Source organism: Mauremys reevesii, linkage group 4, assembly GCF_016161935.1.
Source record: "Mauremys reevesii isolate NIE-2019 linkage group 4, ASM1616193v1, whole genome shotgun sequence".
Classification (NCBI taxonomy): domain Eukaryota; kingdom Metazoa; phylum Chordata; order Testudines; family Geoemydidae; genus Mauremys; species Mauremys reevesii.
In genome coordinates, this window is record NC_052626.1 from 75,759,661 (window position 1) to 75,903,839 (window position 144,179).

The window sequence follows — 144,179 nt, forward strand, 5'->3', positions numbered from 1 at the left end:
ACAGAGTGAGGCAAGCAGCAGCTAGGGTACTGGTCGTGGAAGTCATGTTCCCACTTCAATCTATTACATTTCAAAAAGATTTGATAAAATCTTGTGCTGTGGGCTATGATGGGAGCAACAAAGTTCCCCCTCCCCTTCCACTATAGCATTCATGAAATCCTGATCAGCAGAACTATTCTGATTTTGCTGACTCAGAACTGCCTTTTGTTGGAGAAAGGATCAAATGTTTCTTGCCGTAAATTTTCCCATTGGATTAAATCACTCTGATTTGGACTCACTTGGAACCTCAGTGGTGGCAGAGCACTTTTGCAATTTCTTCTCCATTTTCAGCTGATCTAGTTTCCAGAGTTCCTGGATGTGCTCTGGGAATTTTGGCTACCATCTGTGATTAAGACATATCCTTCTTGGCTGATACTATCTAGTAGGGTGGTACTGGGTCCACTATTGATGAAGATTGCCTCCACTTCCCTTCTCCTTATGAGGGCAGCGTGCAGGCATCTCTCATGTTGTTAGTCTGTGGATTAAGTCGTGATCTTAACATGGACAATCATTTCCCAATTATCACCCCCTGTCCTAAATTTCCCTTTTTGGAAGATTATTGGTGGCACAAGGCATCTATGGCATTACCTGAAGATGACAGAGCTATCTGGGGAAGGGGAGAGCCCATCCACCTTGTGTCAATAACGTACACAACTGGACCACTGGCTATTGCTAGATGTCCACATGGCAGCAGTGATCAAGAGGGTCTTTTGAGGGGGCTAGGTGATTGTTACATTTGCTATCAGCTGTGAGAACTTGCATCAACTATTCAGGTCTGTGTCACTCTTGGACTAGATTACTATAGTGATAGCCAGTTCATTCTGCATAGTGTATTTTACTTAAAGACTTTACACGGAGCATGTCACTTTCTGCTCCATAAAATGCCCTTGACTTCCAATTCAGGGTGCTAGTTTTAATTTACAAAGCCAATTTTTTTTAAAAAAGTTCTGCTGTGGTCTGGGTCCAGCATACCTTACCTCCTCATGTTTTAACCTGATATTTGAGAACAGCTGGGATACTCAAGTTGTCAATCCCTATTGAGGCACAGAGTTTGGAATGAAGGACATTCTCTTTGCTTTCACCTCCTGATCAGACACACCCCAACTCTATTGGTTCAGGGCATATTACAAAGACTACATGCACTCAGACGTTTTCTTAGGGAATGGTTTCGTGGAAAAGGTCTTAGGCTATGTCTACACTAGCACTTTCTTTGGTAAAACTTTTGTCGGTCCTGGGGTGTGAAAAAAGAAACAAACCACACCCTGGCCGACATAAGTTTCACCGACAGAAGCACTGGTGTGGACAGTGCTATGTCGGCAGGAGATGCTCTGCCACCAACATAGCTACTACTGCTGGCTGGGGATGGTTTAATTATGGCCGGCAGGAGAGTTCTCTCCTGTCGGCATAGAGCAGCTATATGGGAGACCTTACAGCAGTGCAGCTGCAGTGGCACGAGTGTGCTGCTGTAAGGTCTATAGCATAGACATAGCTTTAGTTTGGGTACAAAAGGAGGGTTTCAGAATTACTGACAACTCAGGTCTGTTTTGTAATGTTTTTAAATAGTTACTGTGAATGTGCCCAAAGTTATAGGACAGGTGGATTGTACAAATTAAACAAAAAATAAGCAATGAACAGTTGTAAATAGAAATTCTTTGGTGGGAAGGCAGAGGAAGCTTCCTTGCGGTACTTAGCCAAGATGCAGACAGATTTCAAAGAACAGTCTTTCCCTTAATGGACGAATTATTTATTACGTATTTGTCTGAAGAAGTTGATGAGAACTCTGGAAAGTAATCAGATTAAAAAGGCGTGTAGCGCTGAGTTCTGAGATCTTCTTGCTTATGGTACCAGTTTGTGGATATTGTCATACACACATTCTCAGTTACTGATCAACAGTGTGTGTTCCATCCTGTTGTATGCTATCTGCATGGCTATTTCTAAGAGAAAAGTATACAGCAGTCCTCATGGTATTTTACATCTGGTCTACTATGGTATTGTTAAACATTTTCATCTCTGCTGTATTTGAGCATAATTTCTAGTGGTCCTTAAAGATTTATTGAATCATTTGTCAAGGCCAACGATTGTTTTCTACCTTCCTCCCACTGCTGCTCTAGGTTCTCATGGCCTTGGCATCCATATGAACAACTGGCACCAGCCAGAAAGAGACAGCAGCAGTGCAGAGAATCTAGAGTGCGACAATCTCTTGATACTGACCAGAAGATATAGGGCAGCAAGAGGAAGGAACCTCCTTAGTCTAGAGCCAGAACAGGAGACGTACTTTTCCTTTTAAGATTTGTGGATGAAGCAGCAAGGGAGGGTTTGTACCACCAACTAGGTGGCTCCCAACATCTATTATCAGCTCTAATTGCAAACAAAGGCTGAGTTAAGCAGCAGACTGAAAAGCCACTTTGTAAATAGATTTTTTTCCAGCTCGGTTGTTGCTTCAGTTCAACTATAAGCAAGTCTTTTACTATAATTATTCCTGGCACAAGCAGACAACTGATGAGATTTCTTTCAATTTATCTGCACCCTACCTCTTGGCTACAGAAACCAAGCTAGACTACCATACAAGCAGCCTCTTCAGAGTTCAGATCCAATAGCTGTATTTTACCAGATCTTCTAGGAAAAGATTTTGAATTTATCTTACTGAAATTACCATTTCTATATTTTTGCCTATATACACACCCCTCCTCCTCAGTAACCTTTAGCTTTCAGTAAACTTCTAGTGTGGGGAATAACAACTTTTGTGACACCCTGGGCTTTGTTGGCAACCAGAGGACATCGCTTAACTCAGACATATTCACTTATTTTTATAAAAATGAAGCTGCACAACTGTAGTACTTGGTCAGACCTACATCATCTTCTCTAGATAAGCAGAAATTTGGAATAAATAATTCTCAGCACTTCTCATCTTCAGAGTGCATTAAAGAACCCGTATATCTTCATTACAGGGGTATTTTATGAGCTGGTCAAAAATGGCTTCTGTCCAAAACCAGACATTTTGTAAAAAAAATTATCCAAATTTTCCTATTTTTTGAATAAAAGCCACAAAAATGTTGATTTCTCTCCCTCTACCCCTTTTTCAATGGCAAAACAAAAACAGGTAAAATGGTCCGAGAGGAACGGAAGAGGGAAAAAAGTGAATGACGTTTGAAAAGAACCGAGTTCTAAAATGTTTAAAAACCTCAAAACAAAAAACGTTGACTTTGTGATTTTCCCGCCCCCTCATTTTTCAACAAGCTGTATCTGTGCTATTATCCCTAGATCTGATTGGAGGACGACAGTTCTGCTTCAAAAACACTTTTGAGGTTCCAAAATTTATTTTTGTTCTGCACTGTGACGAAAACCCTTTCAAATGCTTTTGCACAAATTAAATTGTCTCAAAATGTCTGGTTTTGGATCAAAACCTGAGCTTTTGTGTTTGGGAAGGGGTGAGTGTGCATATTTAAGGCTTGCCTTGGGATATGGGAGACTCAGGTTCATGTCCCTACTCTGCCTGATTCAGAGCAGAGTTCTTTGCTCCAGAGATCTCCTACATCCCAACGTTCATGCCCTAACTATCCACTACACAGTGTGAGAGTCTGTCTCTCTCTCTCAAAACAACCCTACTGACAAAAACTGCTAAGTCTTTGCTAAATGTTTCAGCTTCAATGAAACAAATTTTGATGAATTTAATCTAGTCGAAAGTATTCCGACCAGCTCAAACTATCATCTCCCATTTTTCTCCCAGAAGGGGAATCTGAGGCACAGAAAAATTAAACCACAGGCCAGGGTTTTGTTCATAAACATAATTTTATTTTGTTCCAAGTATGTGCCCTTGTTGATTCAACAATATCGTTGGGAGCTTCAGGTTCTCTACCGACCAAAGAAGATTGATATGGAAACACTCCACCTGACTTGTTTGCTCACAATTTCTGTTCTCTCTCCCCTTCTCAGCAGTTGAAAGTCTCTAAGGCTCAGAGAGATAGACTGCAACACTTGCACCTTATTCCAAGATGGATAAAAATACAGCGAACAAAGAATTAGTAAAACAAAGACTCAGGGCTGCAGAGGGCTTCGAATATACAGACAGATATAAAACCACTTATTTGGATTTTAACTGATTGGCTTCTTTTTGTCTTGTAACCAAAATGTAAACCATTTAGACTGTGGTCTCCTGCTGTTCTTATCCTCCTACTCATCCCCATCCACCAACAGAAATAACAGTGTAAAAAAGGCTTGATGTTCCTAAAACACTTTGTTTTTTTAACTAAGATTTTGTATTAAATCATGTTCCCTTCTTCCCCACAAACTAACTTGAAGCTGGTAACACAGCAATATGGACTGGACGAGACTGGGTAAAGCAAGAATTTCTGATGGGTGAAGAGCTGATTATAACTTTTTGCTATTTGGTGCAGGGATGTGCTTTGCATTTCCATTGACTTAAATGCTACAAAATGAAGCAAGTTATTGTTGGTGCTGGCGCCAATTTGAGCATTAAGAAAAACCTAATGATCCTGGAGTAGTTCGTGGACACTTGGAAAGTTTCTTGGCTCAGTATTTACACAGATGTTTTAAATCATGGTTTGTGAAATGTATTTCCCAAAGATAATCTCCCGCCTGAAAAAACAAACTAAAAATCCCTTGATCTAAACCCCATTTCTTTCCAAGAGTTTTGTTAGAAACCTTGATTCCCCAATTTATCTTAGCACCCCTCATTAAAAGCAGAATAGTGAACAATGATTTTGTTTTCTTAAGAAAAAAGAAGCAGCTGCTGATCTTTATGGAGACCGTCGCTCTTTTTTCATGAGTAAATGACACTGGATGGTGCGGATTCGACTCTTTGCTGGTGCAAACTCAGGCTGGAGTTTCAATGTTGATTCATACCATCTCATGGCCTTTTCAAACTCCTCCTGTAAGGAAAGAAGATTGAAAATGTCAGCTTTCAAAACAGCAAATGCCACAACATATTCTATTCACTTCCTGTCCTAAATGATTGTGCACTGCTACGGTGCGTCATTAAATGTGTGGTGTTCTACCCCAGATATAGTTGAAGTGATCTCTATGTTTTCCTTGCCTACCTCTCAGGGATGTTGTGTGGTTTATAGCCCAATCCCACAGAGTGATGAGTGACAATTAAGTCAATGAGAGTTGAGCATGCTCAGCACGTCCCAGGATATGACCTCTGGGGTACATCTACACTAGAATAAAAGGCCATGGCTAGGCTGGGTCAGCTGACTTGGGCTTGCAGGGCATTGACTGCAGGGCTAAATATTGCTGTGTAGACATTCAGGCTCAGGCTTGAGCCTGGGCTCTTGGACCTTCCTCCTTCATGAGGGTCCCCGAGCTCAGGCTCCACCCGGAGCTCAAATATCTATAGAGCAATTTTAAAGTCCTGCAGCCTGAGCAGCTGACCTGGGCCAGCCGTGGGCATTTAATTGCCGTGCCGACTTGATCAATAAGTATTTGTAAAGCACTTCGAGATCCTTGGATGAAAGGAGATATAATGCCTAGCACCGTAGCCTATTTTTCAAGATTTTTTTCTATCTGTTTTTTTTTTTTTTAAAAACAAAAACAAAACAAAAGTTGTATCGTTCATTGAAATGCAGTGTGGGTTAGTGCTTAGAGCAGAAGACTCAGAGTTAAGACTCCTGGGTCTTGCTCTGCCGTTGACTCAACAAGTGGTCTTGCTTAAGTCATACCCGTTCCATATCTCAGTGTTTCCGTTTATACAATGGGGACAATACTCACCGCCCCGTGAGGTTAGGAAGCTTAATTAAATCAGTGTTTGTGAGGCTCTCTGACATTTTTGGATAAAAGATGCCAAGTGTTATTTATAATAGTTACACAGACCAATCAACAAAGTATAGTTTTTCTATGATTCACACAAGAAGGGGCATTTGTTGTGGAATTACACGTAAACAGCCCCAAACTAGTTTCTTATTGGAAAAGTGAGAAATTAACGAGCAGCATCTGATATGAAGAACCAGAGACTTTTCCATTTTCAGCTATTATTATTTACAGTTCTGTTAGTAACACACGTAAGGATACTTTTATAGTGATTTGGTTTTACCCTGATGTCCCTTGAGTTTTATTTTCCACACAATTCTACAGTTCTGTGCAAGACTCAGTAGAATCTCCCAGAATTTCCTCCACTTGCCAGATGGCTAACCTTTCCAAATTATAAGGAAATTTGCTGGTTAAATCTAGTGTCTGCCAATATTTTTAATGCTGTATTAGTAGCTAATATGACATTTTAGATACTTAGCTTACTGGGACAGATTCTGCTCCCAGAAACAGTGAAGTAATCCCATTCACTTTGCTGGAGCTACTCTTTTTGATATATGTGTAACTTGAATTTGTCTCCATGCTGCAGGCCCTATGTACTGCCTGAACTGTTGCAAAAAAGGCCCCCCACAGGGAACATCCCAAGGCCAGGAAGCCCTCTCCACTTGGTAAAGAACCAATTCTGCCAGCTCTGTCGTGCCCCATCCCTGCCAAGAACCCCTAGGTCCAGGGGGCATTTTGGAGGCAGGGAAAGAGTGTGCTGAGGATGGGAAAAGGCCTGGGGGTATGTATTTTCAGAAGGTTAACTTTAAAGGGACACCAGCAACTCAATTTCACTTCTGTCTGACATGTTTTGCATAGTATTATCTCAAGAGATCACTCAGATTACTACAATATAAAGGGACAGAGGAAAAATAGTATTTTTGGTTTGTTTCCACTGTGCATTTGGCAGCACTGTGTGCAATTAGTGCCACAATATATCTAATTATTTATATGTTCCACCCCCACCACAGTAGTACCTGACCACCAAGTCAGTTTCCTCTGTTATTTGTGTGGGCCTTTCAAACAGCAACAATGGAGAGTCAAAACATTTAAAAAAATTTGGCAGGGGCAATCAGAGGCACCTGTAGTACCTGAAAATACTTCAGACTCATTCGTTGATACTAACTAGATTTCAAGTTGACGGTACCCCTTTTACCATCCTGATTTCTTGGCACCAGCCCCGCTAGTTGATCAGAATCAAGTATACAACATAGGTCCAATGAGAAGTGGATAATCTAGGAGCATGAGAGACACTTGCTCCTTTTAATCAACAGGGTGAAAGATGTTGAAAGAAATATGTTTACAATGTGAGGGAGTTCAAACTTTCTCTACCCACTAGTGATCTTTGTGGGTTGATAATCTAGATTTTGAAATTATGCCTCACTGGCGTTATCCAGTTATTTTGTATTGTATTGTACCACTTGGGCCTATAGACTGCAAACTATTCAAGACAGGGACTCTTCTTTCTTTGTCTCCAATTTTCCAGTGCCATGTAAACTTTTAGGACATTATTTAGAGGGGGGATTAAGCAGAATGATCTGCAGTTTGCTACTGTCATTACTAGGCCTTGTAGCCATAGCATTGTGACACCAGACTATAAATACAGTAGCCATCCCAGTATTAAAAGATCTGTGTAGATGTTGGAATAATTCCAAGAACATATTTGAAAGAATATTCCTCCTTTCTGATCTTGCTCATCTCCACTTCCAGCCTCCTGCACCTCTAGCCTTGAAATTCTAAGCTTGCTCCTGGGCTCAAAGCTGCTTTATGCTGTATCTGGAGATGGGAGAAAATCTAGCAGCTGCTACTCACCATTGCAACATAGACATTAGCCAGTGTGAAATGATTAACCACAAAGTGCGGGGCTATTTCTACTGCCATGGTAGCCACGATGATGGCATCATTCCAAAGTTTTGCATTGTGGAAGATGTTCGCTAGGCTTATTAGTGGCACATCCTGAAAAGAGAAGAGCCAGAAGTATAAAGAGAGTGGGCAGTACAAGCTGCATTCTCTTGACCCTGAATCATGGAGTTGGCAGGGACTCTACCATCTCTTCCTTCCCACTGGGTTATTTCTTGGAGATGGATGGGTGGCTCCTATTTTATTTCTCATGGGTTTAGACTTCAGAAGTACAAATCCAGACATCTGTAATATTTATAAGTAATTACACACAAAAATCTACATTAACAGAACATTCATTATGGTTGCAAAGCTGAACACTCAAAAGTTAAGAAATGCCAGTTTTAAGGTTGTCTGTGCAATTCTAATTTGGGCCCCTTGAGCATATGCATGATATAATCTTTAATTACATGAGACCATATTATTTTCCCCCCACAGGACTCCTCTGGGGATAACTCAGTGTTGTGTAGTGAAGGAGGCTGTAGGACCCCTGCCTTCTATGTTGCAGAAGTTAGAAGGTGTGTAGTGATGAGGCAGGGGATTTGGGGAAGAGAAAGGATGGTCTTATCGTTAACGCAGCTGAAGGCCACCCTGGAGAACTGCCTTTGTCACAGAGTTCCTATGTGATGCTGTGAAAATTGGGTTTATGCGACTTGCCCAGGTGGCCACTAATTGTTTATTCCTCATTTTCTGGGCACCTGATGGGGGTCTGATTTGCAGAAGAGCTGAGCACTCTCAGTTGCAAATTAAATCAATGAGAGCTATGCTTTGAACACATAAATTGCTTCATAATGCTAAGTACTCTGAAAAATCAGGCCTTAGACATCTCATATTGGGCACCCAAAACTAATGGACACTTTTGACATTAGTCTCCCTGTGTTTCCATTCCCGGTCGTTAAAATGGGGCGAGTACCACCTCAACTCACAGGGTGTTGTAAAAGTTAATTAATTCATGTTTGTGAAGCACTCAGATACTATAGTGAAGAGTGCCACAGAAAAACCTACAAGGAAATTCTATAGTCAGAAAAGGATTTGAATAATGTGCCGTAAATAAGGCATGGAGACACACACGAGGATAAAACAAAATATTGAATAGCTGCTCATTCAGTGCCAAGCCGCACAGAGTTTTCAAGCTGTTGGATTTCAACAAACCAAGCCCACATGTTTTCTGGAGACAGCTGCTCCTTCAAATAGGAAGACAAGTCCTGAGGTTGGAAAGCATTCTAGTGTTGAGCAATGACTTGAAATTGCTGGAGATTGGTCAGCACTGCAGGGCTGTGTTCTTGCCAAGTTGGCAGTGTGCTAACAACTGCCAATCATGTTACTCCAATCCCTTCCACAAAACACATTGCTAAGGGAACCAATTCTGAAGAGCCTTAAACAGTTCAAAAAAAAAAAAAAAAGAAAGCAGTAGGGAGATAAATAAAAAGAGTTGATGGTGCTTAACCTGCATAATCTCCTAGTTCCAGTCTTCCTTTAGGAGATGCAGGGCAAAGCAAGACTGAATTACAGAAGTGAAACAGATGCAGTAGAACTGAAATAGAATCATAGATTATTAGGGTTGGAAGGGACCTCAGGAGATCATCTAGTCCAACCCCCTGCTCAAAGCAGGACCAATCCCCAAATCCCTAAATGGCCTCCTCAAGGATTGAACTCACAACCCTGGGTAGATACAGTGCTGTCAGGTGGAGTGCACTTGGGACAGGGAAGCCAGGCATAAACTAAATTATCTCTTTCCACCCATGTGGATGCCATCACCACAGTATCTGACCGCTGCACAAAAACATGTACATCCTCCCAATACCCTTGAGGTAGGGAAACCCTCTAATTGTCATTTTACAGATGGGGAAGATGAGGCACACAGAGATTAAGTGACTGGCCCAGGAAATTTGTGGCAGAGCCGGCAAAACACTCCAGATCTCCCAAAATGCAACCCAATTCCTTAATGACAAAACCATTCTTCCTTCTTTTCTCTTCAGTTCTAATCCCAGCTCTGCCATGGACTCACTGTGTAGCCTTGGCAAAGTCCCTTCTCCACTGTATGTCTCAGTTTCCATAGTTGTAAAAAGAGGCTAATGACTATGAACAACCTCCCCAACAGAGGTAAAACTCTTTGTAGATGGAAAGTGCTATATAAGCATTAAGCACTCCTAGAACATATTAACTAATCCCTGGGAGGCAGAAACAACCAATTCCTGTTCCAGCATGCCCACATACATTTAGCAACTAAGGCAACTCCATATGATCAAGGGATTCATGTATGTATTGATAGCCTGCCTGCCATTTATTACCGAGCATGTCAGTCTTGAAGAACATTCACCTGCCCTTCCAGGCTCAGGGGAGACTTATAACTATGTCTTCTGCAGGTGTGTAAAAATACATCCTACATTAAAGAGGTGATGAAAGCCTCAAGGACCTTTACTAGGACTGGCTAATATCCTAGGTCAATGCGTTGGCCAGGTGAGAGTGCATCTGACATTTACACTAGCTGGGGGGCGCTGATGAGAGCCAACTGATGAGAACTCCTTATCTGGCTACAGATGAGCCACAAGTTGGGAAGAGCTGCCAGTATTTCATTTCAGTGGTGAGCAGTGTTGTACGTACCTTCATGTGATGCGGCGCATAGTGCAAGGCCTGCCGCAGACAGTCTATTGCTTTCTTCCCTTGACCTTTCACCCTCCAGTAGAGAGCCGCCATGCTGGAGAGGACCCAGGAAGTCTGATTCTGAAAAACAAACAAACAATGCAGCAAGGGGAAAAGAATTACAGAAACCTGTACAAAATATTATCCCAGCCCCACCTCCTCCTTCTACACTCCATAACCAATGTTTTCCATTTAAAAATTAAATAATATAACTTTAGAAAAGGCAGCAAAAAAGCGTTTGTTACCCAATAATGAGATATACAAAACAGCTAAATTATTTAGATTGCAAAGTCAAATGCCTGAAAATTAGGAAATGCCAAATTTATGGTTGCTTCTGCAACTTTCATTGTGACCTGTTGTGCATCCATCTTATGCACTCTTGAACATGAGTCCTATGGAAAAATAGTATGTAATTAAGGACTGTAACAATGTATCTGCACCAACAGGCCAAATCAATGTTGCATGGACAATTTGAATTCTGGCATTTCATAATTTCTGAGTGCTTGACTCTGCAACCTGAAGAAAGAAGAGTTACTTACTCTAGAGTAACTATGGTCCTTTCAGATGTGTTGTCCACATGGATTCTACTCTTGGCATGCCTACGATTCATGCACGTAAGATTGAATTCTCCTAGCCAGCAGTGTTTGTTGGGACTACACCTGCACCCTACTTGTCATTATGCCTCCCCACCCCTCCAGCTGAAGGCAAAAAGGAAAGAACAGGCCCAACTGTCCACTGGTTCCTTCACCAATACAGGATCTCAAAGGAGTAGGACTCCATAGTTGTGGGGAAGGAGGTTGGTCATGGAATCCATATGTATTACACCTTAAAGAACCACAGTTACTGTAGGGCAGATAACTGAGTGACTGTGCACATAGATTTCACTCTTGGTAACTAACAAGCAGCTATCTGGCTGCTTGGAGATGGCTAGTCAGAGTCCTACTTAAACAAAGATGTCAGGACAGCCCTACCAAAGTGGGCATCTGATCTAGAAGCCTCTACCAAAGAGTAGTGGACCATTATGGGACTAACCAAGTCTAGGTTGTTTCAAAGCTAGTAGATAGTCCAGTATTGCTGAAATGAGTGATGTCAAGACAGACCATTGATGCAGAGATGCCCAAATAGGAAACCTCTTCCATTAACTTTATAAATCAGCCTGATTTATGGTTTCCCGCTTTGGAGCAGAATGTTCTGAACTTCACCTGATCAACTTCTTTTGATGGATGTCAGTGAGACAGCAGATGTAATAAAACTGGGTCCAGGTATAAAATCTGACCATTGTTTTATGAGAGAGAGACGCACACGCGCGCGCGCACACACACTTAACTCAATAGCAGTCTTGCAGGGTTTGAATAAGTTATTTGGCTAAGGAAGAAAACTAGCTGATGGACAATCTGTGTTCTATGCTTAACCCAGCCATAGTCTTAGTGAGAGGCCTGTGGGAGATCACAGGCCAAATTCCTGGTTCACTTATTTGGGTGAAGCTCACTGGATTCAGTGGGAGTTGTAGGTGTGTAAGAGAGGAGAATCTGGACATTAATCTCTCTATATTTTAGTTTCATCAGCTTTAAAACAGACATAACAGTACTATCCCTATTTGGCAGGTGTGCTATAAGGCTACATTTATTAATGTTTTCAAAGTACTTCAAGATCCTCAGATGGAAGCCAGTGAAGAAGAATGAAGTATCACAATTAATGCTGCCCAGCACAGGGATGATGTCATATTGGTGGGATACCAATGAATTTTAAAAATTTTATTTTATTATTAAATCGATACACACAGAGATCTGACGGATTCACCTCACGTTGTATAAGCACAGAATGTTGGTCAGAAAAAGGCTTACAAGCAATTGCAGATACTGCATAGAGCTAGAACTCTCTTTAAACTATCATCCAATATCAGCATGGTCCTGGACTGAGTTTCTTGACAGATAGCCCTGAGGCTGAATTGTCAGGCAAGTAAAGTACAGGACACTATAAGACCCTGCTGCAATTTTGTTTGTCACACACACACACACACCTACCTTTTCCAAAACTTTGGCTATTCGAGTTCCGACTTGTTCTAATGACTGTGGTGAATACTGGTCTTTGCCAAGATTCTGTAATACCTGGGGAGGAGGAAAAGGCAGGTGATTGAGGAGGAAATTGACAAGATGAAATCAAGGAAACACAGGTAAATGGCTTCTTCAAATCTCATGCTGTCTCCCTGCAAAGACTGGATCCTTCCCCTAAGAATGACTCTGTTGCCTGCATATCTGGGGGCTTTTGTGTACAATACAAATGCACTAGCTGGCAGTGAGAACACGGCCCCTGAAGTGCAATACTGAAATGTGGAAAACATGACAAGAGATGGATTCAGCATTTTGTGATCTGCTCAACATATATGGTAAAAATTTTCTTTACATAACTTTATTATTGGCAAAAGGTCCCAGATTGACAACTCTAGTGACTGTTTAGCTACAGAATAGGTACAGCCTTGGTGGTAGTTGCTAGACAAATTTCCTCTCCACTGTGTGTTAGAGGGATCACTTCTAGGAGTGAGGAGGCAGTTCAGTGTCCAGGGACCATTTGATTCTCGTCTCTTTTGTTTAGAAAGCCAACAGGGGAATTAATAATATGGTCTCTGATCTACTAAAAAATGAAGTGAGATCATCATAGGCTGCTGAATACCCATTATTTGGTAGTAAGTTTGGTCATTCATTAGTACCCATGAGCAGTGAATCAGTGAGGAAAGGTTTGTTAGCCTATTAGAAATCCTCGGAACCATCCCATCCTTGACATAAACCTCATTGTCTCTTGATCCTTAAAATCTCGGATAGCCTCCAAACAGCAATGTGAAGACAGAGGTGTACCTCCTTCAGCTGACTCTCTCCAGTGTAATGCAGGCTAGCCCGATTGGAGACCCCTTGCAGATGGTCCAAGGTGTGCATACTGGCAGGTAGATTGGGGCTGCAAAGGGGCTCCATGGCTGGTTCTTGCAGCTGTGTGGCAAAATCAATGTGCTCTGTAATGCTAGAAAGGAAGAAAACCAAGTTCTAAGTCATACACAGACCCTTCTGGTCAGAAGAGGGAGAGGGAGGAGTCAATTAACAAAAATAGCTTATGTAGCAGGTAAGTTTTGTTTGGATGCTGGCAGAGCCTCATTTGGAGAACAGGAGGAATTTGACCTTCGCTTTGTAGACAAAATTCTAAAACAGCAGCCTTCTTTGCTAACCCATTCTAGCTGATGTTTGTCTGTCTTATTAGACTGCATAACTGAGTGGTAGAGAAACAAGGTAGGTGAGATAATATCTTTTATTGAACCATCTTCTGTTGGCGAGACAGAAAGTTTTTGAGCTTACACAGAGCTCTTTGTCAGGAGTGGCCGTTAACCACAAGCTAGTTTCCTTACAGCCTCAGAGTTGATATAGGTCACCAAGGATAGAGGCATATTGGTAGTTTTTCCATTAGCACTTCATACATGTATGATTATACAGATCATGCAACCCACCCACTCACCCCCAACCTGGCTCAGTGTTTACATTAGTTAGAGCAGGTTTCCAAATCCAAGACCGCTCACCCTCCTCTGTCTGCCTAACCAATATTCTCTTCTGCGAAGGATGCAAATATGAAGGGGACTTGCAATATTACAGCATGGGCTAGAAAGTGATGAGAAAAGGGGAAGGGAGACAGTCTATTTATTTTGACTTAAATAACAGTCCTTACAAGGAAAAACCACCCAACAGAACACAACAAAAATTTAAGTATCAGAGGGGTAGCCGTGTTAGTCTGGATCTGTAAAAGCAGCAAAGAGTCCTGTGGCACCTGCATCCGACGAAGTGGGTATTCACCCACGAAAGCTCATGCTCCAAAACTTCTGTTAGTCTATAAGGTGCCACAGGACTCTCTGCTGCTTTAACAAACAATATGTAAATCAAAAAAACAAAAGATACCCATGCAAACCCACAACCCTTCCCCAAAGCCCTAGCAAATAGATGGCTTTTGCAGCAATCCCTGAACGTCAGATTCAGACCAAGGTGGGTATCAAGTTCCAGAGTCGAAAGGCCCTGCTGGAGAATGACCTGCTGACAGCTTCCCCTCTATTATTTCATTGGGATCTAACTCAGCACCTCCATTGACTGCAACTACAACACTATCACTCACAGGCAGCACTCTCTCAGTCCTTAAACAGCATCTGGAAACCAGCAGGCAAAAAAAAAAAAAGGGTAATAATTGGAGATATACCAATCTCCTAGAACTGGAAGGGACCTCGAAAGGTCATCGAGTCCAGCCCCCTGCCTTCACTAGCAGGACCAATTTTTGCCCCAGATCCCTAAGTGGCCTCCTCAAGGATTGAACTCACAATCCTGGGTTTAGCAGGCCAATGCTCAAACCACTGAGCTATCCCTCCCCACCAGCCGAAGTAAACCTGAGAGCATTGGTGTCATGCTCACAAGATACTGTGCATAAGAAATAGGCTGCAGGATTCCGCACAAGAATGGATTTATGGAGGAGCCCCATGTATACTGAGATGACAGTCAGTGACAACAGTAACATGGTTTGTATTTGAGGGAAAAGGTCCTTGCCAAACACAGATAGAAAATAGCCACCCTGTTCATTGCTGCTATAGGACCGTCTGAAACAACTGAGCATATACCACTATCCCTAAACTGCAAATGTGGGTGGCCCATGGGGACAGACACCCTCAAATCAAAGAACAAAGGGGCTGTCACAGTCCCCAGCCCTGCTGTTGGCTCCATGTTAAAGACTCACCTCCCTGGGTGGAGTACCATATAGGTGGTATCAAGATTGGCTGAAGCCATAGTAGAGTTGCCCTTTGCTTTAGCAGGCAACTAAGATGTTTGGCATATGTACATAATAAGACCATACAGCCACCCTACCCCGATTACTTGATTAAGTTCACATGCATGATACTCACTCAATATTTTTAGCAGAAACAGCTAGCCATGTGCTGGCTACAGTAGTGAACTCCACCCTGCGGAGTTTCAAACACTCATCAGGACTTGGCCAGCCCAGGCTGCGATAGTCACGCTTTTTCCCTAGAAAGAAGCAGGCAATACAAGGAATTATCTTTAAAAAAAAACACCAAAACAAGCTACAAAGATTTGTAAAGATTTATAAAGCATCAGATTTACACAGCATTTTACAAATGCAGAGGCATGTGAGGTATTCCCTGCCTCAAAGAGCTAAGGCCCCAATCCTGCAACTGGATCACTGTGGAAAGAGCCCCACACCTGTGTGGGGCCCAGAGGTCTGCCTATGGTGATCTGATTGAAGGATCCGAGACTAAATAGGACATGACAGGCTGCAATGTGTATGTTTAAAAACCTTTTTATTAATACCTTTCCACATCTGTAGTTTAAGAATAATTATTCTCTGGGTTACACACAAAAAAGCAATGTGTTACCTGCATTTCTGCACTTGGAGTTTCTTGAGGTAAATTATTAAATTACCAAGGAGGTGCTGAGCTTTCCTTGTCAGTTCTGCAACTACTTCCAGAACCAATACAAATATTTTTTTGATTATTATAGCCTCTGTTCTTTTTGTTTCAGGGTGAGATGGAATAATGTCAATATTTTTCAGGGAATAACACTATTATTGATCATGATGGATGAGAACTTTTACAGAGTCTTGCTTGAGGATCTAGGAGTACTTTAGAAACCATTAAGAAATTAAATCTCAGAACTGCCCATTAGGTAAATATTATTCTTCCCATTTTACAGATGAGTAAATGGAGGCAGGGAGATACTTTGTCCATGGTTATGCAGAAGATCAGTGAAAAAGTAAGGAATAAGACAAATGGGCCAAACCCCACTGAAGTCTTTCCACTGACTTCAGTGCATTTTGGATCACGCTCTAAGATTTCAGAATTCCTGTTTAACCACCAGTCAATACGGTCTCTCACATGGCAGTTTCAAAACAAGTGGAGTGTATAAGCAGAAAAATATTTTAGCAGCTCAGCAAGAGGCTAACTATGCTGGCCCTATATGGTTCTAACTATTAGTGCTTAATAACATCAACAATACTACGTCGAAAAAAAAAGCAAGCAAAGAGCTAAATACATTGCCTAGGCGGCATTTCAAGATCTATTTCTACAATAACTCCTCACTTAACGTTGTAGTTATGTTCCTGAAAAATGTGACTTTAAGTGAAATGATGTTAAGCAAATTCAATTTCCCAGTAAGAATTAATGTAATTTTTTTCACCAGACAAAAAACTATATATTATATAGATATACACACAGTATACGTTTTAAACAAACAATTTAATACTGTATACAGCTATGATGATTGTGAAGCTTGGTTGAGGTGGTGAAGTTAGAGGGTAGAAGAGGGTGGGATATTTCCCAGGGAATGCCTTGCTGCTAAATCAGTGGTTCTCAAACTTTTGTAAAGGCAACTCCTTTCACATAGCAAGCCTCTGAGTGTGACCCCTATAAATTAAAAATAGTTTTTTATATATTTAACACCATTATAAATGCTGGAGGCAAAGCAGGGTTTGAGGTGGAGGCTGACAGCTCGTGACCCCCAGTAATAACCTCGTGACCCCCTGAGGGGTCCCGACCCCCAGTTTGAGAGCCCTTGTGCTAAATGATGAACTAGCACTTGGCTGAGCCCTCAAGGGTTAATACATTGTTGTTAATGTAGCCTTTCACTCTACAAGGCAGCAGGAATGGAGGGGAGGGGAGATAGCATAGCAGACAGAGACAGACATACACCTTGTGTGTGGGAGAGAGAGAGAGAAATGCACACTGCCCCTTTAAGTAAGCTGACCCACTCTTAAATGCCTTGTCTTTTTAAGTGGATCAGGAAGTTGAGACAGCAGCTGCTGCCCCAGGCTCTCTGTCTCCCCACTCTGCTCTATATGGAGAAGAAGGGGTAAGCGGGGTGTAGGAGCAGGGGTGAGGGGGATACCGTGACATTAGCCTCCCCCTCCCCCCACCCTTGCTGCACAGCAAGCAGGAGGCTCGGGAAGCACCCCAAGGCAGAGGGCAGGAGCAGCACATGGCAGTGGGGGGAGGGATAGCTGCAACTGCTAACCTGCTGAGTGGCTGCAGCACAGGGAACTTAGGGGAGCGGGGAGCTGATAGGGGGGCTGCCAGTCCACCCTGGTTCCAAGCCCCCACCAGCTAGCTGCAACAGGCTGCTCTTCCTGCAAGCAGTGGACAAAGCAGGCGGCTGCCAAAGGACGTTAGACGGGAGCATTGCACAACTTTAAACTAGCATGTTCCCTAATTGATCAACAACATAACGAAACAACGTTAACCAGGACGACTTTAAGTGAGGAGTTACTGTACTTACTTGATTTTCTTTCGTCATTTGGATCCAAATCTTACCGCCTACCCCTGCATGAAAGTGCTTTCCCTTTATTTTTGCAAAATTAAAATAAATCTATTACATCAACTCATAGAAAACACTTTGATTAGAAGCCCGTTAAAGGAAGTTGTACTCAAGTGCGTCACTGGGAAAATTCATGCCAGGGTAATAGTTTCTCAGCATGTCAGTACTGTGGAATGCATTTCACTCTTAAGTATTCAGTAATTCACATGGGCATTTCTGAGCCCCCCTGCTGGTGGTGGTGGTGGTGATCATCTCACTGAGGAATGATAATATATAACAAGAGAAAGGATGGTCTACTCGTACATGGGACATCTGAGCTTATTTCCCTGATCTAGCACAAATTCCTTCGTGACCTTGGGCATGTCACTTTGCCTCACTGTGCTTCAGCTCTCCATCTGTAAAATGGGGATAAATAGTACTTCCTACCTCACAGGCATATTGAGAGGATAAATACATTAAAGAATATGAGATGCTCAGATACTACTGTAATGGACACCATACAAATACCTAAGACCGAGATAGCCAGATAGTATTTGTGAGCTCAGCATTATGGGAGAGTGTAAGGTCACAGGTACGATCCAATTTCCAACCTGCTTAGCCTCAAGTAATCTCTACTGTTTGAATATTAAACAAATTCAAGTCTTCCAACTGCTAAAATGGGAGCTTACTAAAAGGTGCATATTAGAACCTTCAAAGTGGCCTCCTAAGTCACAAGGTCAAATCCACCCCAACTCGTCAAAGTCAAAAAGTTTCCCTGAGCCAATGGCTCATTGACACGACATGGTCCAGGCATGTTGATTTCATAGCAAGCAGTACACTATGGAGTGATGTGGCCAGCATCATGTCCAACTGCTTGGACTGTCCTAGTCCAATGGATCAGGTACCCATTTTGCAGCTGGGTGAACTGGAGGTGGCCTTTAAGTCTGAGATTGAATTAGACTCAAACTCACAACTGTAGCTGTGCCCCTTACTCTGCCATCCCACCTTTTAACTGGTCACTGACTAAAATTTGTTGCAATAAGACAGCCCTTTGCTTGAAAAAACCAATGTGTCTAGCATCAACTCGGCAACATTACTCAAGTACAACACTCTCTAGACTACAGGTCTGCTGAAATCCTCCCCATACCTACACTTCATCTCATCTTGACTATTTGAACTCTCTCTTCTATGGCATCCCCAAACTCCAGGCGCTTCGGATTCCAGCATGTGCAGAGTACCACTGATGCCTCCTGTGGTGGATGCACATCTTCACACTTGGGTCAAGCCTATCTTACAGATCTTGCTTCTTTCTATTTTCCTCCTGCATTCTCTCTCTGCTCCCTAGCACAACCTTGATTTCTCTCTTCACTTTACTTCACCTCAGTTGGCGCAAGAGTCTTCTCTTCTGCAATTCCTGCCATTTGGAACAGATGTCTAATCATTGTTTCAGGCCATCACCAAAGAAAACATAGTAAAAATAAAAACTCGGCACTACTCTGTGACTGGGACCACATTTGATTTTTGTCTCAGAGTGAAAAGTCCTTGGGGCAGGGATCGTTCATTATATAAAATGTATCTCATACTGTGTCTGAACATACAAAAATGCTGTGCACTTCAATGACACCAGGTAAATACTACTACTATTACTACCACAACCACCTTTTCCACCTCATATCTCTGGCTTCATTCAAATATTGCCCCAAAACATCTTTCCTCCCTTGCTTTTTCTCCTCTCAGTTTTTCTCTCTCATATTTTTCATTTAACCCCCAAAAGCATTTTAGGAAACAGCTGAGGTGAAAGATGCTATATAAAACACAACTGTACTCTAGAAATAGGGGCTCCTAGGAGAATTTTTATAGAATAGAATTCTAATTGTGCCACTTATTCATATAGACCAAAATATACCTCTAGAATCTCACTATTATCCATTTGATGTATTAATACAATAGGATGTGAGGCACTGAGGGATTTGCATTCCCTGACAACAGTAATTTACCTGCTGGTCCAGGGGAGGGTATCTTTGGGCCACTGATCTCCAGTGCCATTTGGTAAAGGTTTTCATCTTCTACATTAACCCCTTCCTCTCCATTTCTCCCAGGGGGCTCCTGAAGATCCAAGCTTTCTGCTTTTGGTTTCTTTAAACGTTTGACCTGGAATGTGATCTGTAAAAGAACAACATTGGTAGGGGTAACTGTGACAAATAATACCATACTGCACACATGAATCCTCTAATGTATTTCATTTGTGGATGTGAGAGAGAAAGTCCATTTAATTGCTACAGAACTGGAACACTTTACTTTTTGTTCTGTTTCTAGCACCATCAAAATGGACATCAGGTATCTTCACACTAACTAGACCTTTCAGTTAATATTGTACCCATCCTTTTATACTAATTTGCCATTGGGGGTAAAAGTCCAAGGCCAGTTAAAGCAGAATACCATTTTGTTTTTTAGTTTTTTGAATGCATCAAGGTAGATTTTATTATTTTTTTTAAAAAGACAATTGTTTATTAATGTTTTTCATGCTGTTGTCATGGTCCCATGGTATGTGAGAGACAGGGGGTGAAAATATTTTATTGGACCAACTTCTGTTTACGAAAGAGACAAGCTTTAACATTCCACAGAGCTCTTCTTGAGGTCAGAAAAATACCTAAAGAAGAGTTTTGTGGAGCTCAAAAGCTGCTCTCTCATCACAGTAGTAGCTCTAATAAAAGTTACTTCAGCTGCCTTGTCTCTCTAAATTTATGAATGTATTTATCAAAATGAATTCAGTTCTGGTAAGTGCCAGATCTGAGAGCACAGGAGAACGAAATCCTCTACCTACACAATGCAGTGCAAATTTCATTCCCATTCACCAGCAGTGAGACTCAACCCTCGCCTAGGAGGGCCTGGACTGCCCCAAAGATAAGAGGTGTACTCAGGCTCCATGGTTCATTCAATACTTGGCCTCTTGGCTACCAATAAAGATATACATTAGTAACAATGCTGGTGGTAGTCTGTTAGGAGGTGGACTGAAACTACCAATTTATTTCTCACAGGCCATCAACCAGCTCTCAGGTGGTCATGTCTTTTGGTCATTTACAACCCAGGAAAGACTGGTGACCTAGAGTTTAAAGACTCTGTATTCCAGGCTGAACTGGTCAGCCTCCCTTCAAACCATCATTGTTACAGTCATGGTAAATTAGGATATGACTTATGAATGCTACTGAACTATATCTTGCAAATGAGTGCTCTTACCCATTCAGCTTCATCATCATCTCCACAATCTCCAAAACAGGAGCTAGCCAGTCCATCCTGAGAACCCGTCTTTAGAACTCGGATTCCCTGCAAGTCCATCCGACGACCTTTCACCTCCAGTGCCCCCTCGAAGGCTTCGAGAGACCAGGAATTTTCAAACTCGTCCACCAAGGCCAACATTTCTTCAGACATCTGAGCATCCCCCAAAGTCTCCATCCCTTCTGAGTCATTGCTTTCTGCAACAACTGTGTCTGAAATGAAATGTCAATAAGTGTCACCAAAATGATGTGTGTTACAATAGTACCCAAAGGCAGTACAAAGGGATATTACTATTCTATGCCTCAAGTCTTCTACCTGTGCAAATATGATGCAGACCATCTAAGACCTTAAATTCAAAAAAGTAAACACCATGGATGATTCAAGCGAGGCACTTCCTACAATTTTTTAAAATCACCATTTCCACTTGTTGAGAGCCGGAAAACTCATTTTCTTCAAACACCCTGGCTTGTTAAAGTTCTTAAAAACTGTTGAGTTGCTGGGTTGATTTGTTATTATAGGGCTACTCATGAAAGCTGGATTGACGACAATATTTTGTTTTAACAAACAGAACTGAAATATTTCATTTGACTAAATCCCCTTCCTCGCCATGAACACATGCATTCACACAAAGGACTCTGCAAAGTGACATAAGCAAACAAGGCTTAGGTGAAATGTAGACCTTGCTATGACCAGGACAGTTGTGCTCTCAGTACCAACTTCTCATTTATTTTTTCAAAATCAGAAGTATAGAATAGGAAGATCACTGCTCGCTCACTGGACAGAAGCTATTGGAAAGTCTATGAAAATATAGGTCTTCCCATAATGATGCTTCATCAATTGCTGATTCAAAAGTGGGCAACTCTAGATCAATTCGCATTCTTCTTCTCTCTGTCCATGACAATTCTCTTTGTTTCAGTGGGAAGATAGACAGCTGCTTCTCTGTAGCTTTCTGAGCTTGAGCACTGACATGGAGTAAACCTCTCCATGTCCTGATCTTACCAACTCTGTTTTCCTCTCTTCACTTTTATCTAGTACAGTTGATTCAGGAATTATCAAGGTGTGAATGAGATGGGTATACAAATCAACAGTGTCTTCTAGGAAATAGTATCCTTAAATCTGGACCATACCCTACGCTCTGGGCTTTTACTTGTAACCTAATGCTTTTTGCTGTTAGGCTTGAGGAAGAAGAGTGGGGAACAAAATATGATCAATTTTAAAGGTTACTTGTTTCTCTTCTCTCTCTCTCCCTGTAAAACAGGAATAAGGTGACGAAATAAGAAGTTTTCAAGTGCCACACAGTGAAACGTTATCTATTTCAGCATGTAGTGGGGCGACTACCCCACTCGCTGAATGTGGGGGCTGCAGCAGGCCAGGGGGCCTGTGCGACAGGGAGCCAATTAAAGAAGGGCTTATTGTGAGCCAATCAGGGCCCAGTTTGGAGACAGCCAATCAGGGCCAGGCTCAGCCCTATAAGAAGGCTGCCCAGTAAGGGAGCAGTCAGTCTGTCCCAGGCCTTTGAGAGGGGAAGGTCAGTCTCCAAAGGTGGGAGACTAGCCCCGCGGACAGCACAGTGCTGGCCAGGCTTGGGGAGCAAAAGGGAGCTCTAACCCGTAGCCTGCCAGGCTGCTGGCCCTGAAGGGAAGGGCCTAGCGGGTGCAAGGTGCCGTAGGGGAAGTGGCCCAGGGAAGCAGACAGACGAAGAAAGAGAAGGAGGACAGCAAGGCTGCTGCCAGAGGGTCCCTGGGCCGGGACCCAGAGTAGAGGGCGGGCCTGGGTCCCTCCTTCCCCCTTGCAGTACACCCAACCATCGGCTGCAGGGAGCAGCCATCATAGACTATGCTGGATCCCTGACGAGGGATTAGACTTTGGGATGTGTGGTTGGACATGGTGGCTGGGCCATAGAGAGACTGCTGATCAACCACCCCCTGCCCCTCCACCCTGGAAGAGGGTGTGGATGGACTAAGGGGCACTGCCGGAGGGCAGTGGTCCTGAAGAGGACGCTGCCAAGCAGGGAGCAATGCGGGTCCAGAAACGCCAACTGAGGGCAAGACGACGGACAGGACACCACCAGGAGGGAGCGCTCCACTGGACAGAGTTAATTCCCGGAGTCACTAGCGGGAAGCGCCAGGTGGTGAGTCCCAACCCTGTTACACAGGGGTTTACCTCATTATTACTGTTTCATTAGGGAAAGTAAACGGGGGGGAAAACTCACCAGGATTGCTGTCCGAGGTGCTCAAAATCTGAAGGGTGTTAAATATTAAATGTACACAATTCTCTAACTTGTGTGTCATGCAGGGGATTGCTTTAAGGCCTTATACAGTATACCCCTAGTAAAACTCGCATTAAAGAGGCAGAAATGTATCAACGATGCTTCACACACTATTTTAAAAACTTTATAACTTCTTAAAGGTTTCATTATTATTTCACTTTGGGAGGAGCAGCAGTTTGAGAAACAAGTCATGTTTCAGTAAGTGAGAGTATTGTATACAGGCTCTGTTTTTGCCCACACAAAACTAAAAGAAATGGGGCACTTGAGAGGTAAAAAACTCAGTCATAGCCTTGGTCTGCAGCACCTTTGTCTGCTATTTGCGACGGACTCGAAAGATCAAATAAGAAATCAACTGAATTAAGAAATAGCCTTTCTTCTGTCTTGTCATAGGTGTTTCATCCTTGAGGCGAGCAAAACTGGAGAGCACATCTATAGGAAGCAAAACAGCTCTTTTAAAAAGGAAGCCAGGCTCGAAGTGTAGAAAGTGGCTCATTGTCTAAACATGCACCGAAATTCCAAGGCTGACTTACTTTCCAGTCTCAGGGAGGAAGGGTCGCCTGTTGAACTCTGAACAAAGGCTTCTGGATCTTCTTCTATATCTCCCTCAGAGTTTTCTTCCTCAGCTGTTATTACAGACTCTTGGGGGTCACCAAAGTACTTCTGCTTGTCATGGCTGTCATCAGGGTTTCTCTCATGACAGTGGCCTGTAAAAAAACAGAAAGATACACACACATTATAAAACAGCTTCCTCTGGACACATCATCTAATACAAACCCTGAATTATTAAGGTGCAGAAGCAACAATCCAGAGATGACATTCCACCCCTTTCCTTCTCCTACATAGAGACAAATAAGCCTATCTTACAAGGTACCTCAGCTCAATGAGAATTTAGTGGGAGTGCAGAGTGCTAAGCACTTTGCTAGTTCAGGCCACTAAAAGTTACGGAATACAAGAATCTCAGATGCTTAATCTACTCTGATTTTCTCTTTCATTAGTAGCCCAGTTTCTTCTCCTGGAAGATTACTGGAGCAACTAGTACCTGGGGGGAAAAAACACTGGGTGCTAACTTGGATGTATATTTCTGAAGCACGATTTAGTCACATTATTACTATTAACATAAGCCAAAATCATAAATTCATTAAGTTGAGAATTTAACTCAAAATTCAGAACTCCTTGGTGTTGGCCTACAGATTTGGAAGCACAGAACTCATTGAAGACATAAAAGGACTACACAAAATGTCTGGGAGAAATTTCACAAAAATCAGACCCAGAAGGAAAGACAGTAATGAGCATAGACAGAGCAATGTATCCATTTATCCCGCACTATGACTACACTGCTCTCTTGACACCCTTAGGTAAAACCTCAGGGTAAACAAATGATGGGATTAAATCTTGAGAGTCTGAAAAATAGCCTGAAATAAAGAGTAGCCACTTAAGACTCTAACCACAAACTTGTAATAGCATTTTCAATGTCTAAAGTACATTTCACCTGCAGATCTCAAATGCTTTACCAATGTTAATTAACAGTAAATCTCAACCTTTCTACCTTATGCACTTATCTGACCCTCATTACAGTAGTATCTGAGCACTTAGTATATTTAACCTATCAATGTAAGGAATCAAATGCCCACCCTTCACAAAACCCCTGTGAGGGAGCCAAGTGCTATTATTACCATTTTACCATGGCTGGGGAACTGAGGCACAGAGAGACTAAATGATAAAGGAAATCTGCATTGGAATAGGGAACTGAGCCCAGGTTTTCTAAGTTTCAGACTAGTGTCCAGGGGCGGCTCTAGAAATTTTGCCGCCCCAACCACAGCAGGCAGGCTGCCTTCGGCGGCTTGCCTGTGGAGGGTCCGCTGGTCCCGCAGCTTCAGCGGACCTCTCGCAGGTCCTCCGAAGTCGCGGGACCAGTGGACCCTCCATAGGCACGCCTGTGGGAGGTCCGCCGAAGCCACGGGACCAGCAGACCCTCCTCAGGCAAGCCGCTGAAGGCAGCCTGCCTGTGGCGCTCGCGGCGCCGGCAGAGTGCCGCCCGCGGCTTGCTGCCCCAAGCATGCGCTTGGCGTGCTGGGGCCTGGAGCCACCCCTGCTAGTGTCCTAACCACTGGACCTTCCTTCTTGTCTCCTGTGAGTGAGGTAAGAATTATTGCATTCTGTTTACAGATGAATATACTTAGAGATGAAGTAGTGAATCAGTGGCAGAGTTGGAAATAAAAATGCAGGAGTCCTGAGGCTCAGTCCCCAACGATGCTAGTCACATTGCTTAATGCATTATGGAAAGTGCACTGATTCCACAGTGATGGGTGTGGTAATAAGCTCCTGAATAGATCAGTGGTTTTCAACCTTTTGCATACAGTTTTAGGATCTCCTTCCAACAAAGACAGACACACAGAAAGGGAGGATGGTTGTGACTTCCAGACTGAAAAAACATGGAACAGATCATGCTGTTTCAAAGCTTATTCTTTGATACTGGAACCTTAGAATTTCTCTATGTAGAAAAAAATCCAATAATTTGATTTTCAGAGGTACTGAATACTCTCAGGTCCCACTGAAACAGTGGGAATTGTGGGTGATCAGAACCTCTGAAAATCAGCTCACACATTTTTACTGGGAAGATGCACGAGCGTGTGCGCACACACACACACCCCCACACACGATCTGTAAGCCTCCTAGTGACAGTAAATATTTACTGCTCTTTAGCTTTTCAGCTGTATACTGAGATGTTGGCTAAACTAATCATTCACCCATTTCATAAAATAATCTAAACAAAATGGTAAGACTAAACTTTATAAACTGCTTTAACATCTGCCATACAATTAAATTCTTTCTGGTTTTCACATTTTACTTCTTCCACCAGTCATTGTATCTCTGCCTTTTTCCCCTTCTACTCCCCCCGTCAATGAAAATTTAATTGGTTTCATCTTTTTAAATCTCTGCAATAAGCAGAGAGCTTCATGTGTAATTTATAAGAAATGGTGAGCACAGGATCCCAAAGCTGAAATTAGTCCTTCCGGCTGACATCAAAACCAGACTGACTTTGATGCAAGTCAGGTGCATTCTAAGAATATGATGCCCTTCAGCAGAGGGAACCTTGGTCAACTTAGCATTCTGATGAAGAAGAAAGCAGAAGAGACTGAGGTACAGACAGGGTGTTTTTTTAAACTACTATTTTAAAATAAAAAAGCTGGGAACAGCTAGGGAAAAATACTAAGACACATTTCAAAGAATTACTTAAGACTAGCATCGTTAATATTAATTTACAAACACTGACAGCTAAAAACAGACTGCATGAGAGTGCTCATTTCTTGGGATCAGAAGTGCTGCTATATATAGAAAGCCAAGTGGCCTAATTTTTTTTATTACTGCTTCCAGTTGCCTGGCATCACTGGAGAACAGAAGCTGGTTGAAACCAAAGATCTTTGCAGATTGGATCAAGTTACTGATGCTGGTGAAAAGTCTCAAGTTAGAACTTTAAATCCTCTGCCCCCAATGATGGTTGCCAGAAGAATAAACTGGAGAACATGGGGTTAGAAGAATGGACTAACATAGCCCAGAAGTATGTGATCATTCATGGGCTGTAGACTTTTATTATTAATTATTTAGATTACTATAAGATCTAGAAGCCCCAGTCACAGATCAGAACTCCATCGCATCAGACACTGTACAGACAGATTAAAAAGACAGTTCCTGACCAAAACCCAGGTGCACATTTCCAACCTTTCCCCGATTCTAGTTTCCCAGGGGTGTCTATCTGAATTTTGAGTGATGGGTTTTGCTATTTCTTTACAGATCTTCACAAGGCTGATATTATATGAAAACTAGTGACCTGGAGATGTGCAATAAAGTTTTTTTTTTTTTTTTAAACTAGTTACTCTGAAAAGTGACTATAAAAATGTTACTTTCTTACTCAGCAGACCTGTTCTGTGTGTGGAGCTGCTGCTGATAAAGCTAAGGCAGAACACACTGGATTCTATTCTACCGTGTGTAATACCGACAGAATTGTTTACTAAGTTCCAGTCAGTTACATGTGTGTTACACTGACGATAAAGAGGTTGAATAGGTGACATGAGGTCATAATTTGGCCTGCCAGGCCTTTATTATAGGTTTTGATGTAAGAGAAGGGGAAAAAAAGCCCAACTTGATTCTTCAAGTCAAGCTAACTTTGCAGAACTAGAAAGTGGAGGGTTAGGGGGAAGCTCTTTACCTATAAAGTGAGTCAATTTAATGGGAAAATCAGGGACACATTAAGTATGGGAATCCTCAATGATTTGATTGGAAAGTCACTTGTGAGTAGGAGTGTGTATCAGTTGCATTGATGTTCTGTTAGTTGCCACATCTGTGTTTATTTTCCTTCCATCCCCATAATTAATTGATAGGCCGTGGGCATCCAATGATGAACATTAGGCTAGCAATAATTATGGCTGTTGCTTATACCAGTTCCCTGATAAGTGTGGGAAGAGTTTCCCTCCTCATTCCCCACGGTACAAAATTCATGTTTAGGGCATAGTTTTTCCAGATGAAAATCTCAACCCACCAGATAAAGGGTGCTAGCAACAACCATGTGTAATCATGGTTGACACTAGCATGATTTCAAATGCTAAACAGAAGAGGCACATTTCATTTGAATTAATAGAACTGCAGTATGCAAATACTCTGAAGAGAGAAGGTATCTAACTAGGAACTTACATGCCCCCATTACCATAGTATGAGTTCCTGATTGACTGGGATACCCTGAAATCAGGGCCATCACTCAATGAGCCAAACTGTTTGTAGGGCAGCAGTGGAGAATGCATACAGGAGTACCACGAAGAAAGGGAAGGGATCAGAGATGTTAGACTGTCCTCTGTTAATTGATCTGTAAGGCCCTCTCCTCCATCTAATCCCTCCTAAACATTTCCTGTCATGCCAAAAGGGGATAGGTGGCACTTAGTAACAAATATATAAAGTATCAAAACAATGAAACACTCCCGATATCATTTTACATTGCAATTACTTTGGAGACAACTGTGCTTGTGTTTGTAGAGTACCTACTACAATGCAGTCCTGATCCTGATTGGGGCCTCTCGGTATTACTGTAATAAAAATTTTAAACAATAGGGAGAAGACCTGTTAGATCCTCCATTCTACTTAGCACAAGGAGATAAACAGCACTGAAAAGACAGGGAAGGAAGGAAAAGAGTAGTACAGCAACAAAAAGGAAAACGGGGAAGGATGATTTCAGCCTCTAGCAGCGATTGGAATGTACATTTGTGCATGTGTGGTGATAGAAAAAGGGTAGTGAGCAGGAGAAGGGGAGGAGTTTCTGAGAGGTCAAGCACTGATCATCCCATCCTGGGAAGAGCTAAGAGAGTTGTATGTGTATTATAAACTGCAACTCAAGTAACCAGGCTTCGCTAGAAGATAAAAATCATATTTGGGGCAAAATATCCATCTCTTATTTGTTAAGTCAAAAACTTTTTTTGTGAACAGTTTAGAATCAAACACAAAGACAGTCCCTGCCCCAAAGTACTCATATGCATAAAAGACTGGATGACTTGGAAAATACAGAGGTTTTCATTAATGATTACTGTTGGCTTATGCCTTGTGGGACTCATGGAAGTGTTCAGAAGGGACTCAACCATGGAGTCAAACTTTTAATACTAACAGTAATGAAGTGATTCAAACTCAGATATCATAAAATCTAAATTAGTCACCAGTAATGCTGTTTGCTTACATCTTGCATTACACTCGCCATGGACAGCAATGGCACATTGCTTATTTTCACAGCCTGATTCCCATATAGCATCCCCCAGCCTTGGGCTAGTAACAATGTAAGTGAATCAAAGTGAAAACATACTCAGGTTTTCATTTTTAAAGCATGTCGTTAATTATAGGAATGGAATCTATGTTATGTTTTTATTCTTGGCTTTTTGGTTCACAGATTACAATGTTGCCAGGCTTCAATATTTTATCACGAGTCTCATGACATGTAGTGTTTTTCTTAAGTCCCAGCTCCTGGCTTCATGTGATTACATAAGAATCTCAGCTTTCATTAAAAAATACAATTAAAGTTTCTAGTACTCATGGCTGCAAAGAAATGCTTGCAAACATGAACTATAAAGGTTCTACCATCACCACTAGTCAAACAACAAGGACCCAACCTGCATTAATTTTTAAAACCAAGATTTTGGGGGGCCCGACTTATTACTTTACCTAGCTAAGGTGTCTGAGAACAAGGATTTTCTTGTTAAATAAAACCACTGCAGTGTAACCAGACAACCCCAGCACAGCGGCAAGTCAATCTAGTGAGTGTGTGTCAGGGTACAGAACAAACTGATGCAAGTGCTAATAAAAGAAAATTAATTCCATACTTGTGCACTTGGATTTACTTCCACAATATAGTACCTTGCAGTGAATTTAGTATAGTTCTACTGCATAACTCAAGTGTTTCTTTCACTGTCAGAGCAGCACACCCCTATGCTTCCCAGAGATGGAGATGCTACTCGGTAGATAGGCAAGTCCAACTGTAAGTATTTGAGGAATGTTACACTATAAACTGCATCCCGTTTAACCTCACTACCAATTGCCTATATAGAACCACACGGTTACATAGTGTATTGCCAGCTAACAGTAAGAGAGAGAACATGTACATTACTCAGTCTCACACGAAAACTAGTGAAAATTCATGGATCTCAGGAAGGTTTAAGGAGACACTCACTACTAGGGTGTCTACAAATTAAAATTTAAAACTGAAGATTTTAGATATAGCCACCATACAACTGAAATTTCAACACAATATATCATTTATCGTGTTTACAGGCCCAGAAGCGTGTTTGGTGCTTTACAGAACAAGCCGGATGGAAGACATGGTTCATGCCTCAAAGAGCTTATAATGTAATTTAGTACTAGTGAGCCTACCATCAACAATACCATCTTGGGTGGTGATCCTGGCAGTCTCAAATTATCCAGGTTTTGGATCCAGCAAGCACTTGGAGAGGCGATCTCCATGGATGGTGCAGTAAGTGGTATGCGTGATTCAGTTGGTGGCACTCGTCTATCTACATCAATACTGAACCAACGTCCCAGCATGATGTTAGGAGCAGTTGTGCTGCTACAGGTGACATCTTTCAGGTGAGAGATAAAATTAAGGCCTTGACCTCTTACAGTAATTAAGATTCCCACAGCACCTCCTATAAGAGTTGCAGTGCTAAATCCAGTGGTTATGATTCAGGTGATTACATTCTACATCTCTGAATACTTCCTGCAGTTTCAGGTGGATATGATATTCAGTTTCTTAAAATTTTGTGCACTATTAAACAGCTGCTACTTTTCAACCTACTTTTCAGTTATGGGTGATTTACTTTTGTACGTCATTTTGGTTACAAAACACGTTGAGACCCTTTGGAGTGAAAAGCAGTAGAGTCCTGTGGCACCTTATAGACCAGTGGTCCCCAACCGGACCGTGGCAGCGGTCGAGCATCTGCTGAAATGCCGCCAAAATTTGGCGGTGACGCCTCTTGTTGACGCCGCTTGTCGGTGGCATGCGGCATCATCCAGAGGCGTCACTGCCAAAATGCTGCCGAATTCTCGACCACCAGCCAGGATGCAGGCGCATTTAGATGCGGCCGCGGGCACTGCGTTGGGGACCCCTGTTATAGACTAACAGATGTATTGGAGCATAAGCTTTAGGGGTGAATACTCACTTCGTCAGATGCATGTCTGAGTATTCACCCACGAAAACATATGCTCCAATATGTCTGTTAGTCTATAAGTTGCCACAGGACTCTTTGCCACTTTTTACAGATCCAGACTAACACAGCTACCCCTCTGACACTTGACATCTTTGGAGTGAAGACACTCTAGTAGTATAAGATAGCATTAATTATTAATTAAATTAACTGAATAGTGTGCAATCTTAGTTAAAAACAAATAGTCTTTGCAGAAACTAGAGAATAAGGACCAGAGCCTCAGATGGCATAAAACAGCATAGCTCCAGTGACTTCAGTGCAGCCACACTCATTTAACATTAGCTGGGATTTGGCTCTAAACACCTAGCAGCATCCACACCATCCCATTTGGCACTGCGTTGCCTAGTGTTTCTTTATAGAGCAATACATATTTACAATATTAAAAAACTCACCATTCTGAGTTCTGTTAGCACAGAGCACAAAGAAAGACACACTTACTGAGCAAGTTGGGACTACAGCGTCACCAGGGATTCTTTCTGATGGCATGACCTAGCCTTCCTGAAATGGTCACAGAGAATCCTGCTCCAGGACTGACATTGAGGTGGTTATAGTTTGCTATTTTACAGCATCCAAAGATGTGCAAGACAAGGCCCCTGCCCTAGAGAGCTCGCAATCTAGTCTTGAGATGAGCTACAATGAATAAAGGAAACAAGCAGCAGGGAAGGGATGGGATAAGAAAAGATGCTATGATCATGGGGCTTCCCAACATTGGGTGTGTCTTAGTGGGTCAGTTAAAAAAATTAAAATAAGTAAATGAAGATAAAGCAGTAACAGACTCCACTGTTGTACTGACTCACTCAGTGAGATTACAGCGCTATGGTAAAATATGGAACAAACAAAACAAAAACAAACTGCAGTAGGACATGCATCATAATAAATAACAATTCTCTTCCCATTCGTCAAACTCTGAACTGGCTTTTTGCCACCACAATGCATGATTCTGCTCCCACTGAAGCCAATGGAAATTTTGCCATTGACTTCAATAAGGGCAAGATAGGGCTCCACAATGCTTATACATAATGCAAACATACTTAAAGTTCCGAAGCATCAAGTAGTCAGTAAAAATCATAGGCAGTGCTGCCAAGGACTACAATGGGCATCCAGAATTCTCAGGTAGCGAAGGACATAAGGTTTCCTTCTCCAGTGGAATACTGCAAAGTCAGCTCAGTAGCAAAGGTTTAACTGAAGAGCTCTCCTTTCCTCTGCTGCCTGGTCACTGCTTTGGACCTAACTTGTTGGATGTGCACTGGACTCCTGAAAGCATCGGCTATGATTTCTAATGGCTGCTTAAGTTGTAGAACTCTCAAATATTATTAAAGAGCTAACATCAATGAAGAACTCAACATTCAGATTAGTTGAATCTTAACTCTTTTCATTATTTCATACAGAAAGGTTGTTCATATTTACAGGGTGTTTTTTTTTTTAAATGTGAACACTCCCCTGCAAAGTTGGAAGCTTTCAGTCAATAGTATTTGCAACGGTACCTATGAGTCAGAAGTAGAGCTAACTAGAAACTGAGTGAAATGCAAAAGCTAAACAACCCTCCTGAGTGGTGAAAAGTGAAAGGTAATTTTTTTTTAAATTGTCAAGTATAATTTAAGCTGTTAGTAGTAAACTCCTTCTTTAGGTTACCTGACAGTGGTCCTTAGTCATGTGGGAGGGGCTTTGCAAAAGCACTCCGTGCTGGCCTAACTCTGCTCCCATGGAAGTTAAGAGTTTCAGGTTAGCAAAGTTAGGCCAACACAGTGTGATTCTGAACATCCCACCCACATACCCCAGTGCAGACTGCATCACAACATGTTGTGCCTTATGCAAAGGGAACAAACCACCTCATTCTAATTTTACAATGAAGTATGTAAACTTCATTCTTTTTATTACATTATCCCAGTAACAGGTTTTCAATTAAGAGGATTATTATTATTTAAACAGAGATGCTGTCTGATATAACCAGATTTCTTGTTCATGTTAAGAGATGGCAATACCTTACCATTGCATAATGGACCTATCCCTGATGAGCACAGCACCACAAATTGCCCTTATGAAATATAAACCAACAATAAATAAAACATGAAAAGAAAAATTGAAGAGGAAGATCTGCCTGTTTAAATTTGTATGCTGTGTGGTTTGAAAGGGACACACACCAAAACAACATACCCTCAGAGAATCCACTGGGCTGCTTTACAAACAGTGTAGCGAACTCTTTAAAAAAAAAATCCTCTTCAATAATTAAGGGGGGGGGGGGAAATGAAGGGCAAGAGGGGACCTAGCTATATTAAATCACCGCACACCCTCCCTTTTTTCTCCTTGCTCGTCACTGGCTACAACAGAAGCTTGTTCTTTATGACGTGGGTATAGAAGCCACAGTGTGCTCTCAGAGCTGTCTGGGAACGGGGCCCAAACATGGAAGAAGGTATCTAAATTTAACTCTCCATTCCCGTCAGCAGATAAGAGAGACTAGAAAATGAGATTAGCAATGCCTCTCAGGCTGCTCCAGTGCTACATATAGAGCAGCAGGTTAAGCAGCATTATGGCCTGAATTTCAATTAGTGCCTCAAAAATTACTCGATTTCCTTTGGAGAAACGGAGAGAGAGAGACACACACATACACAAGTTCAGAATGCTGATGGCTCATCTTCAGTGAGTTCTCCTATGTACTTGGCACTGCATTTGCTAAATAAAAAATATTTAAATTTAAAAACATTATTATTTTTCTCTCCACATGGCGCTATCAGTTCATAATCACAGAACAAACCATTCAGCTCACTTGTGAGACAGACCCCACCATTGGCTGCAAGCAGTGAACTTCCTGAAGGGGGTCTGATGTCAACTTTTGATCAGGGGCTGATTCTCCTGTCATTACTACAAATCATGGCAAAAGACATCCACTAAGTTCAAATTAAAAAGAAGTCTACCTAGAATTACTTGCCCTCACTTTGTATAGAAGAGATTTTGTATGTGTGTAACTATTTTGGACAATGGTGTGATTTTAAAAAAATTTTTTTTTTTAAAACAACGAAATAGTTGTACTAGCATAAAAGTGCACTTATACTGGTATAGCTTATTCTCCTTCCTGTACATGAGTAAGTTATACAGGTATAAGCACCTTTTTACCCCCAGTGACCTGTGGTGTCTGGGGCAGCCCTCACTGGAAATGGTAAGGTCAGGGCAGGCTGCAAAAGGGAGAGCAGATACTTCCAAGCCTGATGGGTAACACTGAAGTTATTGCCCTCTACCAGTCACAAACTGTGCTTCTGATCCCCCACACTGGTTATCAAGAAGCAAAAAATGAACCCAACAGCCCCCTTTATTGCATTCCAGTTTTCTGGCTCCCAATCAGCACTTAGGTCCAGTACAGTGAGAAGTTATTTTAAAAACTCTGCTCACATAAACAAAATGTTCCTCTGACCCCAAAGGGTCAGTCACACCCAGGTCAGTATAGGTTTGGCTCTTACCCAAAATATCACACTGCCAGCCAATCCTTTAGAGTCTAAAACTAAAGGTTTATTATAAAGAAAAAGGAAACAACAAGAAGAGAGATGTTAAATTGTAAAACAGTCACATACGTACAAAGACTTCAAAGTCCATATATCAGCTTTCTAGCAGTATTGGTGAGTTTGCTAGCTTGAAAGTCCCTCTGGAATACATCATGGGTCATTCAGTCCTTTGTTCAAAGCTTCAGCTTGTAGCGAAGTTCCTTCAGAGGTAAGAAGCAGGACTGAAGACAAAATGGAGAAGATGCAGCTGCCTTTTATTATAGTCTTTTGCGATGCGGCCTGTGCTTCCTTTGTTTCCAACACAAGCTGCCCAGCACATGGCTTGAAAGCCTTTTCTGTACATAGACATGTCCATGCGTGCCTTGCTGAGTCATAATGTGTATCCTCCGTTTTCTCTCAATGGGCCATCAAGCAGGCTAGGCAGTGCTGATGCCAAACTGTCCAGGGGTGTCACCAGCAGCATAGCACAAGTTTTGAAACACAGACAGACATATCTATAACCCATAATGCAAAGGTGATACAAACATATAAACATAATCATATTTGGCAAATTATAACATTTTCACAGATATCTCACACGGCATATCCAGCATAACTCACTGCAATTTTACAACATTGGTATTCATAATCTCCCAAAGTGTCCCCCAGATTCCATAGAGCGTCCCACACAAAATTGATGCAGAAAGGGGTGTCCCTAGACACGGCTGAATGCATCACAAAAATTTTCCATTCTAGGTCCTATATTATAACACTTTCAGTTTACATCATAAGTATTAGGGTACAACAGAAATAGTTTATCAAAATTCTGTTTGACTAAATCAGGCTCTTTATATACAGCTTCTTTCTTCTTTGAAAGTATCCTCTCTCTGATGTTATTCTAATATAGACATTAATGCTTTCAAGGGTGGAATTCCCTTGGCATTTAGTTATGAACACCATCATGTGGTGTGCCTCAATTTCCCTTTCTATACAGCAGACTGGCTTTGTTAAGGTTTTTCTGCTGTGCCAAGTTTCAAGAATGCTTACATGTACCAGTCATACCATTTTACTATTACCAGGGCTTTTTAGCATACACTGTGTTTCCAGGTATCATCCCCAATATGTTTACAGGCTTTTTATCAAAGTCATACACACGGCACCCTTTTTTTTTTTTTTTTTTACACCAGGGTTGACATCAAAATCAAATACATCAGAAGGCTTAACTTTAACAGTAACACCAAATTTGTTACAAGTCAGTGTTTATAAATAACTTGGTCATATCATGCCTCGTGTCTCACTGAATCCCATGGCTGGCCAGGTGTGTCCTTGTGCTACCAACTATGGGGCAAATCTTCCCCTTCTCTTGTCAGCCAGGTAGATTGTATCAACCCAGACACTAGCTTTCAAATTCTCATTTGCTACTAATTTCAAGGCTGGATACTCATTCTTCCCCTCAGCAGAATTGGGTCCTTCCTCCTCCTCCCTCCCACCTTTTTCCTAGAAGGTTGAAAACTGAACCTCCCTGCTTATAGGAATCCCTTTGCTGGCTAAGTGTGTTCACCAACTGCAGCCCCTCTGTGCTATGAACATCTACACAGACACTCTCCTGCATGCTTGCTTGTGGATCCAGCACCGCCACCGGCTTAAAGACTGGACTCTGTTTTAAAGAGATACCAAACAAATCCAAAGTGTCTAAGGGTGAGAGTTTGCCTGCTCTCCCCTGCATCCTTGTGGGTTCAGTCATAAGGCTGTTCTGCTCTGAAAAACCAGTAACCCAATCTTTCCTCAAACCCTGAGGTACAGACTGCTTACTCAAAGAATCAGCATGGAGAACATGCTGGGCAAGCCCAGCCACTTGGCCACAGGGCTGTTCAATTTAGCCATTTTCCTTCTGAAACCTTCTCTAGGCTATCCACACTGGATCTTTCCAAAGCAAGGTCAGTGGATCTATACACCTCAGAAAGACTCTGGCCGTTAGGAACTGAAACAAGTCTCAGCAACAGTTTGTTGGGTTCTTCATACAGTGATTCACCCTGAGTTAACTCAATCAACTCACTTCCACACCCATCAGTTGCAGCAAACTGCTTGCAAAGACTACTCTGAAGATTTCTCTCTTTAGGAATCTTTCTAAGCAACTGTCCATCTTTTTTCTGTTCTACAGAAGCACTGCTCTGTGGTGCCACAACAAACTCCCTCTGTGTTTCACTTACACCCAGAATCACCTCTGGAACATTAAAAGGATTTTCACATAACCCCCCTTCAGGCAATCAGCTAAACTCCATGGTTAAAGGGTTGTTAGAGGCTCATTCTTTCCCTCTGCAGCTTTCCTCACTGGCACCATGCAGGTTACCAAACACAAGCTTAGGAACACTTCCTTCTTGTGTATCAGTTAAGTCCAGAACCACCTCTGTGATAACTGAAATATCCTCAACCATAGGCTGAGAGGCACCATCTGTCTGCTCCACAGACAAAGGACTGGAGGTACATTCTCCTTCATTAGGCACATTGCTATTTTTAACAGGCAAACAACTGGAAAAAGTTTACCCTTCAACAGATAAACTGTTGCTTTCCACAAACAGTGGCTCATCACACTGAGCTACTTTAAGCACATCACTTTTACCTGGGTCAGCAATCCATTACCCACCTGAAATCTTTCCTTCCTCAGTTACGGCTTCAAACTGACCATCAACTCTGATTTGCGCTAAAGAAATGTTTCCCTGAGATTCTTTCTGCTCTTCATCTAATTCCAGATTCACTTCTGAGATATCAGACAGACATTCAGAAACTTCTTCACCATATAAACTGCATTTCTGATTGGACAAATGGCTTCCACAATCCCAAGACTAGAAACTCTCTTCCTTGTTACAGCATACCTGGTTAAACACATGCCACTGCTTAGAGACTCAACTCCCCTGCCCTCAAAAAAAAAAATCTCCGTCTGTCTGTTACAGAGGATTCACATTCATACTTTTTCTGGGACTGGGTTATGACATTACCTGATTAAACAGTTACCACATCATTATTAAACATACCAACACTCGTATAAACTGAACAGCCTATCTCCATCATTGCTGTAGAGAGGAGCTGAGCTTCCAGGATAGCACAGTTCCTGCTGTTCTTTCATTATTTTGATTTGGAGTTTAAGTCTCGCAACTTCGGTCTCAGCTTGCAGCAGCTCCATTCTCCTCCTGTGAGATTCTCTGTCTCTCTCTCCAGCTTGCATGGTTCTTTCCTCAGCTTCTTTTTCCAGCTGGGCCAAGGCTTGCTTCTCTTGCATCCGAAGTTCTGCCATTTCTCTCTCATGCTGAAGATGCTGGCTCTCTCTCAGGGCTTGCCATTTTGACTGTGGATCACTCATTGGGATTAACTTTAACTTTTGACACTCTTAGTTTTAAATTTCAAATTTGGGATAGCGTGGGGTTCTGATCCAAAACCAAATGACCTGGTTCTGTGGATTCTGCCGACTACACCAATGTGATCCAAGGTGCTTGGGGCAAGCCTCACTGGAAATGCCAATGTCAGGGCAGGCTGCAAAAGGGAGAGCAGATATTCCCAAGTCTGGTGGGTAACACTGAAGTTATTCTCCTCAACCAGTCACAAACTGTGCTTCTGATCCCCCACACTGGTTACCAAGAAGCAAAAAAGAACAGCCCCCTTTATTGCATTCCAGTTTTCTGGCTACCAATCAGCACCTAGGTCCAGTACAGTGAGAAGTTATTTTAAACTCTGCTCACATATACAAAAATGTTCTTCTGACCCCAAAGGGTTGGCCACATCACCAGGTCAGTATAGGTTTGGATCTTACCCAAAATATCACACTGCCAGCCAATCCTTTAGTGTCTAAAACTAAAGGTTTATTATAAAGAAAAAGGAAAGAATAGGAAGAGAGATGTTAAATGGTAAAACAGTCACATACATACAAAGACTTCAAAGTCCATATATCGGGTTCCTAGCAGTATTGGTGAGTTTGCTGACTTGAAAGTCCCTCTGGAATACATCCACAACTTGGATGGGTCATTCAGTCCTTTGCTCAGAGCTTCTGCTTGTAGCAAAGATCCTCCAGAGGAAAGAAACAGGATTCAAGACAAAATGGAGAAGATGCAGCTTCCTTTTATTATAGTCTTTTGCCATGTGGGCTGTGCTTCCTTTGTTTCCAACACAAGCTGTCCAGCACATGGCTTGGAAGCCATGCACATGAATCAGCAAGGCATGCATTGATAAGATGTATCCTCTGCCTTCTCACAATGGGTCAGTTGTATAGTTGATGGCTCTCGATGGGCCATCAAGCAGGCTAGGCAGTGCTGATGCCAAACTGTCTGGGGGTGTCACTCAGAAGCATAGCACAAGTTTTGAAACACAGACATACATATCTATAACCCATAATGCAAAGGTGATACAAACATATAAACATCATCATATTTGGCAAATTATAACATTTTCACAGATATCTCACACGGCATATCCAGCATAACCCATTGCAATTTTACAACATTGGTATTCATAATCTCCTAAAGTGTCCCCCAGATTCCATAGAGCATCACACCCCCATAGGGGTTGTGCCGCTTTAATTATGCTGGTATAGTTAAAGTGGTACTGTAGTGAGGTGGTTACCCACTCCAGCCCTGACAGAGGGCTGGAGGGCTGGGAGAACAGCCCAGGCTTAGTGGGAAGCAGGCTCAGCTGGGGCCATGCCCCATTTAGGGCCCAGCTGGCCCTATAAAGGCTTGAGCCAGGAGCTGAAGCAAACTGTCGCTCTCTGGCTGTAAAGGGAGATGGGTCTGGCTGTAGGGAGCTAGACAGAGGGTACCTGAGTGGAGCAGGGCTAGGGAAAGGCAGAGGAGATGGGGAGCTCCAGCCTGGAAAGCCCCAGGCTGCAGCCTAACATTGGGCTAACAGGTACTGGAGGTTGCAGAAGGCAGCCCAGGGGTAGGCAAAGGCAGCAGGTCCAAACCCAACCTTGCCAGTGATGAGTAGGCTGATACTGCAGTCTGCCCCAGGGCGTGGGGCTAGACAATGACTGGCAGTAGCTGTATACTGAAGCAAGGTGGGGATAGTGGGTGGGGGTTCCCCGGGGAGGAGAGACCCTAAGACTGAGGGGTTACTGCCAGGGGGAAGCACCCCAGATAACAGGGCACCTGGTCCGGGAGGGACATGAGGGCCAAGTGGCAGCAGGACACGGGCCTGCAGAAGGTGCTCCAGAGGGTTGGTGAGCTAATTCCTGAGGACGACTAGCAGGGGGGCCACCGGGTGAGACTGCATCCTTACAGGTACCGTTTATGTTTAGACAAGCCCTGAGCCTAACATCACAATTGACCAGCCCACACCCAACCCTCTTTGAAACCCCACCTCCTTAGCACAAATTCCCCCCTACCTCACCCTACTGGGCCATTGTTCTAGGTTTTTTTGTCTAGTGCTACTTAGATAAGATTACAGGACAGGGAATATGTCTATCTGTTGGGTCAGATCCTATGATCCTTACCTGCTTGAACAGGACTATGCATATGAGTTAAAGACTACTCACATGTAAGGGCACTGAAGGATCAAGCACTATGTTTGATAATCATCAGTTCAACTGATGGTGCTAAAAAAGAGTCCCTTATGTAACAATAAGAAATAATATTGGTAGCGTTACTTATACCACATGTTGTGGTAAGATCCACATTGCAAAGTCATGCAACAAACTGCATTAACTTTGACTGTCTCATGCGCACTCTGCCCAAGAATTCTTTCTGGCAAGTGCTTCTAACACTCCCACTATCCCCAAATTTCAGACACCTAATATTTAATAATCTGCCACAAATGTTTCCTTATGTTTCTCTACACGTGGTACTACTTATCCTTTACCAAACGACATTAATTTTTATTGGATGAGCAATATTCAGGCCCAAAACAATGACAGATTTAATTAACTTATATGGGATGAGCACCTGCATAATGCACTCATGGCTTGTCACTCATGAGTAATGCAGACATCCAAAACTCATGTTAATTAAACTTACACCACACCATGTATTCCTTACACAGTAAATTTAATCCCACAGCCTAATTGCTTGTAAAGGACTATGCAGCCCTATGGCATTATAAATTTGAAGAAAAGTAAGTCCATTTCTAAACTGAGATTAATTTACCTCAACATAAAAAGGCAACACTTCTGGGCTGGACTGCAACAGCTGTTTAACAATACTTAGCAATGGCACACAACAGTTTTAGCCCAGGAAACAAAGAATACTGTATCTAGCTAAAATTGCTAGGGGAATTTAGGGCAAAAAATTAAGCTAGAATTTGGCCAGAACTACAGTTAATTTCACTATTCTTGCAAAAAGCATGATGGAATCTTTACTGGACACTTCTGTCAAGATCTTGGTTTTAAGTCTCTGTTAGAGGACAAAAGTGTTTAGCAGCACAGTACTGGAGCACTGGGCTATTTGCTGATGCAGAGAGGGGAGTGGCACCTACTCAAGCATCAGTAGCACGTCTCAACGAACACATGCTGTCTGTCCTAGCCCACCACTCCTTTGCTTGCAGGATCTAAAAGGAGCCCAGAACATCTTTTCTCTATAATAATTATTCTCTTCTTACTCATTTGACACACATTTATTAGAAATGTAGGAATAATCATTCTGGATCAGACCAGAGGTCTATCTAAGTCTCATATCAGGTCTCTCACAGTAGCCAGTACCAAATGCTGCAGAGGAAGATGCAAGAACACCTAATGGGCAATTATGGAATAACCTACCCGTAATGGAAATTTCTTGCTAATTCTAGGCAATTAGCAGTTGGCTTATGGCCTAAAGGACAAGAATTTATATCCCATTTCCCCCCCCCCCCAGCCATATCTAATGTAACTGTGGACTTTCTCATTGTCTATATAACTGTTTAAACCAGTTTCCAATCCCAGTGAGCTCTTAGCTTCAAAGATGTATTGGGCCATCAAGATGCACACTGCATTATTAATTTATGTAAAAAAGTGTTTTCTTTTATCCTTTTTACATTTGTTGCCTCAGTTTCATTGGATGCTCCCTGTTTTGTTCCTAAATGAGCCAAAATTACCATTTTTGGTTTACACAGTATCACTGGTGATGAACAACTTGAGAACACTGCTTGCTAGCTGGCAGCAAGGACTAAGGAGTTCACATTTTGTTTTTGCAGAGACCAATAATAAAACAAACAACCTGCACTAATTTGTCTTCAAGTTTCTAAATCACTATATGGTGAAAAATGGTGAGTCAATGGAACATTTCCTACCAGGTTACAATTTTTAAATATAGGCCACATTTGGAACAAAACTATGAATGTCTTTAAGTTTATATGATACAACCAATTTTATATCACAGTGGTTACTTAAAAAAAAGGGAGAAATTCAGGCTTTTGTAAAATTACTGAAGCAGCTATGGAAGATTTCTTCTCTCATTTGCTTTTCATTCTACAAATTAGGTCTTGCCTTCAATATTTTGTCCCTAGATTTAGCAATTTAGCCCATGTTTACTCACTGTCAATGTGGTTCTAGCTGTTAAATAAGCAAGAATCCTTGGCCAGAGGAAGAATTTAAGAGGGGCAGCCCAGAAAAGCAATACAGTGAGGGACATCACCCACTATGCAGAAGACCAAAAATAAAATGTCTACCTCTTGGCTATAGACCACAAGGTTCAGTAAGTAGGATTAGCTTCCTCAAAAGCCCAGATAAGGAATCCCTGCAGAAAGTGAAGGCTGACAAGAATAGCATGTGAAAGCAAAATACGGCTGATGTACTGCCAGTGACACACTATTTTAGGCTCCAATATTGAGGATTTCTTCCCCATTGTTAAATCAGTACCAAACTCCCTCCTACAGCTAGGATAGGGTTTTTGTAGTGGGATGTTTGGAAAGACCACGCCACCCCCATGTAAATATTGGCTCAAGGAACATCCGTTTCCTTCTGTAGGGTAGCTTTCAATTGTCCTAGTTCCACAGTCACTGGTAGCTATACTAGGTTATAGTTTTAGAGCTTTTGAGGGCACTCAAAACAGTGCAAGACAGACAATACAAGAATCTGGATCAGGCAAAAGAAAAACAAGGCAATAAAATAGATAAGCCACGGGTAACCAAAGTCTATCTCATGGGCCAAAAATGGCTGTGGAGTTAGACAAGGCCTGGGCTCAACTTCTCCTTGAGTAGGGTTATATAGCCCAGTGATACTAGGTACTACAGGTGCCACTGCCAGCATGCATTCCATCATCTCAGTACAATTACTCAAAGCACGGCATGCTGATCCGATATAACCTGAATATAAAGCATTGCATGGCAGGCCCTTCAATCTCCACAGGCTATGCTCTGAGGTTAAAAAGGTATCTCCAGCTTAAGCAAAATGGGTACAACCCTGAGGATCCTGGCAAGTTGCTAATGAGGACATGTTTGGGCCCCTAATGTAAGATAGAAGCAGGCATCCCTACTCCAATTGTACTCCAGACAACTCACATCTGCTCTGGACTACCCTGAGGTGGATTCAATCTTTTCCAGCCTTTTCTTTACTCTGAACAGCATTGTCTAATGTGGTCTAAAAGAATCAAACTCAAAGAGATGAATTGCTCCCAAAGAGACGATAGTAATTTGGAAATGACCCACAACCACTTCATTAAACCTCCTTGCAGAACCTTGCTGCACGACTCAGGTTGCTAAGATCTCAGTGTTGTGCCCAGCACTACATGAGAGGATTTTAAAATGTGGTGTATACAAGGAGAGGGAAATTTTAAAAAAAAATGTTTTTTGGGGGGGTGAGGAGGAACACAGTTACAGGGAATTATTGTGAAGAATCTTAGTATCTCATTTCATTTTCCATGGCAGCAAGCTAGTTTGGAAACTACTGTAATCTTGGCTTACATCTATTGCACAAAAGAGCCACTAGACAAGTAAAGTCTGCTGGGAAGGACTTCATTCAAGCAGCCATCCTTGGCACAAATTTGTCCTGCGAGTACCAGAAAGTCTACATTAAGGCAACAAAGGCAGGAATCTTGTTTGCCAGAGTAATTCTTTGACAAAAAACTGTCTCCTAGTTATACATGGTGAAAACGCATCCAATGGATTAGCTACTTAGAGTGTGTAACTAAACCAAAGCAGATTTTGGTTTTTAAGTGCTCAATTCTTGGTTTGAATGATTATTGAAAGCTGCTGCAAGGGAGGAGGGAGCTGTTGCCTCCCTCCTTGGGACTGGTGAGACTGTAGCTTGGAACTGGAGGATCAGCGAGAGACCAGAAGACCAATTAAAAGACTTCTATAGGCCCTACCAGAATGAGTTCCCTTGGATTTGCAAAACTTTAGATATCCATCACTGCTGGGTCTACCTCTAAAGAGAAAACAACTGAAGTAAGTACTACTCTTATTCAACAGATGTGTGTGGAATCAGGCACATCTGTTCACTTTACTAGAGTAAGTTTGAACCACTTTGAACCACTCTTGTTGGCATTGCAGAGCCAATGCAGTTTAGAGAAGGTGACCTGATTCTATCTGCAAAGCAACAGATCCGTTAACTGAAATGCAACTGCAGGGTCTCCGTTGCTGACAATGCTTGGGGCAGAAAGAATCCAGCTTGACTTTTAGATCCCATGGTTAACAGTAAGGAAAAAAGTTCAATCCACAGGGAGAATATTGCCAGTATTTAGTTGTTTGCCAACAGAATAAGTATATACTTGTCAAAGCCTTTGAAGCACAAAGGGTAACCATCAGTAGATATTTAGAGTTTCTTAATTATGTTATAAACAAAATTTCCAAAACAAATCCTAATGTAATTCCCTCTCCCTAACTATTCTTGCTTCAGAGAGTTTATTTTGCTATAGAAGTAACTGAGGGTTTGTCTACACGAAGTTCCAGAGCAAATCCATGTGGAAACATTTTTATACCAGAACAAAAAAGTGGGTTAAATGAAAAGAAAGAAGGCACTCTTTTTCCAGAATGAGAATGTCAAGACATGGAGTTGATAAGGAACAGCTACTGTGCTTTAAATTCACACCCTACCTTAATCCACACTAACTTTCAAGGGCAGACAAGACCTGACTGATGTTAAACTTAATAGGACAGTAGGGGGCAAGAAATGAATTTAACAGGCTAACTCACTCCCTCTAATGCATGCAGAATTCAAGGGACATACTAACAATGACCTCTAAATAATGAAAACTCAGGAGAGGTCAAGCATCCTCCATTCAGCGGATAAGGGAGGGAGTCATTAAGAAATGAGATAAGCTTTATTTGAATGAAAATACTCACTTGAGAATCTAACCCAGTCAATGTGTGTTTCACTTGCAGGTTTAATCTAGTGTAAATGGTGGGTTCTCTGTAACTTGAAGTCTTTAAATCATAATCTGAGGGCTTCAGTAACTCGGTCAGAGGTTATAGCTCTATTACAGGAGTGCATGGGTGAGAGTCTGTGGCCTGCAATGTGCTGGAGGTCAGATTAGATGATCATGATGGCCCATTCTGGCCTTAAACTTTGTGTGTTTCTAGTTGGAGCAAACAACTCTACAACAAAATTAGATTCTGAGCTTGCCTTAAAAAAAAATAAATCAAAACCAGACACCTCTAGACAGAGATGAGAATGTCTTGAAGAAAAAGAAAGTTAAAGCAGCTTGAGCAAGGGAAACCTCAATTGATGCCAATACAATAAGCACAGATGTCTACGGACTATATCAGAGACAAACTTTGTGGAAAGGATACCTTTGGCAGCTTTCCATTTGGAACTGCAAGGCTAGCCATGCTCTACAGACTATCCTAGGGTCTAATCCTAGGTATGTAAAGGACAGAGGTGTTTCCACATGTTTATTAATTTATTTCATATGAAATATTTCCATAGGTGATAACATTTTACTCTACAGAACTAGGAGTACAGTCTAGTGGTTGCAGCCTGCTGCTGGGGAGTTGGACTCCTGGGTTCCACTCATGAGTCTGCTACTAACTTGTGATGTTAATTTAGGCAAGTCATTTAACCCCTCAGTTCTTTATCCTATCTCCCCAACCAAATGGGCATCTGCTGCTTGAATAGTACCTATCTAAAAGTTCTGTTGAGACTCAAGCACATAGTTTCTCCTTTGAAGCTAGTGTCACTTGGTTTATGGTCTAAGCACCCTAAATGTGTAAACTTTGAAAAGGCAAAGAACAAGGGAAAATGCATTTTTTTTAAAAAGGGAGCAGATACTTTCCCCCATGCTTTATTTTAAAAGAAGGCGAATGAAGGAATCTAAACTTTTGATTTCCTATGGTGTAGGATATTCAGACCACAAGAGGGCACCAAAACCAAAGCATCTTAAAAATAGTGTACAACTGCTGTTAAATATATAACCTGTGTTGCAAAATATACACATCATAACATCAAACAGAATGTGATGAAATGCATATTACCTAGGAAAACAGGCACCCATACGCAAAAATATTTGCGTTCATGGTACATGATGGTATGAACCTAGTATATGCTGAAAAGCTTACAGCAAACATCACCTGTACTTTGTAACCAATAAAAAGGCACAAGAACTAGAATATTTAATAATAGCACACTCACCTGGTGTATAAAAGTCAGAGACAATCTGAGACTGAAGAAACACTGGAATGTCTAAAACACATTAGGATTTCAAAATGGAAGAAAATGTATTCGGTCTATATATTACTAGGGGGTTGTTTAAATCTTTTGTTTAAAAAAGTTTGCTTTTTAAAAATGACAACACAACTTGAGGCCCGGAGATCATACAAATGCAAACAATTAGAAAGAGGGGTACAATTATTCATATAGGCAAAATAATATTTTGTTTAAATATAAAGGGGGTTTTGCCTGCCTATAGTTTAGCATTATATGCAACAGAGCAGCTTTTTTGAACACAGGGCATGGGAAGCCTCTATACTACAGAAGCTGCTTCTTTTTTCCAGCAGTCACCTGAGAAATGATCCAACTTTAATCTCCAGTGGAGTTCAAAATTACTCTATGCTATGGCAAGCAGCACTTCCCAACATCTGAGTGTTCAGATTATGGCATTATGCAGTGGAAGGACAACTGCTTTCCAAAGGGTTAAAGAATTTTCAAAGAGGAAGCTTCTTATGTTAATGAGGTTTTTAACCTCTCCCAGCTGTTCAAGGATAAAAAAATGTGCAACAACATCCATGACAGGAGTTCTTTTTCATTATCAGACTGTGAGAACATCTGCAGCTTGCTGCACTGGCAGTACCAGCAGAATATAGTTGACAGGAATGGCTAACTCCTGAAAGTAGCTTTTGGGATGCTATGGAGTTGACCAATGTTTCCTGTTTGCATTTTAACTCCTTTATGTCAATTTCTTTGATCCTGTTACTTGCACACCCTTTAAGACTACTTTAAACAGCTGTCATGCTGCTTGTCCTTCCAATTATGTTTAATATGTATATGAAATACTTGACTTGTCCGTCTTCTAATAACTCATCTCCAAGTAATTAAACATCTTCTGAGCTCCCACATCACTTTCCGTTAAGGGCCAGCATAGGTAGGACCCTTGGCAGTTAGTCTCTTGGTTGGTATTCCCCCCCATTCCAAGGAAATTGGGGAAGTGTTTCTGTTGGTCAAAATTATGTAAAGTGAACACAGATGCTAGAACGATAGTGCCTAAAGACTCTAATCATCATCATCAAGAGTCCATAATTTTCACCTGTTGACAAACACATTTCCTGCAGTGACATTGCCTGTCTAGAAACCTGAAAGTAAGAGTTTAATATCATACTGTGGGTATTTATAGGGACACGGAAGGTTAGGTTTTTAATCAACCATTTTTGACAAAAACAATGAAAACTCTTTTGTGGATTTACTCATTCCCCTGCAGTGTTAAAAACCCAAGCTCAACAGTACTGGGTTAGTGCCCTAGATCTGGAAGGTGAAAACTAAATATAAAAATGAGAGAGTGGGACTGTTAAGTTTAACCTGCTTCAGACACTAAATGCCCTGATTCCAATATGTTAGTCAGCTCCCAGCAAAACAAAGATGTCAAGAAAATAAAGCCTGCTACTCAGATGGTGGTTGTTTTCAGGCGGGGTGGGTAATCTAGCAGTCATAAGCATCCAATGCAAATTTAGCATTCCTATAGCACACCTTCGAAAGTTCTAGATAAACATTAATCCAGTGTCACAACATTCCTAAGAGGTAGGGATGAGTTACCCTCATTTTACAGATGGAATCAAAACCAAAACAGAAAAAAGATACATGAACCTCACAAACAGTCTATGCAAGAGCCATGCCTACAGTTCAGCAATGTGTACTTCCTAATCCCATGCTCACACCATTAGACCATGCTGCTTCACAAATTTCTCCCTGAGCCCATTTGCTCCTTTCTTGTAAGCAGGCACAGAATCAAAGCAAACAGGAATTCAATATTTTGTGTGTCTTGCAATCTGTCCCAATTCACACTACCGTAGCAGACAGGCGGAGCACAGGGATAATACAACATGCACACATGCCTGTAAATTGAAGCACAGGCAACCTTGCTAGTGTTCTTTTAAAGAATGCAAGACAAATACTTATCAAAGGCCAGGGATTATACAAAAGTTTAATTCACAGGTTCTGAGTTTTAAGCATAGCACATGCTGCAAGAGTGCTTATATCTGGCAACACATGTGAAGGGCTTAAAAATTAAGGAGTGGTTGGTGTGTGTGAGTGTGTATGTGTGAGAGAGAAAAGAACTATGCTGGCTGACCCACCAGGTGTATATATAGAAAAAATAGGACAAAGCTGAAAAGGGGGAAAACAAATCATGAGCATCAGGAGACTATTTTTAGCAATAATTCATTTAGGCTCTGGAAGAGTGCCCCAAGGCAAACAACAGAATCCCCACTGCTGAAATTATTCAAACATATGCTTGACAATGTGCTGCACTGGCAGTGGAAGGACTGGTCTTTTTCCATTTCTAAAATGTATGATTCAGTAAGCAGCATATACGTACGCAGTATGCATCTTATCACCGAAAGTGTTTCAATTTACTATGAAGCCAGCAGTAGCAAGTACATCTCATAGTAAATTACTCAAGTACTTCTTAGTAAGTTACTTATGTACTTCTCATATGTTTCTAGAAATACCTTAAGACAGAACAGATTTCAGATGAGAACACTGTGGGTTGTTTTACATATTTGCAATGCGGTGTTCATCCTTTTGGTTATACAGTTTATGGCTTACTGCAGGGGTCGGCAACCTTTCAGAAGTGGTGTGCTGAGTCTTCATTTATTCACTCTAATTTAAGGTTTCGCATGCCAGTAATACATTTTAACGTTTTTAGAAGCTCTATTTCTATGTCTATAATATATAACTAAACTATTGTTGTATGTAAAGTAAATAAGGTTTTTAAAATGTTTAAGACACTTCATTTAAAATTAAATTAAAATGCAGAGAGCCCCGGACCAGTGGCCAGGACCCGGACAGTGTGAGTGCCACTGAAAATCAGCTCGTGTGCCGCCTTCGGCATGCGTGCCATAGGTTGCCTACCCTTGGCTTACTGTATTTCATAAGATGGTATACTACTAAACAGCAATTAAATCATAGAATATATGTGCCTGTCCCACACTAATTATGTTCTTAACTAAACCTCACAATAAACCTGTCTTATCGAAAAGCTAGAATTGAAATTAAAATCCTACCACTAAAAATGGTGATTTCTTCAAAGTTGTGCAAACACTTGTGTGCAGGCCTGAGACAGGCAGGGACAACCCAAAATACATGTGCACACATGTAGGTATCTGTGTGCAAACCCAAATTTGTCTGTGCACTCTCAGTATGTGTACACTGAAGATGGTCTCAGACACTTTTGAAGTCTTGGCCCTCCCTTTCCAACAACCTATATATATTTTCCTTTTCAATCCATCTGAGGCTACAACTATACCATGGTATATGGGTGCAATTTCCAGCTTGCATACATACTCAATGAGAGCTAGCATGAGTTATAAACAGCGTAGCCATGGAAGCATGGGCAGCAGTAGCACAGCTTAGACATGCTGAGTACAAACCCATGTGTACCTACTCAGCATGGATGCTGCCTGTACTTGTGAGGCTACAGTCTATTTATAATCATGCTAGCTCTTCCCAAGCTAGCATGAGTATATGTGTACATGAGCTGGAAATCACACCCCCAGCTAGTAGCCTAAATGTGCAATGAATAAAAATTCCCAAACCATTCTCAGCATCCTGGAACTGTCTTTCTTCTCCCCCTGTAAAAGACAGACAAACAAGTCTGCTTCTCCATTTTTGCATTCTTAAGATTTTAGATTTTGGTTTAAACCCATGTTTTAAACCAGAAAACTCATCAATATCAAGGTTGAATACACTGGTAAGTTTATTTAAAAAAACCATTTCAATAAAACAAAGACATTTACACCATGTGTCAATTTCATATTTCTAACTGTTCTGCATTGGCCAGTGATTCATAAGATAACCTAGATGGTCTCTCCCATCTCTAATGGGAGCAGCATGACATGATGAAGCACAAAAAAAATGGGGGGGGAACAGTACAAATGTATGGCAAGACACCTCGAAATTTGATTTCTGGCATTAATGAAGTTAATATACCTGTTAAATGTTCAGCTTCCCTTTTGATTATAAGCCTTACAGGTTCTCTAAAGGACCTCACCAGTTAAACATTCCTGCTCTGTTAACACATGCTCACATTAGCAAAGCCATACTGCTTGCATAGTTTTCATAAGCAGTGTGGGCAGAGGTTCCCTCCCCCAAAAGAACCATACAAGTCTTCTAAAATGGTCTACAACCCTGTGTTATAACATGAACAGAAAATAAAAGCCCTGGTTAGGGAAACCACGCTAACAGCAGCAATTAACACTTGTTGAAGTACACTTTCAAATGTGGTGATGATGAGATCAAGAAGGTGCACATAACAAGGAACTGCGAGACTGAAAAACTTGTAGATGCACAGGTAGTTTCAGACAGCCACTGTTCATGAGACTCTCGGGTCACATTTATTAGAGTAATTTAAAAAGGTGTCTTTTCTTTCTGCTTCTATTTCAAAATAGAATTGGCTTTTGTTCAGGTTTCAGTCCAGCAAGGTTCTAGGGATTCAGGTAAGCACCCAACCCCACTAAAATTATTTAAAAAAGACAGAGGAAGATTTTTATAAGCCACAGAAAAGGCTGCAATACAGTTCCATCCTGCTGGGAAAACTGCAAGGGAAAACATTTTGAATTGACACACCATTTGGGAAATGACTTCTTTAACGGATTTTAGGGATGGTAGCCCAGAATGAAGAGCCCCTTCCAAGTCAGCTTCAGGAAAGAGGGTTTTGGAATGGAGGTAAACAAGAAGCCTAACACTTGAGCAGCAACACCACCTACTAAAATATATTTATAAAGGCCAAACAAAGGTTTTTTGTTTTGCACACCAAATAACAAAATGAAAATCTCTAAATGCATCAGGAAATAATATTACTCTGGTGGCATAGTCTTGGAAGATCACCTCTGTTGTATTGCATTCACATTGATCAATGACCAACGTATTTCTTGGTATATATTTAAAGTATTCAATTCCAGACGCTAAATCAGAGAAGAGATTTGTTCCCATACATGTTTAGGAACTCAGGAAATCCTTGGGGAAAAGTATTAATATTAAAATAAAACACATTTCTCATCATGTGACGCTTTCATTTAAATACTGAGTAAAATCATCCAAAAGTGTCCCTTGGTGATGGTTTCACAGAAAAGGGACTGCCAAATACATTCAGAAATGGTCTTCAGGATAGCTTGGGAGCAGCACATGCACCACTAGCAAGTACATAAAAGACATCTGAAATATTCAGTGAGAGGAAGGTTCACTCAGTTTCACTTGGCTCCACAAGGCTGTACTTTGGATCTCAGAGTAGCCATTAATGGCAACAAAGCATCACATCTCCAGACATAATTTTAAAAGAACATCTTTTTCATCCCCCATGTCACTAGATTTTTTTTTTTTTTAAAACAACTAGAAATCCAGGAACACTTACTGTAGGTCCTGCATAAACAAAGAAATGACCATCTAGTGTAGTAAGAGTGCATTATGGAGCATTTCTAAAAAGGAAATGCCATTTAAAATCTTTTATTCAAGCCTGGAAGTACTGGATTAAAAAATAAACTATAATAGACCATATTCTCTACCAGAACCTATAGTTTTAAAAGAAAGATCTCACAATACTTGTCTGAAGAACTTAAATGGGCATACAAGGGGGCTAAGAGTAACACACCAGTTGTAGCTGTTCAATGACATGGATTCAACCCTCATTACCTAGAAAACGAGGAGTTAGGTTGCCGTGAAGGCAGCGTGTGCTCTGTACTGAACAGTAGCACCTCTAGTAACATAAGTTGCCCTGAATTAGCTCTGTAGGGAGTACTATCCTCTCTCCCAGAGGAGATGTGCCTCAACGTTAGTCCTTGCTGGCAGAGAGGAGTGTAAACAGAGGGAAATGGGATGATTCTTGGGAAAGAATACAGTGGTCTTGAGCTCCAGTAGATAGAGTGCACTCTGACTGTAAGGCTATGTCACTTTTTGGCCATTTTTCAGCAGCTGCTTACCACTGCATACAGAAGAGGTGATGTTGTACACAAAAGGAAAAAATTGCAGACAGCGGATCAACTTCAGGCTGCTCTCACACTCCTGACACTTTGTAGTTAAATCCAGCGCATGCCTGAAGGCTTGCAAGGCTCTGCTGATATTCTTCAGAGCCAGATAGGCATTTCCTAGGCTCAAGAAAGTCAGGGGCTGCAAAGAGAAAAATCAACCTTGTATCAGCACCACAAATGTGTTCTGAGTTAAAAACTGAGGGTAGCTATTGCAATAGACCAAGTCTCATGCCCTCCACACTCCCAAATCAGCTAGAAGGGTCCTAGGGATGAGGGACTGCTTATTCCTAGAATGCAGAATAATCAACTTAAATTATTGGTTTTAAAACCAATAATTAGTTGGACATACTGGCTGTGCTTAGGATGTCAGGTTTTTGAAATGATACATAAACCTGTGATATACCCACAAGTGTAACAAACCACTTACTTATGGCCCATCTTAAATGTCGCACATTCTACATATGGCAGCAAAGAATGTGAAGGGAAATGTTTTAGGGAAGTTTTTAGTAAGGAGCCAAGAAGTCTAAAGCAAAAGGTACCAGGTAAAATGAGATCTAATATGGGATGGAAGTGCCGATTAGTCTTTTGCCAATCCAAGCTTATTGTTCTCCGGAAAATAATTAAATTACTCAGAGCTCCAATTTCACACTAACTTGGCCGAAAGACACAAATCCCCATTGTTCAACACTAAGCCAACACTCTTATTCATAACTTTGACTAGCCAAGAGCAATCTCTTGAAGCAGAGACAAAAGACATTGTAATAATTCTTCAAAATTAACTTTGACATGCATTTTTAGATATCATCCAGTGATTTAAGTCCTGGCACACAATGAAGCATTACACTTTGTTTTCAAAAGCATCTTTATGGTTTATGTAGAGAAATTAAGTGCTGCATTTAACCCTGTGACCAGAATAATGACCATGCTGATGCAACAGAGCAGCCAATTTCCTCCACTAAATGATACTTTTTGTCATGGAACTTTTAAGACTAGTCATGGCTTTCAAAAATTTTGCTTGTAGTATTAGAAACATGCTTCAGAAGAGTGTGCGCTTTTAACCATCTGATGATGCTATTAAGTCACAAGATACTAACTAATGTCCATAGAGTTAATTCAAATTTGAGTTCAGTCTGATGCTCCAGCCAACCGTAGTCAGCCAGTTTAACTGATTCTTCTTCTTATGACCTCCCATCACATGTTTGCTATCTTCATTTGGTGGTACTACTTCTTGGATGCCTTTGGTAATTCATTGCACCTCATTCATTCATACAAGCCCCAAATCATCCTGCCCTATTGTTAATCATACCTTCTTGTTCACATTATCTTTCCCTTACACACCAGAGAATCCCCTTTAAATGCTAACTCTAATCTATCCACAGTCTGGTTAGCATTGTTAACATCAGGTAAGTTAACTGACATCACTATAGCACGACACACTCACGTTTGATTGCAATACTCTTGAGTCTTGCTGTAGAGTTTTGCCAAAGGTAATGGAAGAACCTTTGAAAGAACTATTGGAAGAAACTCCTGCTAGTGCAACCTGTTTCTAAATACCATGGGTATTGTCATACCCTCCCTCCCTCCAATTTCCTAATTCAAACATTTCACCATTCATCCCTTGCTTTCTTATGATCCTCCTTTTTCATATACTTATCTGCAATCTAAACTGGTTAGATTCCTTTTCAAACTGTTGCAAAATTGCTGCTAGCTCTTGTATTAAAAATACCCCAATGCTACACAGCTGATTCTATTTTTCCCTCCCCACTTATTTTAAAGTGAATTTAGTGCTGGAGGGGCTGACAACCCTGGAGACTCAAGTCCTTTGTCCAAATAAGAGGGACAGCATAGGGAGAAGCAACCAAATCTAACTGTGCAACCATCAGCTTCCCATATTACTGCTGAAGTGCCTCAACTCTAGGCCCCAAATATGATGGGGGAAAGGAGGAGTTGTGATTTGGACTCTTGTCTCCTGGGAACTGGAGTGAGACAAACTCATTTCACTTAGGGTTGTTTTCCCTTTTGTTTTTGTTTAAGACTTACACAACTTTTTCTGGCCAATCCAGTAGTTATATACATCTCTTATTACAAGGAGGAAAGTTGCAACATGGTCTAATTATATTTAAAGAGAACTGAATATCAATGTTCTCTCTGAGAAAGTTTTCTTCAAATCATTTGCAGGCTACAAAGTACTTACTCTACAAAATGTAGAAATACACCATAACTTTATACCAGGCACATTTAGAGTTAATGAGAAATAAAGTTAATCAAAATATTTGCAAAGATGCAACAACTTTTGCAATGGTCTATTCCCACAAGATATCACAAGCAGCATTAAAAAAAATGGAAAGAATGGAATGTAAAATGCATGAGATTAATCAAGAAAACAAAGGAATCATCCAGGCAGCAGAGATGGGCGTGTGTTATGAAGGGATATCTAGATAGCCAAGAGACTATTTTTGCACACTACTTCTTTTGGAACACCTTTTGATCAGCAGCATTTTCTTTGATAATGCAACAGTCTTGTTCTGACAATTGGAACTCATTTTGAATTCTTTTAATGAAGAGCTCATTGTTAAACTTGAAATGAAGAGAAGACATTATTTCCCAAGTACTTACAACACTACAAGAAAAAAAAAAGTTCCACAGTACTGGCTAGTGTTTCAGTAATCCAGCTGTGCACTGTCTTCCCACATTTCTGAAAGGCATGTTATTTATCTTTATATCTACCCACCCATTATGTGTGAGGCAGCAGATTCCAAATTAACTCTTCTGCACATCTAAGTGATGACTAATATTGAAGGCATGGCTATGGCAAGCTGGGGTGTAGTGCCGTGCACTAACTGTCTGCATGGACCCTGCTGTTCACTAAAAGCTTTCTAGTGTGCATTGATTTACTGTTTGAATGCGCAGTAGGGAACTTCTGGCGCACAGTACCTGAGTCCATGCAGTTAATATATGGCATGCTGGAGCGCTGTAGATTTACACTCCAGCTTGTTGTGCAGTAAGTGTTTATGTAGACGTACATGTAGATTTCTAAATCTAATTGCGCAACAATCAGTTTCCAAAAGAAGAGGGTACAGTCATATACTTTTCATTTCTCTTGCATCTTCCATCAGAAAACTTCAAAGCATTTACAAACATGAATTAGTTAATCCTCACAACAGCACTATGAAATAGGGAAGACGTATTAGCCCCATTTTACAGATGGGGAAATTGAGCCAGAGTAGGTAAATTACTTGCGTAATATTACATGATGAGTCAGTGGCAGGGCTAGGACAGTACTTTGATCTCCTGACTCCCAGTCCTGTGCTTTCGCCACAAGACCATACTTAACCTCATGTACAACCAGTCTTAGTGAAACTGCTGGGTAGAAGCAACTTTTCAAGAATAGCTTACCTCCTTTCAAACCTGATCTAAAAAACACATTTTATTTAATGGTTTCTCTTTTCTCCAACACACAAGGATTAAATGTTAACATAGCATCAAGAATCTCCATTTTAGATACCAGTGATGCCAGGAATTTAATCCAAAAAACCAGCCAGCTGGTTGGAATTCTGTTGTCCAGAAGCAACCTAACGTGTTGCCCATATTTAAAGCTATTTATTCTTCCAAACATTTATACTCTCAGTATCCAGTGTTATCTGGCACTTTAATTTCCTGATCTTATCAAAGATGAAGCAGCAACTTAAATGAACATGTTCCAAATGAGATGCCTGAAGAATTACATATATGAGGAGAATAAAATTTGGGATTGGGAATTAATGAAGCAATCTTCCAGGAAGAGTTTTGTTGTTTATTACTAAATTAATACAAAAGCAACCCTTACCTCAGAATTATTGATGGCTACAGCTTTTAGCAGGAGCCTGCTGGCATCCAGATGAAGACCATAATGAATCAAAAGGTTAGCTAGATTGACTAAAGGGATATCCTGATACCCATGTGGGGCTAAGTTCAATGCTTTTCGCAAGCACGTGACAGCAAAGGTGCTATTTCCAACCGCACGCCAGTAGAGTCCAGCCTCATTAAGCATAAGCCATAAAGGATCCCTTGGCTGGGAAAAAAAAAGTCATAACATTTCAGGAATATACAATCGCTTACCATAAACTCTCTCCAACATAAACAATTCAGTGTATTGCTTTATGAACTGGATACAATTTATTCTACCCTCTACCTTGGCTGAAGGTAGTTAGCTTACCATTTGAACTTCACAGGTGCAGGATAGATGAACTAATGTTAATTTAGTAGCACCTGTTGCTCAGCAAGAGCATTCAGCTAGCAACCTTGATTCATGTGATTGCCCCAAATGATTTCCACAAAGTCCTTTAATGCTGCCTGACCACAGGAATCAATGATTCTTAGCCCTTTACCATTCCAGAGTGTAGGACCCACATTGCCACATGTGGCAACCATCAATTTGAGAAGTAGTCAGTTTCAAAAAGCCAATTTGAGGTTTTAGCAGGGGCGGCTCTAGCCATTTTGCCGCCCCAAGCACGGTGCCGGTCCCGCGGCTCCGGTGGACCTCCGAAGCCGCGGGACCAGTGGACCCTCCACAAGCACGCTTGCAGGAGGTCCACCGGAGCTGCCTGCCGCCCTCCTGGCGACCGGCAGAGCACCCCCCGCAGCGTGCCGCGGCCTGGAGCCGCCCCTGGATTTTGGAATCCCATTTTCCTATTTTAAATAATTATTTATCCATTCACAATGTGCTTGGCAACTGTCTAAACATATAGCAAGATAGTCCCTGACCCCAAATGCTCACAACTTAAAGTGGTAAACACGGTCGGGCAGAGGGATAAAACGTACAATCAGATTTCTAATTATTCTTAGCTGGCCCTTGACCTATAGTTACATAAACAGACTAATTCATTCTTTAGAGAAAGAACAATGAAACTATGTAGAGTTGTGTCAAATGCACAACAAAATATGTAAAACAAGTACTCTCTCTCTTTCAGTTGTAGAAATCTTAAGTGTTTCTTATAACCACAGTGGGTAAAAGTTTTCAGAGAGAAGTAAATTTTGTAGATAATGGTATTTCTTCCGTATTTTTGAATTAACAGCCTTATACTAAAAAGTTTTATTTGCATTACTGGATATAATGGATATTTTAATATGCTGTCAAATCTCCTTTCCAATATTTCTTGGTTAATATGTAATTGTAGGACAAATCTAATGCTTCAATCCTGCAACAATTTACACATGTGTAATGTCACTTGTGTGAGTAAGTCTTAATGATGAGACCAGTCACTGAATAAATGTCACACATGCATGCAGATCTGCCAGTGGCGCATTCTAAGGCCATATACTTAAACACAAAAAAATAAATATAGTGCTAAATGCAATGGTCCATATGCAGGACTTGGAGTAATTGTTTTTAGTCCTAAACATAACTGTAATAATAGCTATTGTTGTCTAGAACTTTTTTTTTCCCCCTAGAAAGACTTTTGTATTTCAGGTTTTTGTTTTGTTTTTCTTGGGAGAGGGGGTGGGGAAGACTGATTTTTTGTATTTCTAGCTGTAAATTCTGGTTCCTCCTCCCAGCACTTTGTAGGAGAAGAGGTTATTTTCAGATTTACTACTGCTTTCTTAGCTGATTTTACTAACTGCAAAAGACACCCTAATTAAAATAAAATCATTTTCAATGAAACAGTTGCAGGGTTCTGTGCACAATTCCTTTACCCTCCCTTCACATTGTCAGCAACATGCTGCCTATCATTCTGACCAATATCGTCTGTTTCCATGTAATCCCCACACTGGCCTGTCTGTATGCATCAAAGTACTATATACTTCATTTGTAAGCTCTTTGGGGGCAGTGACTGTCTTTTTTGTTCTGTTTGTATAGCACCTAATACAAATGGGGTCCTGGTCCATAACTAAGACTTCTAGGTGCTACAGTAATAATTAATAAATGCTGTGCAGAGTTAGCAATGGCACTGCTTATAAGGGTACTGCCAAGGCTTTCATCCTACTTTTTCAACATAATGCTGTCATTAAATTAAACATTCAAACCTGTTTGCAGACACATTTTGTCTTTCCCCAGGAAGACCATGATGCTTACTGCTGAACTTCTGCTCTGAAAATGCCTCCTGCCCTCTGCAATTTGTGCACACAAGCATGACAAGAACATACTTATGACGTGCTCTAACTGGTTAAGAAGTTGTTTATTGGAGAAGCTTTTTCAGCACTAAAGCTATGAAATAACTGAGTATTACCAAGAAAAAAACCTATGCATTCAGATGGCCACTTAAGAAAACTCAGAAGGTAAGACATTAGGCCTGCAAAGGACTGTTATGTGCACAAGAATATGAATGCCACTCAGATGCATTCTCCTTCTTATGGGCAATGAAAAGATGCACAAACACTCCACATATTGTATTTAGGCTTTGACAATGTGATGTACACACAGAAAGGCAGCATGTCAACAGAGTTAATTTGACATCTAGATCGAATATGATTTCTCCAAGTCTTCCAACATCCTGATATTTACTATTATTATTTGTATTGTGGTAGCACTCAAAGGCCCTACTCATGATCAGGGTCCCATTGTGCTAAGTGCTGTGCAAACACTTAAGATCGTCTCTGCCCTGAAGAGCTACCGGTCTAAACAAGACAAGCCAGACAAAGGGTGGAGGAAAGGAATATAACATAAGCAATACAAGGTCTACTGGTTGGCCAACATCATGTTAGTTCCAGGGGTGGTATTTGTTTGATTCAGGAAATGGCACTGTATTCCCTCACACAATATCTTGCAAATTTTCACAGGAATGAAATTCACTCACTCCACCAGTGTTCTTACGTAGGAAGGAAGCTATAATAGGGTCCACTGAGTAAGCTGAGTGAAAGGGATGCTTCTCTGAACATTTGTGGTTCTTTGTGGAACCTAGATCGAAAGAAGTTACAAATTTCAGCTCTGCTATACTCCCCAGGCAAGGCAAATTGTAAATAGTGTGCCACTGAACAACGTGAATCTAGTCATCACACTCATAGATAAACAAGAATTCTCAAATTTACTTCAAACTACAATTCTTGACTTACCTTTTTTATAGCATGATAGATGAATGCCCCTATTTGCTCCTCTGTAACAGATTGATTGTTGATACGCGAATGCAAGATCTGAACAACATGAAAAAGCATTTAACAAAAAAATAGGATGGAAGATTTAAAAGTGACCTCTCAAGCAGTTTTTACAGGATATAGCTATCTGGGTTGCTCAAGTCTCATGACCCTAAAAATTTCCTAAGCCCCATTTTTGTACTGTAGCTGAAAAGTTACCCCCTACAGATGCACTGATGGTGGTCTGGGGGAGGGGAGAGACTAGACCCATTAAAGCAACCAAGGGACAGTAAGCAGTAAGGAAAGACAGCTATAAGCAGGTGTGTCTCTCCTGTGCCAACAAGGAGGTGATAAAGCCAATGAACAGTTTTCATGTGGTCTTCAGAGGTTTTAGTTAATCTAGAAAGTACTGTTTTCTTCTATCATTTTTTGTCTCATACACTTTTGATAGGTGTTTAAAGAGGCCATGTCATAGGACCTCATGTCAGATATTAAGAACTTACATTTCCCAGCAAGGGGAAGCCTATGAAAGTACCGAGTACCTTGCAAAATCAGGCCCATCTTTTTGTTGCCAGAATCTGTCAAATCTTGAAGACCTTAGCTCTAAGGCCATAAAAGGCAGACACTCAAAATGAAAAGGTTACCTATGAAAACAGTGCCTCTTACTTGTCTTGCATGATCATCTGGCATTTGAAATTTCAGCTCCAGATGACCATCTAGTTCTTTGACCAACGTGTACAGAGTTTCATTGTTACGGACATCAATAATAGACAAACAATCTGGCAGCTGGGCCTCTCCATGCACATGGGCCTCTCCGGGGCTACTCAGGATCGAATGGACTCTGGCAGTGAAAAGAACCGAGAAGACATGAGTTCATGTTTCAAATGGTGGGATGTAAGCTCACAAATAGCTGAGTGGCACATGGTTGGTCCTGTCCATACTACATTCTAACCATCTTAAATCCAGGTAAGGGGATAGTAATTTTGGAACTGGTTTCCTGACTTGGTTATATGTGGACAGAGCATTAGATGGCTGTGACTCCTCTTGTGGAGTGGGAAGAGGGAGAGCCTCCAGAAGAACACAAATGCTGCCTGTTATTATCAGACAGATTGACTCCATCTTCTCCAACCAGAGGGAGACCCAGCCACCTTAAAAGAATAATACACTAGTTGGTCAGTGACCCCAGATTCTCATAATGTGGCCACATTACTACAACCAGATTAAACAATATAATGGGAAATTTACTTTATGATTAATCAACACTTGCCTGAATCCTCTGTTTTCTGGAGGCAGAAAATAGGTTGGCAGTTCCTCTGGGTTCGGGATTGTTGGAAAGGATTTTACACAGTCTGATCTTTTAGGCCAAAGAATATGCTGTTTATCCTAATTGCAAAGGAAAAAAAAATCTTAAACTGTTGAGAAATAATTCATCAATCTTAACCTTCACATTACCTATTTGATAAGAATGCCTCAGGAATACACTAGGATGACAAAAAAGAAAAAAAACAAACTCTTCCCTTAAGATTATGGTTTCCTGCCTTTTCTGGAAATTATCCCAATTTATCAAGCCAAGATTTCGGTTGCATCAGCACAGTGTTTTCTATTTTTAGCGAATTGTGCTGCTCTACCATGAACCGAGGTTTGGGCTCTAAATTCCAATTTTGCAGTCATGAGAGCAACCCAAATTCACATTGTGTGGTAGAGTTCACACAAATGAATGGGAGACAGGCAGAAGTAGTAGTCCACTAGTGCTCAACAGAGCAGCTTACCTGAGACAATGAAGGAGAACTCAGGAGTACCAAGCACATAAGTCCTGCTACACATGAGTGGTTGGACACTGCTGCTTTAGAATACATTTTTACTAAAGGAGAACACAATCTTTCATGATAGCCCTGTATAAAAGAGCGAGCTCATACGCTTTGCTCACCCTGTAGGCATCTGATTCCAGGCCCCACAGTGAAACAATAGAACGGGCAACAGGAGAAGACTGCAAAGAGTGGCTGAGATCGCTGTGGTTTGCATGGAGATCCAAATTCACGGATGTCATACTTGATTTTGATGAGTCTTCTCCAAACTGTCAAAGAAGAAAATGACAGGGACATTATCACTATTTTTAAGACAGTATTTCCTTTCAAGGTAGTGAACTACTAACACTGAATTTTGTAAGTTTGATTTGCTTTTCATCACTTATGCAGGTTGTTTACTTCTTGCAATTCCCTCAGCTTTGGCAGCAAAACTACACTGGTCAATTTATGAGTCATTTCTGGTCCTCTTGCACTAGCACAATATTAGGGTTTCAAATATGTAAAGAGAAAATGCAGCTCAAAACAAAATACTATTTTATTGTTTTTTAAAGAAATATTGTGAAACCCTTTCTATTAATACCAGGCTTTGCAAAACTTTTCACAAATAGAATATCTACTTTTGCAGATTGTTTCAACCTTTCTTCTGGCACTATCAAACCCAAAGCATAAAAGCTGATATTTTAAGCTACTAGAACAGCAGCAGCACCTCTATTAGTATTGAGAGTCATTGTTAGATGGGCAGAACTCACATTACCACTCACACTCTTAGCAGCATAAAATATTAGGAAGTATATAATGCTGATTCCCTCCTCTTTAAATCTCATTATGTTACAAAAAGTTTTTAGAAAGATATTCATCAAGATGAACTGACTGAAAATGTCTAGAAAGAGGGAAGTATCGCTATCCATCTTAAATAATTTTTAAAGGCGTATATAAAGTAAAAACCAACAATTATTTATATAGACACTTTTTCAGCTGTCATAGTGGGGTACCTTATTCTATGGGAAGTACTATATGTGGATCCAAAGGGAAAACTGATACATGCTTTTAAGGAATCTCTTTATGTACATCAGTTACCTAGTGTACGTTTGCTGTGTCCTTCAAGGAAACTAGATTTGGAAATGGATGCTTCACATCTCTAGAGTCATACTCCTAGCTACATGACATTTAGCATATTCATGTAAGACAACTACACTCCTTCTCAAATCATCTGATGCCTGTACTTAGTAGAAAGAGGGCACTCTATACAGAGGAAAAAAAAATAGGGATGGAAACTCCAGGGCAACGTTGGGGTTTCACAAAACACTCTAGAACATTTTCCTCCCAAAAAGATAGTTGAGAAGAGCCCTCATTTTGCCCCCTCCCTACATAACAAAACAAAAATCTTTAAACAGGAGGTACTGGGCTGCCAAAATCCACAGTTATTTCCGGTTCTCCCATTAGCAGCAAAAGGGTCACAGGAAAATTACACTAGCAAAATGTGCCTTTTACTCTTTTAGCAGGACTATACAGTTCCTAAAGTTATATTTTGATCTATTAAAAAAAAAAAAGTATTGTTGGGGTAGCAATTATGGACATCTTATGTCAGCCTCAAGGACTTGTGCTGCTTGAGTGGCTAGTAGTGGTGCTAATTCATAGTAGACAAACCTGAACATATTCCACATTTTCAAAAATGTCCCCACGGTGATAGCGAACAGGCTGGTCCCACTGGCAGTGCAAGCTGTGCTGTTGGTTGCCAAGCCGACATATCTGATGGTTCCCTATGGAACACAAACATTAACAAAAGTTCATTGCTGTAAAAGAGCAGAGAGTTTCTCAGCTGACCAAAAACATTATCAGAGTCTAGTTGCAAGCTCTCTCGTTGACTGGTATTAAAAGAGAACTCCATCTTTGAAAGAAGATTAAACAAATATTTGTTTAGCTAAAGGACTACATGACATGTAACTACACTTCCTGCAATACAGTTTGCATAGAGCTTGGGATCTGAAATACCCAATTCTGCATTTCCTACTCATTTTCCTACAGTCCTTTTGCACTTCATTTAGCCTTTTTGGCAGTCAGTCTTTTCCAAATAGATAGACACAAGAGTGCTGCTGAGAAAACTGAAGGGTTGCTCAGATACTGGAGATGTAGAATAGATTTAATCCTTTAACTACAAATGTCACAGAAGAAAGGACATTACATTCCAAATGTTTGTTCTTATAGCGCACTGAGTGTCCTGGATTTACTCAGAATTCACTGAAGTCTAGAACCTATAGCTTAAGGCTTGTCTACCCAGCAAGTTAGTGCCAGGTATGGACACAGATTGCCTTGCTACGAACACCCTACGACATGTTCACTAAAGGTTCTGTAGTTGAAACTGGAGAACATCAAAATGCATTACAGAACTTTTAGTGCACTGTAGCAAAGTCCACATGGCGAGTTGGCGCGTGGCAAGCTAGTGCACTGAAGATTCACACCCAGCACTAACTTGCTATGTAGATAAGTCCTTAGAATAACTTACCTAACAAAATTCAAATATAGTTTAGTATTAAGTAGGGGGGATGATCTTTTCGTCAGATGTTTTCCTGCACAATTACCCAGCCTCCATTATTCAAAGGCCTAAAAATTTTCACCATTTCCATTTCTAGCTATGATGGACTACAGATCCTCATTAAGCCAATCAACATGAGCTATACTAGCTGAGGGCCCCCAAGAACAACAGAACATGCTCCCTCTTCCTGAAACTAAGCATGCTGTTTTATATATTTTTGCCTTTGCCAGACAAGGACCCATGGACTGATCTGAGAACATTTCACACACAACTTTTTGAAAATCAAAATGAAATGGCCACTTAAGAGCATCATAACCAAATATGAGAGTGAACTGTTTCACTATATTAAGCTGTGACTGAAAGTGACTAACTCTTACTTGTTACACTCAGTGCTCATTACAAAATCTGTACCTAGTTGTGCCTCTTTTGCCATCTGCGTCTCATGGATGATGTTCCTCAGGATTTGCTCCTCTTGGATCAGCTTGTGCTTCTCTAAGGTCTCCTGTTGCCTCAGGTAATGGTCATGCTGTTTTTGATACTCCTTCAACTCATTTAACGTTCGCTGAAGTGATCTTAAAATTTGACACCAGGAAAGTTTATGTTGAATTGTTTTAAACATTAGCCATCACTGTCATTTCACATTCATATGAAACTTTTGGTTGCTTAAAATATTTGTATTATTTATGATTATGCAATAGTTGTAAGCTGTAGTAAGTTAAAAACATATCACTGTTTTACCACAATGGTGAGCAATAATCACAGGAACAGAACATTGAGAATGAGACCACTTGCATATGAATTTTTGTTAGGCTTTTCAGAGGACGCATGTCTCAGTTACCTATGCTGAGCTTCCAGTTTCTGCTCAAGTTTTTGCTGACATAGGACAGCGTGCTTCCTTTTTACAGCTTGTTCAAACCCTGGTTTGGCCTGTAAAGCATGATCATAACACAGGACTGAGTGGTTGTACTCCCCAAGCATCTGAAGAATGATTGAAAGAGAGAGAAAGTTAGCCACTGTTCAGCAATATTTAATGAAACGCTTCCAGCGATTAATAAAGATCAGTTTTTTTACTTCAATTTATATTGATTTCTGTTTTAATCAGCAGCCAATCTCCTCTGAAATTAGAACCATGTTGTTGGGTAAATCAGCTAGAAGACTGGTCTTGCTCTAAGATGTTTTCAACAGCAGACATAAGCTTTTCTTTGTTAGTTGAAAGAGATTAATTTCTCTGCAAAGAGGTCTGAATCCAACCAATTTAAATATCAAGCTTGAACAATGTGTGAAATTTATTGCAGGATCATTTAATCATTGCGCCGTATTTTAAAAGTGCTGCCACTACAGACAAAGATTAAATTACAGTATCTGGTATTCTGCAGTTCTTGGAAAATAAAAATCTTATTTACTGCGTATATATTTCCCAAAGTGTAATAGCTGGTAAAGAAGTCGCTGTAATCCAGAGCTGCATGGACCACGATGGCTGCATCTGCTGAGAAATGAGCCCTGTGTAGAACATTTGCCAAGTTTACCAGTGCAATATCTTTACTGTGCCTAGAGAAAGGGAAAAAAAAAATACAGATAAAAAAAAGATGTCTGATAATGAGTTTCTTTACGCATGTTTCTCATGCGCTGTCCAGGCACATATTACAAGGACTTTCCAAAACTAAGAGCAGCTAGTAAATGTTGCAAGTATGCAATGCTGACTTCATGCCTTAATCGCATGATCTAGCCCAGTGGCTCTCCACCTTTCCAGACTACCATACCCTTTTCAGGAGTCTGATGTCTTGCATACCCACAAGTTTCACCTCACTTAAAAACTACTTGCTTACAAAATCGGAAATAAAAGTACAAAAAAAAGTGTCACAGCACACTATTACTGAAAAATTGCTTACTTCCTCATTTTTACCATATAATTATAAAATAAATCAATTGGAATATAAATATTGTACTTACATTTCAGTGTACAGTATATGGAGAAGTATTGTCTGTTGAAACTTTAGTTTGTAATGACTTCCCTAGTGCATTTTATGTAGCCTATTGTAAAAGTAGGCAAATATCTAGATGAGTTGATGTACTCCCTAGAAGATCTCTACATACCCCCAGGGTACGTGTGCCCTTGTTTGAGAACCACTGATCTAGCCAAAATATATTCTAAAAGTATGTTCACCCAAACAGGCTTCTAGATTGACTGAGTAATGAGTAGTTTTTTCACAGACAGGGAAACCAACTTTTAATATTGGATTGTTCCAGCCAAGGTGTCATTTGGATGGACGGTATTATGTTTATGAAAATGTTGTACTGTTTTTCTTTTTTATACTCCATTTGTGTACTTTAAAATAAAATGTACATGCAACCTTTATTTCTCATACAGGGTGTATAGACTAAAACTACTCAAGCTTCATTTAGCAGCCCAGAATCATAAATCAGAATCATAGAGCAACACACATTTAAAATAAAACTAGCTACATTACTGAATCTCTTCACAATAGTATTTGTACATATCCTAAAATATTTATGGATTTATCATTTATAACATCCCTGAGAGATATTATCCGCATTGTGCTGATGAGTAACTGACAAGGAAGGCATTAAATGACTTGCATCAAGATCACGATTTCATAGCAGAGCGAGAAACTGAACCTAGATCTTTTACATCCCAGACCAGTGTCTTAACTATTAGACCATCCTCCTCCTCCATCATTCCAAAAGTCACATCATAAGCCAGAGTGATCAAGCAGGATTTGCCTCATTAAGGTATTTATAGAATTTACTGAAGTGCCATCTTGCAAGTTTCAGAAAATTAGAATGTACTGTTTACTAGAATATACTAAGATAGCAGTTCAAAGCCGTGCTTCAGCCACCTACAGCCAACCTCAAGTTGTGGTTTTGAGAATGAAATCAAAAGTGGGTTTATAACCTCTAAAGAAAGCCACCACTATTCAGCTACACAGCCTCCCCAATAGCACAGCAGAGGTTTCTCTTCAGTGCCAACGATGTAGGATAAGAAGTGATAAGAGCACTGAGCTTAATTACAAATACCATACACTGCAACTTCTGAGTCATCAGTTTTCAGTTTTAATTAATGCACCTTATAGGTAGTGTCTACCCTCTCTTGTACTGCTGTCCCAGGTTAACCTTTTCTAAATGGTGTTTTCCTGGAAAGCCACCGGATTTTGAAAATTGATGTTTGAAGAGTGGCTTTAAATGGATATTAATATTGTTGGTGGCACTTTCCTGATACAGTAGAACGCTATGCATTCATCTAGGGGGACGATCACAGATTTAGTAGCCAGAGAATAACCCTTCCCACCAGACTAGAGAATTTCCAGAGATACTACTGGAGCCCTAAAATTGCAACAGCCACCGTTGTTCCTGTGTTCCCAGTCTGACAAGACTCCATTACAAGATGTGCCTCGACACAAATAGCTTAGTGTTGATTATGTTCACATCTCCTTGTACCAACTGTTCTGCAGCACATTTCATACCTTCTCTACAGAATTTGGACAATAAATTTCTACTAAAAAGCAGCAAGACTGTCATTCTTTTGGTATTGTCAGGTTTGTAGATTACTGAAGTGAAAGACTGCACAAGTCTAACGTAAATTGAATAAAATTTTCAGTCTTTACCTCCTGACTATTTCACGCTCTTAAGAACTATTTAAAAATATAGTTGCTTAATAGTGGAACTCTGGCAGTCTCTATTCAGTAGATTCTATCACCTATTTCTTAGGATACAATTTTCAGTAACTAAAAAACCGTGCATTGTTTATCCTAAACAGAAAGCAGACTGGAAAAGGAAACTGTATCAGCTGCTCTCACCTTGAGGAGAAGTGGAGAGCCCGCATGGCACACTCAACTATCTGATATGGCTCATTCTTTATTCGCCAATAAAACGAGGCCATATTATACAGCACCCAGGAAGAAGAGTTCTGTAAGAAAACACATGACTGTAACAACTGTAACAATCCAAGAGCCAAGGTATAAACCAATAGGCTGACTAGATTTTCTAATTGGTATGGGAGGCAAAATTAAACTCTGAACATGCCTTCAGTTATGCCTCTCCTTCTGCAACAATGTCCTCCAATAGGAGCTGGGAGCATTTAAAGGGAGAATGAATTGGCATATAAATACATCAAGGACATATGAATCCCAACATTAACTTTCACAAGGATGCCTGAAGTAATCATTTAAGCACCAACAGTTTTATTTTAAGCTGAATAAGGAATGTGCACAGCAGTACAGTGCAGAAAAATCTTTGCGAAAATGGCCATTCAATTCCATCATTTTGTCTTTTTGATGCCTTTGCTCTTTAATTACTTGGGTTCTATTTCAAATGTTCAGGCTGTTAAGTGATGGCTGTGTATTTTCTGTGGTTTGATGAGCTACATCTCACCAGTTACTAAAGCTGAACTTTAAATCATGTCCATTTACTTCTCTGGCTGCTGATCCTCACTGCAGTCAAAGACATGGCATCCTGTGATGTGTTGACTTTCCAGTGGAAAACACTGAAGTGCTGCCCCATGTACCAGGGATTTCAACATTTGTTGGCACTTGCACATAATGAATAGTATGTGGACAGACAGTCCCTATAATGTTGTACTCCACAAATACCCTGTATATTCAGCAGCACAAGAGCTTCTTGAGGCTGTTATTGTGCATGCCACCACTATGGGGGTCCCTACTGTCATACCTTCATTAGACCTTCATAAATACGATGGCCTATGTCCTCTATACTTCTTCCTAAACGTCGGGATAAGTAAACGGAGATAGGATCTTCTTTAGGTAACAAGGGTGCGGAAAGATTAACTCTCTCTTGAACACCCTAGATTGAGGGAAGAGAACACAAAACTTTCAGTAGACATTTATTATTGAGGCTACAAGAGTATAATACAGAAGATTTCAGGAAAATTTACAAAATAATACTTTATGCTCCTGTAACATCTTCCATCCAAGTATCTCAAAGTTTGTCAAGTTTCTTAAGCTTCATCCTTGAGACACAAGCATTATACTCAATCTTTTACAGATGGGAAAACATCAGAATGATATTAATGCAAACACATCCAAAAGCAGCATCTCATCCTGGATTCTACACTAGAAACTTTTGTCACTACGGTAATGTTGCTTAGAGGTCTGATTTTTATACAACTTTTCTATACCAGCACAAGCACTCTTGTGCTGGTACAGGCGGCATTTAGATTTGGAAGGTTTCCCAAAAGCTATAACAGCAAACCTCTTCAAACCATCAGGCAACAGGAGGAGAAACACCTTGCAATTACCTACTTACCCGTAAGTGCTGAAAAGCATGAATGCTGTATGGAAGATCTAGAATTTTTGTACAGTCTGGTTGTTCTAGGTCTGGAGGTACAGGAGACTTTGTATCTATATAGTCTTCAGGGCTAAAACCAGAAAGCAACATATCAAACTCAGTGCTTACAAGTGGCTTTAATCCATAAAGTTCACAAGAGGCTTTAGTGAAATAGAGTTAGTTAAAAGTGCCAACATTTTGTGCTAAACTGACCACTACTTTAAAAAAAACTGGCATCTGTGTTTGAGCTAGTTAGCACCCCTGAAGCGCACTCTCAGATTTATGAGTCAGTACAAGGGATAACAGTACTTCACTTTCAGAGCAAAGCCCAAAATCAGTGAATTGTTAGCTGCCTTAGAAGAGACAGATTGATAGTTAGAAAGATACTAGTTGGGAGATGTTGGTAATACATGCTGAGGAACATCTGTCCACCCAGTGTGTTTCTGTTGTAATTATTCTTCCCTCTACAAGGCAGATAGCAATACATTCTGACCGGAGAAGTCTCTTAGACTGTGATATACAAATATTATGAACAGTGAAGAGAAACCTGTAGAATCTGGAAACGGGGCTAGACATCTCAGATCTAAGGAGAGAAAGTTTTAAATAAAGTAACCCTTCTTGACCCCTCATGTACACAAATGGCAAGACAGGAAGATCAGCCCTGAAGATCACCTCAGCCAAAAAAGTTGAGCTTCACATGGACTATTCATATTCCTTTGATCTTCTAAGCATTGCGGTTAAGTAGCATTTGATTCATTAGCTTTCTACTTCTGGAGATGCAACTTCAAATCTGTCTTGAGTTAAAAATGAACCAGGTGGTTTCAGTCTGCTCCACACTAGAGGAAGTTTATCCATTAAAAAAAAAACCTCACCACCCTGAAGCTTGATTCACATGACTGACAGTCACTGCTCAGGAGAAATCCTGGTTAGGAACATTAGTGTCTTTATAGATCATCATAGACAAAAGCCCCGAAATGCAACACTACAGGTCAGGACTGAAGTACATTAGTGTGGGGAGGAAAGCAGTACTCCTCCACATACAGTGAAAACCCCTCCAACGTTAACACACAATAAAAATAGTTGCCATCCAAGGGAACTATCATCTGATAATTTCTTAAAAATTCTCTATATTAGCTTTTTTTGATCTCACGCTCAGGTATTAATTTTCATTTTGTAAAACCTTATTAAAGTACATGAGTTTCATCTCATTACCTGATATCTTTGCTCTCTAAGGTGATGTATGTGCCATCATACAGATCCAGGTCCCCCAAGGGCACCTTTGCTTTAATGCAGTCTGGATCCTCTTTATTATGCCTTTGTTCCAGCCCTGTGTCTCTGTCTTCATTCTCCTCTATATGAATCTTTTGAGCAACTAACTGTTTCTGTAGGAATAAGAGAAAGAGTTTATTTCCTCAATATATACATGTTTCTATATCCCTACTGACAAGACACTTGCCGAAGCCAAGTTTCTTTCTTACCAAAGCAGCCCATCTAAACAACCAACAGCACCACCACTTAAACAGGTCTCCCTTCAGAAATCAGAGATCTCTTCCTTCATTTCAGAGTGTCTTTTACAGATATTTTGATTTCTACTTACAGAAAAAAAAAAGTATAAACTGACCAGATCCTCCTTTATTTCTCCCATAGTCCCTAAAGAATAACCAAATACCACTCAAAAGTCACTGTAGATAAATTTACAAACAGAAAGAGGAAACACTACAATACAAAGTGTAGACTCCTTGTGACAGGGTATATCAGGTCTTTGCAATTCCATGCAGGAGGGCCCAGTGCTCTGCTGCACCCTGCTCCAGGAAACAGTCGAGAGGAAAAGAGCAGCCATTTTCAAAACCAGTGAGATCTGATCCTCCAGCAGTCATAAGGGCGTGGGACTAGCAACAGCCAATCAATGGCCAGCAGGCAAAAATAAAAGGCTCTGCCTGCAGCCAGCAAGTCAGTTCCCAGGCTGCAGCCAGAGGAGCCAGGCCTGGCCTCATTACTACACACAATCAGTGGCAGATGAAACCCTGTTGATTCAATTCCAGAGAGGAAATTTAACCCAGAAAGGGCCAGAATTTATTTTGCTTATAAATTGGCCCAGAAGGGCATGGAACAGTTTCTATTTTTGAGTTCATTATGCCATGGAACGGGTTTTGAACTATGTGACCTGGCCAGAGGGCTGAGTCAGGGAAGACTCACAGAGGCAAGCTGACAGTCTGCAGCTAAGCCAATTTAGAACTCCAAGCAATGCTTCTCTATAGCAGCCTGTGGAATTCATTACACCAGGCAGCAGAATCAAATAATTTAGCAGGAATATTTTTTAAAAAGCGAATGTAGGTTTTATGGATAATGTTATGAATATTAATATATTTAGCAATGCAGCCCAGGACAATACCACCAGATTTATCAGACTTCCAGCAGAAAAAGCCTATACAGGCCTCTCGCTACTTACGCGCATTTAACATGCGCGATTTCAACTATACACGTAGGGCCGGAGTGGGAGGGCGTGGCGTGGCCTCAAGTGGGGGGGTGGGGGTGGCCTCAAGATTTAAAGGTCCTGGGGCACCGGCTGTGGCTGGGAGTCCCAGGGCCTTTAAATCACCCAGGGGGCTCCCAGCTGCAGAGGTGGCTGGTAGCCCCTGTGGTGAACTAAAGGGCCCGAGGCTCCAGCCACCATGGAGCTCCGGGCCCTTTAAATGCCAGCCCCAGCCTGGCTGCCAAAGCTGCGGGCGGGATTTAAAGGGCTCCTCCAGGCTCCCCACTGTGGCGGGAAGCCCGGCGGAGCCTTTTAAATCCCACCCACAGCTCCAGCGGCGGGGCCGGGGGGGGGGGGGCATTTAAAGGGCTCCACCGGGCTCCCCGCCACGGCGGAACCCTTTAAATCCCGCCCGCAGCTCCAGCGGCGGGGCCGGGGCCATCATTTAAAGGGCTCTACCAGGCTCCCCACTGCAGCGGGGAGCCCGGCGGAGCCCTTTAAATCCCGTCAGCAGCTCCGGCGGCGGGGCTGGGAGGGGGGGCATTTAAAGGCCTCCACCGGGCTCCCCGCCGCAGCGGGAAGCCCGGTGAAGCCCTTTAAATGCCCCCCCAGCCCAGCTGCAGGAGCTGCGGGTGGGGTTTAAAGGGCTTGGGGATATAATTTTGGCTATACGCGGTTTTCACTTTACGCGATAACCGCGGAACCGAACCCCCACCTAAGATGAGACTTGCCTGCAAAGGCAGGGAAGAATTCCTTTTTCTTCCACTGAAACAGCACTGCACACTCAGACATGTGAATTACGTTCCCTGCTCACACCTCTATCCCTAGTTGGCATTTACAAACAGTAATGTATTAATCCTCACAACACTGCATTACCTCCAGCTCTTTGAGGTAGTTTACCGTTGTTTCTTGTCTCATTAGTATCACCAAATCATGAGGATGTTTTAAGTTCATTGGCGAATCCACCTGCAAGACAGTTGAAAATGTAATTGTTTTAATCTGGAGAATGTTACAGCTTTGACAAATAGAGTTTTAAAAATCAAAATTAATATTTAACAAAGGCTCAAACCAGTTTTATGGAGCTGTTGAACTAATTTCAGAAGTTTTTATCTTCAGACATTGACAGTCTAAAGGGGCTCTGAGTTTACAGTTCAGTTGAGGATTTATTTTCAACCCTGTTCAAATATCTTCAGGTGTACAGCTTCCACTAATGATAATGGCAAATGGATGATTAAACCCCTTATTTTATATGAATTTCTAAAACATCCATTACTGCAGTACCAAGGACCTTAAATAGAGATGGCAGTGATCAGTTTTAAAACATTTCCATCATAAAGTCCCTCTAAGTATACAACACAAAAGTAATGTAAGCTATCACCCTAATGAACCCACCTACTTTCAACCCTTTTCAAGAATTTACTTACTCAGAAGACTGGAAATAGATGAGCATAACACTGCACCATGAAGTGTCAGACCAAGAGCAAAGCACACTCCAGAAGTTAAGGTTTTCAACCAAAAACATCCTGCTTCTGTCTCAATAGTTTGAATGCAGAGCCTGGTAGCTCAATATGTAAGGCTACACTGTGGGTAAGTCAAGTCACAGTCCATGACAGTGATGTGCAGTAGGAGGCACTCAGCTAGCTGTAGAACTACATACCAGAGTTGGAATGGTGTGATCCTTTCCTGATGCCAGTTTAGCTCTGCCACCTGGTGTGGAAGTGGCAGGGCCACAGCACCCCTCAGCTCCTTTGGAAAAGTGTCTCTCACTGCTCCTGGATCCAGACCCTCTCAGACTTTGCACTCAAGAAGTATAAGAACTGGGATTGGAGCTAGCCACAGCATGGGGAGCTCCTTGTGTTCTCCCCTAGCTCTACTTCACACACCACAGGGGCCAGCCTATCTGTAATTACTTACACATGCATGGGATTATCAAGACATCCTTTTCTATACAAAGGTCCACAGACGATATTGGCCTACTGTGACACTACACCCCATATTCATCATAGTGATATGATTATGGCATAATTATGATGCATTTTGTATAAGATAGGTCAAGTCAGATGTCATTGGAAAAGTTAAGATAGTGATATTCAGTAAATCATTTGTGTGAATGTATCATTTTTGTACCTAAAGTTATGAATATTGACTATGTATCTGTATTTCAACTGTACTTACTCTGAGTAGCATGCACAGCTAGCCTTTCAGATACAACAATGTAGAGGCTAGACAGTGCTGATGGCCCACTAGCAAAGACAACGGGCTATGGAAGAGTTTAGCCTTCTCGTAAATGTTTCAGCTGGCCTGTAAGTAATATGTGACCAGACCACATGATACTGAACTCCATTTTGGGTACTTGTGTTTTTCCACAAACTGGGCTGGGAACTGTTTTTGGAATGAATGGTTCCCGCCATATGTTAAAGCTAGATAAAGGGGTTTGTGTGTGTGAGACATCATCTAGGAGCCTCACTCCCCACACAAGAGAACTCCTGGGAACATCTGAGAAACAAATACTAAATTGGGGGAAGTGCTGGTCCCAGGCTAAAAGGATTTCTAGCCTATGTATAGAAACCTGATGGACTGCTTGTATCATCACTAAGGCTACGTTTTAGTCATGGATATTTTTAGTAAAAGTCATGGACGGGTCATGGGCAGTAAACAAAAATTCACGGGCCAGAGACCTGTCCATGACTTTTACTAAAAACACCCCTGACTAAAACTGGAGCCGCAGGTGCTGAGGATGGGGGGTGCTGGGGGGAGGGGGGAGTTGGTGGGGCTGGGGCAGGCTCCTTACCCAGCTCCTGGGAAGCGGGGCCCCAGCTCCCTAGAGCTCCATATGCTGCCTCTGCTCCATCCCAAGCCCCGGTTCTGCAACTCCCACAGGCTTGTTGCATATCTTCCCCACATCGAGGGGAGAGTGAACTATTTATGAGCTTACATGGTACAGATCCCTGTGCAGTGCAAGATGGTATAATTCTGGGTTTATCTTCCAGCAGGGGGTGCATACCTGGAGAGCTGGGAAATTTTCTGGTGTCTGCTGTTTGCACTCAGGTAGCTCAGTTTGGGTGAGTGGCGCCACCTGCTGTCGTGTTGGATGATAACAGGGCCTGGTGAAGCTGGCTGTAAATGTCCCACAAAGCAGTGTGAGCTGGGCCAGCCCAGCTGGGTCGTTAGAGGGTTACAACAGTTCTCACAGCTCCCAGACTGCATCCCGGGGTGACAACCCATCACACCTATTACCAATGCCAGCTAGCAGCTGCTCCTTTAGCACAAATGAATAAAGTCTGCACTGTGGATTTGAAGGTTCCAGGTTTAAACCTTGATGATTATCCATGGGGGGTGGATGGGAGGGGGAGTACAAGAGAGGGTCCATTATAGAATAGAAAAGGCCTAGAAAATTCCATACCAAGAAACGTTAAGAATATTGTTAGTATTACAACATCAAGTTCAACTGTGACAATCTTTAGTTACATGATCACATATTGATTCTCCCCCACAGAGCCCTCCTCATTCAACGCACAAGCCAGTATTACATAGTGAATGAGGTGGCAGTCCTTAGGACCTTTACGTCATTTGCAGACATTTGAATGTGAGCAAATGAATGAGTGCCATACTGGTTGCAATCTATTTTAAAGTTTATTCTAGTGCCCAGCATAGTATCCAAGCCTTGTAATATTTTACTGTATTATTCCTTTAAAATGAAAAGAGATTGTTGCTCAGAAGAACTTTAATAAACCCCCCCCCCCCCCCCGAAAAAAAAATATAACCAAGAAGTAACATCCTTGAGTTTACTCAAGCCATCTCCATCTGCCAGGAAACTACATCAAGGTTTGGTAATGTCACATTTCCCACTCTCTGGCATTTTCACCTTAAGTATCGGAGTCTGTAGTTTACATACAGAGGTAGAGCTTCATGTTCTGCTGACAATCATTACAAATATTCTGCCTCAGTATAAATAATGAGGAATATGATCAAATATGTTTGCTGACCTTTTTTTAAAGAATGCTGTAGAGCAGGGGTAGGCAACCTATGGCACGTATGCCGAAGGCGGCACACGAGCTGATTTTCAGTGGCACTCACACTGCCCGGGTCCTGGCCACCGGTCTGGGGGGCTCTGCATTTTAATTTATTTTAAATGAAGCTTCTTAAACATTTTACAAATCTTATTTTACATACAACAATAGTTTAATTATATATTATAGACTTATAGAAAGAGACCTTCTAAAAAAGTTAAAATGTATTATTGGCACGCAAAACCTTAAATTAGAGTGAATAAATGAAGACTCGGCACACCACTTCTGAAAGGTTGCCGACCCCTGCTGTAGAGCCTGAATTGAGCAAACCATGAAACGGAACATTTATTTCTGAGTAAGACTTTGACTTTCTCCTCTTAAATTTGACACCTTAGGTTCCATATTCAATTGTTTCATATGTTCAAAGCTTCCAGTTTCACAGGAGTCAGAGACGGCATTTACCCTAGCACGATCTGACAAACGAAGCGGTCTCCATGTTATAATACAACTGCTACGAAGGACTGATGTCTACTGAAGAATCTGAATGCAGATCTCTATGAAGTATAGGTTTGTGATGAAACTCTGGATCCAACACACTCAAAGTGTTCCTCTTTTGCAGCCTATAAAAGTTCTTTGAATATGGCATATGAATCTCTCTCTACTTCATTTTACCTAATCGCAAAATGGAGATATACCAGGACTTCCCCATCCTTTGCAAAGAGCACTGAGATCCACGGAAGAAGTGTGCCATATCACATTAAACAAAGCAGCATTCTTAACTGAATTACCAACCAGATGTTTTATGGCATTCCACACCCCAACATTTATGAAGACATGATTACAAGTTAGAAAATCATACTACCAACTTATCTTTGGAGACTATATCCTATATTTGGGGGGAGGAAGGGAAGGTGATGTGAAGTCTTTTCCAAATCTATCTTCCATGACATTTTGCACTTAAACAGCTGCAATCTTGCTCCTCAAATCATTCAAAAAGCTACCAAAATAGTCTTCCTGGCTCATGACCCTCTCCTTTCACTGTTTTCTCTACTCTCACACCACACCCACAACCCTTTTTCCAGTGTAAACACAAGTTGATCATTTACACCTCTAAGGTCTTCTACAACTTAGCCCTGCCCTTACTAGCTGATCTAAACTAACCTCTAGGAATGCTGAGTCTATTGCCCACATTAAAAGTCATATACCTAATTCATGATAAACTGTAATAGAGCTAAAGCAATGGATTCTAAGATAGGGCTGTCTAGGTCATCCTCTCACCCATCAGCTTTGTGTCTGCCAGCAGTAATCAGTAATCAGTCTATGGGCAGGCCTCTATTTGTCTTATGGGGGTAAATTCCAAGGATCTTGTAACAATCCCATAGCTTATGAAATAAGCCAAGATGTTTCTATGAGATTCTTGGCAGTAAAGAGCAGTGGCCTCTTGTATGCTGCGGTGGTTGTCCCAACACAGTTTCTGAAGCAAATCTTCCCCTTGATAATGGTTCTCTTCTTTCCCATTAGCTAATATATTTCCTTACCCAAAGCAGCATGTGCGGCACTAGAAATATTCTGAGGAAGAGATCCATTTTCTCCATGTAGGCCTCGTTCCCACAATCACATACCATTCACACTCCAAGTGCTGTGTGTTTATGCAGTACCAGCCTATGCCTTTCCTTGTAAACCAAAATAATTCACACAAAGGTATCTGCAAAACTGAGTGTTGAAAATCTAGAGCTGCATGACTGAAGAGCTCATTTAGGTCCTGCCCACATGGGACAAGCAATGTTCAAACATGGTTGTTGTAGCACAATTTTTCTGCCACAATTCTGCTAAAGAGTGTGAGCAGGGTTTGTTTTGAGAACTGTGCAAGACAAGTTGTGCTGTAGGCTACAGTCGTAGACTGAGTTTTTATAGCACAATTTTCAGGAAAAGAATCTTTGCCACCATGTTTAAACCAGCTGTGTAACTTGCATAGTTCTGAGTGTGCTCACAAATCTTATGACAGAGGCTTTTATGTTTCCACTTCACCACTTTTATGATAGCACCGAATAAGTGTTTTAACTTGTACTTTGTTGTCATGCTATCTTCACACTTCCGAATTAACACAAGGGTAAGCAGGTGCACTATTAGTATGTAACAGCATAAGAAGGGTTATTCATCTTTGCACATTTCATATGTTAAAAATGAAGTTTTATTCTTATGCTTCCTGTCACACTTAACATGCCCCCACTTTCTTAAAGAAAGTAGCTGTGGGAAAACACTGCACACTAAGATCCCAGTTCAGTACCTACATGGAGCTCTACTGAAATCAATGGGACTTCAGGAGGGCACAGTTCTATGCCTGTATGCAGTGAATTGCAGGATTGGGGCCTTTTAGTTTCATACTGTGAACAGGTGATGTTCCTCCTTTCTCATACCAGTGCATACACACTGGATTTGGCCCAAATTTACCCTATTCTGCAAAAAGTGGTAAATTTATTTGTACCACCACCTCATACACCTTGAACTAAGCTTTCCTCCAAACTTGTCTGTTACTGTGTTTGTCACCTTTCTGAGCCTGCTTCAGGTTCCCTCTGCCTCAAATACTCTGACTTTTGAATAGGAGCTAATAGAAGCTACCTGTTTTACACTTGGCTTGGCAAAAAAATAATTATGCATCTCCATGACTGGTCCCAGCAACTGACCCACACAAAGAACATAATCACTATTTCAATCCAACATCTGACCACTAAAAGCAGCAAAGAGTCTTGTGGCACCTTATAGACTAACAGACGTTTTGGAGCATGAGCTTTCGTGGGTGAATACCCACTTCGTCGGTATTCGTATTCACCCACGAAAGCTCATGCTCCAAAACATCTGTTAGTCTATAAGGTGCCACAAGACTCTTTGCTGCTTTTACAGATCCAGACTAACATGGCTACCCCTCTGATATCTAACCACTGATCTTCATAATATACAAATCTATGCACTTTAACTTTCTGTCAAGCTGCAAGCACACATCAATTGATGCTTGACCAAGTACTTGCATTCATGGGCGGCAGGTTATATATTTGTGTGGGGCCCGGGCCCCAGCAATATTCAGGGCTGGGCGCCCTGCTCCAGCAATAGTTGGAGCTGGGTCTCTTCCCGCCCACCCCGGTCCTGACTGGATCGGCCCCAGCCACCGCAGGTCTCCCCCCGCCGCCGCGACCCTGCCTGGAGCAGGTCCCAGCCCCCGCCTGCCACCCCCCCTCCACGTGTTCCCCCCCTTCGCCGCGTTGTGTTGCGTCCCTGCCTGACAGAACGCAGCGCGCCTCTCCCCTGCCTGCTGCCCGGAGGGCTCCCAGCAGATTTGCTGTCTGCTGCCGCAGGGTCCTAGTGCCTGCCCTCCGCCAGTACTGGCAAGGCAGGCTGCCCTTACCCTGAGCCTCTCCAACCCCAAACCCTCAGCCCCAGCCAGAGCTCTCATTCCCCCCGCACCCGAAGCCGCCGCCCCAGCCCGGGGCGCCCCCACAACATGAACCCCTCATCCCCCTGCACCCAAAACCTCAGCCCCAGCCAGAGCCCTCATCCCCTGCACCCTAATCCTCAGCCCCAGCCAGAGCCCTCATCCCCACACCCTAATCCTCTGCCCCAGCACCCTAATCCTCTGCCCCAGCCCTGAGTGCCCCACATCATGAACCCCTCATCCCCGCACCCTCATCCTCTGCCCCAGCCCTGAGCGCCCCCACATCATGTACCCCTCATCCTCAGCCCCACAGTCCTCACCCTGCACTCCCTCCTATCCCCAAACTCCCTCCCCCTTCCCACACACCCCATCCCAACCCCAAACTCCATCCCAAAGCCTGCACCCTTCACCTCCTCCTGCACACCCACCCCCTGCCCCAGCCCAGGATCTGCACCCCAGACCTCCCCCGCCGAGTCCCCTCCCAGAGCCTTAGGCAGGTGGGGGCGGAGTTGGGGGCGGGTTCTGGGCCCCACCAAAATTTTTACAAACTTGCCACCCATGCTTGCATTATAGCTCAGAAACTCCCCATCATCTGGAACAATCAAGCTAGGTTTCTTAACCCTTATGTACAGAAAGACAGTCAGGATCAAACCTGAAAAATGCTCTTGTAAGACAAAATGTACCTGAAACTGTCTTCCAAATTTTTAAATAGAAAGGGCCTGACATCCCATTAAAAAGTTTTCCATTAAGCAGGCTAAGAGAAAAGTTAAGATAGCTTGGCCAAGGATAACCTGATCTCAAATATAGCTGCTTTTTAAAATTAAGTTGTATTGTATGTATGTTGTACGTCCTTCCCTCAAGGCTAAGATGCTACTCTGACCTAAACTTACATTTGGTGTTTTGATTGTCCTCTTCATGCTGGATGTGCTAGTCAATGCCTTGGTCTCCTTGTAAATGCGATCAAAGGGAGTTGTACTGCAGTGCTTCAGGGAGCACACACAAAATTAAACACTTGCCCTCCTCCCCAATTGCACGATGGACCTAGCAGAGCTGGAGGAGAAACTCAGTAAAGCAGTAGGCCAGATGGCCAGGCAAACTGGCATTTACAAGGAAAGTGAGGCAGGAGCTCAGTTGTCACTTTCAGTTTATCAAGTATGTCGCTCAGTCAATACCACCAGGAAACGTAGGGGCAGGCCAGCAGATACTCTGGCAGGCAGAAAGACCAAAAATACACTATTTTCTAGTTACCTTGCTACTATTCTTTATATATATTATACACACACACACACACACAAAAAGGTTATTGTATTAACTAGCTCCTCCATGAACCTGATGTGGAGACTCTCCCTTGTTTAAACTAGTGGCACATTCAAACCTCAGATCAACTACATAACTGTTACTTAACTTTCCTCTTCTTTGTTTGCACCTAACAGAACAGGGGAAGAGAGAGAAGACACATTATGGGACTACGCGGGATTTTATTAAGATTTCATTGCTGTGATATAAACTGCTGGTTAAGCTCCCCACCCCAGGAAAGTTTAAATGCGACACCTTGGGTCTGTTCAGGCCCTTTCTCTAGGGCACTGTTTTATTGACTGCACCTTCAACCTTTAAGCAAACCTCCAAATCAAGCAGTTCAACATAAATCCAACAGCTACCTTTCCCCTGACCTGGGGAACTCCTCCATACTCCTGTCAACTCTTCCCCAGTTCTTCTGTAAGCCGTATGCCTGGTAGTCACCCTGCTCCAGGCCCTGACACAGGAGCCAGATTGCTTCTCATAGCCTTCCCCCTCAAACTCAGCTCTTTCAACCTTCACAGAAATGAGGGCCTCACCAGGCAATCTGATAATGCCTTTTATTAGGCCCAAACACCTATTCTTACACAGGCTGGCTGTCCCTTAAAGAGACAAACCACCACCCTGTCACAGGAGTTTGGTAAAGCTGTTTCTCTCCATCCATAAATGAAGCATAAATGAGTTAGGCAAATAAATCCTGATAGCACTGCATTTTGTTTGCATCATTTGTGTTGGTTCTCTTTCAATTTTCCTGCTTTGCAACAGATGAAGTGTATAATATTAGTTTTGCCACTGGTCGGGTGAGTCTAAGGACTGGTCTACCAGGGGTGGGGGAATCAATCTAAGATACGCAACTTCAGCTACGAGAATAGCGTAGCTGAAGTTGACACATCTTAGATCGACTTAGATTGACTTACTTCACGTCCTTGCGGTGCGGGACGGCCGCTGCTCCCCCGTCGACTCCGCTTCCGCTTCTCACCCTGGTGGAGTTCCGCAGTCGACGGGGAGCGCGTTCTGGGATCGATGTATCACGTTTAGATGAGACGCGATACATCGATCCCTGACAGATCGATCACTACCCGCCGATCTGGCAGGTAGTGCAGACATACCCTTAGTGACAGCCATAAGTGCAGTATAAAATCAATTATATATTGGTCTGAGCTTTACAACAAAATTTGTGACAAACAGATTTATATCCATTCCGCACATGTGCTCCTAATATTATTAAAAAGAGACTATTTGCTGTATCAGTAGATTTGCGAGAAATAGCTTTTCAGGGTGGATGCAAACCTATCAAAGGAATGAATATTAACTACTCTATAGGATCATAAATTTAACCTGAAAATAGCAACTAGTGCAACAGCTGAAACTCTGGCTTTGTCATTACTGAGACAATAGAGATCCCTACACACATTGTAGGGAATTAGTATGCTACATCATTTGGAGATTTTTACTATAAACTGAAACAGTGGTTCCTAGCCTCTTAGACAACTATACCAGTTTACCAGAGTAGTACAGATGAGATCTCTCTGATGTACTGAAAATTTTTAGGTTTGGGCTCATCTTGTCACCCAAGCTTCATTCAAGGCACTGTTAACTGCCTTGTCCTTGGGGGGGGGGGGGGGGAGGGCACAGCTGACTCACAGGGTTGTGAATAGAGAAGTGATTTCTGATGTTGAGGGCCTTGAAATAAAGTCAGTACACGTCAACAGGAGCCAGTGGAGAGTGCAATACACAAGCATGATATGTTCTCAGCATTCTCCTCCTCCCTTATAAGTAGGCACCTACCAAATTCTGAGTCCATTTTGGTCAATTTCACAGGATTTTAAAAAATTGCAAAATTTCATTATTCCAGCTATTTAAATTGGAAAATTCATGGTGTTGCAATTGTAGGGGTTCTGACCCAAAAAGGACTTGGGAAGAGAGGCTGCAAGGTTATTGTACGGGGGCTGCAGTATTGCTATCCTACTTCTGCACTATTGCTGGTGGCGGCACTGCCTTCAGAGTTGGGCAGCTGGAGAGCGGCGGCTGTTGGCCAGGAGCCCAGCTCTGAAGGCAGAGCCACCACCAGCAGCAGCGCAAAAGTAAGGATGGCATGGGATGGTATTGCCACCCTCACTTCGGCACGGCTGCCTGCAGAGCTGAGCCCTCAGTCAGCAGCTGTCACTCTCTGGCTGCCCAGCTCTAAAGGCAGCAGTGAAGAATAGAGGCATAGTATGATTTTGCCACCCTAACTTTGCCCTGCCAGCAGCAGCGCAACTGTCTTCAGAGCTGTGCACTCAGCCAACAGCTGCTGCTCTCTGGCCGCCCCACTCTGAAGGGAGCGCCGAAGTAAGGGTGGCAACATTGCGACCCCTCTGCAACTCCCTTTTGGTTCAGGACCCGCAATTTGAGAAATGCTGGTCTCCCCCATGAAATCTGCACAGTATAAGGTAAAAGCACACAAAAGACCAGATTTCACAGGAGGTGGCCAGATTTCACGGTCCGTGACGCGTTTTTCATGGCCGTGAATTTGGTAGGGCCCTACTTATAAGGGTACAGAACGCATCTTGCGCAAAGGCTGGTGTTTCTATATTGTCTCCATTTTCAGCTCCTGATGCAGTGAGTAACCTGTAGTCCAATTTGTAGATAAATGTGTGGATCACTCTGCAACGTGAAAGTCAGGGATGGTGTTACTTGTCACTGTTGCTTATTTAAGTATCCAGGATTAGTGACTAACCTAGTAAGACCCAGAGGCTTCATATTACCTTCCCATCACCATAGCCTTGCCTACACATAGTTGGGTATGTCTACATTGCAATCATAGGGTACGACTGCAACATTAGTAGACATATCTGAGCTGGGTTTAATCTAGCTTGCTTGAGTCCCAGAGCAGTGAAGCTGCAGCAGCCCACATTTCAGCTTATGCTCTATAAGCCTACCTGGAACCCTGGGTAATTACTCATGGGGCTAGTCTGTGTTGACACAAAAGCTGCTGTGGCTTCACTGCTCTGGAACCTGAGCTAGCTAGATTAAAGTTACCTCATGTGCGTTGGCTCCAGCTCCAATCATGCCACATGACTGCAGTATAGACATACCCTCATGCACCTGCACTTCAGATACTTAATCTCTACCTGGGCTACCTCTATAGCTCTGAATAAGTCAAAGCTTCCCAAGTTCAGTTCTCCCTTCCATAAAATTGTAACTATACTTTCTTTGCAAATACTAACCTTGACAACCACCTAAGTCAACTAAGTGCTATTACCACCAGGTTAAGCCCTTAGTCACCAGCCAGTGTTCGCCACTTCCCATTTACTTTGGCATTACTCAAACTGGCAATAAAATTGAGCCTGCTCCAAACCTGAGCCTCATGACTGTAAACAGGGAGTCTCCATGGCAGGTTAGAGTCCTCTGTGAACAGAAGATGGGAAGCTATGGGGGCACCAAGGCCCAGAACACAGGCTCATAATTAAAGTAGGACCTGGGAGGCTAGAATACTGGTGAAAAATTGTGAAGCAGTAGCAAATGAACCCAAGAACTAGTGATTTGGAGAAACTAATTAGATCATTCAACAAAATACTGCAGGATACCCTAGAGTGTGAAAATCAGACAAGTGCCTACTATATGTGGCCTCACTTAAGCACTAGACACAAAGCTGGACTGCCTAAGGGCTCCTGCTGCCAACATTTAAGAGAGAGAGAGAGAAAGACAGAAAATAGCTGCAGAGGACAGCCCTATTGAAAATGTGTAGTCACCTGTCCTGCTCAATTAAAAATTTTATTGAATAGTAACAGTAATTATACAATTGATTGAATGATCAATTGCTCTGGTAACAAGACAGACTCACCTGAAAGAATTGTGGACCTAACTAAAAACCAGTAACGTTTTGGAAAATTAAAACAAAAAGAAAAAGATGCACTGGTAGGAATTTAGGTTTACACTCTACTTATTAATTTATGTATTATCTACTGGTACCAAAGGAGTATGGTCTCATGTAGCATCTGGCACCACTCGTGTGCTTCCACCACTGTAGTGGCAAATAGTCCCTCTGACACCTTGTTGCCATAGGCATTGGAGGACGGTCTGTTGTGGTTCACTGATTACAGTGCTAAGATGTTACATGATTATATTTTGGCATTTGAAGAAAGGACACTTACTGATGCCGCAATAAAACTAGACTATCTTTCAATCCACTTGGCAAGGGGAATAACTTCAGTTGTTCAGTTTTTAACTTACAAAAATCCAAATAAATGAACAATTAAAATTCAATGCAGACCTGCTGGGGTGAGAATGGAAACTCAATGACCACACACCAGCTATTAAGTTAGGATTTTGATGTAAATTAGAATGAGATTTTTATAATCATCTCCTTTGGGGTTAAGATGAAGGAACAAGTTCAGAGATGGGAAATAAATCAAGGTAATAAGGTTACTCTGCATAATAAACCATTCCAATGGGAAAGATACAAGATCTCCAGCTCCACATTAGAAATGCATTTACAATATGCCAAACAGTTCCTTGGTGACAACGTTCACAGTGAACAATGATCACATGTTCACTCAGCTGAGGTCAGAAAAGCATACACTAGCTACTGGGTCATCCCTGTGTCCTCTAAGTCTGTAGTTTTAAATAAATGATTTACCTTGCCAATGCCAGCACAAGACAAGTTAGAGATTGTTGCTTTCTGCAATGAAACAAAATAACCTGAAGTCCAAACAAAATCATGTAATTGATTAACTGAAACCCTCAAGATTATAAGTACTTTCTCCTTGGTAGAGAATTCCTTCAACAAGATATGCTGGATATATGTTAACTTACAAAACGTTCTTTGCTGAAGGTTACTACAGTTTTTGCTGCATAAGCCTTAGTTATCAGAAACAGATGAGACTACAACCTCAGTCATCTCTGGTGTACTACAGCATTTGTATTTGCTAGGATACAAACTTAATGGCACCTACATACATACTATTTATATTTATATATATATATATATATATATATATATATATATATACACACACACACATACACACACACACACATATATAAAAAAACAATTAAATGAAAGCAATCTTCAGGAAATAGAACTTTGGATCCTTTTTTATACCAACTATATTGCAAGGTGCTTTAATAGAAATACCAACAGAGCGAGGGAAAAATTAAGAAGGAACCTGCTGAAGTAGAATATTTTCAGCCAGGATTGCAAAGGAGGTGGGAGATGATGATGAGGCAAAGACCTAGAAAGAGTGTTAAAGAAGATGCAGATGCAAAGGAGGCTTGCTCAAACAGTGCTGAGACTAAAAACAGACCAGGTGTATTTTCACATTCACTAGTAGAGCTTTATGCTATTGCAGCAAACGTCCAAGGTTTGCTTGACAAGAGAACAAAAGAAGTGCTTATTACTTGGAATGAATCCCTGGGGCAGCTGATACACCATAAATAAAAAGTGATGCTCCTTAAAACTTATAGTACCTAAACTGAAGAGGAAATAGGCATGCTATTTTATATTTGGAAAAGTAGATAACCATAAGCTTCTTCAGTAATATTAGCAATTGCATTGTAGAAATTCAAACTGACAACATAGATTTCAGTTTAATAGGAACAGCCAGGCATCCCTCAACTAGAGCACAGAAAAACACTGTTTAATAGGGATTTATTTTCCTGGGTTTTTCTAGGATAATATTACCTTCTGACTAAGAACGTTGGGAGTTTTAGTAATCTGAATGTCTTCCTGGAAGAGAAAGAAACACCTAGACAGAAGCCATTACTTTCTCAAAACTGGAACTTCCCATCTATTCTTCCTATCATCATCCAGAGAATTTAGATTTCATTCGGAAAGATGCACTGAACAATTGCACCACCTTATGAAGAACAATCATAGTTACAAACTACTGAAGAAGGAGCCATCTCACCACACTTCATATAGCCACACTCCATACAATTTAACAGCCCATTTCACTAGCCCCCCACAAAGTAGCTCCTTCTTAGAGAGGGAAGACAGGATGTCTAAGGCTCTCACTCACCTTTCCCTATTTTCTCTGATTCATCAGTTAGAGGAAGGGAGAAGATGCCTTGACTTTCTCCATTCTAGGGTTTCCTCTCCTTTTCCTTTCAGAATGCTGAATTGGCTTTTGAACTGAAGTTTAGGCTAAAAGTCTATTTAGTGTAAAGTAGATTTTGATTGTTTCTCTTTACAATACAGAGGGAACAAATCAGTAAGAAAAGAGCAAAATCAATGGGAACTACTTCGCTTCAGTAATTGATTGAACTGGGACACAAACCTTAGTATCAAAATAAAAAGCTGTGACCAAGAATATACAAATATTGTAGAGTGGATATAACAGCTAGCTGCATTTCAGTGCAAATATCGCTTCTGTCTCATCCTAAACCAGCCCATAGGAATGGGGAAGAGGATCAGGAGAGAAAATCCCAAACTCATCCATACTTCAGATTTTAACCGCCAATAAAGCAAAGAGATTCAGCTACAAAAGCAACAGGCACAGCAGTCACTTTCCATGTCTTCCAGATAAAGGACAGTGAGTTCTGCTAATACCAAGAGGATTGCCTGAAGCTTCACCACAGGGGTACTGAGCACTTATTGCATAGGAGAACTAAGTTACTTCACTGTTGGTGACACAAAAGAAAAAGAAATCTGAGTTCTGAGTCACATCTATAAATTTGAACATTCTTAGTGAGTTACACCCAGGCACAGAACCTGAATGTTCAAAACATAGCTTTAGTCTGAACTTACATTCAACTTCCCCAAGTACTTAGCTCTACTGATTAATAACCTCAATAGCCATTGAGGGCCTGCTGGGTTGTCAGTACTTCATTGGTAAGTATTACAGAGTTTCTAATCAATTCCTAGAAACTCTAGTGCTACTTGAAACAGCCAACAGGCACTAAACCTGAAGAACTAACTGAGCAGTTATGACTATGAGCTAGTCAGTGAGATGAGCTCTCAGATCAGCTTGGATTTGTACCAACACACTGAGTTCAGCCTAGGTATCACCACCCAGAATAAGTATGACCCGACTCAAGAAGTAGGAAGATGTACCCATACCCTGTGCAACAACCATCAGGGAGTTTCCTCTGGAGAAAGTACCACGTGACATCAACATGCCTCCATCTACAAAATGAACCCTACACATCTGCTCGTCCTGACCCTTTCAGCATCTTCTCTGGGACACTAGACACTCTGGTACCAGACAGGGAAATGGCAGAGACTAGGTTCCATCAGTTGCCAAATGGAGATGCGGGGAGGGGAGGAGAGAGGTGCCTCTAACAGGGGTTCCTGCCCTGGGCACCTTGCAGGGAACAGACCTAACTAGGCCCGCCCTGTCCAGCAGCAGCAGGGAGATTCCCTGGGAACCGGCTCTGCGAGGGGGGCGAACGGGCTATGGCACCCGGGGGGAAAGTCATAGCAACAACGGTCACGCTGGGGAAGACAAGCGGGGTGGGACTGGGGGGGGGGGGAAAGGAGACTTGTCACCATGGCGATGTCTCCAAGGGAACGGAGGGAGAGGGGTGGCACGATAGCTTGGAGGGGGGTGTCGTGGGACAGATCCAATGGGGATCCCTAAGATCTCCATGGCGACAGCAGGGAGGCGGTTTCCACAGTCTCGCTGAGAACTGGCTACCCCCACACTATGGGGGTGTTCGTCCAGGGTGACGGTCTCTATGGGACCCCCTTACCTGCTGCTGTATCTTGCCATCCTCGGTGACCACCCAGTGGGTGGTGGCGGCGCCGGGCCGTGCCCCTAAAGCCAGCAGCAAAGCCAGGCCCAGCACCCGGCCCCATACCAGCCAACGCCGGCCCCACCCGGACACTCTTGTTGCCACCGCCATCTTCCCCGATCCCAGCCTTCCTGGACTACCCGGAACCGGAAATGCCTGCTCCGCCATTTGGGGTGGGAGCGAGGGCACGGAGAGGGCGGGACTCCGGCCCGGCCCGGCGGGGAGGCGGGGTGTGTGTCTCTCCTGTCAGCGGCTTCTCGCTAGAGCCGCTTTGCTGTCGGCTGCCTGTACGCGCCGGGGCCCGCCGCTGGGTCCTAGCGCTGAGCTTCCCGGGGGCTCGGTCCTGGCTGCGGCCCGGGAAGGGCGGGCCGGGGGTCTCTGCTGGGAGCAGGAGAGCTACGACCCTCCCCGCTGTGCCTGGGGGATGGGCCTCTCGTCTCGCCTAGGTGAAGGGCTGGAAACAGGAGAACAGCCCCGAATGCCCCCTGCGTTGTGAGGCCCGCTGCTGGGCCTGGGGGGTGCTCAGTTCTCCCCGCTGCCGGGGCGGGGCGGGGCGGGGCGGGGCGGGGGCTGCTCAGAAGACTAAGGGGGGACATGATAGAGGTATATAAAATCATGAGTGATGTTGAGAAAGTGGATAAGGAAAAGTTATTTACTTATTCCCATAATACAAGAACTAGGGGTCACCAAATGAAATTACGGTAATAGGCAGCAGGTTTAAAACAAATAAAAGGAAGTTCTTCTTCACGCAGCGCACAGTCAACTTGTGGAACTCCTTACCTGAGGAGGTTGTGAAGGCTAGGACTATAACAACGTTTAAAAGGGGACTGGATAAATTCATGGTGGCTAAGTCCATAAATGGCTATTAGCCAGGATGGGTAAGGAATGGTGTCCCTAGCCTCTGTTCGTCAGAGGATGGAGATGGATGGCAGGAGAGAGATCACTTGATCATTGCCTGTTAGATTCACTCCTGCTGGGGCACCTGGCATTGGCCACTGTCGGTAGACAGATACTGGACTAGATGGACCTTTGGTCTGACCCGGTACGGCCTTTCTTATGTTCAGTTCTCCCCGCTGCCGGAGCAGGGCCTGGGGTGGGGGGGTGCTCAGCTCTCCCCGCTGCCGGAGCAGGGCCTGGGGCGGGGGGGTGCTCAGTTCTCCCCGCTGCCGGAGCAGGGCCTGGGGCGGCGGGGGGTGCTCAGTTCTCCCCGCTGCCGGAGCAGGGCCTGGGGCGGCGGGGGGGTGCTCAGTTCTCCCCGCTGCCAGCGGGTGATCCCCAACCCCAGCTTTGCAGAGAGGAGCCAAAGAGAGCCCCCGAAGGGGGAGCGGGCGTTACCGCTGCAGCGGTGGTCGCCTGAGGGGCTGACCTGTCCCCTGCATCTCCGCGGCTTGTTGGCTCATCTGGCCCATGCTGGTCATTTAAAGGCCAGCTTGGTCAGCGAGGTCGCTGCTGCTCAAAGCGTGAGAGGCAAGATCACAGTTACGTGGAGATCTGCGCTATCGACTCCGAATGCCGACTCCTTTTGGTGCCAGTTGACAGTGCTTGGGAGCTGTCACCCCCTTTTTTGTTTTCCAGTTGAGAAGGTGCCTAGGAGAGACCCACCAAGTGGAATCAGCACTTCAGGAGCCTAGCAGGGCACCTGAACTCCCCTGAGGTGAAGTCAAGCGAAGTCCAAGAAGCCCAGCAAAGCATGCATGCTCCTATTCTAAACATCTGCCCAATCTAGTGGGAATGGCACTTTGTTGTCTTAAGTAGGTAGAATTTGGTAGAGTTCTGGTAATTTTCTTTCTCCATACTGGCCCTTACCTGAACCCTGACCTGAGGGCTGAGTGGTTGGGGCCCAGGCCTAGTGCAGACAACTGTTGCTGTGCTCAAAGCTGGAGAAATGGACCCACCCATGTGTCCAAAAGCCAACCCCAGACCTAATCCTGTGAACTCTTCTTCCCTCTTCACTGCCTGCTGCCTCCTCCCCTGCATGCTCTTTTCTGTTGCCCACAACCTCTTTCCATTCCTTACTTCTTCATTCTAGTTTATTCTGCCCAACTCTTACTTTCACTCCTTCAGCCTGTACACCATATTAAGGGCTTAAAAATGTACTTGACTCCTAATAGCCAAAGAATTAAACTAAAATGATGGTGCTACTGTCTAGGAGCAACACAGAGTTGAAAAGTCAAGCCTCTTTCTTCCTCACACCCAACCACTGGGATTCCCGCCAAGGTGCTGTCCCTGGAGTCTGCTTTGGGGTTCCCATCTTTTGTAGGCTCTGGCTAGCCATCCGCTAATAAATTTGAAGTGTCTACTTCAAAACACCTCTGGCTGCTAGGAAGGTGAAGCAGCATTTTCTCTCCTCCTTCTGTCTCCTGACTTCTCCAAGGTAGAAGAGAATCTTCCCCTAGCCTCCCATTTTAAGTTTTCAGCTCTAGTGAATAGTTCCAGTGGTTTCTATGGCAGCTGTGCAAAACTTACACAAATGAAAACAGAATGAAGTGAACCTGTTGCTTTTCTATTTGGTCAATTTTCACTCTGCTGTAGCTTGGGACTCTGAGAAGTTTGAGGTGCTAGAGTTGTCTGCAGGTTCAGACAGACATCCCTGTGTAGGCTTATACTTTTACTTCACATTTGGAAGGTCATCTTCAAACTGACATTGACTAGAGTCTTCGATTACAAACTCAAATTATTCTTCGTTAGAACCTCTCACCACTGTGTCCTGTCAGGAGAAACTGGACTTTTTTTTTGGTGGAGGGGTTATTGTGTGAGGAGTAGGTTGAAGTGTTCATCCTGATTTCCTGCAGAAGTGAGTTGCAGGTTTGTGGGCCAGTCTATGTCAAAACTCTGTATTTTGAGAACTCTCACCCTTGAGAATGATAGCTCCATCATATCCATGGAATGTAGGCTGAAATGGTCCCTCAGGTGACTTGGGCCATTCCTACAATAAATATGCTTTGAGGTCCATGGCTAAGTTGCAAACATTTCCTGACCACTTGTGGACAGGAAGCTAGAAGTCTTGTCTTCAATGTTTTGTTTTGTTTTTTAGCAACTGGCATAACTACACTGATGCAAACTTTATCATAGATCTAGTCCATTTGTGCAAACTGCACCTTGAATCTTACAGTTTACCCATTTCAAACAGGCAAGGCGTAAGGCTTCAGATTTAGTCATTTAAGAAGATAACTTGGTTGTCCCAAGTTTTGGAGTTGTGGTTCCATTCTGTCACATAAATTAAGATTAAATGTTGTGATTTTGTAAAGGAATTTTTCTGCATCCTGCTTGTTCTGTTTTGGACTGTTGGGCCAGGGATTTATCATTTGTATTTATCATTTTTTTTTAATGCGACAGTCTTATGTCTAGTTTTGTCTTCACTTTAATGTAAATTAATGCCACTTCTACTACTAGTCAGAGATGGAAGCTATATCATAATTTATTTAAAATACAATAATTCTAATTCCTTAAATTATGTGCATATACAAATGCACTACATTGTATATCAAATAACATATAACAAAACCACAAAATAAATGAAAAGTTCAGTCATCTAACAGTATGTACTCTTCACATTCCTCCATGCATAGGCACAGACTTCACTAACAGCAGATCCACCAAATACTACACACACAACTTTGACTCAGGTCTCACAGGGATACCAGAATTTCAGAATCTCCTTTCCCCAAATTCGCTCCCACAAGGCAGAATGAAAGTTGCAACATGTGCTTTGTGTTGGTTGTACTAGTTTCAACGAGTTAATGACAGGGTAGGTTTGAAGGGTTAGTAACAAGCTACTGTGTTAGCTTAGAAGGCTCAAAAACTTCCACTGGAGTCAGAAGTGATTGTTTCTTAAAATAAAGACCAATTAACTCAAATTTAACAAATTCTCTTAAAAAATCTTCAGAAAATTAAGCTTATTTCCTATAACACTAATAAATTCAATTCCTGCTTTAAAAGAAGCACTGAAGAGAACCTTAAATAAGGAATTGCTACTATTATCTTCATAATTATGGTTAATGTCCTCCTGGCTAGGAATCCAGATCTCCATATGCAGAATAGCCCTAGTCCAGTGATTCTCAAACTTTTCTGCTGGTGACCCCTTCACATAGCAAGCCTTGAGTGTGACCCCCCCCCCTTATAAATTAAAAACACTGTTTTATATATTTAACACCATTATAAATGCTGGAGGCAAGTGGGGTTTGGGGTGGAGGCTGACAGCTTATGACCTCCCCATGTAATAACCTCATGACCCCCTGAGGGTTCCCAACTCCCAAGTTTGAGGACCCCTGCCCTAGTCTAATCCTTAGCTAGAGCTACCTACTCTTGCTGCTGAATGCTCAATCTTAATGTGTCCACAACTATATTCTGTCCTCCATCTTCAAACTCAGAGAATAGCCTGATGGATATGGAAGCATCTGCATTATGCTGTTTCACTAATAGTGGCATCAGATTCTGGAATGTGCTCTGCTACACATTTGAAGGCTTGTTTCTGATTGTGGAAAACCAAGTTCTGCTACTTCAGTACTACAGGGCATTAAGGTCCGTGCTTCCCCTAAGATCACCAACTTAAAGGTATGTGGAATGATATTAAAAAGCTCTTAAATATGCAGTTGCACTACTAGCTGCGGATTTGATGGTGTTTACATGTCATTGTAGAGGCAGTCATTTACAGAGCACTTTTTCCTTCATTACCTGAGCAAAGTGACCTAGAGATTTAAGGCATACAATGCCATAATTATTGTAATGAGACAATTCTATTTGATTTTATTACTATGACACTGTGTGCAATCAAAGCATTGAAGCCTTATGAATGGTGACTGCAGTAGGCCTGGTGAAACTGGCATCTGCCTGTAGCCCGCAGACTATATTTTCCCTATTAAAATCAAACCAAAGGTTGTGCAAATTGCTACACTGTCTTTTCTGGGTTGAATGGAAACATTAAACCATTGCTGGTCTTCTCGGAAGGAAACTGAACTTTGCCTTTGAACTACATGAAAAATCCAAATCTCTCCCACTCCCTACCTCTCATCACAGTAGTAACAGAACACATTCAAGCATGCCATGCTCAACAGTGCACTTTCTGAAGGCATTGTGTGGCTGACTGGCAGCAGTACGCAATGTCATCGAACCCTCCCCATGATTTCTTTACTGAACTTTTCTGGAATGCAGGAAACTTGACATACTTCCTTGCTCTGAAGGTACTTCTGTTTGATTTAGACTTTTGCACAGTAGGACAGTAGCCTGAGGTCGTCTGAAACCTTAAATTTGACCCTACAGGCATCTGGAAACCAGAGAAAAGAACAAAACACAGCAATGGTGTCTTAGCAAGCCTGTGTTGCTGAACAGACAGGCTGTTTTAATCTGAATCAATTTAAGGTAGTTTTCTTTTTAAGAAAGAAACATCAGCCATAGGTACATAGAATTATAGCAAACAAGCTTGGAGGCCATATGAATGTGCTCACAGAGGCTAAGTCCAAATCAACATATGGCCTTAAAATTCTTCTAAAGTGGAGACATGACGACTACTTGATAGGATTTTCAGGCCTAGCAAATTCCACCAAATAAAATGAGGCAGAGAGTAGAAAGTAAACTCATTTCACAGAGATAATTTCAATAGCCTCTAGCTGCTAATGAATCTAGTCACTGCCAATGGGAGTTTGGGTCTACAATGTTATACACTACTTTCCCCAAGCAAGATATGTTCATACTGGCATCCCACCTAAATAAAGGTAACTGCAAAGAACTTGACTTAGGAATGAAAAAATCAAATGCACAGCTACATGAGGAATAACTAGCTAGATTGTAATACTGCTGAAAAGGATCTGGAGATTATAGTGGATCACAAATTGAATGAGTCAATATAATGCAGATGCAAAAAGGCTAATATTCTGGGGTGTATTAACAGTTTTGTCAGTAAGAGACAGATAATTGTCCCACTCTGCTTGACACTGAGAAGGCCTTTGCTGGAATACTGTGTCCAATTCTGGATGCTATATTTTAGGAAAGATATGGACAAATTAGAGGGAGTCCATAGGACATCAACAGAAATGATAGCTTTAGAAAATCTGACCTAGGAGGAAAGGTTAAAAAAAACTAGGTGTGTTTAGTCTTGATAAAAAGAAGACTGAGTGGGAACCCAATAAATCTTCAAACATGCTAAGGGCTGTTATAAAGAGAATGGTGATCAATTGTCCTCCATGTTCACTGAAGGTAGGACAAGAAATAATGGGTTTAATCTGCAGCAAGGGAGATTTAGGCTATATATTAGGAAAAACTTTCTAACTATAAGGGTAGTTAAGCTCTGGAATAGGATTCCAAGGGAGACTGTAGAATCCCCATAATTGGAGGCTTTTAAAAACAGGTTGACTAAACACCAGTCGGTGACGATCTAGGTTTACTTGGTCCTGACTTCTCAAGTCCCTTCCAGTCCAACATTTCTATGAATTGTAGCATGGGTCATTGCATTCAGCTGACCTAAACTCATGCTATTTCTATTAGTGTATCTTTCATTTCCTATCTGAAACTTTGCTTGTAGTGTTGATTTAGAGTTAAATAGCTACAACATTGTCTTAATGGTGGCTGCTTCTAAGTTGTAAATTAAACTATTAATTCCACATATTTGTGAAATAATCAGGGAGATCCTATTGGAATGAAAGCCATTAGAAAGTTGTAAGATACTGTAATGTCCCATTAGCAAGCCATCACAAAATGGTCTTAAAGTATGAAACTGTTTAAAACTACAGTAATCATGAAACAGTAAGCCACTCAAACAAAATTACAAAATGAATTTATTCCAAAAGCATAAGGGAACGTTTACAGTTGAACAAGGTGGTGAACAGGTGTCTCCAAAAGAATTCACTGAATCAGAAATTGAGAATGAAAGGAGGAGGGAACTAGCTATTTCTGAGGCAGCAAGAACTTTGCTGAAGCTGCACACGGTCTCTGAAAAAGATGTCTCAGAAGTTCTCATTCAAACTTCATTGAGCAAAGAAGCTGTTCGCATCCAGTGATTAGAATATAAATGTGCTTACAAATAGGCTTTGAAAATCATTAAGAAATCTTCAAATAATACAAATTATTGCCCTATGTGCAACATGCTGAATTTTCACCTGGAAATATAACATTGATCCCGTGCCTATTTTCAAAATGACATTTTGATCATGTCAATTTGTATTTGAAAGCTGAAGTTTAATTGCTCAGTTTCTTAATGAACATCTGAATTTAGCAAGTGTCTTATAATCAGTAAAATAAGTTCAACTCAAGTGCTTATGGAATGTCCAAAGTTTATCATCACTGTTCCAAAGCTGCACAAAAATCAAGTTTGGAGACAGCTTCTGTAGTTTTCCTGTTCTGGCTTTTTTTTTTTTTTTAAAGGGCCAGTTTTCTACAGGATCTTGCACTAGTTCCAGAAATGCAAATGCTGCATTCCTCAGATTGCAGTGATAAATATCAGAGAATATTAATGAAGACACCTGTCTCAGATTCACAAGCTATTCCTCACAAATACACATGAAACTAGTAGGAAAACATTACTTTTAGGCATTTGGTTTGGGGTACAGTCATCAAAATGTTGAAAATAAAAGTTAGGGAAATCTTCAGTCCTCTAAAGCCTAAGCTATTTTATGTCAACAGAATTTGTTAATATTTCTTCCTTCCCCACAACTTCTCTTTTTTACTATAACCACACCTTTTTACAATGTTCAATCTTTTAAGAATGACCTGAGAAGAAAGTAAAAAAAAGTGGTGAAAATAAGTTGGGGGGCGGAGGCGGGACAACGACCAAACCTCTGTGCCATATCTGCTCTTAAATTAAGCTGTATTTACTGGGTGTCCACTGTTAAATCAAAATCTTAGGTTACCACGAAGAACAAACTAGTACGGAGACTTTAATTCTCCACCTGAATCAAACAACATAGCTGGATTTTTTTCAGTGCTACCCAAAATAAAATTTTGTGTATTTTTAAAATGCAGTTGGTATTGTTTAAAAAAAAAATTTCAAGTGCCAACCACCCCAGAAATCTTCAAACGCACAGGAAAGAGCCAGGCCACTGCTGCTGTCCAACTCCTATTTATGAAGCTTAATCATTGTATCTGACTTTTCCCACCCCTGAAGTATTTCTAGTTTTTTTTTTTAAACCTGTTTAACTGAAATTTCATGGCATATGCATACATATTTATACTGAACATTAAAAACCCATTTGCAAAACACCACTTTTGCATTACAATTTAGGGAGAAGAGTAATTTGTACAAAAACATCGCATTCTCCACAACTTTAAGTTAAATGATTGCTTCATGCTACAAGCAAAATGTGTGTTTCCATGTTACAGACTTTAATAATCCAGCATTTGTCTGAATAGTCAACGATTCTGTTATAAGGAGTAAATAAATGGTAATTTAATAATGGTACTCTTCTCCACATATTGCAAGATATTGTTACAGATGAGGAAAGGATTACTGCAGCTGTCAATCTTAACGGATGTGTACCTTTGTAGTCATCCCTTTCCTGTCCATTATTTTATATATAAACTCAATTACAATATAGTTTTAGTTGAGTAATAGCTGATTTTTAGGTTAATATACAAACTGTCAAGATGTAGTTTCAGATAAAACATCTATGCTGTTTTCCAATTCTGAATAAACCCTGAAGACACTTCTAAAATAACTCAAAATTGCTGACTAATCATCCAAAAATACAGTTGTAGTTTCACTATGGACAAGTTTGTAGTCCGTTAGAAAAGTAGATCATACATACAAAGGTATAAAGAACATTTAAGTCAGTCTTTAGCAGAAGGCAGTCCTTGAAGGGATACAGTACTCCAGGCATCCTTTGATGAGCAGTACTTTCACTTTTACTGGTGTTTTACTCCATAATGGCTCTGGAGAATGCAATGGTCTGTTCAGTAGATTCTTCCTCGACTGCGATTACCTCGTCCTCCCCAGCCTCTCCCTCGGCCACCCCGGAAACCACCTCTCTGCTCTGAAAATAAATGCAAACGTTTATCTAATACAGGTCTGTGGTACTTGAATAGCAGATTAAAAATGAAATTGCAATACTATCATGCCTGTTACAGCTGTTCTATTATTTTAGGTACAATTACCTGGGCTAACCCCATCTACGCAACAGTACTTAAAACCTTCTGACAAGACTATAGTATATTGGTTTGAAAGGTTCTCTATCAGTTTTATTAAGAGTTTTTATTGCCTATCCATCATAGCATATCTCAAAAACTGACTTCAAATGGGACTAATGACCTACTTAAAATTAAGTATATACTTAAGTGTTTTGCTGTATTGGTACCTTAATGTTTTCAGTTTAAGGCTCCAACGCCACTGGAAGAACCAGAAGACATAAATGAACTGTTTGTACGTTGGAGTCAGTTTTTCATTTAGCTCCATTAAGAGTAAGTTTGATCTCACTGGAAGAACCAAAGTGTCTCAAGATTTCTCAGGCTTCCGTTATCTAGAGTCTGATCCCAGTGGAAGTCTTAATACATCAAAATGTTTTAGACCCCTACTATTTTTACCTCCCCTTGTAATAGTTATTAATATTGAGCCTTTAAAATTACATTAAGCTTAACTTTACAAAGGGAAGGACAGAACATTGGATATTTAAAATTAGACATATTTGAATGAGGAACTAAAAGTTTACCATCCTCAGCGGATCCTGCACTAACACGGGGACAAATTAGATTAATAGAATCATTACCAGCTATAATTTCTAAAATGATATTAAAAGTTAAAACAGCCTGTAGCCCTAAAGGTCTGCCTACCATGTCTAAAATTGGTGATGACAAAAATTACAATATTGGAGATAACAGAACATTATTTAAAATAATAATAATATAATGTGGAATTTTAGCTTTCAAACAATTTAATCCCCAGATCTGCAAGAGAATTATGTTGCAAAGTTGCTTAGTTATTAGGCTGGTAAACTTATCCTATTACTAGACCAGTGATTAAAATATATATAGATATAGATACTATTACATGGAAAAATCATGACAGCAAATTCTGGATCGTCTGAGGATCTGGAAAGGAACTTGCTTAACTGACATCCTTCCCAGAGGGGTATAATTCACACTGCAAGGTTCTTCCAAACTCACCATAAGAAAAGCTGCCCAGGTTGCTACTGTATTTCCCACTGGGTGGGTTGTATATTTGCCTGGCATCCCTTTTTGGTCCTGCTGGAGCCTTCTTCGGTGGTGAACTTGAGGTTGTATCTTCACTAGTTCTTTTTTGACTACAAAGGCACGAAAATATAAAGAGGTCTTTGAAAGATGCTGCACTATCCCCGACGTAATAAGTACAGACACAATATGCTCAGCCTCATAGATTAGTGTTTATAAGCCAGCAGAGCAGTTAATGGAAGATGGTATTGTGGAGCCTTCCTAAAATCCTCATTTTGATTAAATTATCTACTGTATCATCTCAGCAAGTCTTGACACCTTATACCATTCGCCAACAACTAGAGCTGCTCTGTGGCTCACAGTGTGGCAAACTGGATCCTAAGACTATCACTTATGCACAATGACTACAAGGTACTATTTTGCAGTTGTAACCTTAATTTTATCTAAGCTTTTTGCATGCAAATCTTTGTTTTATAGCTCGTGCTGAACACACACTGACAAGTTATTGTACATCACAAAATAAAGATTCCACGATATATGTATGAAATAACATCACATTAAGCAAGATTTCCTGGTAACTCTTACCCTGCGTCAGCCTTCTGTACTGGTTTCCAGGACAGCGTAACTGTGCTTTTGTAAGAAGGGGGAATGTGAAAAAGGTCCTAAACAAACAAAATTGTGGACATTTTACCATAAAATGAAGTACACGCCAATAACACTACATAAAACTTACCTATATTATGAGTCTGTATTAATCATACTTCCCTATTTCCCTCAACCTCCTTCAAACAAGCTCTTTAAAACCAAAGATGACTTAAGTCCTAGGATCCAGCAACAAGAATTACCTGGATGAACCACTTAAAAAAATTCAGCCACTTTATTCCATGCACTCTAATATGAAATTCTAATATTGTATTAACAGAAGTATCTCATGCTATGATTCTGCACAATACATTAACGTGTACTGTACATTACTACAATGAATTACAATGGCTCCTGTTTGGATCTCTGCTATCCCCACCACGGTGCTAAGCAGCAGCATGGGAATGAGCAAGAGTTGGCTCACACTAGAGTGCCATGGTAGGAACTTTGAAGGGAAAATATAATCAAAATATTACATTAAACTTCAAGTCAACATTTCAGGGATATATTTCTAAGTATAGATAACAAAAAATGGAATGTTACGAGGCAAGACTTGCTCAATCCTTAACTTGCTTTTATGCTTAAATATATTGTAAACTCCATCAAACCTGCTGAAATCAGACACAGCAAGTAAATCCTAAACTGAACATCGTTGTTATAGTACAATTGGCCCAAATTTCTGATCAAAATGACACCGCAAAGGACAACTGACCCATTATAGTGTTTTTTTAAAGTAAATCTTCCCCTCATGATACTGAAACAATATACTGGCCTACAAACAAACAAAGGGCTGCAACACTTAAAATTCCAGCTCCTCAGCAGGATAATCCACCAAATTCAAGATGGCTGGATGTCTTGATAATGATGCCACAAACTTTATACAGTGAGCAAGTAGAGTACTGAAATGGATTTCAGTCACCCAGTCACTGTTACTTTCAATTCAATAAGTTTGTTTAATAATTTCCATTGTTAGTTGCTAACATGTAGCTCCAGAGAGTTCACAAAGGAAATGTACTTCCATGACAGCAGGGGAGCACTCATCTCCTCAGACCAGGAAATTAACAAAAACTTAAGGGAAGAAGTTTAACGTAGTGCCAATGCTGAATTTGATTTATTCCATGGTAGAGATGACAGTGCAGTGTCTTGACAATAAAATTTGATCCCCATCTGGGGAATTTCTCAATAGCTCTCTGTTCCTGAGCCTTCCTTTTTAAGAGATCCTTCTATTACAGACCTGTTCCATACTTAGACATAACAGAAGATTTAAGGCTTACCTTGATTAAAACATTGATGTTATTAGTTATTTTCAAGGCAACCACTTTAATTTTGTTCTGCAAAAGGGGAAAAATACAGCAATTTTAATTCCAGCTATTTTAGAAATTTGAGATTACATCAGATGCATTTAGTGAAGACAGAAGTATTGGAATTTTACTGCACACTTCCTAATAAGTTTCTATGGCCTTGATGAGAGATCTATGGCACATTTCTATAAATGACTTAGTTACAATTTTTAGTTCTCAGTAATTTTGCATTTAATGAAATTCAGTTGGCTATAGAATTCCAGGAACTCCAATTTCCTACCATTCTTTGTTCAATACATTTAGCAGTCTCATTCAAAATGAAATGTATGGCGTGTAACTAGGCCAAACAGACAATCTGTGGATGAACAAAACACTACTATAATCTGAAAACCAAAGCCCAACTGTGACCTGTTGCATCTAGCTGCATGTGGTTGTGGTTTAGAACTGTCCCCTTTCTCCAGAAATGGCATCTGGATAGATTACACTGCCAGTCATGCAACCACTCCATGTATCTATCTGCCACCCATTCAGGCTTGCAATACAAACCCAGTCAAGAGAGCGTAACTGAAGCAAATGCAAGAACTAAGGGATGTTCAACAGTAGCAGCCCAGCAAAAACCTTTTGCAGAAAACTCTCCGTCATTGTCTTGTTTCAATATGCAAGGAAGTATGGCCAGGATCAGGCATAACTACTGAATAATCAGATACTGACTTAGGAAGCTAGCACCACTGGTTTGTTGTATGTGGAGTAACATTGCTTCTGAAATCCATGATTGGTACTGCAATAGATGGGAAACTTAACTGCTTAGAGAACTGCAAGACTGTCACATTAACAAGCCCAGGACACTGAACGTTGCTTTCTGGTATAAAGTGTTGGCAAACTGCCTTTATTTAAAAAAAAAAAAATTAAGGCTAATGCTCCTGAAAGTGACTGACAGTACTGGTTAGAGACAAGCAACAGTACAGCGATATACTATGCCAGCTTCCCGCCGCAGCTCTGCTAAACCAATTCAATCTTATCTGTTGCCCTCACTGTCCTAGTGCTTGGCCACTGTACAGCTCTGCTAATGAGCCTCAGTCCCAATCTGCTGCACTCCCAGCTAATCAGTGCACGCCAGTCCTGATTTCCAGCACCCTGTGACACTGCGGCCCTGTGCCCTCACACAGCTCTTTCAGCTTCCTTGACTACTGACCTGCAACGCAGTTGGTACTCCAAACCTGGACATGGCCAATGGCACCTAATTTAGTACTTTTGTAGTACTGAGAAATACTAATAACAAATTTGAGTTGAAACTCATTTGCACATGAGGAGAATTGAACCTGGGTCTGTAGAGATAAGAGAATAGTGCATTCATACATGCTGTCATCTAGCACTTACTAAATCTAGAAAACATTTGCCACTTTCCAGACCACGAAACAAACTTTATTCAAACTACAAGAGCTTTTTCGCCTCTAAAATACTTGCTATCAGCTGTATTGATAGTATTTGCCTGAAATGCAGTGTCAATTTACATTCATTTAGTAGGCTTAAGCAGCATAGTGATAGTCATTTCCCAGTATCATTCAATTAGTCATCTAAGCAAAAAAGGTTGGCATTTATAATGGTTTGCAATAGCTATTTCTGTAGAATCGATAAGAGAACTGTTCCTGGGGAATACATACCTCTTCTGTTTTTAAGGCTTCACCTGTTTTTCCTTGAAGTGCCAGACGAAGCTGCCGTATATAAACCTGCAACCCTCGGGCAAAATACTGTAGCCTAACAGAAAAAAGAGTTTAAGTATTTAATGAACCCCAACCAAGCCAAGCACAAAACTTCACACATTCCTGTAAAAGAAAACCACAAGCAAAAGGAAAACCGTGATAGGACAAGAGTTTTTTTTTAATTTTTAAATAAATGCTGAAAACATTTTTCAACCAGTTCATTATTTTACTTACTAATCTAATTTATTCTTCTCCTGCACCCAAACAGTTCAGCAGAGGAAGGATCAATAATATTCTACATTGACACTTCCAATATGCCCATTCCAGCTAGGTTTGCAGCTAAGTGATCATTCCAGTCTCTCGTACATTACCTGATTTTGAAGTCTTTCAATTTCTCTGCATTGAGCTTGGACGTGAGGAAGTCTGGAAGCTTTCGCCCCAGCTGATGAAAGCTATACAACAAACACTCCACATAGCTGAACTGCAACTTGGGCTCTTCATTGCCAGCATTCTCCCCATTCTCTGCTTCCTCTGGAGGGAGTGGCATGTACTCCTGATGAACACCAAGCAGAACAGATAAATGAGACACTTTCACTCACCTGTTCCCTTTTCTCCACTCTTTGCATCTCACCCACATTCACAAGAGGGCATGGCTATGAAAATTAAAACCTCAATATAGGATATAACCAAATCAGTTAGCTAAATATGTAAGCAGGTTAGCAGTCTAATCTATTTAACAGTTTCTCTTTAATATATGATCGTACAAAACTCCTCTGTAAAGTCAGTGTTTGGAAACAGCCAGTCCAGCAAACACCTAATTTATTAGTACCACTCTGTGCATTGTTGGATTGCAGGGAGGACCATTTTTCTATAGGCTCTGCTGCAGTCTTGTACAGACTCCAACAAAACTAGTTTAAGCTACATTACATAGGGCCTTATCTATTCTGACAATTCTAACAGAGTCTCCCTTCATTGCACTAGCTCCATGTTACTATCATTTGTTTGCAGGCCAGTGCAGATCAGCTACCAACACTTTTATCAGCATCTCAACTATACATGCTTTGAGCCAGTAAGCGTCTGTGATAGCCTTGCCACTACTGCTAGCACTGATGGATTTTAAGATCATCATACGAACACAAACAATGCTACTTTTTTCAACTTAGGTCAAAAATGGTGTGTAGAGAAATCATCCAGTTCTGCAATGCTACTGAGAGATTCAAAGTGGGCAAAGAGATCTTTGCACTTATTTGAACACAATAACCAGGGGTAACTACCTTTACAACAGAAAGGGACCAAAGAAAAATGGGTAATAAGCTACTGAAGGTCACTCACTTTGTGGAGTGCATTTTTTATTATTGTATCACAGCAAAAGTCTGCCTTACCAGTAATTTATCAAAAAGCTTCTTCAAGTTTGATTCTAACTTTTCCATGTCACCACAAAACGAACTCATTTCAGCAAGTAGTTTCAATACCTACAAACAAGAACAGCTCTTGGTAAAGCTACGAGTTATAATCACATGGTTGCATAATTTTAAATAAAAGTGGATTGCAACATTAACATGGTTTCTTCAGCATATTGCAACATTCAATTGCCAGAAATAGCAATCATGATTTTGGAAAGTCTATAAAATACAACTCATGCCAGGTGAGGGACATTTTACCTTTAATGCAGGCTTTAAGTAGCAGAGATTTGTAGAGAACTAATGAAAATTAACATGTGACAGTAATAATTATACATGTATTTTAACAATTATTATCAGTGAATGCCAGACTAAGTTTGTCTGAATCTCCTGTCTGCAATCTGCCAGATGTTCATTCAAGCCTCCTTCCTCAATGCATTTAAGTCCCTCCCAAAGCTACACTCCCTCCATCATGCCCACAAGAAGTGACACAATAAAAATAATGAATATAAAAAGGTATTCAAGTTATTCCCTCATGGCTTCTCAGTGAATCTTATCTATCTGGATCTGTCTTTCAGATTGTAAGCTCTTTCAGGCAGAAATTTTTCACTTTTTGTTTGTTTGTTTTGCACAGTACAAGCACATTGCTGACAAAGTGGTAACTCTAAGGGGGCTATTTGGAAGACAATGTGAAGGAACAGCAACAGCTTGGAGAGTTCAGTGAGATCACCATATGACTAATGACTGTAGTCATTATTCCTCTTAATTAGGGTAAGGGTTTTGCTTTCTGTATTTACTCTTAGGCATTAGAAGGAAGGTTCTGCTCAACACAGCTCCGTCAGCTGGTAGAGTGCTGTGGTCTTTCCTCATGTTATTAACTGGAAGAGCCACAGAAGAGTAGACCAGCACATTGCTGGAAAACACACTGTAGTTTTTACAATCCCAGAGAGTTATGCAGAGAAACATTCACTTCTGGAACAGGCACTATGATGTGTATGTTTGAGGTTTATTAGCTCTTACAGGCTTAGCTTACCTCTAACTGGATATCAAGGCCCTCCACTGGACTAGTCAGGGAACTGAGGTTTGGTAACACATGCTCACAGAAGTAAGTCACAAACCTTGTAGAATGAACATTTTTCTGTAAAAGTTCAGAAAGACACTAAGGTTACTGCAGGAGTCTGATTTAATTTATCCCCACCTTCCCTGCCCAATGGACACCCATCATTTTGCTACCCCTTAGCCAATTTCCCCCCTCAAAACACACGGGCCCTTCCAGCTAAGAGTGGTGCCTAGGCTACAGGGGATTTTGATAAAATTGCATATGCTTATTTTTTCCTATCTATAACAGTTCCATTTCCCTGAAAACAGGCCTTAAACTACTGCAATATGTCTGGCAATGGACTGAGTTAATCAATGTATAAATTTAAATCCATCAGTAGAACATTTGTCTATTGGACTCTGTGTTCTCATCTCTGCAATATTCCTAACCCTCACTGAGAATGGAGCAAGAGGGTGAGCTTAAGATTCAAACCCAGCTCTCTCTCGACAGCAGATACTGCTAGGTCAGCCCAGTGGATATGGGGTATGTATAATTACCATGTATAATTAATAGTATACCTGGCAAATATTCACTTTTTATGTCTAAAGAGGGGATTGTTAAGATTCCAAAGTCTGAGGGAAAAAAAAAAAAAGACACACAATCCAGGAACTTTTGCAAGGACTCATCCTACTCTGGTTGTGCAAGTGTCAGTGTTTTAAAAAGAAATTAACCTATTTCTGAAGTTAGGCTGAAGCCTCCTTTCAAAGTGGTAATCTATGTCTGATATAGTTGAGAGATGGAGCTTTCACTTGGCCAGAAATCCCTGCCCATGACCTTAAATCCTGCCTTTATCTTATAATGACTTTCCCTTGCAAGACTGGGGCAAAAGCTGACAAAACTCTTTTGAACACAGGATGTCTCAGAAGTTGCTCAGTTCCTTCTGTGCTATAGACACAAAAAGAAAACAACATATTTTCCTTTAACAGACTGTCAAAATCTCCTGGAGTGGAGGAGTGCATCGAAAACAGTTAAATTAGTGCAATTTAGAATTTCAGAGGCTTCTCCATTTTACAAGATGGGGAACTAGGGTTCAGAGATTAAATAACCTACCAAATATCACAAAGGAGGTCTGTGATACAGTCACAAATATAATCCAGTGCCTTAACCACAAGGACATACTTCATTTCTCATACCCCTCTTATAATGTTGAGTTGTGATGTTTTCCCCCTGATTCTGAAAGAGTAGTTCCTAAAAACTACACTGGGCACATAGAGCCAATGCAACAGAACTGCCCATCTGCCAGGGATGCTAACAAAGAACAAAAAGAATGGTATTAAAAGACTTCTGTAACCATGGAAGAAAGTTATCTTTACTAAATTAAGCCTAGAAATTGCTGAGCATGGAGTTTATTAGAGAGAGAGCTCCTAGAGTCAAGTTGGTAAGATTATCTTCCAAAACCAATAAAGAAAATTTCAATTCTCTCAGCTAACACACCAAGACAAATACCACATATGCTGAAGAATAGAAGTGGGAGACTGAGACATCATTCACATCAAATTCTTCAATTTGTGAGAAAGCAGGAACTTAGGGAAGACACAAAAGTTTACAAATCTGAATGGAACTTCTCCAGAACAGATCAGTCCATAATACATGTAAGACTTAGGTCAGAGAAACTGCTGACTATAAGTCACAGATATGCAATCACTCTGACACAATTAGTCACGATGTTAAAGACATTACAGTCAGTAACTTTAATATGGTACTAACTATACAAAAGGAAAGAAATACATACTGAGAAGAGTGGCACTGCCTGTCGAGTGCACTGCAAGAGTCTGTCCACACAATCTGGATCGGATGGATTGAAGGTTTGCTCCAGGTCAGCTTGTTCAGCCACGAGTTCCACCAGTTGCTGCCTCCCGCTCACTGTCTGTAAGCTTTTTAAGCCAGATAATATCTTCATGAAAAGGACAAATTCCTCACCCGTCACATCTTCAAGGACCTTAAAATAAAAGCAGAAAACAGAATCCCACTGAGGCAATTTGCAATACCCATCTCCTATTACACTTAAGGTGGTAAATAGCGCTGTTATCCAATTGTTCAGTTTTAGCTTCCTGCATTTTAAAAAATGGGAAAACATACAGTATCTCTGTATATGCCTCTGGGTTAAAGTAACTAGAGGGTCACACAGACAGAAATGTCATCAAACTGAGCATAGGACCTCACTTTGCTCAGCCAATAATTTTTAAATATCTAGTGTCCTTAGATTACTAACAAAAACTTAATGCCTAAAACTGAAAGAACTTTAACCATGTAATTTACTTCTTATTGTTTGGTTAGTTTTCTTGATTTTTCCATTTCTCTCAGTCTGGACAATGAAAATAGATTATAAACAAAAGTGGAAAAAATAGTTGCTTTTGCATTCACACGCTAACATAATGCTGTAACATCTGGGTTGCAAACATAGCAGGGTAATCACAGAATCATGTATACATGCCATAACATGCATGGCATTTTAAATAATTAAATACTGGAAACATTTCTATTACAAAAAAAGCTGATTTAACAAAACCTAAATCTGGAGTGAAACACAACACTTACCTTCTTTGATTCAGTTAATATGAGCTCCTCTACTTCCTTTGTTAGCACCTCCTCAGGCAGGGTCTTGAGTTTTGTAGAGAGGAACTTGATGGCTCGTTCTCTCACAATATCCTCTCCCTGAAGAATCTGACTGAACAAGCCTCCCAGTGTCCCTGAAATGCAAACAAAATTCAACTAATGCAAACCATTCAACAATTTTATAATTATGATATACAGTAAAATGAAAACTACTTTCCAAATTGGAAAAGCTCCAGAACTTATTTTAAAATTGCTAGTTTTAGAAACGAGGTAAACATACAGCACAGCAGAACACATAATTCTTAAAGGGAGAGATCATGCCTTCCTGTATATTTGCATATCAAATAACATTTCGGGTGCCACTCTATTACAAAGTTGTAATGGATCTGTATTTATATAAGCTAAGCAGCTCAAGATCTCTGACACAGAACAGCAAGTAATAACATTTGCTTAAAATTCTACACTGCCTTGCAGCAGATACAAGTACCATTCCTGATCTCACTCCTTGAGACTTACCAATGACTGGTGAGCTTTAAACAATAAAAACATTATATATAAAAGAGTCTGTTCTTTACCTTTAGCATCCATCTTAAAAATACTTAGCAGAGCATTGTTCACCAAGTTGAATTCTGCAGAATCATCTGGGGGAGAGAAAATTCAAAGTCATGTATCTTTCTGAAATGCTGAAGTAAGGGCAAGAATAAAGGGTCAAAAGAATACTCCATCATAATACAAAAAGGTTTCTGCTCCTGACATCTGGTTACAAAGAGCAAGTCACTGCAGAGTTTAAATGTTTAACAAATATTTCCTGTCATCCTGACAGTGAAGATACAAAATAGAAATGAAAAAATAAATTTCACCAATAGAAAGCTTTAAAAACCAGAGTCACAAACTTTTGTAAGTTAACTATCGTAACTAAATATTTTGGTTAGCTGAAGAGATGGTTAAACCCAGTAGTAACCAAAGTGATACCAACTGATATATTAATGATAAATATTTTTTTTATGGATTTACTTCAGAATAAGTTTGAAGTTCTCCAGTGCTTTCCAAATAGGAAGCAAATTCTTTCCCTCTTATTTTGTATCAAATAGGGCTTCTGCTGCAAAGTGGCATCAAAATGCAAGTCCCTTCTGAAAGGCAATATTTCCCATTTACTGACTAGGAGAGACTAAAATAGTGCATTTACAAAATAACTCTGAACATTTAGTAAATATTTAGCTCTCTACAAAGCCACTGGGGTTTTCTTTTTGAACATAAACTAATATATATTGTATATGAAATACTGAATGATGTTAAACGTTTTAATTTACTGTGCACTGAAAATGTGAAAGTTTAAATTGTGCCAAAGAAAATAAATCCATTGGTCTTTCAGAGCCTTTAGGAAATAAATGATCCCCATGGACACTTGATTCAAGACAGATCCAGGGCACCAATATATGAAAAGTTCATTAGCTCTTGTATTGAGGGCAAGGGTAGCCCAGGCCATGGAAAGCTGGGACAAAAATATTGAGATAACTGTAAGTCATTCTGCATTAAATTAAGATAATCAATCACTTCCCAGCAGAATTGGAGGCTAGCATATTTGCGCTACAGATATGAGATGTGAATGACAGGGGAAAAGAAATGGAGCAAAAACAGGACATGAAGACAACTGTGGCAGATTGCTACATAATAAGCTAATGAATCAACAGAGGAAGAATTCAGTTTCTACAATGGTAACTCTCTTCAACTAAACCAGCCACAAACATCCATGTAACAGAAGCACATGGCAGCAGGAAATAGGCAAGGAAATCATCAGTACATGTTACCTGACTGCAGAAGCTGGGTCAGTATGTCAGCTACCCGGGGAAGATTATCTCCTGTGGCAAACTGAGGCAGCTCCTTGATTGCTTGGCGTCGGATCTGTCAAAATGAAATACTGTCATCATCTGAACAGAAGTCTCAAAATCTTAGCACATAATTACAGGAAGAGTAAGACTGCACTGATTCTAAAAAGGTTCAGAAGAAAAACAGCTAAGTGAGAAAAAAAACCCACGCGTTTGATATCTAAGCCAACATAGAGTAAGATGATTTAGTGTGTGACTTCTGCTACCTTTTACTTCCTGTAGCATCCCTGAATTAAATGCTGAACTCAAATTTTCTGAATTGCATATGCTGATGTAAACTGCAGAACCCATGTGAGGTTTTTGATTTATTTAACTCTGCTGTGCCATTAGTTCCATACCAAAAAGTCTCTGCCCCAGCTATTAATCAGACACTAGTGACAACTCAAACTTCAACATCTGTGGTTGGTTTGGAGAAGTCTTATGAACAGATATTTGCAGATTATAAAATAACTATGATTTCATCTTGAGCCTAATATTTTTGGGCAAATGCCATTTTAACAATTTCTTTGAACACTTACATAAAAAAAATCACTAACTAATCAAAACCTCATGAACAAATTTGTATTAAAAAATAATACAACTTCCATCCTTTATTTGATCATTTTCGACCACTTCTAGATAGGTATTATTGGCTAAAACAGAAAAAAATGGGTTAGTTGTTAGTGTACAAGAGTCAGAAATACTGGGGTTTCTTCCCAGCACAGCTGATACTTCCTGTCTGACCTTGTGCAAATCACCTAGGTCTGATTTCCAGAGGTGCTTAGCCTACAGAACTCCCATCAAAGCAAACTGGAGTTGTGGGTGCTGAGGACTGCTGGAAAATCAGGTCTTTGATTTTTTTTTTTTTTTGTGACTCATGTTTCCAATGTGTAAATGTAAAATGGGAGAAATATTTCCTTACCTCCCTGAGAAGATGTAAGGCTTAATACATGTAAAGTACTTGGATATTAAAAAGTGTTAGGGATATGAAAAATATTTTTAGTTCAGTCTCTGGCTAGAGAATTTTTTCCTGTAATTGGAAAGGGTCGAGTCACGAGGGATAGTGAAGAAAGAAACCCAAGGAAGATTTATCTGGTGATAGAAGATGAGTCCAATTACAATGTGTTCTCCAGACATTATTTGCATTATAAGCATTATCAATGAGCTAAGTGACATGCATCTGTAGGAATCAGCTTATTTCACCCAAAGTGATCAGAATTGTTTTGACTGAAATAAGAGGAAGGCACTAACGTATTGTTAGTTTAATTATAATTTTATGACACACAGACATAATATGCTTGGAAACATATGGACACTGAAGTCCAATTTTTTGCAAGAAAATACTTATATAAAATGGGAAAGGAATAAAAGGGAGCACAAAATAAGAATTAATATAGCAGCTTGCTACAAAATGTCCAGCATGTATCCTTACAGAAACATCTTCATCCTCACAGAGGTCCAGTTGGGCATTGATAGCTGAATCAGCCAGCTCAGGAAAATGTTTGAAGAACTTTGGAATAAACTGTGCTGCTAGTCTCTTCTCCTTGGCACCTCCCTTTACGCCATCCAATATCACCTGATAAGCATCTTTATGCTAGAAGAAAAGACAGACTATATAAAGCAGAGTCTACTTTGGATTTCCCTAGGACCAAGAAAGGACTTTTTACTCTCAGTTACACTTCACTTTCACCATTAATACAGCAACCTATTTGCAAAAAGTTCATGTATATTAATGATAAATTAACCGGACCATAATTTGCTTTGACATAACTGTGCTGACTACTAATCAAACCAACAAAATTATTGATCAAAAAATAAAGGCTTCATTTAATGAAAAAAATTACTGTCCAAACCACCAATAAGGTAGGAAATGGCTTATGGTATTCTACTTCTTTTGAGAGAGTGGCAAAATTTCCACTGACTTCAGTAAGAGATCAGGCCCTTAATAGACAATTGGACCAATAAATCACCTTCTGTTCAGCTGAATAATGTTAAATATTTATACCATCTAAGAGCCAAATGTTACAATTAGATCTACATGAGCAGACCCTTACACAAGCTGGGTCACAATGAAGTTGATAGAGTGCCACATGATTATCAGGGTTGTATGGCAGGATCGGAACCTGGAAGCCTACTATCTAGACAGGAAGGAATTAATTGTAAAAGATACAAGAACTACAATAATTAGTTTCTCTCTCAGATGCCATTTGACATTTGATCTTTCACCTGGCCTTGCCAAGGCATTTTTTTTTTAATTAATCTAGCAAGCCAGGAAATTATACTGAGATGCTTTTCTTTTCATGCCCTAAAGACAATTGCTGGCCAGAACTGGACAAGCAATCTCTCTGTCCCCAAATTATACATCTGTAAGTGACAGTAGTTCACAGATGAATAATCATATTGGTCTTGTCTTATTCAAATATTGTTCCTACCACCTGTCTTTTAAATAAACTATTGTACATAATTTCTATACTTGGAAATAAGTTTCCCCTCTGACCAGTAACTCCTCAATTATTATGCACCAGTTGTCATTTACTTACTTTGGCTATTTTCATTTTCACTCCTACATCTGCTTAGCTGTTCATTGCACACAGGCCCGGATCCTGCAAGCTCTTCTGCACATACTTAACTCTATTTACGTAAAGCTATGCAGGACTGAAACCTTAAAATGCTAGCAGAAGTTTCCCAAACAACATATTATAACTGGAACAAAAAATCAGAATACTTTATTCTAAAGAAAATGAACTGAATTCTATTTTTAACACCCTACTCTCCTCACTGTTGCAGAAAGGATGCTTTACCCAACACAGCCTGTTCTGGATGGCAATAATAAATTTAAAAAACGCAAGACATGTCTTTTTTCTTTTTATGACTGCCACAAGTTTCTCTGGGCCAAACACCGATCAAGGCAGGTCTGTTTTCTGAGACTGCGTTAATAACTCAAACTCCAGAACACCACATTTGAAACAGAGCCCCAGGCCTGACGAGCAGAAGGGAGCTGCAAGGAACCGATTTTTCAGAGGTGATGGCTACCCACAGCTCCCACTAAAACGCAACAGGAGCAGCGGTCGCTACGCACTTCTGGAAGTCAGGCCTTCCACGTCCTGGGGAAACGCTGGCTACAAAGCCCCTCTACGCCTGAGATCCAAGCGGCGTGTAACGAACGCCAGGTCGAGTCCCCTCCGACTGAACGAGGCCGGGTCTGCAGCAACAGCAAACGGCGGCGGCGGCGGGAGCCAGGCTTTCACCGCTAACGCCACTGGCCCAGGCTGAGGCTTTGGGCGGCGTGAGCAATGTTTTAATCAGTGACTGTTTTGCTTACCCCGCTGCCCGCCAAGCGGCTCAGGCCCAGGCCCAGGCCGATCCCCGCCCCCTCAGCCTCAGCCAGCCGCCCCCCTACCCGCAGCCCGCTCCGGGCCTGCGCCCCGCAGCTTCCCCCCGGCCGGGAGCCGCCGCACGCGAGCCCGGGGCTTTACGGGGCCCTGCAGGCCGCGGCCGGGACCCACCTGCCCCGCGGTCTCGGTGGCATCGGCCAGGATCCCATAGTTGCGGTAAAGCTCCTCCACGGTCGGCATCGTGCGGCTGGGGCCGGAGCTGGAACCGAGGCCGCCGCGGCTCAGGGCTGCTTCTCCTGCGGCTGCGGCTGCTCAGGCGTCTACAGCCACGGACGCTGCGACTGCTGCGACTGCTACCGCCGAGCGAACAGCCCCGCGCCTCCCGCGGCAGCGACCCCTGCAGGCGCGGCGGACTCCCTGCGGCCGGGCGGGGGAGCGCGGAGCCGCCGGGGAACCCGGGCTGGGGACTGGCAAGGCGGGCCGGGAGCGTAGCTGCTGCTGGGCCGCTAGTCTCCCAGGAGCAGCCCCTTGCCCGCCCCAGCTGCCCTCAGCCCGGGCGCCAATGGCGCCGCCGCCACGTGAACACCTGCAGTGACCCCTGCCCTGGCAGAGCCTATGGCCATGGTCAGCCCTGCCGGGTGCCTGTCCTCTGATCGCCTCGGGGCACCGCAGCGATGGCCTTAGCCCAGCTGCTACCCCGGGGTGTCATTAGCCAGCAAGGCCTTGGCCACACACAGACACAGAAAGTCCGACATGATGTCTCGACTGGCCCAGCATGGTGCTGACAGTAAGCTACATCTTCGCTACTGAAATCAACCCACATACCAGGATCTTTTCTCCTATTATGTACAGCATGAGCAGGTTCAGTCTCTGACACATCCACACCTTCTAGAACAAGGTCTGTTTTACCACCAGGAGTAGGATGATCAGTTACAGTCTCTGATTTCCTGGCATTATTTTGATCTAGGTTAGTAGGACACCCCCCTGGTTTAGGTGGGGATAAGTAACAAAAAGAGAACAGAAAATCAGGGAAAGAGTGTGTAGTGGAGTGTAAGGAAGTCTAACAAAATTCTGATTTTTCCCATGATCACTATTTCGATGCTTTTTTTGAAATAGCAAATCAAATTTTTTTTTTTAAAAAATCTCATTTTTTTTGTGCCCCCTGCTTTGCTGGTGCCCTAAGCACGCGCTTAGTCTGCCTATTGGGTAATCAGGGCTGGCTTCAGGCACCAGCTGAGCAAGCTGGTTCTTGGGGCGGCAGATTCTAGGGGGCGGCATTCCGCCCAAACCTAGGGCGGCCCTGACGCTTTTTTTTTGTTTGCTGCTCTGGCCACCCTGTAGGGGGCAGAGGAGGGGGCGCCTTGCAGCAAATTTGGCAGGGCAGCCCGCGTCCTTCCCTCCCCACCGACCAGAGCAGCTCGGAGCCCTCCCGGCAGGCGGTACGGAGGTTGGGGCCGCGGGGTGAGCGCCCCGCTGAAGCCCTGGCTGCCCCCTTCTCTCTCTCCCCCCTCGCTCCCTCTCATTCCCCCCATTAGACCGGGCACGCACTCTGCAGCACAGGGAGTCCCCTGGCTCCGGCCGCCCTGTAGGGTTTTTTTGTTTTGGTTCCCTGCTTTGCCACTCCAGTGCCCTGTTCTCCCCCACCCCTTGCCCCGTTTACCGCTCCAGCCACAGTGTGGTTTTATGTTTCCCCCCCCCCACTTTGCTGCTCCGGCTGTGCTGCAGTTTTTCCCCCCCCAGCTTTGCCGTTCCAGCCACGCCGTTTTTTGTCCCCCCCCACCCCGCTTTGCCGCTCTGGCCCCGCTGCATTTTTCCCCCCCTGCTTTGCTGCTCCGGCGGACCCTCCCCCCCTCTTTTTTTTTTTTTTTTTTGCTTGGTGCGGCAAAAAAGCCAGAGCCGGCCCTGTGGGTAATCCAGCCCTGCCGCCGCCCATGATGTTGTGGCTCAGCCCTGGCACAAATCAAGCACTGTAGCTAAACCAAAAGAAGCTGCTGCACTACGATCCACCTGTCAGTTGGAGACTATCTAGATGGCACATGGCTCCATTCCTGCAGTGGCTGGGACCTGAGAGATGGAGAACTCTGTGGAGAAATTCCAGATAGTCCAGCCTGCAATAGCCTGTCTGTCTGCTGAGTAATGGGTTAATGAGAACATATCAGGCCAATGAGAATACCAATGCTTCCTCCACACTGTCACTTTGAGTCCTGAACATGCACCCTCAATACCTTCTACTTAAAAACCTGGAAAAAAATCACACACACAAATTTTTAAATGGGGTCTGAGTTGCAGGTAATCAAAAGTGCAGCTGTCCAGCAATGCCCTATACTTCTTATCCCCTTCCCAGAACATGAACTTGTTTCCCCACATTCACATACCTAACTAAGCCACACCACACCAGCTACTTTTTCTATGCCCACCTGAGCACCAGTTCCGCACCCCAACTCATACAGTTCAATGAATCCTCACTGGGCTCTGGGCAGCATGACTGTTGTGAGGAGCACTGGCATCTAGTTTTCAGAGATGACACTGGATAAAGAAGCTGATATATGGCTAAGGTACTGTGGTCTTAAGGGATTTCTGAATACAAGAAAAGAAAAGGAGGAGGGAGAGAGAATAAAAATAAACATTAAAGAAAAAACAACAACAATGAGGGAAAACAGACACTTAAAATGTTAGCAGAAAAATTCACCAAGATATTAATTAAAAGGAAAGTGGAAATAAAATCAAAGAAGTGGGAAAAGAAATAGAGGAAAAAACCAAAGGGGATAGAACATGTTCATTTTTTAATTATTTAGTAGAAAATCGACCAATTTAAAAGGCGCTGAAATGTTTTATGATTACATAAAATCAAGCAACATTTTAAATGCTTGTACAATTCTAACAGCTCCTTCCACAGAGAAAAATCTATACATGCACATACAGGCATAACTGCATCTGATAAATAGAGGGAAACTCTGGAACAATCATATGGGACACAAGAGATATTGCCTGACCTGCTTGGTCCTAGTAGAAGGCTGTGATTTTGGAGCTCAAAGTCCACATCAACCCTAGTGTGTTTGATCTATCAAGTAATTGAGTCTCTTGTCTGGATGGATTCACTACCTGGCTCTGCATGCACATATAAATACATGAGAGAGACAAGTATGTGAAGTATTATCTTTTATTAGACCAACTATTGGTAGTGGTAGATACAAGTTTTTATATCTCTCAGAGCTCTTCCTCAGATCTGGAGAAGGTAAGATTGTCTAAGCTAAATACAAGGTGGGACCGATTGTTAAACATAAGGGATTCACACTGTGGCACTCTGTACCACAAAACAGCACCCTGGAACCCTCATATTCATCCCTGTCATAGAATTTTGATATATTTCATACAAAGCATGCCATGTAGGATATCATATGAAAGGTTATGATCTGCTGAAACCCTTTGCTCTGAGGGGTTCAGAGTGTGGGAGGGGGCTCTGGGCTGAGGCAAGGGGTTCGGGTGTGGGAGCAGGTGAGGGGTTTGGCTCCAGGAGGGAGTTTGGGTGCAGGACGGGGCTCAGGGCTGGGGCAGGAGGTTGAGGGGTGGAAGGTATGCAGGCTCCGGGGTGACGCTCACCTCAGGCGGCTACTGGGAAGCGGCGACATGTCTCTCTGGCTCCTAGGCATTGGCACAGCCAGGGGGGTCTGCAAGCTTTCCCTGCCCATGGGCACTACCCCCGCAGTTCCCATTGGTTGTGGGAGCTGAGTAGGGAGCCTGCCAGCTCTGCACCACCTGGACTTTTAACGACCTAGTCAGTGGTGTTGATCTGAGCTGCCAGGGTCCCTTTTAGACTGGACACCGGGCAACCCTATGGGAAGACAAAGACTTGAATTGAAGAAACTAATCCCAGGTTTATAGGGGAAGCCTGTGTATTAAGAACTAGAACCTATCTGCAATATCCAGTGGGCTGAGAAAACTGTTTGATCCAAATACTGTCTAGTGTAATAAGGTTTAAGATTTAGATTGTGCACTTACCTTTTATTTTCTTTGGTAACTATCTCTGACCTTTTATGCTTACTGGTCTCTGACAGACTTGTGAGCCCCATACCAACTCCGCACGAACTCGGGTGCTGGAGAGGTGAGTAAGGACTTGCTTTTTACCTAACATTACCACTTATAATTACTTAAAATCTATCTTTCTGTAGTTAATAAATCTGTTTTATATTTTACCTAAAAGTGTGTTTTGCTTGAAGTGTTTGGGAAATCTCAGCTCGGTGTGTGCCCTCTCTATATCAAGGGTGGAGGCGGGGCAGACTGGGCAATGATTTTACACTGGTCAGGCTTCTGACGTGGGCAAGATGGTACAGTTCTGGGGTCCAAGGCTGGGGGCTTGGGAGACTTGCTGGTGCCTTTCTTGTGTGATTTGTGAGTGATTCAGGGAGCAGTCATGCAATCTAACTGGGTATGGGGCTCCACATTGTGTTGTGCAGAGTGATAACACCACCTGGAGGGGTTTGATGTTTGTCATTAGCAAAGCACTGTGAGAGACAGCCCAGGCTGGAGAGTTAAGAGGGCACAGTGATACCCCAGTTCCACGTTGCACCCCAGGGATCCTGTCACACACACATGCTGTAGGAGACCACTAAAATGAAGTGGGCAATTAAGGGTTAACAGGCAGTAAGATGTATTACAAATTGTTGTAATGAGCCATAAAACCAGAGTCTCTGTTAAGCCCATGGTTTTTAGTGCCAAACAGAGCTATGAATTTAAGTTCCCAGATTCATCTTTTGAAGGTGTTATGCAGGTTTCCTTTGAGCACAAGGGTTGAGAAGTCAGGTCTGGAGTGATCGCTTTTTGAAAAGTTCACCCATGATTGAATAGGTGTTTTTGTCTTTATCATTTTTCTGTGTGAGTTCATTTGAGAGGGTATAAATACATGCACGTATATGTACAATCTGCATGTAAATATCCTCACCTGTGTTATTAGTAACAGTGTAAATTAGAAAAACTGTATTTAAAAGCAGATACTGCGTCCAATACATTCAAGCTCAGTGGTTTGAGCATTGGCCTGCTAAACCCAGGGTTATGAGTTCAATCCTTGAGGGGGCCACTTAGGGATCTGGGGCAAAAATTGGTCCTGCTAGTGAAGGCAGGGGGCTGGACTCAATGACCATTCAAGGTCCCTTTCAGTTCTAGGAGATTGGTATATCTCCAATTATTACCTTAACTCTAGTTTACTTCTCACCATTGATGCTGTTCATTTCCTGTCTGCACTTGTCTCAGTTTAGCCAGTTTCATTTTCTGTTTCTAGTCATTTTCACTATCTGATTCTCCAGCAAATCAAATGTCCACATGAGGAACATAATGCCTAAAGAGACAGGCAGATTATTAGACAGATGTAGTTGAAAGGTTAGACAGGCAGACAAGTTCACTAGCACAAATAAAAGTGCCTGAATTCTCAACAGTATAGGGAATGTTTAAATAATTGTTCATTGAATTTTAAAAATATTTCATGGAAACATTTTGTAACTCTCTTGTTTTTCTTTTTTATAAACTAAATTTCAATCCTAAAGTACCTGACAGGACCTTGACTATTGTAACAGGAAAAAAAAAAAATTGGCCAAATCATCCTCATCTCCACTAGGTGGCATTAAGCTTTCATGGTGGTTTCTCTCCTTGTCCCCAGACTATGCAGACCACAGAAAATTGAGTTGCAACAGCCAGTGTCTTTGCAGGCAATGAGGGAAGCATGCACCGATTAGGCTCAAATGGCCTGTAAAATGTAACAAAAGGTAAAGGTGGCAGCAGCAACTTCCCCATATCCAATGAGGCTTGTCATCCTGCTGATTTCAGAGGAACTTTGAAATGAAAGAGGGTTCACCCTTACAACACAGCCTAAGGCCAGACTAAGCAAAACAGAGGACATTTTCTTCACCTCATTCTTTCCAATAGGTTGAAACTTGCATTCTATGGCATTCTGAAGCACTGGTCTCTGCCTCCAGAGATGATGGTGCATTATTTATATAGTGTTACACAGTAAGGCTGTAACAAACATAACCATGGACGTAAATGTTTAGCTATGGATTGCTGTTTATATATGTTTTCCTATATATGATTACATGACATGTGTCATGGTTATAGGGCTGGATGCACCTCTGACCCCTCTCTGGTCTCTGAGTGCACCCCTGTGGTCCAAGCCTTGTGTGTTTACCTTTCCTGGGGTTTCAGAGTAGCAGCCATGTTAGTCTGTATCCGCAAAAAGAACAGGAGTACTTGTGGCACCTTAGAGACTAACAAATTTATTTCAGCATAAGCTTTCGTGGGCTACAGCTCACTTCTTCGGATGCATAGAATGGAACACCTATTCAAGTAACACCATCATAGGACCTAATCACATCAGCCATGCCATCAGGCGCTCGTTCACCTGCACATCTACCAACGTGCTATATGCCATCATGTGCCAGCAATGCTCCTTTGCCATGTACATTGGCCAAACCAGACAGTCTCTATGCAAAAGAATAAATGGACACAAATCTGACATCAAGAATCATAACATTCAAAAACCAGTGGGAGAACACTTCAATCTCTCTAACCACTCAGTGACAGACTTGAAGGTGGCAATTTTGCAACAAAAAAACTTTAAAAACAGACTCCAAAGAGAGACTGCTGAACTCGAATTAATATGCAAATTAGATACAATTAACTTAGGTTTAAACAGAGACTGGGAATGGTTGGGTCATTACACTAATTGAATCTATTTCCCTATGTTAAGTTCTCCTCACACCTTCTATGGGTCATCTCAATTATCACTTCAAAGGTTTTTTTCTCCTGCTGATGATAGCTCATCTCAATTGATTGGACTCTTCCAGTTGGCATGCGTACTTCCACCTTTTCATGTTCTCTGTATGTATAAATATCTTCTGTCTGTGTGTTCCATTCTATGCATCCAAAGAAGTGAGCTGTAGCTCACGAAAGCTCATGCTGAAATAAATTTGTTAGTCTCTAAGGTGCCACAAGTACTCCTGTTCTTTCCTGGGGTGTAATTTTGAGATTCTCCCACTCTTAGACCAGATTCCAGGCCACAGGGTTAGAAACAGGTCTCAGGCTTCACATCTGTGCTTGTCCATCTGGGCATGGTACCTACAGTTCTTCCCTTTGGGATTTTGTGACCGGTGGTAAATATAGTGACCCAAACCAGCCTTCTCAAACCACAATATTGTTCAAATCTTACCATAGAAACAAAGTGTAACATAAGAGAAAAAGAATTTTGAAAACAAAAAATCTGCACACATATCTTTAAGCCCTTCCACCCTGTGAGGGGAGACTAGGAAGAGCTAGGGTGTCTGTGGGTGTCAGTCTGTTTCTCCCAAACAACAATTTCTGCTGGACAGACTGTGCCTTTTTAACTATTTATAGTCCTCTTGATCAGCTGGTGGCCAGCACTGGCAAAACAAGTAGCATCCTCACAGTTAGCTCAGGCATTATCTCAACATGCCATCCTCCCCAAAGTGTTTACCCAGAGGTGTCTTATCTGGAGTTATTTTTTTGCCTTCTGACTTATTTCCACACATCCTGCTATTAAGCTAAGCCAACATATTCATACAATAAACAACCTAATAACCAGGTCAATATACAGTATTCATAAATTATTACAAAATGCAACTCATAGCCACAGACTTAAATGTTTAGCTATGGCCTGTTCTTTATATGTCCTTTCAGGTATACAATTACACGACAAGTATTATACTATTTCCAAGAACAGAAAGTAAAAACTATATATCATGCAACATAAAACATTATACAGAACTACAAGGAAGACAAAGCTTAATTTACATACATTCTACTTGATAGCAACTACACATTTCCCTTTCTCCTATAATTGGAGCAGAGAGCTCTGTTCCCTTTAGGCCTTCTAGTTCTGGTGCTTACACGAGGAGGCACAGAGCTTGCAGTACACAGCCTTGGTGCTGCAAAGCTCAGCAAAGGGATTGGGTTCCAAGCATAGCTGGGTTCTAACCAGTACACTGAATCCCAAACCCCTCAATCAGGACCTGAGCTTCACATCTGTCTCCTGACTCTGAGAATAAGATGGACCAACACCCTGGGTCTGAACATCCTAATTTCTAGGAATGCTTAGGTCCGGATTGGAACATCAGGACTGAGGCCCACCTCTAACTTTAGAAGGAGAAGGAAGCTGTCTGGAGCACAGGGAGCAGGTCCCAAGCTAAGAATGGGGGAAGGATCCAAATAAACTGGTTGGAAATGAGACTTGGGAAACAGAGAAAGTGAGAGAGCAAGCAGGTAGAAACGGGCAGAAATGGAGGCAGGGTCAGAGCTGTGCTGGGGCTTATAGAGTAGGGTGAGTTGCTGTGGAAAAGTAGAGTATTGAAATATTTCTAGAAGGCAGGGACTGATGGGAGTGGAAGATGAGGTTAACCACAAAGTTTTGAGTGGATTCACAGAAGATTGAACTGTATCTAAGAAATGGGCTGGAGAACAATACTGAAAATATTATGCCACTATGTAAATCAGTGGTTTGCCCTTCCTTTGCAACACTGTGCTCTACTCTGCTCAGGTGTCTCTAAGAGGATAACACAAAACTGGTGGCGGCTGGGTGTTTGTATGTGTGTGTTTCAGAGACTGGCAAAAAGAGTGATTGGGGGATGAAAGAGCTTCCCTTCATTGCCACTCTGTGGGAAAATATGCACTCTTTCAGGATCCACACTATTTCTGTCCTTTGTTCTTCTTCCCTCCTCATCCTCCTTTCTCTTCTTCTCTGTCCCTTTAAGGCTCATCTCTCTCCCTGTTTCTGTGTCTCCTTCCCTGCAGTAACTCCCAGTTCCCAGCCCTAAGGGCGCCTCTCTCAACCCCTTCCATAACAACCATCAGCAATGAAATAGCTAATGCTAACATTCAAGTGATCATTGCTAGGCTTCTGTGCTAACATGGCAATGATATTGATGAGGGGTGGAAGAATTCACACCTCTCTGAAACATTGTTTCAGGCTGTCTGCAAACTCAGGAAGACATCATTGAATCAGTTACAATTGGGCCCTGTTTGGAAGGGTATCTTCGTAACCACAAAAACTAGAACCTTATTTTGTAAGTGAGAGCTTAGATGCTTTAGAATGTGAATATGTCATGTAAGCCTCATAGATGCATCACACACGCTGAATCTGGGCCATTGGCCAAGTTGTTGACTCTCCTAATACACCTCCCCCCGCCACGCACACATATTTGGTAGCGATGCCCATTTGATAAATTGCAGAGACATTTGATAATTAATATTATTCATACACCTTTGACCTTCACACTTGTGCTCTGCCTGCTAATCTGTCTCTGCTGGGATTATCTCTAACCTCTGAGCAGCTTCAAACGGATGCCTTTAAAAATAAATACATACATAAATAACAACCAGCAAAAGCAATGTGTTCTGCTTTCCTTTCAATGGAAGGATCACTGTGGTCACGGGAAGAGGACAAGTTATAAACAGGCCTGTGCCAGTAATAGACTTAAGGTTTGATATCCTGTGATCAAATAGGTCTAGAAAAAGAAGATTAATATACCTAAAACTGAAGGAATCCCAGTTTCACAGGAGGACAAGAGCAGACCTTCTCAGAGGTCCAGAGAGGCCTGGGCCACTTCCAGCTTTGGAGGCCCATAGCCATAATAAAAATAAAAAATGATGACACATGAAAACAAAATAAGGCACCAAAAAAAGAGTGAGACATACCTGTAATTTGAATATTTTTTTATTTAACAAACGCTTTTCTAGCCTTTTTCTGTGCAAATGGGATATGCATAAAAACAAGTTGTAAAACTTATCAAATGCCAAAAAATTAACAAGTGTCTAAATTTGAGCCCCCCTTTGAGCTTGAGGCCCAGGCCAAATGGCCCTCTTGGCCCCCCCCGATTGGCCCTGGACAAGAGCTTCTGCTATCTCTGTTAGAGCCTTTGAGATCAGATCTGAAAATCACAACATTATCAGGGGCGGAAAAGCTATTTTAGATCTTTTATATAGTTTGCTAAACTGCGAGCCAGATCCTCACCTTGTGTAAATCAGAATAGCTGCACAGATTTGACTGGAGTTATGCTCATTTACACCAGCTGAAGATCTTTTAATCTGTATTCTTTTAATTTTCCCTTCTCTCTCTGCCCAGCTGGGTTCTTGGCACTAAGAGAGCCTGGCTTTACAAGCAAAGGGATATGAAAAATAGCCCCAATAATTTTTTTAAACCCTAAAACATTTCTAAAATAGTGCCTCCATAAAATCAGAGACATATAGTGAATACATGATGGTGTGGAAAAGTATAAAGGTTTTTACTGGTATGCGTGTTAGAGATGTCCTGCCTGCCTCAGTCATAAAGTGTGTAAATAAACATTTATTACTTCTCCACTAGTATCACTAATCACTGTCATTGCTCTTCTCTGGCCCTTTGTTATTTATATTATGTCTTTTTCAATATGATTGGACCAAGATTACATGAACTATCCCAAGGTGAGAATGTACCATGTAGCCATGTAATGATATTAAAATATTTTACATATTTCCCCCAGCTCCTTTTTAATACAGCCTGATACTGTATTGTTTTTAGACCATTTTTGCATATTGAGCAAACATCCTCCCTGATGAGCCTGCCCAAATCTTTTTCTTGAGAGATGACAGCTACTTATTCAGAAGCTGTTCTATAATGTATGTAAGTAGATTTAAATCCACAGAAGGTAGTCTACAGATGTGATCAACAATTGGTTCTAAATCCAATAGGTGGCACTCTGTAACCATCATTTCCATACCCAACCTGACTCTTCCTTTCATTAAGCAAGGACAAAATTAACAACAGAGCCCAAAATTCAAGTTTTGTGAGAAAGGATTTTACAAACACCTGGCCTGAACAGAAATAGTTTAATGAAATAATAATCAAAAAACCCCAATTACAATATTAGGTCTTTATTGAACCATTTATCCGCAGTGTTGAGAATCAAGGCACACTTTGCTCTGAAAAATGCTACACCTACTGTTGTTGCAAGTGACACCTCATGTTTCTATAACTGAAAGAGTTTAGAGAAAGAAGATATTTTCTTCTGTTTTTTTAGTTTGCATTTTGCATTCAGTTTATGCATTTGACTAGAATCAGTTTCATTGTTTAACCTGATGTAGTGTATCCATATTAGGGTGCTTCTCTTTAAATAGTTTATGAGCTTCTAGTGGTCCTATGTTTCAGAAACTACCAGAACCCTGCCAGAGTAGTAGCTAGTAGCATTGCTGGTTTTGGTTAGATATATTCCTGGAGGTTTCATCACATGACATATTCTTTAATTAATCTTTAATTCCTGGAGACTCCAGGACAATCCTGGAGGATTGACAACCTTATCTAGGCCTTGCATGTTGTAGGTAGTTAGTAAATACTCTTGTTTGGACCTCCGCAGGTGCAGGTGGGTCCTTCCTTTTATGTTTGTTATGTAAAGAGCAAAAGTCACACTCATTGCCATAGTCAATTAGTTTCTTGTTTATGTGGGATTTTCACCCAGCAATTGGAGAGAGAAAAAATCTTTCAAAAAATAGGAAAAGGTGAATTGAAAAACCACAGAAATTGGCAAGGCAATTTAGGGGTGGATGTAGGACCTGAAACTACTTTAAACACAATGTTTTTGTGTTTACTAGATTCCAAGGGGGTAGCAGGCCCATTAGTGAATTAGGTATTTCCAGAAGCCAGAGTAGAGACAGGCTTTGTTTACACTAGAAGGGGTTTGCCCTATACCAGAAAACCCTCCTAGTAGAGATGCAGCTTATTCCAGCAAAATAGTTTTTTTTTCCTGTATAGCTTATACCAGTTCCATGAATTAAATAAGCTAAACGAACAAAAAGACATTTTTGGCAGTTCAACTGTGTCTGCACAAGGCCCTTTGCCAGTATTGATGTGTCAGTTAGGGGTGTGATTTTTTTTTCCAACCAAAAGTTGGCAAGGGTAGATCTTACCTCAAACTGATCTGAATGTTCATATACCCAAGTGCTGGGCCTTCCCTTTAACCAACCACCCTCCTGGGACCTCACTGAACATTATGCTGGTATCAATGCGTTCCTCCTAATACTACATTACATTAAGAACAATGGGGTGTTTGCATGTGTTACCCTGTGCATAGATGTATGCATGGTATGAGACAGGTTTGTTTGTGGGTGACTATGTGTTTGTGAAATTTGATGCATACACATGTGAGTATTTGTGAGATGTGACACACAAGTATGTGCATGTGTGGAATATGATGCATAGAGCTATATATGACTGTGTGCAAGCAGTATGATTTGTATTGTGTGCACTATGAGAGGTTTAGGTACATGTGTGTTTACTGAAATGCGATGCATGTGTATGATGTGTGGGTGTTCATGTATGATGCAATGCACACATGTCTGTGTGTGAGGGATACAAGTGTACAATCAGGGGCGGCTCTAGACATTTTGCCGCCCCAAGCATGGCAGGCAGCTGCCTTCGGCAGCTTGCCTGCGGGAGGTCCCCGGTCACACAGATTCAGCGGCACGCCTGCGGGAGGTCCGCCAAAGCCACGGGACCAGCGGAGCCTCCGCAGGCATGCCGCCAAAAGCAACCTGCCACCCTCGCGGCGACCGGCAGAGCACCCCCCATGGCTTGCTGCATGCATGCTGGTGCCTGATGCCCCCCCTGTGTATAATATGTAGTTGTGTGTGCAGTATGATGCATTTGTGTGTGCATGAGTGTGATGTGTAGGTATATGTGCAGGAGAATGTGTTCATGTACCATTTGTGGCAAAGTACCTTCTTGTCCTCAGCAGGCTCAGTCCTTTTTATCCTTGGAGACACAGGCTTGGGCAAGGCAAATCCTTACCAGTAGCACAGGGTCCGGCTATTCCTTTCCCCAGTCAGTCCCTTGTGCTTGTTTTCTTCCCTTCTGGGGAGGGAGTGCAGCCTTCCTTCCTGGGAAAGTTCAGTGTCTTGCTTCACCCAACCTACTGGCAGCTTGCCCTCGCCCTCCCCTGGTCCATGCAGGGGAGGGTTTAAAAAGGTCTCAAGCAGTTGGAGCCAGCGGAACCTAATTAGTTCCCTAGTAACCCCTTTTCCAGCTAAACCTTATTTCTCTGTGGTTATCTCTCAGTGGATTGGGAGAGGCCTTTTAACCTCCTGGGACTAATTACTACCATACACCCCCCCACACACCCCCCTTGTAGCTGTTTTTCCTGGGTTTACCACACATTGTATGTGTGTGATTGCAAAAATGTATAGGTTTATAAGTTTGTGATGTATAATGTGTTTATACTTTTTAGTGTGTGTGTGAGCTCATGTATTACATGATGCACAGGTGTGTGTAGGTCTTAGTATACACTGTGATAAATAGACATGTATGATGTATTGCCTGGACAGAGAGCTATGTGTGTATGATTAACAGCACTAAACGAATTGTACACCAGCCTGTGTACTGTGCCTCGGAGAACTATCTTCCTCATTACGGACTGGGTGACTTAGGCAGATATCAGGGTGGGTGGGTTCCCCTCCATAGGGAGCTCATAAAACCACAGGGGGGACCAGACATCACAGCATCTCCCCATCCCCTTTCACACTGTAACTCTTCATCTCTCTCCGCTGTTTATGCAAAGCTTACATGCAAAGCTTTCTGATTCTGTGTTTCATGGAGTGTATGAATATTCTACCTAGAGTAGAGATTCTTGTTGTCGGCCAGGAGAATGTTGACAGTGCCTTTTGTTGGCTCCCCTAGGGAGTTCACACAAAACACATTGGAAATTCAGCAAACCACAGGGTCCCAAAATGCTTCCAAACAAGAACAAATTAGAAAAAAGCATCAAATTGAAAACATAATTTTCAATTAGCGGCCATTCAGTGGAAACAGGAATGTGGAAGGGGGAGAGCTGGCATGTGAGAGAAGCTGGGTTTGTTAATATGCTTTGTAGATACTTGCAGGCTAGTGTGCTTTTTTATTTTTCCCTCTTGTAAGTGCTCACCTTGCAGTAATTTGGCAATGCTCTCATCACTGCTGTGTGCTCTGCTTTCTTATTACCACTAAATAGGATCTCTACACAATAGGAGTTAGACTTGAGCTAATGACCTGTAGGATTCCTTTATGTGTGTCACATGGGTGTGTGAGGATGTATATTCATGTGCCATATGATGCTGTCTTCTTCTTCTTAGCATATGCGTAACATGCCTCAATTGGCACGTGACCAGGATTCATCACCGAATTTGGTCCGTTGGTTGGATCATGAGCTTGCCCAGGCCAGGTGCTGATGGGGAGTGCGACGGGAATGCTGATCCATGTCCCCCATATGATGCAGTGATACATGCAAGGAACACCAACTGTTCCATCTGTATTTTGTGGTTCCTGCAGCTTTTGTTGACTCCACGAAGCAACTTTTAAACCTAATTTCCAACGAGAAATAACTTGGACCATTTAAATGGTACTGCAGTAATTAATTGATTATTATTAATAAATAACCATGTAGCTAGAGCTGGCTGAATACTGAGAAAATGGGGTCCTTGACCACTCATTCAAACTCCAGCTGGCTGATCAGTTCAACCATGGTGTGTTCCCTTTTTATTTGGCATTTGCAAACATTCACACAAGCAAGTTTTATTCACACAAATATTTGGGGAATGATTGAGACTGTTCATTGTACAAATATTCATATTCACAGGTGAACAAGAGTATTGACAAATTGTTATTTGCTAGTCACCATTCATCAGTCTCCTATATAAAATATGTCATTCATCCAGCTGGGAGGCAACAACAATATCATGTGACTTACGTGGCCAGTCACATGCCACAAATAGTGTAGAGTGAATAATGAACAGTTCATGAGCAACTAGATTCTCCAAACTGTTCAATGACAGTGTGCAGGTGCTGAGTGATGTTGGTAGCCTGTGATATATAGGAGATCAGACTAGATGACCTGGTGGTCTCTTCTAGCCTTGAACACTATGACTTTATGAATGCTTATAGGAAGGCAATTTGCAGGAAACAGGATTGGTTCATGAACAATTTGCAAATAGAAAAAAGGACTGTATTTGTCAGGTAATTTATTGGTAACAAACAATTTAGCCTTCTCTTACATGTTGGGCAAACCTGGCTAATGTTAGATCTTTGATGTGGAGGCCTGTGGGAGAGGTCAATGACTCAGCAGTCTGAATGTCTTTTGATGTCATAACTGATGGTAGACAGATCAAAAGGGATTCTCTGTGCCTCACTTATGGCTGATGGTAGAGATTTGGAACCAGTTCCTCAGCTAGAGTAAATCAGCGTAGCTCCATGGACATCACTTGGATTATGCCGATTTACTCTAGCTGAGGTTCTTGCTCTTAAGGTTAACAAAATGCTTTAAAAACCCCATTCCATTCCCATTGTTCTGCCATTTGCTGGAGTAATCTGCAAATCCCACAGTAGTGACAACAATGAGATCACAATGGATTTGTTCCCATTTCTTTGTGGTACTGTTTCTGGACAATGGTACTAAGTATAATGTGAACCACTTCTGTGTCAATGGTTCAAATCCAACCCAGATGGGCAATGACTGAAAGCTGTTATGATCTAATGGCTGGTCAGTGACCCTTTCATTAAATGTGGTGAGTATCTCAGTCCAGTTCCCAGTGGAGAGCTGTGCACAGCACAAAACCCACCATCCCTTTTGGCATTAGCTTGCACCTTTGTAAGAACCCTCAGCAGAGATACTGGTGACTGAATGGACCACAGAGACCAAACTTCCCTCTCATCCCTGGAGGAGGTTCCTCCAGGGCAGGCCTGAGCATCTTTGGTGTTACAGTCTGTGGGACTGTACCTGTTTTGTGGATAGAAGATGCTAGTCTGCGGGGCTGTCATTCTAGCACCTTTCACTTCTAGGGTGGGATTGGTCACTGTTGCTGCCACTGCTGCTGGAGGAAGAGGATGCGGTTGTTGCTGCTGGTGGAGAGAAAGCATAGAGCTCTCCCTTCACCTTATATACTGTTCCTTCTATTTCCTGCCTTCCTTCCTGAACTATGGCAACTTTGACCATCTGCCCTGGTTTTGCGAGCACATGTGAGTGAACATTCTCTCCCTTCCCCCCACCTAATCTCCTTTATTCCCCTCTCCCCCTAGTTTGTGGTGCGCTGGTGGGCCTCCTTCTCCCTCCCCTGTCTGCCCATCACTGTGTTTGTCTGCTTTCCTCTGCTCCCTTTAAAGTTCTTTTTCATTCATCTCTCCAACCTGCCCCCCTTTACTCCCTCCGCCTAGGTTCTATGCACATGCTGTTTGTGGCCTCATGAAGCTGCGAGACTTCCTTGTCAACCTCTTCCTGGGACTGGCCAAAATGGCCATCTACCAGTCCTAGAGGAGGAAACGCAATGGGGCCTTCTCTGCAGCTGTGAGGCCTTTTTCTGTTCCTTGGTCATTTCACATCTTTGGGCAGAGTTCCTCCGGGCAGTGTCCACTGACTTCTTGGACTCCTCCATGGGTGTTGCCTGTGGTTCTCTCCTCAGTCTTCATCTGGTTCCTTTGTTTTACACCCCCACACTTGAGGGAGTAGACATCTTGTTTTGGTGGGCCCCTCCAATTCTTAGAATCATAGAATATCAGGGTTGGAAGGGGCCTCAGGAGATCATCTAGTCCAGCCCCCTGCCCAAAGCAGGACCAATCCCCAGACAGATTTTTGCCCCAGATCCCTATAATGGCCCCCTCAAGGATTGAATGCCCTCTTCTGGGATTTTAAATAGGCTGGCACTTTTCACTGGCACTAAATTCATTTTAACAAAAAATATTTTAAAAAAAGTTTAAATCTTTCAAATGTATCACAAATATTTGAAAGTTTAAATTTTTTTTTAAATAAGGTGCATAAAGATCTCTGGTTTGGAAACCTTTCATAATTGGAATGTGGGTTGTTATATCATGTATCACTCTGTGTGTGTCTAGTTGCAGTCCCCATTGCACCCAGTGATCCCTGCAATACGTGTATCCCTAGCTTGAGCTCTGGGAACAATCAGCTCTCAGCAGCTGCTTCAGGTCTGGGTTGAAATGTCTTGATTATTTATTGCTTAGAGTTCACCTAATAATACATTCATGCCATAGCATGTGGAGTCCTGGATAAGAGACTTGTACTTCTCTTATGAGGATATAAACACGAACATTAGCTGCCGGCAATGAAACAGCCAAAGGTTAAACTACTTGAGATGCACTCACTATAGAAATGTACAATGCAAACTGTTTTCTCATTAGTCTTATCAACCCCAGTGAGCTACTCAAGCTAATCCCCTTCCCCTGCCATTGAGTTTGGCCCTCTGAGCAGCCATTTCCTGTGGAAATGGATTAGTTCTATGCAACTTGAAAAGGAATAAGACAAAATTAAAGGCTTGAGCACTGAACAGAGCAGAAGTGCCCAGATTTCCTGGAAAGACTTGTGTGTTTCTCAGAAAATTACACAGCATAGATGAATGCATCTGGTTCCAGATACAAATAGTAACTGAACTGTTTTGTTCCCCCTTCTCTCTGTTGATTAGCTGTTCCGGGAACCAAGAGGCAATATAGATCAATGCTGGGTTAAATGTGTTTTTGATAATGTATAAAATGGAGGTCTCAAACTGCTTCATGGTGATTCAACATCTGTGACACTTTCTGAGGGTTCCACTGTTCAGGTCAATCCCAGGTCACATAATTACATTCTACCTTACTAAATACTAGAGAGGAGTCTGAACCAGAATCCCAGATCTGGCATCCTGTACCTTAGGAAAGTTTGGATTCAGATCTAAAGCCCAGACTGAGCTTTGTGGTTCATGTCCATCTCTACCACTTCTTTCTCTCTCCCTCGTCCCCCCATGTTATATTTTAAATGGGTTGTGTGTTTTTCTGTACACTATTAAGCAGCTGAAGTGTTCTCCCCGGAGGTTGCTGCATTTCACTGGCAGGTAAAAATATTTCTATATACAGTCTGCAAATTGTATTGGAATAATTGCATGAAAAACACACCACTAATGTAGTTATTATTGTTTTAATCCTTTGAAGTCTGCACATACAGAGGGTGTTTGATTCTCCACTGGCTTGCTGCTTGTGTTGTCATTTACACCAGTGCAAAAAAGCTGTAAAACACTAGCAGCTTAGAGTGGTAAAGTTGTATGCTCACTTTGCCCGGGTGTAAATTATGCCACAAGCATAATTGTGCTTGTGCTCCAAAGCACAAGCACCTGGGTGCTCCAAAGTCCCGAAGCACTTTTTGGGCTGGTAATCTGGGAACTGTCTGCTTTCAGCACAGGAATCTCAGTTTCACAGTTCAGGCATTGCTGCAACAGAGGATGATTATGTGAATAAACTATAGAGAGCAATTTTGCACTAATTGGGACTGGGGGTGTATAAACTAGTTAATCTTTTAGGCCTTTCCTGTTTCTAATTTCTGTGGGCCTCTGAAGTAACTATGTTATTTTCTAGCCACATTTAGGGCAGATTCACTTGAAAGTTTTTATGCCACCAAGTTGAGTGAAGGTTAATAGATCTAGGGTCCATGCAGTCTTGACTCAGGTGAGCAGCCCTATTGACTTCAATAGGAGACCCATGTGAGGAAGGGCTTCAGGGTCACACTTTAGTCAGGAAGAGATCTGTCAAGCTCTTCTTCATATAGCTACTTAGCCACTGATTGCAGTGCAGTGATACCACTGAAAGGTCCCCTGCTGAAATAAGTTGTCTTGTCTACAATAGTTTGTTCTGGAGGTTCATACTTGTCACCAGCTGACTATGGCTAAAGTCCTTAGGCAAATGAGATCTCTGAAGAGAAATGGTAATCTAAAAGATTAGGAGTGGATTCTCAAATGGAATCCATCATTCTGCCCATGCAAGGCTGTGCTTTAAGCAGCCCCAGAAAACCCTGTAGCCAAAACAGAGCCCGAGGGCCAATTTATGGAGCAAATACCAAGTTTGGAGCCTTTATTACTACTCCTCATTCTGTTCATTTAAAATTTCTATGACCAGTTAAAAGATGGAAAACTTTTACAGTGCATGGAAGTCCAGCTAGATTCAGTAATGAAATAAGAAAGAGCTACTGAGGTAGAATTCTGCAATACTTAGTTTTGATACATAAATACAATTTTCAGAAGCATTTTGTTCCTTAACCCTGTTTTGCTGATTCAGTTCCTGGTGTTTTAGTATTTCACTGACATTTGAGAAGTGATTTCCAACTTTCCGATTCCCTTGGCTCTGGGATCCCCTATGGCACTGAATTAAAAAGAAACAGAATTAAGTAATACATAATTATTAACATAATGAAGAGGTGAAAAATACATGTACAACCCCTAGTCCCACATCCTCATCCATCCAGACAGTGGCAAAAGAACAACCAATCACTGAAGTACTGAGGGAACATCACAGGTTTGCAAGTGGACAGTCAGAAGCCAAAGCTGGCTGAGATACCCTGGTTGAATTTACTATGAGCGCGCTGTGAGCTTTCTCTGTACTGATCAGTGCTATGGTTCAGAAGGTCTCATATCACTTCCTCTATTAGTGAGGCTGCTCCTTTAAACATCCAAATGCCTAAGCCACTTCCCATCTGCTGGAAAAGATACACTGAGGTTAAGCAGGTGGATATTAAACTAGATGGAGTGAGGAGGAGGGTGGAGAAATTGTTTCACCTGTTCCTTGTGAGGCTTCTTTAAGATTTGTCTGTGGTTAAATGAAATAAGATACCTTCTGTAGGTTTATGCTGAAACCATTCCAATGAAGAAGGGTGCTTTCGTGGCCAAGGCATGGAACAGGGAGTTAGGACTCCATGGATCCTATTTCCAGTCCCTGGGTGACCTTGGACAACTAACTGAGGGTCAGGTTTTCAGACACTGGCCTCTATCTTTGCAGGGCATTACTTAAGACTGTGGTTTAAGTCACTTAGGGATAAACTCCTGTTTTGCAGGAGTAATAAGGGATTTAGACATCTATGTGATCTGAGCCACAGGCAAAAAATTGCACCCACCCAAAAAGTTCCTCATTCGTAACACAGGGATAATAATAATGTTTATCTCATGGGTTTCTTGCATGGCTTAATACATGAATATTACTAAAAACATTGAAATCCGATTAAAGGAAGTGATAGACGAAGTGCAAAACAGTGTTATTGTTATTGCCTAGATGCCCTGGTAATGGGCATTGTGTAAATGTATCAGAAAGATAGAGAGACACAAAGACAAACAGATGTTGAGCACCATTGCTCTATAGGCGTGGAGGACCCTCAATGTCTTGTAAGGTTGATCCCACAGAGTAGTACACAGAAGATGGGCCTTCCTCTCCTGAAAGCAGCCCTCTGCTGGGGCTGCTACTTTTGAGCCTCAAAGATGCTGCTGTGGAATCCAACCTTGGCCACCTTATCAATGCACTTCTCATGCTGCCTCTTCGTTCGCTCAAGACTGATCCTCTGGCAAACAATCTCAGCTCTGTCAAAATAATTTAGTGCTGCATCCTTGCTGCATGTCTAGAGTTTTATCTTTGCTACTGTAGCGGGAAACCAAAGTTAGGCTTGTGCATGTACATTATAGACCTAAGTAACTGCAGATAGCAAAGAGGGAAAGGCCAGGCTTATCAGTCCATAACACATCCCATGACCACGAAAAACCATTTTGAGAAGCTATCCATCACTTGGAAGGGCTGTGAGCTGCTGAAGAGAAGTACAATGATGTGGCATATGTTCCATGATAACCTCTGTCAGTGAAAAACACTTCTCTGCTCCAAATATCAGGAAGGTATTGAAGAACTTTGCTCCTGCTTAGTGGATTTGCTTTCTAATGACACATGGAAGATACTGTAGGGAGATTGAAGTCATTTCTGGCCTAGCCTGAATCAGTTCAATTTCTTTTCAGATGACTTTGCCACTGGGATCTTTTTCAGGCTCCTGGTTTGTGGGTTCAGCCAAGCATATACCACATATTCCACAGCTTGTAATTTTTAACTTCTTGGAGGGCAACATTTCTTACAGTGCCCAGGCAGAATGTGCATGCCTTGCATCGGGAACCTTACCAACTTATGAAACAATCTTTCTGGGTCTGATGCTGTAAGATGCCCTGTTAACTTCCTTGGAGTTTAATGGAAGTTGTGGGTGCTAAACATCTTGAGCAAAGAGTCTCAGTATTTTCCAGGATTGGGCCCTAACTGCAGCTGCTGTGCTGCCTGCTAAGATCTGAATTTGCATAAGGAAAATCTGTTTCTCTTGCAACATCTGGAGACATAAGACCTATCCAAGGCAGTCAGGGAGGGTTGTTTAGTCACAAACATGGAGTGTCAAATTCAGATTTGGTGTAAGTGGAGTGCAACTGTACTGAAGTCAGTAGACGGAATCTGGCCTGAATCTGGCTTTTCATAGTTTAACAATATGTTTGTAACTTTTGAGTCTACACAAGCATTTTATTACTGATATGGGAGTCCAAACAGGTTTTAAAAGTTGTTTGGAGGCTCACCCTTAAGTGATATTTATAACCCATTGTATTTACACTGTAAGCTCTTTGAGGCAGGGGCTGTCTCTCTTACTACACTTTTGTAAAGAAGTAGCACAATGAAGCCCTGATCTCAGCTGAGGTCTCTAGGCACCACTGAAATATAAATAAATAGTAATAATAAGATAGCTGTTACAGGATAGAAGGTTCAAGGAACCTGATATGCCATGAAGGCCTCTTTTATTGAGATGCCCTAAACTTAGGTGCTGGGATCCTGCATAGAGTCATTGCTCATGCAGACTGGTGAATCTTGTTAATTCCAAAAAGAATATAAGAGAAGAAGGAGGGTCCCTCTGAGGCACAGTGAAGTAAGGTTGGACTGCTGGTGTGTTGAGACCACTGGCTAGCCTGCTGACCAGTTTTGTCTCACAATTTCCTTACACACCCCTGTCTAACTATTTGTATCCATCTGTTGTCTTTTGTCTTATACCTAGACTACAAGCACTTTGGGGCAGGGACTGTCTTTATTTTCTGTGTTTCTTCAGCTCCTAGTACAGTGGGGTCCTGGCCCATGCCTGGGGCTCCTGGGCACAGCAATAATACAAATAATAAATAACAACAGTAAGGATTGGGATAGAGGAGGTCCTGTAGGAAAATCCCTAGGGACAGATACATTTGGGTAGAAAACATAGGCTGAAGTTTGTTGTTGTTTAAGGTAAGCCCCAGGAAGGGGGTGAGATTGGACTATGTGCAGGTGTGTACACGCTGCTCAGAGCAAGGTGGGAACTTCACCTGCTCACAGTAGTGTTTCAGTACCATGCCAATAACTGACAGCAAATTCCCAGCTCAGAACATTGTTAATGGTGACAAGGCTATGCAGGTGTTTGATTTTCCTAATAGATAGCAGGCAACATAAATTGCCCAAAACAAAATAAATCCTGCTTTCATCAGCTTCAGTGCTGGGTTCCACACAAAAATAAAAGGCCATTTACAAAACAAATCCATCAAACATTCCATTACTTACAGCTGCAGAAGGAATATCAGAGAGCCATGGATAATGAATTCAATGAAAGTCACGTGCTGAGAGCATGTTAGAGGCTACTCTTTATGGGACGAGCACATCTAGTTATCTTAACAATTACAGGCTGTTTGAATATTCAGTCCATGTCTTCTCTATTAGCATTTTTTATTTACTAAAAATACCTGAATGGTCTTATTCCAAATAAAAAGCAATGTCAGTGGTGAGGCTGCCTAAAGATATTACCTCACCCACCTTGTCTCTTTAATATCCTGGGACTGACATGGCTTCAACTATACTGCATTTAGCAATCCTACACTAACAAACTGTTGTGTGTAGTCTCAGTGCTTATTAGAAACTCCATAATAACAAAACAATGTGTACATGCAGCCCCAGTGCTCAGAAGTTATCCTACAATAATAAGCTAGTGTGTGCCTACATCCTGAGCAGTCAGAATGAACTCTGCCAGAACAGTCGAGTGTACACAGTTCTGGTACTTTAGGAACAACTCTACGATAACAAACCAGCTGGCTAATGAACCTAGAATAGAGGAAAAATGAATGATATAAGTTTCCAGAGCGTGGAGTTGTAAGAGAGGGGGGAAAAAGAACTGTTGATTCACAATTCTGGAGAGAACCCTCTTTTTAGGCAGGTCAGACCTTTAGTGACACGAGGTTGACATTATTTACCTTTCTAGTGCCATGCCTCACTGTAGGCTGAGGAAGGATGGGGCATCATACTTGTCACATATAAATTCACTCATAGAATACAAAGGCCTATTGACTGGAGCATATTCCCTGTGGTTAAACAATGTTTTGAATTCTCTGACTGTCAAGGTGGAAGCCAGCTCAGCATATAAAGGAGTAATCAGACACTTAACTATGGTGACTTTTGTTTGCTTGAATGCAAATTGAGTTAATGCAATTGCCTGATCTGAGGTCTGGCAGAACTTTCCCCCCAAAGCCATGGGCAGAAATCGTCAGGGTTTTCACGTCCCTCTCAAACACATCCACAACCACACTGAATACAGTAATATTATCTGGCACTTTGGTCTCAAAGGCATGTTACAAAGGAAGTATCATTGTCCCCATTTTACAAATGGAGAAGCTGAGGTGAAGTAACTTCCCCAAGGTCACCCAACAAGCTGATGGTCAAGCCAGAAACAGAACTGTAATCTTCTGAATATCACTCCAGAACCTTATCCACTGGGCCATGGTATTGTCTAGACAGCTAAGAGAACTGAAGCTATGGAGACAACTCACGGATTTTACAATCTTCTCAATTAGCACCAACAATAGGGTAGCAAAGGGTTCCAGATGCCATCAGAATGAATTTCATTAACAAGTCACCAGCTTGTCAGAATGGTCAGATCTTTGCCTTAATAACTGCCTGGGTTTTTATTATCAAGGACAATAGATACTGCAGAGCCCAGAGGGCAGCAGCCTTCAGATTATGTGGAAGGGGTGTTTGTGAGCCCCTGGCTGCTCCCTCCGTTCCATGATAGAGGGCAATAGGGTGACAAATTGGAACAGCAACACCTTGCTAAACTGCTGCTCCTTTGCAGTCATTGGTAAAACTCCTATTGATTTCAGTAGTTTAGAATTGGGTCATGACAATGGAGCCATAGAAAGAATGCTGGATTTCCCAGTGTTTCAGTTGGTGTGGCTTGGACAGCGAGCTGGGAGGGGCTGTGTACCTCACCGTTGCAGTTAGTGAAAATATGCTAGGGTGGTTTTGCTTCTAGGTCACACAATCATGGAATTAAAACAATAAATTGAGGTTTTAATGCACTCAAAGGAGTCAATCTGCAAACACACTCTTAATTGGAGAGGATAAACTATCAGTCAGAAAAAAAAGAGCCTGCCACACTGTATGCTGCCTAACACCTGCTTCCTAGGGGGGGAAAAAGAATCAGAAAGCACCAAGGGAACATATGAATTGAATTGTATTGAAAATTTACTTAGCCAACCTTTAGGGACCAATTTTTGTCTCTCAGAACTGATTTCACTGCACTATTTGTCTTGGTAATGTAACCAGAATTGCTTTCTTCCTTCTGGGAATTCAGGTGCCTGTTGCTCTAACCTCTTCTGAGCTGAAGCAGAGACTGTGCTACCTATCAGGCAAATCCTCAGTCATTACTACCAATCCTTTCTTCTATCACACCCAGTTTCAATGTGCCTTCCCCCCCAGCCACCCGGTAGAGGAGGCTGCCATCAGGCCCAGCTGCCCACTAACCCCTCTGTCTGAGAGATGTTGCAAAGTCCCTAACTGTGCACCAGGCAGGGCAATTGAAGGGGAACAATCTCCTGAAGGGAGGTCCTCTCAAGGGGTGGAGGTGGGGAGAGATCATCATATCCTATGAACTGTTGCTGAGATTTGTTTTTTATTTCTAAATCCAGTTTGATTTATTTGTTGTAAAGACCTCTGGTAGAGAGTGCAATCTTGAGCTTTCTGCATCTTTTGGATGCTCTGGAGGAGCATTGTTTCCTACAGTCTTTCCTACTCACAAAGAAGCTGGATCTTCACAAAGGAAATCCTTGGCCTACTTCCAAATCCAAGAGTGGTGGCAGTGCTTGAGTGAACCTAGCTTTGCATATTCATACACCAGCAATCTGAGAACTTGAAGGCTAGACCGTTGGATACAACTGAGCTGCACTTTGTGCAGGACCTAAAGATGGTGCATGGATACAGTTATGCTCCTTTGATCCTGGGACCAGGTGAAGGCCAGTTTGATCCTCAGCATAACTTAGAGCATTCTCAGGGCTGCTCTAAATTGCACCAGTACTAATGGCTCCATGGAAGCTGCTCTTTGATTCAAGATTGCCAGAGTGCAGCAAGCTGGCTATGTCAGATTTACAGCAGCCAGGGATTCCCCTATGCTAGAGGAAACACAATTTGCCCCAGTAGTGCAGCTTTTTGGTAGAAAGGGAGACTCAGTGGAAAGATGAGAAAGGAGGGTGAGTAATGTGGTCAGAACAATCTGCAAGAAGATGATAATTGCTTCTGTGTTTTGTATGGAATGCAGGGTACTGATGTCAGTGTCGGGGAAGCCAGTCAGAGGGAGGTTCTAATCAGGGGCGGCTCTAGACACCAGCGCGCCAAGCAGGCGCGTGGGGCGGCCGTTTCCCGGGGGGGCGGCATTTGGCTCCGGTGGAGCTCCCGCCGGCATGCCTGCGGCAGGTCCACCGGAGCCCGGGACGAGGGGACTTGCCGCAGGCATGACTGCGGCGGGTCCCGTCTTCCCGCGGCTCCGGGTGAGCTCCCGCAGGCATGACTGCGGCAGGTCCGCTCGTCCCGGGCTCCGGTGGACCTGCCGCAGACATGCCGGCAGGAGCTCAACCGGAGCCGCGGGAAGAGGGGACCCGCCGCGGGATCGGGGAAGGGCGGCGCAGCGCTCCGCGCTGCTTGGGGCAGCCTACTTTCTAGAGCCGCCCCTGGTTCTAATAATCCAAATAGAAGACGATGAGGACCTGGATGAGAACTTTAGCTGTGCAGTCACATGACATTTTTCAACTAGTTCTCAGTTACCATTAATTTTGCAAAGAGATTTTTTTAAACTATATTTATAGTTTTTTTCCAATGCCAGCAACTCCTTGTGACAAGAACCAGCCTTTTCTATTGCCTTGTGCATTACCTTAAAAGGTCTGTCCCCCTGAGTATCCTTGTTATCATCTCATGCCTTTCCTTGATCTTTCTGAGAGGCCTGGTCTACACTACACATTTAAACCGGTTTAAGGAGCGTAAAACCGATTTAACGCCACACCCGTCCGCACTAAGAGACCCTTTATATCGATATAAAGGGCTCTTTAAATCGATTTCTGTACTCCTGCCTAACGAGAGGAGTAGCGCTAGTATCGGAATTACCATATCAGATTAGGGTTAGTGTGGCCACAGATCGACGGTATTGGCCTCTGGGTGGTATCCCACAGTGCACCACTGACCGCTCTGGACAGCAATCAGATCAGAACTCGGATGCAGTGGTCAGGTAGACAGGAAAAGCCCCGCCAACTTTTGAATATTTCCTGTTTGCCCAGCGTGGAGCTCCGATCAGCACGTGTGGCAATGCAGTTAAAAATAAAAATAAAAAAAGAGCTCCAGCATGGACCATGCGGATGTGATCGCTGTAAGGGCAGGCAAATGTGTTCTATCAGCGCTCCGTTACAGAAGACGAAATTCAAAATCATTTTTAAAAATTCTCCAGACAGATGCCATAGCAGGGACTCAGCGCACTGCTGCGTGACAAACGTAACGGAAAGCCAAAGAATCAAATGGACGCTCATGGAGGGAGGGAGCGGGGACTGGAGGACTCAAGCAATCCCACAGTTCCTGCAGTCTCCGAAAAGCATTTGCATTCCTGGCTGAGCTCCAAATGCTTCTAGGGTCAAACACAGTGTCCGTGGTGGTTCAGGGCATAGCTCGGCAATTTACGCATCCCCCCACCCACCCCCAGAAGTGAAAGGGAAAACAATCCTCTCTTGACTCTTTTACATGTCACCCTATCTTTACTGAATGCTGCAGATGTAGGAACGTTACATTTCCTAAGCGCTAAGGGGGTTGGAATGCCGCCCCTGGATTTAGAGCGGCTGAAATGGTTCCCACACCCCCCACACTTCCGGTCAGGAGGTACATAGATTAAGCGCTGATAAGGTGTGTATTTCTGGAGTACATAGTGCAAAGCACCAACCAGGAGAGAGGGCGAGATGTTGGCTTCAGTTTGTACATGCGTATAATAGCATGATTTATATAACCACTTATAATAAATAGACGTGGACAGCCCCGTTGGGGGCGGCTCCACGGAAACAGACTGACTGACTCGGCTCCGTCATTACTACATCTGGTGACCCCGACGTGATACCCCCTGCTCATCGGCTGGAACAGCCCCCGGTGCACCGACCTTCGCTAGAAAAGCTTCATTTCGTGAGTATGGGGGGGAATTTGTCAACTCAGCAGAAAGTTCATGCGAAAGAGTTGAGAGCTATTTTAAAACAGGCTGGCGGGCCAGCCTCCCTGAGCCAGTTAGAACAGTTGTTAATGGAAATTAATTGCCAATGTCCTTGGTACCCGGATCGCGGGTCATTGTTGGTAGATGATTGGATAAAAATAGGGGCGACACTGCACGCAGAGCCTAGAGATGCGGTGCAGTGGCTCCTGCTTTGGCAGCGATGCAAGGAGGCTCTGGAGACAATCGGGATTGGAGCGTCCTCCAGGGCTAGCCTTCTCACCCCCGCGCCTTGGGTCCCCCCTCCTTACCCTAGGATCTTGCCTCCCAAGCCGCTTCAGGCGGTACCCAACTGCCATGATGCATGCCCGGGTACGGAGGGCACTTCACAGCTGAATCATCGGCTGTCTCCCTTTCAGGCAATGATACACAGGGAGGAGAAGGGAGAATTGAGCAGCGAGGAAGAATTGAGCAGCGAGGGAGAATTAAGTAGCAAGGAGACAGAACAGAGCTCCACAGAGATAACAGAGCTACTGGCTGCCTTCCCAGTAACACATCTCCCTGGCAATGCAGAGGGGGAGGTCATAGTGAATTTCACAGCCCTCCCCTATTCTGTTCTTAGAGAGGCGAGGCGAGCAGTTACCGAGTCTGGATTGGAATCCACCTTTACCCGAGGCATGTTAGAAGGGACTGCAAATGGGTATAGCATGCTCCCCCAAGATTGGAAGGATTTTTGTAGAATGCCTTTAAGCCCCGCACAGTATGTTATTTGGGATAGTGAATTTCAACAGGGGCAGGCATTGGGGGGGGCCTATACTCCCGAGCAATTGTATGGAGCAGGACAGTTCGCCGCTATACGAGAGCAGGCAGATAATCCTGATGCCCTGTGGGAATTAATGAGGAAGCTTGCTTATCGGTATCCCCCTTGAGGGACTGGCGGATACTGGAGCTGATGTTACAGTCATCTCCGCTCGGCAGTGGCCATTCACCTGGGACAGGTTTGAAGTGCCAGCCATTTGGGGAGTGGGCAGATTGCAGGCCGCTCAACAAAGCACCCGATGGATTGCTATAACTTTGAGAGAAGGGGGAAAGGAGATTTTCCTTAAACCCTATATCATGGATATTGCTGTATCCCTATGGGGAAGAGACTTGTTATTGCATTTTACTGTTTATGATTGAGGCCAGAAATTTATTCTTAGCCTTTTGTAGTTAATTTATTTTGTTTATATTTTACCATTTATGATTGAGTTTATTGCCCTTTCCCTTGTATGGCTAACCAGTACCCCTGTGTGGGTGGAATAGTGGCCACTGCCCCAGAAAAAGTTTTTTGTATTGTATCACTTATGTGAGGAACAATACCAGGCGGGCCATGTGGAAGAATCCACTAGTCCCTGGCATTCACCTGTTTTGGTTATCAAGTAAAATCTGGTGAATGGCGAATGCTCCATGATTTTAGAGCGATTAATGCATGCATTTAACCCATGGGACCCCTGCAGTGTGGAATCCCAAATCCCAGTTTTATCCCATATGATTATTAGCTTATGATAATAGGTTTTAAAGATTGTTTTTTTTAATGATTTTTTCTTGTTTTAAAGATAGGGAGCTTATTTTCCCCGGGGAGGTGGTGGTGGTTTTTATTTAATTTTTTGGACCCCTGCCCCCGGGCATGATGGGGCTGATCCTCCCTCGTTCCCATGCCGGAAAATATGGCATTTAGATAGTTCCCAGGGTAATAGATAGTGATTATGTGGGAAGTATTTATGTTTAGATTTGGGCTTTTATGCCAAAATAGCAGCACCAAGGGGACTCATGGACCCGGATGGTGATTTTTCCCTTCCCTTTTGGCTAATATATTTTGCTATTGCCTGGCCGAGTCCTGCCGTTTTCATTGCAGCTTTTTCTTGGCTGTTCGCCAAGCCCTCCCTTCTGCTAAGTGGTGTCCTTGACTGAGTCAGTGTTTTGGTTTTTTTTTCTTTTGGCTTTTCAGTTAACCCATTTTGTTCTTTTCGGATCCTATTGATAGTCATGTATTTTTTCATCAAAATGCTGAATTTTTAGTGAAGCATTTTATGATTCCCCTAATTCAAGCCCAATGTATTGTTTTAATTTGTAATCATTGTGCAAGTTTTTTTTTATTGCCCCAAATTGGGTGTTAATCCCCGTGGCCTTTTATTTAATTAAATTTGGCAAAATGGATGTCACGCTTTATTCCCCTTTTTTCTCCTTGGAAATATTTACATGTTACCATTGATACCTATTCCCATTACATTTGGGCCACCCCCCAATGGGGCAAATAGGCCAAACATGTAATTAATTACATTTTTGCTGCGGTGGCCGTAATGGGCCGCCCCCCCCGATAAATAAAAACCGATAATGGCCCCGCCTACATTTTTTACAGATTTTCAGATTTTTGCACGCAGTGGCAAATTAACCACGTTTTTGGTATTTTGTATAATTCCACAGGTCAAGCCATTGTGGAATGGATCTATTATACACTTAAAGAGTACCTACAAAAAGCAAAATAAAACAGTGGGGGATGATGGGCCAACCATGGGAGCCAAACAAAATCAATTGGCGATAGTATTGTTTACCCTAAATACTTTAAATGTCTTTCAGAATTTCACAGTCACTGAACGACATTTTAAGACGGAAACCCCGCTCCCATGCCCATCTGTTAAATATAGGCAGAGCCCAGACCCTAATTGGTATGACCCCGTTCCATTGAGAATTTGGGGACGGGGGCATGCCGCTGTGCTTACTCCCACAGGTCCATTGTGGGTCCCTGCCAAGAATGTGCGACCGTGGCACAATGACGTGGCATCAAAGCCTCAAGAACTCGATACCCAACTTCAATTTGACCCTAACCGAGACCTTTCCAGTGTGCCGAGCCACAAAGACGGCACCAAAGGTTACCTGGGGGCAGGTGAAATGACTGGCACAGCAGGCTCAGCAAACGCTGGAGAATAACAAGGCCAAGCCTACCCCCGAGAATTTTACTGCTGCTATTTTTGCTTGTTTGACCGTTAATTCTTGTACCATATTGTTGTGTTGTTTTTGTGTGTCATTGGTTGGGGCTGAACCCGAATTGCATAGCCGCATGCGTTATAATATATGGGCTCGACTTGCGATCCTTGCCAATCAATCTTCCTTTTGTTTACAGCAGGCCCCTGAGATGCATGGCCTGCTGGGCACCTGCCTGGTCCCAGTATGTAAGGCACCAGGCGATGCTGTAGATGCATTGGGGATGTTGAATTTTATGAATGCCACCGAGATTCGATATTCTTCTATGAGCCTGTGGGGCCAAGCCACTTATGTGAAACCCGCGGGTGCTTTGTCCCTTTTTACCCCGTGGGTAGCCAATCATGCCAATTTGACCTGTGCACGGATGGTTAATTGCACACGTCACAAGCCCCCAAAAGGATGTTTGCGGGTGGGTACCCCAGGATGGAATTGTACGCGCTTTCAAAATGTGTCCAGCAATTACGGGCACATCGCGTTACCGGAGGGTTGGTTTTTTACATGTGGTCAGAGGACCTTCAATTATATTCCAGCCAATATTTCAGAAGCTCAATGTTGCCTAAGTAGGCTCACATTGATACTCCCCACGAGGTCAATGTTGACTGATTCCCGCACTAATGAGACCCGTACCCGACGCCGGCGAAGCTCAATTACCATGAGGCCAGAATGTAATGCCCATGTCAGCCTTTTCAGTCAGGCCGAGTACGTTTCTCTGGCCGTTTCCTTGGTGGGTCTCCCTGCGTTAGGAGTAGCCAATCATCAACAGCTCAGTTGATTGGCATGTGCCCTAGTGAAAAATATTAATTATACGTCTGCTGCCTTAGCCTTGCTGAATTAAGAATAGGAGGAGCTTCGCGATGCCATGTTAGATAATAGAGCAGCAATTGATTATCTGCTATTGCTTAGCCATGTGGGTTGTGAAGAGGTATATGACATGTGTTGTTTTAATCTGACAGACAATTCTAAACGGATTCAAGCACACATAGATAACCTCCAAGAATTGGCACAACACATTCAGCAGGACAGGAACCCATCATGGTGGGATAACCTTTGGGCGTGGCTACCATCCATGGGATGGGTCCGAACTGTTCTGCAATATGTTTTGATTGTTACCGCCTGCTTGATTGGTTTTTGTTGCTTAGCTCAGTGTATTCCTAACATAATTGGGCTGTGTTTTACACCCTCTCGGCGCAAACCCCTGCCTACACCCCAAGCCGTCATGTATGCCTATAAAATCCTGAAACATGCGGACCAGGCACGGGTCGATAAAACAGAAAAGGAGGGGATGTAGGAACGTTACATTTCCTAAGCGCTAAGGGGGTTGGAATGCCGCCCCCGGATTTAGAGCGGCTGAAATGGTTCCCACACCCCCCACACTTCCGGTCAGGAGGTACATAGATTAAGCGCTGATAAGGTGTGTATTTCTGGAGTACATAGTGCAAAGCACCAACCAGGAGAGGGGGCGAGATGTTGGCTTCAGTTTGTACATGCGTATAATAGCATGATTTATATAACCACTTATAATAAATAGACGTGGACAGCCCCGTTGGGGGCGGCTCCACGGAAACAGACTGACTGACTCGGCTCCGTCATTACTACATGCAGATAAACGCGATGCTGCAGCAGTCAACACCAACATCCTCACTCCCCCCCGCCCCGCCATGGGTGGCTGATGGTGCAATATGACTGATATCCATCGTCATCATCAGCCTTTTGGCACATGGGGCAGTGCAAAAGGACTGGTAACCATGCTGACTAGCATCCAGTGAGGTCGACCATGGGCGCCTGTGTAAAAAACTCTTGATTTTTTATGGTAGATGGTGCAATATGGCTGGTAACCGTCTTCATCATAGCAACAGGGGTCTGAGCTCCATCAGCCCCCACCTTTCATGTGTAAAGAAAAGATTCAATTGTCCCTGGACTAGCAGCGGGATGCTGGGCTCCTCTCCCCCACACTGCTTAATGTCCTGTCTGGACTATCATAGCAGCTGGAGGCTGCCTTCCACTCATTTCTCACTAACAAGTCACTGTGTCTTATTCCTGCATTCTTTATTACTTCATCACACAAGTGGGGGGACAATGCTACGGTAGCCCAGGAAGGCTGAGGGAGAACGGAATCAACAGGTGGGGTTGTTGCAGGAGGACCCCCTGTGAATAGCATACAGCTCATAATTTCTGCGGGATCTGACACAGCTCAGCTGTGC

General features: G+C 42.1%; 2 protein-coding genes and 1 long non-coding RNA gene across 4 annotated transcripts; 1 reads left to right on the top strand and 2 right to left on the bottom strand.

Moving 5' to 3' along the window:
- Positions 1-3,809: 3,809 nt before the first annotated feature.
- Positions 3,810-87,780, bottom strand: TTC17 (tetratricopeptide repeat domain 17). 2 transcript variants are annotated; one of them, XM_039536872.1, is made up of 25 exons: positions 87,582-87,780; positions 72,051-72,140; positions 69,914-70,083; positions 68,681-68,792; positions 68,087-68,218; positions 67,216-67,325; positions 64,804-64,948; positions 64,239-64,378; positions 63,812-63,972; positions 62,515-62,627; positions 60,990-61,136; positions 60,330-60,445; positions 59,729-59,903; positions 59,045-59,122; positions 55,842-56,066; positions 51,968-52,154; positions 23,781-23,954; positions 20,943-21,193; positions 19,703-19,868; positions 15,305-15,425; positions 13,239-13,398; positions 12,411-12,494; positions 10,348-10,467; positions 7,657-7,800; positions 3,810-4,928 (listed from the first exon to the last, which is right to left on the bottom strand). In XM_039536872.1, the coding sequence occupies exons 1-25, from the start codon at positions 87,732-87,734 to the stop codon at positions 4,797-4,799; spliced, it is 3,606 nt and encodes a 1,201-aa protein (XP_039392806.1). In that variant the 5' UTR covers positions 87,735-87,780; the 3' UTR covers positions 3,810-4,796. The 2 variants fall into 2 exon arrangements, with proteins under 2 accessions (XP_039392806.1, XP_039392807.1); XM_039536873.1 differs by lacking the exon at positions 87,582-87,780 and adding an exon at positions 72,832-73,068.
- A 6,595-nt stretch (positions 87,781-94,375) lies between these two features.
- API5 (apoptosis inhibitor 5) lies at positions 94,376-112,010 on the bottom strand. The gene is made up of 14 exons (XM_039536902.1): positions 111,803-112,010; positions 109,729-109,890; positions 108,240-108,333; positions 107,007-107,072; positions 106,414-106,565; positions 105,608-105,814; positions 103,810-103,914; positions 102,759-102,848; positions 101,748-101,929; positions 101,338-101,431; positions 99,650-99,706; positions 98,319-98,395; positions 97,710-97,846; positions 94,376-96,583 (listed from the first exon to the last, which is right to left on the bottom strand). The coding sequence occupies exons 1-14, from the start codon at positions 111,869-111,871 to the stop codon at positions 96,504-96,506; spliced, it is 1,572 nt and encodes a 523-aa protein (XP_039392836.1). The 5' UTR covers positions 111,872-112,010; the 3' UTR covers positions 94,376-96,503.
- A 26,584-nt stretch (positions 112,011-138,594) lies between these two features.
- On the top strand, positions 138,595-143,547 carry LOC120402943. Its single transcript, XR_005597376.1, has 2 exons — positions 138,595-138,935; positions 141,725-143,547. It is a non-coding gene; the product is annotated as an uncharacterized LOC120402943 (long non-coding RNA).
- Positions 143,548-144,179: the final 632 nt, after the last annotated feature.

What these genes read in the sequence shown, in the direction of transcription:
- TTC17 (XM_039536872.1), bottom strand. Translation starts at nt 87,734, where the DNA reads ATGGCGGTGGCAACAAGAGTGTCCGGGTGGGGCCGGCGTTGGCTGGTA. An exon ending in ATGCTTTTCAGCACTTACGG is followed by an intron (nt 68,219 to 68,680) that starts GTAAGTAGGTAA and finishes CCCTCAATCTAG; the next exon opens with GGTGTTCAAGAGAGAGTTAA. An exon ending in CTTTGGGAAATATATACGCA is followed by an intron (nt 64,379 to 64,803) that starts GTAAATAAGATT and finishes ATCATTCTTCAG; the next exon opens with ATGCTTGGGGAGTACAACCA.
- API5 (XM_039536902.1), bottom strand. Translation starts at nt 111,871, where the DNA reads ATGCCGACCGTGGAGGAGCTTTACCGCAACTATGGGATCCTGGCCGAT. An exon ending in CCACCGAGACCGCGGGGCAG is followed by an intron (nt 109,891 to 111,802) that starts GTGGGTCCCGGC and finishes CTTTTCTTCTAG; the next exon opens with CATAAAGATGCTTATCAGGT. An exon ending in ACATCAATGTTTTAATCAAG is followed by an intron (nt 98,396 to 99,649) that starts GTAAGCCTTAAA and finishes TTGTTTGTTTAG; the next exon opens with GACCTTTTTCACATTCCCCC.